The sequence below is a fragment of the Chlorocebus sabaeus genome, chromosome 20 (assembly GCF_047675955.1).
Source record: "Chlorocebus sabaeus isolate Y175 chromosome 20, mChlSab1.0.hap1, whole genome shotgun sequence".
NCBI lineage: Eukaryota > Metazoa > Chordata > Mammalia > Primates > Cercopithecidae > Chlorocebus > Chlorocebus sabaeus.
Window position 1 is genome coordinate 52,275,783 of NC_132923.1, and position 144,179 is coordinate 52,419,961.

General features: G+C 37.7%; 4 protein-coding genes across 4 annotated transcripts; 2 read left to right on the forward strand and 2 right to left on the reverse strand.

The window, feature by feature from the left end:
* The first annotated feature begins 18,052 nt into the window (after positions 1 to 18,052).
* On the forward strand, positions 18,053 to 42,495 carry CTBS (chitobiase). The gene is made up of 7 exons (XM_007978134.3): positions 18,053 to 18,280; positions 21,799 to 21,937; positions 22,355 to 22,563; positions 26,765 to 26,936; positions 29,106 to 29,203; positions 29,517 to 29,678; positions 36,942 to 42,495. The coding sequence occupies exons 1-7, from the start codon at positions 18,113 to 18,115 to the stop codon at positions 37,140 to 37,142; spliced, it is 1,149 nt and encodes a 382-aa protein (XP_007976325.3). The 5' UTR covers positions 18,053 to 18,112; the 3' UTR covers positions 37,143 to 42,495.
* SPATA1 (spermatogenesis associated 1) lies at positions 25,668 to 85,848 on the reverse strand. Its single transcript, XM_007978128.3, has 14 exons — positions 85,747 to 85,848; positions 75,911 to 76,081; positions 71,485 to 71,591; positions 69,652 to 69,769; positions 66,389 to 66,442; positions 66,062 to 66,293; positions 58,851 to 58,965; positions 58,059 to 58,116; positions 47,840 to 47,942; positions 46,429 to 46,554; positions 43,142 to 43,320; positions 41,569 to 41,667; positions 38,991 to 39,080; positions 25,668 to 26,916 (listed from the first exon to the last, which is right to left on the reverse strand). The coding sequence occupies exons 2-13, from the start codon at positions 76,010 to 76,012 to the stop codon at positions 38,991 to 38,993; spliced, it is 1,383 nt and encodes a 460-aa protein (XP_007976319.3). The 5' UTR covers positions 76,013 to 76,081; positions 85,747 to 85,848; the 3' UTR covers positions 25,668 to 26,916.
* A 113-nt stretch (positions 85,849 to 85,961) lies between these two features.
* GNG5 (G protein subunit gamma 5) lies at positions 85,962 to 93,972 on the forward strand. Its single transcript, XM_038002292.2, has 3 exons — positions 85,962 to 86,153; positions 90,230 to 90,374; positions 93,749 to 93,972. Exons 1-2 carry the CDS (start codon positions 86,073 to 86,075, stop codon positions 90,353 to 90,355), a joined length of 207 nt encoding a protein of 68 aa, XP_037858220.1. The 5' UTR covers positions 85,962 to 86,072; the 3' UTR covers positions 90,356 to 90,374; positions 93,749 to 93,972.
* A 641-nt stretch (positions 93,973 to 94,613) lies between these two features.
* Positions 94,614 to 112,938, reverse strand: RPF1 (ribosome production factor 1 homolog). The gene is made up of 9 exons (XM_038002291.2): positions 112,665 to 112,938; positions 111,167 to 111,223; positions 108,857 to 108,937; positions 102,547 to 102,642; positions 101,809 to 101,962; positions 96,855 to 96,937; positions 96,252 to 96,433; positions 95,945 to 96,071; positions 94,614 to 94,867 (listed from the first exon to the last, which is right to left on the reverse strand). The coding sequence occupies exons 1-9, from the start codon at positions 112,890 to 112,892 to the stop codon at positions 94,826 to 94,828; spliced, it is 1,050 nt and encodes a 349-aa protein (XP_037858219.2). The 5' UTR covers positions 112,893 to 112,938; the 3' UTR covers positions 94,614 to 94,825.
* Between the last annotated feature and the right edge of the window lie 31,241 nt (positions 112,939 to 144,179).

Genomic DNA, 144,179 nt, shown 5'->3' on the forward strand with positions numbered 1-144,179 from the left:
AATAATTGGGTTTTACTTGATATAAGGTCAAATCTTTGGGAAAGTTTTTTTTTTTTTTCTTTTTAATTTTAAATTCAGGGGTACATGTGCAGCATGTGCAGGTTTGTTACATAGGTAAACGTGTGGCATGGTGGTTTGCTGCACAGATCATCCGATCACCTAGGTATCAAGCGGAGCATTCATTAACTATTCTTTCTGATATTCTCCCTTTTATCTTCTCCACCCTCCGACAGGCCCCAGTGTGTGTTTCCCACAATGTGTCCATGTGTTCTCATCCTTCAGCTCTTACTTATAAGTGAGAACATGTGGTATTTGGCTTTCTGTCCCTGCATTAGTTTGCTGAGGATAATGGCTTCCAGCTCTATCCATGTCCCTGCAAAGGACATAATCTCATTTTTTATGGCTGCATAGTACTCCGTTGTGTATATGTACCATATTTTCTTTATCTAGTCTATCATTGATGGGCATTCAGGTTGATTCCATGTCTTTGCTGTTGTGAATAGTGCTGCAATGAACATATGCACGCATGTGTCTTTATAATAGAATGATTGATATTCCTTTGGGTATATACCCAGTAATGGGATTGCTGGGTCAAATGGTATTTCTGCCTCTAGGGCTTTGAGGAATTGCCACACTGTCTCCCACAATGGTTGAACTAATTTACACTCCCACTAACAGTGTAAAAGCATTCCTTTTTCCTACAACCTCGCCAGCATCTGTTGTTTTTTCACTTTTTAATAATAGCCATTCTGACTGGTATGAGATGGTATCTCATTATGGTTTGGATTTGCACTTCTCCAATGATCAGTGATGTTGAGCTTCTTTTCATATGTTTGTTGGGCACATGTATGTCTTCTTTTGAGAAGCATCTGTTCATGTCCCTTGCCCACTTTTTAATGTTTTTTTGGTTGTTGTTGTTAATTTATTTAAGTTCCTTGTATACCTTTGTCAGATGGATAGATTGCAAAAATTTTCTCCCATTCTGTAGGCTGTCTGTTCACTTTGATGATAGTTTCTTTTGCTGTGCAGAAGCTCTTTAGTTTAATTGGATTCCATTTGTCAATTTTTGCTTTTGTTACAATCGCCTGTGGAGTCTTCATGATGAAATCTTTGCCCATGCCTATGTCCTGAATGGTATTGCCTAGATTTTGTTCTAGGGTTGTTCTAAGGTTTTTATAGTTTGGAGTTTTATATTTAAGTCTTTAATCCATCTTGAGTTGATATTTGTGTATGGTGTAAAGAAGAGGTCTAGTTTCAATTTTCTGCATATGGCTACCCAGTTCTTTCAGCACCATTTATTAAATGGGGAATCCTTTCCCCATTGCTTGTTTTTGTCAAGTTTGTTGAAAATCAGATGGTTATAGGTGTGTGATCTTGTTTCTGGATTCTTTATTCTGTTCCACTGGCCTATGTTTCTGTTTTTTACCAGTGCCATGCTGTTTTGGCTACTGTAGCCTTTGTAGTGTAGTTTGAAGTTGGGTAGTATGATGCCTCCAGCTTTGTTCTTGTCTTGGCTCTTCGGGCTCTTTTTTGGTTCCATATACATTTTAAAACAGTTGTTTCTAATTCTGTGAAGAATGTTTAATGGGAATTAAACTACCATTAGCATTGAATATATAAATTGCTTTGGGCAGTATATGGGCATTTTCACAATATTGATTTTTCCTAACCATGAGCATGGAATGTTTTCCCATTGGTTTGTATTACCTCTGATTTCTTTGAGCAGTGGTTTGTATTTCTCCTTGAAGGAGTCCTTTACTTCCCTTGTTAGCCGTATTCCTAGGTATTTTATTCTTTTTGTGGCAATTGTGATTGGGAGTTCATTCATGATTTGGTTCTCCACTTGCCTGCTGTTTGCATATAGGAATGCTAGCAATTTTTGCACATTGATTTTGCATCCTGAGACTTTGCTGAAGTTGCTTATCAGCTTAAGAAGTTTTGGGGCTGAGAAAATGGGGATTTCTAGATATAGGATCATGTCATTTGTAAACAAAGATAGTTTGGCTTCCTCTCTGCTTATTTGAATAGTCTTTCTTTCTTTCTCTTGCCTGATTGCCCTGGCCAGAACTTCCAATACTATGTTGAATAAGAGTGGTGAGAGAGGTCATCCTTGTCTTATGTCAGTTTTCAAGGAGAATACTTCCAGCTTTTGCCCATTCAGTATGATATTGGCTGTAGGTTTCTCATATATAGCTCTTATTATTTTGAGGTATGTTTTTTCAATAATGAGTTTGCTGAGAGTTTTTAACACGAAGAGATGTTGAATTTTATCAAAGGCCTTTTCTGCATCTATTGAGATAATCATGTGGGTTTTGTCTTTAGGTCTGTTGATAAATCACATTTATTGATTTGCATATGTTGAACCAACCTTGCATCCTGAGGATGAAAGCTCCTTGATTGTGGTGGCTAAGCTTTTTTTTTTTTTTTTTTTTAGACAGGGTCTCACTCTATCACCCAGGCTGGAGTGCAGTGGCACAATCTTGGCTCACTGTAACCTCTGCCTCCTGGGTTCAAATGATTATCCTGTCTCAGCCTCCTGAATAGCTGGGATTACAGGAGTGTGCCACCACTGAGACAGAGTCTCACTCTATCCCCCAGGCTGGAGTGCAGTGGCACAGTCTAGGCTCACTGCTACCTCTGCCTTCCAGGAGCAAGTGATTCTCATGCCTCACCCTCTGATTAGCTGGGACTACAGGCACATGCCGTCACACCCAACTATTTTTTTTTTTTTTTTTTTTGTATTTTTAGTAGAGACAGGGTTTTGTTGTGTTGGCTAGGCTGGTCTCGAACTCCTGGCCTCAAATGATCCACCTGATTTGGCTTCCCAAAGTGCTGGGATTACAAGTATGAGCCACCACACCCAGCCAGCTTAAGCTTTTTGATGTGCTGCTGGATTTGGTTTGTCAGTATTTTGTTGAGGACTATTGCATCGATGTTCATCAAGGTTACTGTCTTCAAGTCTTCTTTTTTTGTTATGTCTCTGCCAGATTTTGGTATCAGGATGATGCTGGCCTCATAGAATGAGTTAGGGAGGAGTCCCTTCTTTTCTATTTTTTTGGAATAGTTTCAGTAGAAATGGCACCAGCTCTTCTTTGTACCTCTGGTAGAATTCAGGTTTAAATCCATCTGGTCCTGGGCTTTTTTGGGGGCTGATAGGTTACTTATTACTGCTTCAATTTCAGAACTCATGATTGGTCTATCCAGGGATTTGATTTCTTCATGATTCAGTCTTGGGAGGGTGTATGTCTCCAGCAATTTATTCATTTCTTCTAGATTTTCTAGTTTATGTGCATAGAGGATTTATACAAACAACTCTGATGGCTGTATTTTTGTAGGGTCAGTGATTCTTACTTTCTTTACATTGGGTTACATGGCTTTTTAGCTCAGTGAAGATTGTTATTACCTACCTTCTGAAGCTTACTTCTGTCATTTCCTCCATCTCAGCCTCAGCCCAATTCTGAGCCCTTGCTGGAGAGGTGTTGTGGTCATTTGGAGGAAAGGAGGCACTCTGGCTTTTTGAGATTTCAGTATTTTTCCATTGATTCTTTCTCAACTTTGTGGGCTTATCTACCTTCGATCTTTGAGACTGGTGACCTTTGGATGAGGTTTTTGTGGGGTTTTGTTGTTGTTGTTTTCTGTTTGTTTACCTTTTAACAGTCTGCCCACTTCTGTAGGGCTGCTGTGGTTTGCTGAGGGTCCAGACCCCAGCTGCCTGGGTTTTTCCAGTATAATGATCACATGAAGAACTCTGAAGGCAGGTAGACTCCTTTTGGAAAGCAAAGGAACTGAGCAAAACCCAGCATTGGAACCATATACAGCATGATTTGCATCATTTGGCCCAGGTTTATTTGATGAAGTCCAGTTGTTCATCCTTGCAAGGTAAGTACCTTACCATACGGTGGTTATTCACAGATTTAAGAGGATGGGAAATAGGGCCCATTTAAATTACATATCTAATTAATGAGAACCAAATAACAAAAAATCTCTTTGGTATGGATGAAAAAAATGACATTTTTAATTATTAATAATAATACTGTTTGTGATCATTATTATATCATTAATAGCAACAGATATGAAGGGAAATGTGACTCTTGTTCCTTGAGTTGCCAATATCTCAAATGCCTACTTTTATGCTAAGAGAGCAAATTAACCTTCCTCAGCAACATTCTTTTGGTGAATATAGCAGGGTCCTTCACCAGTTTATCACTGAATTTATAAAACACATTTCATGTGCTGACAAGATTTCTCCTGAATAGTTCAGGGAAGAATGTGTGCCACTAGTTTACAGGAAACAGATACATCTGTGGACTCCCTGTAGCGAAATGGGTGTATAAGTTGTCTTAGATTTTGCAATCTATAAAAATCCCACTTGAGACTTAGGTGCAATGTCAGGTAGGGGCTTAGTGGGCAAGACAGCAATGGCTACTGCCCTGGACCTGACCTTGCATCACCTTGACTTCCTCAGTTACCCCAAGTTGTGAGCCTTGGAAGGACTGACTTATGCAAATTGAATCCAGAAATGAATGCATAATCTAGAACACCAATTTCTTTCTATCTTTCTCTTTTCAATAACCAATGAGGTAAGGTAATTTTCCTAGGGCCATATAGCTATTAAAGACTTAGACCTGGAGTATAATTCAAGTATTTTGATTCTGTCCAAAATTAAAGGTACTGAAAGTTCAGTACCAATACCAATGGAATTGTAGGATGATAAAGATCAATACACTAAGAACCAGAAATGTTATTTGCAGACATGTTAGCTCTCTGTAAAATTAAGTCTGATTAATTGACCTAACCCCTGCCTTATAGGGATGTATGTTTCTGGCTGCAGAAACACGTGGAGCACGTTGAAGCCTGGCAGTGCTTTTAGGCCACCATTATACTATTTTGTGCACAGTACTGAAATGCAGTTCTTAATTGCTACTACCATGACTGTCCTCACCACAGTTAGCATCACCATCAACTTCACTATCATCAGAGTCTATATGGCAATTAAAGCACAATTCTAATATTTTAAAATGACAGAATACAGGACAGTCCTATTCCTGACTCCCCAGCGTCTTGAGCCCTGTGGAAGAAAAACTGACATTCCAAGGCGGCTGGTGCATGGATACTCTTATGGGTTGAATTATGTGTCCCCCTCCAAATTCATATCTTGAAGTCCTAACCCCTAGCACCTGAGAATGTCACCTTATTTGGAGATATGGTATCTTTTTTCTTTTTCTTTTTTTTTTGAGATGGAGTCTTGCTCTTGTTGCCCAGGCTGGAGTGCAATGGCACAATCTTGGCTCACTGCAACCTCCACCTCCCAGGTTCAAGCAATTCTCCTGAATCAGCCTCCCGAGTGGCTGGGATTACAGACACGCACCACCATGCCCAGCTAAATTTTGTATTTTTAGTAGAGACAGGATTTCACCGCATTGGCCAGGCTGGTCTCGAACTCCTGACCTCGTGATCCACCTGCCTTGGTCTCCCAAAGTGGTGGGATTACAGGCGTGAGCCACTGCACCAAGCTGGAGATATAGTCTTTATCAAATTAAAATGAAGTCATTAGGGTGGGCTCTATTCCAATGTGACTGGTATCCTTATAGAAGGAAAATTTGGAGACAGACACATATACAGGGAGGATACCAACTGAACATGAAGATGACCGCCTATAAGCCAAAGAGAAGAGGCATGAAATGGATCCTTCTCTCGTAGCCCTCAGAAGAAACCAACTCTGCCAACACCTTGATTTTGGATTTCTGGCCTCTAAAACTGTGCGACAATACATTTCTGTTTTATAAGACACCCAGTTTGTAGTACTTTGTTGTGGCAGTCCTAGTAAACTAATATAGACAACAAATGAAATATTGTGATTGTCCTCCCAGTGTGTGACCTGTGGCAAAAAGTCATAAAGATGAGCTATATATAGCCTATCAAGAGGCTTCCAGTGGCTTCTCACTTCAGCCAATCCTGGTGTATCAACAAGAAGGCCTGGCTGCCAGGGCAGTCTCAGTCTGTGTTAGTTTCCATTATTTGGCAGCTGCTAAGTGGAGACATATTCAGTGGTCATCCATGCCAACAAAAGCCATTTTGAAGTGTTATGTTTACAGGTTGTCAGCTTGTTTTCTAAACTTCTCTAATGGGAGTACACAAAGGCACATCGTCTCTGAGTCTTTGCATTCAGGATGGACTGGTTCAAATAAGACATAATTTCAAGGGATGGATGTACAGTCATTTCTTAAACAAGTTTGCTGTATGGGTAAAAGATGAATCTGGTTGAACAATATTTCTTGTCAACTAGACATAGCAAGGGGCTTCATTGATCATGAATTGATAATGAGCCAACAGGAGTATGGCTGCCCAGAAAGCTAAGAAATCATTAATGCACAGAAAGCATTAAAGCATATCAGCTAATAGGAGGCAGCAATTCTGCTGTATGCTGCATTGACCAGATCATGCCTGACCTGCACTGTACAGATTATTTTTGCATCAGATCCTTAGAACTCATCTAAAAGGGATGTGGGTGAGATGGCTGAGGATGGGATGGTGAAAAGGAAAGTATGTTATATCAGGAACAACAGATGGAAATTGATTTATGTAGCCTACGAAAGGAAAGATTTGGGAAGCAAAGGAGGAGGTAATATTGGCTGTTCATCATCAAATACAGAAAGAGTACCATGTGGAAAGAGGATCATAGTTGTTCTCGGGGTCCCCAAGAGGTTGAGTCAAGACTAATTTGAGTTACTGTAGACAATTTCCAGCTCCAGTTAAAAAAGCTGTTTGTGTAATTATTAGTTCCCTTGAAATAGGCTTGGCTGCTTAGTGGCATGGTGAGCTTATTTTACTGGAAGATCCAAGCAAAAGCTGAAAAGCACTTCTTACAGGGAGGGAAAGGTGGATATAAAGTGAGACTTTGAGAGCTGCTATTCAAAGGTGTGGTGAGGACAGCCCATGGAAATTCTGGAAGCCATCCTGGCTCATGCTGCTGACAGAGTGTTAGGCTGTGTCAGAGTGGTGACGTTAATGCACAGAAAGCATTAAGGCATGTCAGCTCAGAGGAAGCAGTAATTACCAGAGTCACCCTAATGGTAACTGTTTTCTCCATCTTAGTAAAACAGACTGTAGGCATAGGCATGTTATCTAACTTAAATTACCATTGATAGATGCAGGAGGCAGCTAAGGAAGGGTACCTGGAGAATCTCCAACCCACCCCACAAGTGTTTATATCAGATGCTTTTGTGCAGATGAGGGAATCTGCCCAGGGCCTTGTCTGGGCATGCCCACAAGGGACTGGGGGCCCATCTGCGCACTGGGAGAGTGGGGTGGAGCTCCCAGGAATGTGTGCCTTGTGCAATGGAGAGGAGTCTGGACTCTTCAGCTTATGTGTGGTGGTCTGGTGTTCAATCTATGAGGTGGGAGCCTGTTTGCAGGACTCCCTCTTTTTTGTTGAGAGCTTTCTTTCCTTTTTTTTTTTTGTTTTTGAGATGGAGTCTCACTCTGTTGCTCAGGCTGGAGTGCAGTGGCACAATCTCGGCTCACTGCAACCTCTGCCTCCTGGGTTCAAGTGATTCTCCTGCCTCAGCCTCCTGAGTAGCTGGGGTTACAGGTGTGCGCCACCATGCCCGACTAATTTTTGTATTTTTAGTAGAGACGGAGTTTCAACATGTTGGAGTTTCAACATGTTCAACATGTTGGCCACCACACCTGGCCGCTGAGAGCTTTCTTTAATAAATTCCACTCTCTCACCTTTTAACGTGTCCACATGCCTAATTTTTCCTGGTCATGTGACAAGAACCCAGGTTTTAGCTAAGCTAAGGAGCAAAGATCCTGCATCACCATCTACCAAAAGAGAGCTACTGTGGTTTACTGAAAATGGCCCTGGGATGCTGTGCACCTCCATCTAAGCTGACAGGTTGCTTGCTCAAAAGCAGGGAGGACTGGGGCTCCCAGGCACCTCAGCAGCTTAAGCCTTGCTCTTGCAGCTAGCAAACTGAGACTGTATGGCACAGCTGTTAAGATCATGGACTTTGGCTGGGTGTGATGGCTCACACCTGTAATCCCAGCACTGTGGGAGGCCAAGGTGGGCGGATCACTTGAGGTCAGGAGCTCAAGACCAGCCTGGCCAACATAGTGAAACCCTGTCTCTACTAAAAATACAAAAATTAGCCGGGTGTGGTGGAGGGTGCCTGTAATCCCAGCTACTCAGGAGGCTGAGGCAGGAGAATCACTTGAACTGGGGATGCAGAGGTTGCAGTGAGCCAAGATCGTGCTATTGCACTCCAGCCTGGGTGACAATAGTGAAACTCTGTCTCAAAAAAAACCCAAAAAACAAAAAACAAAAACAAATTCATGGACTTTGGCGCTACATTGCCACAGTTCAAATCCTAGCTCTAACCTTACTACCCCTATGAAATCTTCTTTTATTTAAGCTCTGGTGCCTGTTCGTTTGTAAACTAGAAATGATAATAATGGAAACTGCCTCATGGGTTGCTTTGAGAATGAAATCAGTAAAAGGATGTCACATACTTGGAACAGAGTCCACTGCTCCACATTTTACACTGTACTTTTAATCTGTCTGCCCCCAGCTGACACCTGCATTAGAATACTTATACCACCCAGCCTCTAAAACCATTTCAATATGTGGGAATTCCACCTAGATTCATATCTGAGGTGTCATCCCAGCAGTCTATAATCAATCCTTGAAACAGAAATCAGATTTTGGATGGAAAACCACTGAAATACTCTGTTCTAACTAAACTGAGGCAAGCTTCATGCTTAGTTCTATAGCAGGGGTTCTCAAAGGGTGGTCCCTAGATTAGCTGCATCAGCATTGCCTGGAAACCTTTTAGAAATGCAAATTTTTGTGGCCTCACTCTGGTCCTACTATATCAGAGACTGTAAGGGTGGACCCAGTCATCTGGGTTTGGCAAGCCCTTCAGGAGATTCTAATGCATGCTCAGGTTTGAGAGTATTCTTCATTCAGAACCTGTGGTTCATCGTTTCGCACCAAGAAAATTTAGGATGGGACACACATGAGGAATTTAGGAGTGGAAGTTTAACATGCAAAAGAAAAGAAAGGAGAAAGGAAAACAGCTCTCTCTAGTGAGAGAGAGGGGACTTCCCAGAGGAAAGACTGGCTGGTAGTGGATGTGCAGGATTTTATAGTCAGGCTTGAGAGGGCATTGTCTGATTTATATAGGGCTCACAGATTGGTTCAATCAGGTATGATGTTTACATAGTGTATGGGAAGGCTGGTGGGGCCCACCCTAATCTTATTATGCAAATGAACTTTCCCCTTGGCCCCTGCCATCTTGTCTGTTCCTTACTGTCCATATGGCTGGCAGAGAAGGGAGAAGGGAGCCACCATTCTGAACATGACTGGCACAACTGCCGGCATCTATGTCTGCAGCTTGATTTTACAGACTGCTCTTTGTTAGAAAGGAAAATGATTTGGGGCTGCTTTTCATTAAAAGGAAAACCTTACCGAGGACTTCCATACCCTCACTATCTGCCTAAGTAATTTCTTCTTACCTCCTCTATCAAAAGAGACCGGAAAAAAGGCTGCCGTCAGGAAAGCTTGGCAAAGGCAGCAAGCAGGATGCGGCTATAAGAGCCTGTGCAGCCCTTGAAGCCAGTCAGACGGCAGGGTGGAGGCCCAGCTTCACCATTGTGGTCACTTGCTTCTTGGGCAGTCATCCTATGTGCTTAGCTTGATTATCTGCAAAATAGAGTTGAGAATCATCCCTGCCTTACACGGCCATTACTACCAACTAAGAAGGATTTGAGTTAGCATCATAGCAGGTAATGGAGAGGAAAAAGTTAAACAAAACAAAACAAAAGCCAAAATCCTCTCTAGGCATTGGGCTTAAGCATATGAAAGAATGGTGATACCAAGAATCACAAAGACGACTTCAGGATGAGGAAAATAAATCTGGTTTTCTCTCAGAAACTGTATTTCAAACTACACTTTTGAAATATGCCAAAAATAGAAATATATTAATTCATTCTTGTTTCTAGTTAACTTAAGTATTATCTTCTCCTAAGAGAGCTAAAGGGAAATCTTTGTTCTGATAATTGGTTCTGGGAAGATAATTTACATCTTTTAAATTTTTACTGGTGTTTAGAGGGATTAAAATAAATGTAAACTCATATTGTAATTAGTATTTTAATTGTTATTTTATGGGGTCTGTGGTGTTTAATTTCCTTTATAGTCACGAAGAGACAGTTTATTCCTACTGAAGTTTAAAGAAGAGCATCCCCAAAGACATAAAGTCACTTTCAAAATGTCCTTTTCTTCTAGGATCCACTGGTGTTGATGGATGGAGTAATCCACAAGCCAGAGGATCTGGTGGAAACATCAGTGCTCACACATCACGTTCCGGAAGTAAAACGTAGTGCTCCACATGAATTTGTAATCCATGCGTTTGGACCTCTGAGCTGTCTTTATTTAAATTTATTTGGTCTTTAAATTTATTTTATTTTTTACTGGAAAATCACAAAACATATTTAACTGGATATTTGGTAATGTGAAAATAATGTCATCCCATCAATTTTATGGTTTTCTAACATCCCATTTTGAGATCTGGAAAAGAATGATCTTAAATGTGCAAAACCCAATAAATTTTGAATTTCAAAAATCTTTAATTTTACAAAAAGTAAAAACTTATTAAGCACTTATTGTGTGCCAAGCACTGTGCTGAGTCTGGGGGATACTAAGCAAGTGGTTACAAATCACCGTCAGGGTTCTTGCAGGCTCCTGGGATGAGGAGACAGCTGATAGGTGAAAAGGCCACCTGGCTGTCCTCACTCCCTGGGCCTCTACCCCAGCAGCTGGGCTTCCTTAACTCTCATGTGTTATGCTCAGTTCTATCCTAGGCAGTGGAACCAATCTTCCCTAGGCAACGTGCATAAGAAGGTCTTGATGTCATGAACACTTAGGCATAGGATTCAGCCAGTGGTGCTACTCCATTATCAGGTCAGCATTGCCACAGTTTTCACTCTGACCCGCTTTGTTAGCATTCCTGGTACTATTTTCCGTTCCTTAAGCCGTTATTTCTGAAATTAATTTTCTGAATTGTTCCTCAGGAGTTGGGATTCCTGACCCCTGTAACCCACTGTCCCAGGGGACTGAATCTCTCACAGCTCCTGTCTGAGGTCCCAGTGCTTTTCATCCTTAGACTTCTCCTTGGTCAAATCCCACTAATTGGCCAGTTGCAGTGGCTCACAATCTAGTGCTTTGGGAGGATGAGGTTGGAGGATTGCTTGAGGGCAGGAGGAATTTGAGACCAGCCTAGGAAACATAGAGACCTCCACCACTACAAAACAAAACAAAAATTCCACTAACTTTCTACCCCACTGCTACCGGGATGGTCATCTGAGATCTTGGTACTATTTAGACTATATATAAAGGGCTTGATTCTTGCTTGTTTTTTCTTATCTTACAGAGCTCACTCTTAGACCACACTGACACCTCTACACTCTGCACTCACGTCCCCATGTAGCAATTTCATTCAGCAGAAATGTTCTTACTCTCTTAGTGGCAGGTAGAGGGATAGGTGCTGGGGATAAAACTGCACGGAGATCATCTCTGCTCTCAAGCAGTGCACAGGCTAGTGGAGAAGACAGACAACATCATTGTTGTCCTTGATTATTCTTTCCTCCGACCCCCACATCTACCATATCAGTGAATCTTCCCAGCTGTTCCTACAGAAGATATCCTTTATCAGCCAACATATCCAGATGACAACTGCTGCCAGCCTTGTTTGAGCCACCTTGAAATCTCATGGGAACACTGAGAAATAATCAAAATATTTAACAACTGCTAATGGCACAGCATGATGCCAACCAACTGCATCCAGTCAGCAAATGCTGGCCATAAAGAATCCAGGCAACAGTACCAGTATTTGCCAGCTAAATATTAGCCCTGCACCTGCACTCCAATAGCTTATCTGATCTCTTCCACAAGCCTCTCTATAATCATCTTTCATACACCAGTCAGAGTGATCTTTTAAAAACGTAAATCAGATTAAGCTACTTCCCTGCTTAAAACCTTTCACAGGTTTTCTTCCCATTTCTCTCAGAAAAGAAAGAGATTAAAAAATTAAATAAATGTTTAAAAATATATGTAGGTCTTCTTTAATGTCTTTCAGTAAGTTTTAGGATTTTCTCCATAAACATTTGCACGGATAGACATGTCATATTTGTCCCTAAGTTCCATATATATATTTAGCTATTATAAATGGTATCTTTTTAATATTAATTTTATTTCTGTTTGTAGTGCAATTGATTTAAGTTGACTTAATATACAGCGACCTTGCTAAACTCTTATGTCTAGTAATTTATTAAGGATTCTTTTATCTTTTAGGTTTTCTATATAATTATTTTTATCTCTGGTGAATAATAACTGTTTCTTTCTTTTCAATGCTTATGCCTTTTATTTCTTTCACTTGTGTTCACTGGTAAGTACAATACTGATTAGAAGTGGTGATGATGAGCACCTTGTTCTTGATTTTAAGGGGAATGCTATTATGACATCCCCATTGAGTATGATGTTTACAAAATGATTTGGGTTCTTTTTCTGTTGTTCCTTCTATTCCCAATTTACTAAGAATGTTTTTGGTGAACCAATACTGAATTTTATCTAATGCTTTTTCTGCATTTGGGATACCATGTTTCTATGTATAGCACATACATTCATTCATTTCCATGAAGCAGAGCTGCTGGTTCGTAGAGGATGTGTATCTTGAAGTTCAGTAAATAATGCCAAACTATTTTTCAAAATGATTATATTATTTTATACTCTACCATCAGCCATGTATAAAGTTTCTGTTGTTTCACATCCTTGTCAATAGCTGGTACTACCAGTCTTTTTAATTTTAGCCATTCCAGTGAGTATGTAGTGGTATCTAATTGTGGTTTTAGTTCACATTTCCCAGGTTACCAAGATTAAGCAGCTTTTCATACGTTTATTGAGCATACAGATATCCTCTTTTGTAAAGTGTCTGTTCTGATTTCCTAGCCATTTTCCTCTAGATTGTTTACCTTTTTCTTTGAATTTATATGAGTTCTTTATATATTCTTCACCCCAGTCTATTGTTGGTTATATATTTTACAAATAATACCTTGTTCCATACTGTGGCTTTTTACTCTCATGTTTTTTGATAAATAGTTCTTAAATATTGAGTAGCCAGATGCATTGTTTTTTTCCCTTTGTAGTTAATAGTTTTTGGGCTTCATTTAAGGTTTTATTCTCTAGAGATCATGAAAATATTCTCTATATTATTTTCTAATAATTTTGTTGCTTTGCCTTTTACATTTAGGTCTAGAAATCACCTAGAGTTGTTTGTATATGGTGAGAGGGAGAGGTCAAGTTTCAGGTTTTTTCCATATTAATATCCAATTGTCACAACATTATCTTTTTTCTGCTGCTCTGCAGTGATTCCTTCGTCACTAATCAAGTGTGTACACACGGATCTATTGTGAGTTCTCTGTGCCATTGGTTCATTTGTTTATCCTTGCACCAATAGTGAGTGGAATTTATTACTTAATCTTTTTAAGTCTTGAGAACATGTAGAAGACTTCCCACCTTGTTCTTGAGCAGTGTCACAACTATTTTTATATTTTCTTATAAATTTTAGAATCAGCTTGTCGAATTCCACCAAAACTAAACAGCAAAAAGAAAAACAAAACAAAACAACAACCCTCCTCCTCCAACAAATATTTCATGTTTTATTTGCTTATATCTTCTAACATTTCAATAATGTTTTATGCTTTATAAAACATATACTTTTCTATGTACAGGTCTTGCATTCTTGCACATATTTATTCCTAAATTTTTTATATTTTATGTAGCTATTGTAAATTTGTTATTTGCTCTATGGCATGCTACCATGAATCAATGGATCAACTAGATGGACAGACAGTGTTAGAACTGTGAATTTTTTTTTTTTTTTTTTTTTTTTTTTTGAGATGGAGTCTTGCTTTGTCACCCAGGCTGGAGTGCAGTGGCACGATCTCGGCTCACAGCAACCTCCACCTCCCGGGTTCAAGCAATTCTCCTGCATCAGCCTCCTGAGCAGCTGGGATTACAGGCATACACCACCACACCCAGCTAATTTTTGTATTTTTAGTAGAGACGGTTTTGCCGTATTGGCCAGGCTGGTCACGAACTCCTGACTTTGTGATCCACCCACCTCTGCCTCCCAAAGTGCTGGGATTACAGGCGTAAGCCACCACGTCCAGCCCACGTGAATGGTTTTAATAAAACATTTAATTAGATATGGTTAAATTGTCAAAAGCAAACATTTCTGCTTTGCTTAAAAATGTTATAACACAGGGTTGGGCACAGTGGCTCATGCCTGTAATCTCAGCACTTTGGCAGGCCAAGAGAGAAGGGCTCCTTGAGCACAGGAGTTCCAGACCAGCCTGAGCAACATAGCAAAACTGCGCCTCTACAAGAAAAGAAAAAAAAGAAAAGAAAAGAAAGCCAGGCATGGTGGCATGTGCCTGTTGTCCTAGCTACTCAGGAGGCTGAAGTGTGAGGATTGCTGGACCCCAGGAGATGGAGGCTGCTGTGAACTTGAACAAGTCACTGCACTCTAGCCTGGGTGACAGAGACCCTGTCTGGAAAAAAAAAAGTGGTAACACAAAACTTGCACATGAATGTTTATAGCAGCTTTATTCATAATTATCAAAACTTGAAAGCAATCAAGATGTCATTCAGTAGGTGAATGGATGTTGACATCAGGGGTTTTCTGGACAAATCATATACCCAGATCACCCTACAGTGAAATTCGAAGTTAAAAGCACCAGCTATCTACTTGGAGCTTCCTCTCTTTGTACTTTTTAATTTTTACTTTTAATCATGGACAGCAACCAAGAAAATTCAATCATGTAAAAGGAAGGGACCCTGACAACAGACAAAGGAATATGGAGGAAGCAGATGCTGCAGGAATGGATTAACTGCAGTATGCCCAAACAATAAAGTATTATTCAGTGCTAAAAAGAAATGAGCAATCAAGCCTGAAGGGACATGGAGGAACCATGAATGCATATTACTAGGTGAAGGAAGCCAACCTAAAAAGCTATATACTGTAAGATTCCAACTATGTGACATTTTGGTAAAAGCAAAACTATAGAGACAGTGTAAAAATCCTGGATGCCAGTGGTTAGCAAGGAGAGAGGAATGAATAGGTAGAGCACAGATAATTTTGAGAGCAGTGAAACTATTCTGTATGATACTATAATGCTGGATATACATCATTATACATTTGTCACATCCATAGAATGTACAGCACCAATACAGAATTCAATACAAATATGTAGGCATTCCTCATTTGGGTAGTATGCAGAAAGGAGTTCCTGTAACAGGCCTAAGACTGCTATCTTTAAAAAGGCCTGCTTCCTAAAGGTTGGCCTGTAGGTGGATTTGGGAGCGTTCCTGCTGTTCCCTGAGTCTCTAATGAACTTCCATGGCAGACAACCCTTCACAAATGTTACAACGTGATGCTTGTGCTTGGCTTCTTCCTGTCTTTTTCCTGTGCACCTTTTCCCTTTGCTGCTTCTGCTTCATATTCTTCTGCTGTAATAAATCTTAACTGTGAGCACAACTGAGTCCTATGAGTTCTTTTAGTGCATCACTGAACCGGGGGGTGATCTTAGGGATCCCCAACACAGGTAGATATGTGTTTCCTTCTGCGTCACAGAATACAGTCTGATTCTATGAGGGAGAAAGAAGGCTGTTTTCCTTGAAAACTTGATTCAGTGCAACCATTCATATTAAAAACATACAGTTATATTTCGGTATCATAAGGGATTGGATCCAGGACTCCCAGATACCAAAATCCATGGATGCTCAAGTCCCTTACATAAAATGGCATAATCTATGCACATCCTCCTGTACTTTAAATAATCTCTAGATTAATTATAATAATACGATGTAATGCTATGTTGACAGTACTCTTACTGTATTTTTATTTGTATTTTTAAATTACTGTATTATTTGTTATTTTTAAATATTGTTATCTGACATTGGTTAAAACCATAGATGTGGAACCTCTGGTTATGGAGGTTCAATTGTACTCTTTTTTTTTTTTTTTGAGACAGGATCTTGTTTTGTCACCCAGGTTGGAGTGCAGTGGCATGATCATAGTTCACTTCAGCCTCAATCTCCTGGCTTCAAGCAATCCTCTCATCTCAGCCTCCCGAGCAGCTGGGACTACAAGCTTTTACACCACACTGGCACACAGGGCTAATTTTTTGCTTTTTATTTTTTGTAGAGACAGGGTCTATGTTCCCCATGCTCAAACTCCTGCCCTCAAGTGATCCTCCTGCCTTGGCCTGCCAAAGTTATGCGATTGCAGGTGTGAGCCACAGTGCCTGGCCCAGCTTTTCATTCTGAAACGCGTGTTCTTCAGTCCTGGAGCCTTGATAATTACTTATTTCTTTTCTTTTCTTTTTCTTTTTCTTTTTTTTTTTTTTTTTGAGACAGTCTCACTCTGTTGCTAAAGCTAAAGTGCAGTGGTGTGATCTCTGCAACCCCCACCTCCCAGGTTCAAGCGATTCTACTGCCTCAGCCTCCCAAGTAGCTGGGATTACAGGTGCCTGCCACCATGCCCAGATAATTTTTGTATTTTTAGTAGAGACGTGGTTTCACAATGTGGGCCAGGCTGGTCTCAAACTCCTGACCTCAAGTGATCCACCCACCTCGGCCTCCAAAGTGCTGGGATTACAGGCATGAACCACTGCGCCCAGCCCAAATTACTTATTTCTTCTTATTTGTACTACACTGCTTCTCAAGCACCCTTAAGAATTATTTATTTCATCCCCTCTGTACTGTGTTTTCCAATTATCTTTCAGAGTTTTTGCTCTACGTTCTTCAATGTTATCTTCTACTAATAGTTTTTTCACTTTTTTATTTCCAATAACTTACAAAAAAATCCCCTACCCCTTTTATCACACCCTGTTGTGGTTTCATCTTCTCTTATTTTTCTGGGGCTACTATGAGAATTTTTAAAAGTGTTCTCCCTGCAGAATCTGCTTCCTCCATATTCCTTTGTCTGTTGCTTGGGTCCCTTCCTTCTACATTACTGAATTTTCTTGGTTGCTGTCCATGATTAAAAGTAAAAATTAAAAAGTACAAAGAGAGGAAGTTCCAAGTAGATAGCTGGTGCTTTTAACTTTGAATTTCACTGTAGGGTGATCTGGGTGTATGATTTGTCCAGAAAACCCCTGATGTCAATATCTTTGCTCAGCCTCTTAGGTTAATCAGATTCTGATCAGCCTAGCGAGGGGTTTCAGTTTTCAGTAGGCATAAAGCCACTTATTCTCTGTTTTAGGTGGATTACCCAGTCAGCAGAGAATTTATCCCCTCCACGGAATTCAGCCGGGGTGGGAGCCGGTGGGTGGGAAAGAGGGGCAGCTGCCCAGAGACATGAAGCCAGAAAAAGGATCTAGCGATCATAGTCCTTGAGCAGCCTTCGACTAATCTCCCCCTTTTCCGATTTACCTCTCATACTCATACTTGTGCTCTCCAGCTTCCAACATTTTGTTGCTGTTATCTCTTTGTCTTTGTGTGTTTAGGTTGTTACTTGATTTTAACAGGAGAATAGACAAAATTAGATGCTTGAATTCAAACCACTATCTTAAGTAAGACCTGATATCCGTAAGTAAAAATTTTTGGTATTCCAGCTTTCTTTTGAGTAGCAAAATAAAAACTAAAAGTCTTTTGGCCACTCCAACCATGTTACTCAGTAGGCCCTTCCAAAAGACACCTACTTCTCCATTTTGGGGATCCCCTTGTACCTTCAGACTCCACAAGGAGTACTCGACCAACACGACAAAACGAGATGCAGACTATTGGGAGGACTATAAACGGTAGGGCTGATACCCATTTGAGTCCACGAACGGCCCTCTGGGCGCCGCACACACTGGTTGTCCCGGAGACGCTCCAGCAGCCACTTAACTTCACCCACCCGCAGCGCCCCGAGACGCTGGACGCCCGACCTCCCACGCCCGCCCCGGAGCCCCGCCCCTCCCCATCCCTCCCCGCCCCTCCCTGCCCTGAGGCGCAGCAGGCCCCGCCCACCCAGGCGGTAGGAACACACTGCGGCCCCGTCGACCTGCTGCCATGTCCCGACTGCAGCTTCGACCTTGGTGCCTCCTCTCTAGCCCGCCGCGCGGCATCCGGGGTGTAGCGCTGCTGGCGCTGATGGCGCTGTCGCTCGCGGCCGGGACCGACTGCCCATGCCCGGAGCCCGAGCTCTGCCGTCCGATTCGCCACCATCCAGATTTCGAGGTCAGCGCCTTCTTCTGCTCCTCTAGGTCTGGGCCTCAGGGCACGAAGAGAAGTTAGAGTAGAACCGAGCCCTAAGGAGAGGTGCCGTGGGCGCCGAAACCAACTTTGACCACTCGATGAGGGCCTTCCTGTTTACGGATCCTTCAATTTATAGATGAGGAAGCTCGGACTCAGAGAAGTTGAGTAACTCCTCACAGGCCTCACAGCCTGTAAGTGCCTGCGTAGGCAGGCGAGTGTTCAAACCAGTTCTGTCTCCTAAGGCAAGCTCCTTTCATTCCCCTGCTGTGCCTCTACCGAGGCACTCTGGTTGTAAAAAGCAAACAAGGTAGAATAATCCATTTCTCAGTTTCCAAGAGAATGAGGATTTCGTTTGAAAGAATCTCAGCACTCCAACAGTACATTAGAATGCAGAGTATTTTGCTTACCTTTAGTTTTCTATACCTGCTAGCCCTTTCCTTTAAAGTACCTCAAAACCACCCAAGAAGAGTGGTAAAAAATAGTTTTCAGTACATTTTCCTTCTATCCGCATAACAATTTATAACGCTTCTGGCAACTTTAATCAAACACTTTCTGGAGCAATATTAAAACCACCTGACTGCCCACTTCGATGACTGAAAGCAGGAATTGGATGACATCAGGAAGGTCCAAAGGTTTAATCCAAAGAACGATTCTTTTGTAGAAGTAGGCATGATTCCTAGTTCTTAATCTAGTCCATTAACCTGAGGCAGGGACACTTAGATGCCAGTAAAAAAGTGACATGACTTAGGAGAAGAAATAAAAATGGTGAAAGTGTTTATGAAGAACCTGCCTAGTGTGGAAACCTAACATCTTATTAAAAGAAAGATTTCAGACAAAGTAGGATAACCTTGTTTATTTGAGCGAAGAACAACTTATGAATCGGCAGTACTTAAACCAGAAGGGATTCAGAGAGGTCTGCTTTAGTAGCATGGGTTTTTATAGGCTGAACAGGGAAGCAAAGGAAAATAATTACTTGGTTGGCTATGACTGCTTTATTTAGCTATGACTTGGTGGAGAATTCCTAGTTAGAGGTTAGTTGGCAATTTCTGATAGGTTAAGCTTAAGTTTCCTTTCATTATTGACATTGGGCTGGAGTTTGCTTAAGCAGGAAATCCAAGGCAGTTGGAGCTGTTTCAGCATAATGGCCTCCCAATTAAAATGTTTTAAACAATCTGAGGCCCAGCGCGGTGGTAGAGGCAGTAAGGACAGTAGCTGTAAAAGTTAAACCAGACTTTTCTTAATTTTCTCAATCTCTTTTTGAGATTGAGAAGCACTTTGTGAGGCCAAGGTGGGTGGATCACTTGAGATCAGGAATTTGAGAACAGTCTGGCCAACATGGTGAAACCCCGTCTCTAGCAAAAATACAAAAATTAGCTGGGCGTGGTGGTGGGCACGTGTAATCCAAGCTACTCAGGAGGCTGAGGCAGGAGAATCCGTTTGAACCTGGGAGGCAGAGCAGGAGGTGGAAGGTTGCAGCGAGCCAAGATCATGCTGCTGCACTCCAGCCTGGGCGACAGCAAGATAATGTCTCAAAAAAAAAAAAAAAAAAAAAAAAAAAATTTGAAAGATTTATTGTAGTACCCAGTACTTAGTGGGTTAGGCAATAACTGTGGCACTTTGAAAACCAACTATTCAAAGAAGCAAAATTATGCTTATTTGTATGTTCATGGTAAATGGTCTTTACTGGCGTTTTCTGTGTTTTTCAAACACAAAAACTAGACTACATGGCATTTTCCCCTTATATTTTCGATTAGTTCACCCAGCTTTTTTTTCTAAAGGATATCTATTATATCACAGGCTCTTAGTATTTTTTAAACAAATAGAATTCTAGTTATCAGAACTAAAATAGAAGTTTTGATAGAAATGTGATTCTGAAAACAATGGGCCACTTAATTTCACATTATGATGTTTTATTATTTCAGCGGGAAATTGCTTAGCAGAAAAGATGAGTTATGTGTAGTTAATTCTGAAAAGTTAAAAAAAAAAGAGGTTGAGAAAATTAAGAAATGCCTGGTTTAACTTTTACAGCTACTATCCCCACTGCCTCTCCCTCATTCATTCCCCTCACAAGGACCCAGTGATCTCTTTTGTAATACAAATCCCCTGAATTAAAACTCTAATTGATTCCCACTGATCCCAAGATAAAATACAACATCTTCAGTGGTCTTGGAAGCCCTATTTAATCTTTCCGTACCGACCTTAAGGGTTTTATCCAGTACCCCATACTTGCAGGATTTCTGTGCTCTACCTACACTGACCTTTTTCAGTTCCAGAATCTCAGAATTCTCCTGAGGTGTGGCGACCTTTGGGCTTTCTCTTCCCTCAGTTGAGAATGCAATCTTTTGTCCATAGATACATCTCTTCCATCATTCTGCTGATTTCAGCCCTCCATGAAAGCATGTAGTCCTCAGAAAAGTTTTCCTGCTCCATCTGGCTAGCAGGTCCCCTTTATATGCTGGCATGGCCCCCTGCAATCTCTACAGTCCTTAATACCGTTGTAATTAAGTAAGTAACTCCTTACTGGACCTGGTCTCTCTCATTAATCTTTATGTCCTTAGAGCCTAGCAAAATACTCTCCTTGTACCTTATTGGAAATTGAATAAACACTTGTCAAATCAATGAATTCACACCTTGGAATAAAATAAAAATAATCAGTGAGGCTTTCATGCTTCTTGAATTAATTGTGGGAAGAAAATATCAGAGAAACATAACATGAGCTGCCTTAGAATTTGACCTAAGTACTATTCTAAGAAGCTAGCTTCACCAAACAAACAAACAAACAGTAAATGTAGTATTTATGGCTCCATCCGCAGTAACCAGAAACTTGACTATTATCAAATTTCTCTCCTTTGATTACTCATTCGATTAGTCACAAAGTCCTGTCAATTTTGCCTCCTTAGGATCTTCCAGATCTGTTCACTTAACTCCACTGCTCCACAATTTTAGTTGAGGTCTCCATCATCTCTTACTTGGATTCCTCCAACAGCTTCCACATTCTGCCTCCACTTTTGGTCTCTCTTTAATCCATTTCCCACTGCAGCTGAAAATATTTTTCTAAAATGCATACCTTTTCCTTTTAAAAGTGCTTTTATTCTCTCCCTTTACCTCAGGATAAACAAGGTAGTACTAACTTCTCAATAGAGCTTATGAAGCCTTTCATGATTTAACCCATGCCTACCACTCTGGTCCTTCACTAATGCTCTCTCCCCAAATTCTAGACATCGACCATACTAAATATTTAGTTACGCAACCACCACGCTGTCTCTGCCTCCAGGCCTTGGCACTTGCCACTATTCCTTCCTGGCCCATCCTTCCCCTCTTTCCCAGCCTGGCTAATTACTCCTGCCACCAATTATATTGGGACTCTTATGTCTTATTCACAATTGTACTCTCACTGCCACCATAGTGTTTGGTGTATGGTGGTGTTTGATGAATGGTATTTTGGATGGTCAGCATAATATTCTTGGTTTAAATGATGGTGCTTATCCTTGTTCTGGCAGGTCTTTGTGTTTGATGTTGGACAGAAAACTTGGAAATCTTATGACTGGTCACAGATTACAACTGTGGCAACCTTTGGAAAATATGACTCAGAACTTATGTGCTACGCTCATTCAAAAGGAGCCAGAGTAGTACTTAAAGGTACGCTGTTGCCAGATCTATGTGTCCAGCAGTTGGGAAATTTATCTGTATCACTTGCTATAGTCCCGGCTTTCCAAAAACTTCCTTTTATGTTTATCTGTTTTTGTTAGGATCCTATAATCTTAGATACTGTGTAATTCATTTCACAAATGCAGATCTTTTTAAACAAATTAAACCACTGTATGGTTTTGAGCAAAATGTAACTGGCAAATTAGTATGATGACCACAATTTCTGCTTCTAACTTGAGAACAATTTTACTAATGATTTATAATGGTTATTTTGGAGATTGGTGAGTAATGGCTTTCTGTTACTTTGGTATATTTCTCTATTTGGAAAACTTCAATTAGGGGCTTAGTCTTCCAAAATAATGAAATGTTTTTGCATACATGTTCAAAAGATATATACTTCTTCCATAGGAGATGTATCCTTAAAGGATATCATTGATCCTGCTTCCAGAGCATCCTGGATAGCTCAAAAAGTTAATGTGGCCAAAACACAATATATGGATGGAATTAATATCGATATAGAGCAAGAAGTTAATTGTTTATCACCTGAATACGATGCATTAACTGCTTTAGTCAAAGAAACTACAGACACTTTCCATCGTGAAATTGAGGGATCACAGGTAAAAATTCATTTATTCTTTGGAAACCTCATATTTTCCATATCAGAATATACTAATGAGGGTAAAACTAATATAATCTTAGTTTTATAGTAATGCAATGGGAGTTTCAGCACTTATTTCTTAAAAAATTTTTCTGGAGCCTTTGATGTTCTTATTTAAGGAATTTTAAAGCACTATTCTCTGTTTACATCAAAATACAACACTGGGATTACCCCACTACTTGCCTTGTAGCACAGTTAGAAGTGTTAGACAATGGGAGAACAGAAATCAAGGGGGGCCTAACCAGCTTTTACCAATGCAGGACAGAAACAACCCAGGAGTAGAGGTAATTCTGGAGAAGTGTATCACTTGCTCCACAGTCTCTGAATTACTTGCACCCAAGGCCCAGTAAAGCTTAAAGGACTAACTACACAGAACTGTGACAGCTATGACAATAGGCAGTGTGCTTCCCCACTGCCATAATGAACATGATTAGACCAGAAGGTAACAACACAAGAAATCTTGCCAGACAACAGGTGGGTAACAGAGGATAATGTGAACCCACATTAGTGATCCTCAAACCTAGCCACATATCAAGATAACCACAGATCTTAAGAAAAAGTAAACGTGTTTACTTTTACACACACATGCGCACTTTGAACTTATTCCCAGAAATGATTTTTCAAAAGGGTTTGGGTAATCCCAGAGTCTACAGTTTTAAAAAAGTTTCATTGGTGATTATAGTTAAGAAGTAATAGGCTAGACAATGAGTTTTTTTGAAGACAGGGTGCAGCTCCTTGATATCTAACAGAATGCTTAAATTTTATTCCAGTATAGAGCATTATGAGTATTATAAACCAGTGATTCCTGTCTCAGAATTACCTGAGAGTGCTTGTTTAAAATATCCTAAGTGTATTAGTTTGTTCTCACATTGCTATAAAGAAATACCTGAGGTCGGCCGCGGTGGCTCACGCCTTTAATCCCAGCACTTTGGGAGGCCGAGGCGGGCGGATTACGAGGTCAGGAGATCCAGACCATGGTGAAACCCTGTCTCTACTAAAAAAAAATACAAAAAATTAGCTGGGCGTGGTGGCGGGCACCTGTAGTCCCAGCTACTCGGGAGACTGAAGCAGGAGAATAGCGTGAATCCGGGAGGCGGAGTTTGCAGTGAGCCGAGATTGCGCCACTGCACTCCAGCCTGGGTGACAGAGTGAGACTCCGTCTCAAAAAAAAAAAAAAGAAAAAAAAAAGAAATACCTGAGACTGGGTAATTTATAAAGACAGTAGGTTTAATTGGCTCACGGTTCTGCAGGCTATACAGGATGCATAATGCTGACATCTGCTTGGCTTCTCGGAGGCCTCAGGAAAAGTTACAGTCACGGTGGAAGGCAAAGCGGGATCGGCACTTCAAATGGCCAGAGAAGGAGCAAGAGAGAGAGTGGGGAGGTGCCACACACTTTTAAACAATCAGATCTCGTGAGAACACTATCACGTGAACAGCACTGGAGGGGGAAATCTGCCCCTGTAATCCAGTCACCTCCTACCAGGCCCTACTCAACACTGGGGATTACAATTCAACATGAGGTTTGGGCGGGGACACAGATCCAAACCATATCACTGAGATTGACTCAGTAGGTCTGGGATAGAGCTTAGAGAACTGTATTTTTGCAAAGTGTTCTAGGTGATTCTGGTAGAGTTGGTCATCATGAATTTGAGAATTACAGGTAAAATAATTTGAGAATTACTGGTAAAATAATAAGCAATATGAAGACTGACATTTCTATGGTTTTATGCAAATAGGGAAGATTTGTCAGTATGGAATTCAACTTGTCAGGAGAGTACAATGTAGATTAAGAATAGCACATGCCTGGCATACAGGCCACCATACCCCTTCTCCTCCTCACACATTTTGGCTTCAGAAACTTTTCCTTCATTCTCTAGATAGTCATTACTAATAGGTTAGAATTGATGTGTGGAATATATGGGAAACAACCTATTTGACAATCCTGATTAAGCTGTAGTGAAAGAGCAGAGAGGAAGAGATTGAGCAAAATCCTTGCAGTAGGAATATCTCTTTCCATCTCTTGAGAGGTGAGGAGAACATTTTGGGCTACATGTCAAGTTCATGTTAGGTGACTTAGTGGGAGGGACAGTTACAAAGGTAGGCCAGATTGTGGAAAATCCAGAATGTCAGGCTGAGGACTGTGCATTTTATTCTGTGTGTAATGGATTATGTGTGTAAAATAGTGTTTGGGAAGATTATTCTGTAGGACTATGTAAAACTAGAAGAAGGAGGAAGACCAGTAAGGACTACTAACAGAACAATACAGTATCAAGGGATTTAGTTTGATTTGGATGATGACATAATCCTAAATCAGCGGTGTACAATAAATACATATTAAATAAATTAATTAATGGAAAGGAAGGGGCAGAACAATTGTGAGAGGCCACCCAAAGGGAGATGTGAGGTTAGATTTTGGAAGTAAGGGAAGAAAGAATCAGAAAGTGGCCCCAGAGTTTTTAAACTAGTAACCAACAAAAAATGACTAGAGAATCTAGAGGTGGAATTAGTTTTGGGGATAAGATAGTAACTTTAGTTTACAGAATTGTGGTCACAGAATTAAAGAGCTAGAAATAAATGCCTTGAAGAGTTCTTTCTATACCCTCATTTTTATAGGTGGGAAAAATGCAGATGCTTTAAGTGACTTAGCAGTGATATAGACCTAATTATAACAGAGCTGACACTAGCACCCAAGTCTTTTGCTTTCTTGTCTAATATAATAATAGTACCTTCTCAAAAATATGAGATTAACTGTGAGAGAAAATGCTGGTGAAAATACTCTTACAAAATGGATTTGAAATTTACTTGCTTAGATGTAGTCATTTATTTTTCTCTATTACTATAATATACCTCTCATTTGGTAATAGGAGGCAGTAATAAAATAGGATCCAATATGTAAAAATTTTACTTCATAACTTATTTTGTTGGAAAACTATTGAGCAAAGCTTATAATTGTAAAGTGCTAATACTCAGGGAATTATAAAGATAACTTTGAGGAAGTCCTAAAAAGAGTTTTACTAGAATAAATTGTTCAAAGTATAAAAATGTTACCTAAAGTATCTCAGTTTTTAAAATAATCAGTATTTATTGAGTGCCTAATTAAGGGGGGAAAACAACCTTTAATGAAGTTTTAGAACATTTGTACACATATAAAATAAGGCTAATTAATACTTCATTAAGGCAATAAACATAAAGAGACATATTCTTGTTGAAGGCTGGCTCACTATTCAAAATGAAAGATAAAGCTGGGTGCGGTGGCTCATGCCTGTAAGCATTTTGGGAGGCTGAGGCCGGCAGATCAGCTGAGGTCACGAGTTTGAGACCAGCCTGGGCAACGTGGCAAAACCCTGGCTCTACTAAAAATACAAAAAAATTAGCTGGGCGTGGTGGCACATGCCTGTAATCCCAGCTATTTGGGAGGCTGAGGCAGGAGAATTGCTTGAACCCAGGAGGCAGAGGTTGCAGTGAGCCGAGATCGCACCAATGCACTCCACCCTGGGCAACACAGCGAGACTCCATTTCAAAAAAGAAAAGAAAAAAAAAGAAAGATAATATATTACTCAACATTTATTTGAATATTTCCATAAAATAAGATCATTTAAATGATTTGTTCAACATTTTGACTTGATTAATCTATACCTGTGGCCATAAGACACCATTATTGTCTAACTAATATTGGGCCAAACCTACCATATAAGGTGATTGTGAATCACGGGCTGAAACTTGCAGCCCAATCAGGTTGTGCCAACAGGTGACATATTTAACCTGCATAATATTTTAAAAACTTTTGTATTTGAATTCTTTTAGTGTGCCTTTACTCTCTAATTGCTCAGGGGCATCACCATACCCTGTTGTTATTATACCTGCTTCTTTTAATCAGCTGAGGTACCAGCCTCGCGTTTGAAGACATTTTGAGTTTGAAGGCCATCTTCTATATAGTGTCCTGCTCCTGTATGTCCAAATATATGTCTGACTCAGTCAAGTGTAAGCAAAAAATATTTCTTAGAATGGTTCAAGTTCTCTGTGTGTCAAACCCTACATTCATATACTGTAAGCTTTTTCCTTGTGTAGTATAAGGTAAAAATATATATAAGTTTAAAAATCTGACATAATATGCATATTTGATCATGTTACATAAAATAGTAAGATTTTTTTCCACAGGTAACCTTTGATGTAGCTTGGTCTCCAAAGAACATAGACAGAAGATGCTATAATTATACTGGAATCGCAGATGCTTGTGACTTCCTCTTTGTGATGTCTTATGATGAACAAAGTCAGATCTGGTCAGAATGTATTGCAGCAGCCAATGCTCCCTATAATCAGACATTAACTGGTAAGACTCTAAACATGATCATTTATTAATAATATTAGTAATATTCTAGAAATTAAAATATTAAGTTGTTTTCAGTATTTCTAAGTTATTTGTATATGTTTTTCAATTGTAAAGCTTGCTTCAAACATTTAAAAATCACTTAATTGAAAACTTTAAAGTTTACAAAAAGTTTTAAAGTTTTGATTTTCACTTAATTCTTCCAACAATCTTGTGGTATAGGTATATTTCTAGATGAGATAAAAAGAATTAACCGCTCATGATTGCATAACTATTAAGTATTATATAGTTGGGGCTTAATCAGGTATTCTCATTTCTGGTCCAATATTCTTGTCATGAAATCACATGTTTATCTAGAATTTGACAGGATATTTTTGTTGAAATAACCAGTGTTACATAATAGCAAAGATAGTTATGGTTGGGTACCTTCATTTCATGATTAATAGGATAGGCATTAACTTCTTTTAGTATCTGTGATAAATTAAAAATTATATTCCTATTAGAATTGGAGTACTTTTGACCTGTCATTCGTATGATGTAGTCTTTGCATTATCCTTTTCAAAGTTTGGATTGGTTTGTATTCCATCAGTCAACTAAATAAAAGATTGCTTGCTCTTTTGTTAATTTTAATTTTTATTTTTTTGACGCAGGGTCTCACTCTATCACCCAGGCTGGAGTGCAGTGGCATGATCAGGGCTCACTGCAGCCTCAACCTCCCGAGCTCAGCCTTAGCCTCCTGAGTAACTGGGACTATGGGTGCATGCCACCATGCCCAGCTAATATTTTCATTTTTCTCTTTTTTGAGACAGAGTCTTACTTTGTTGCCCATGCTGGAGTGCAGTGGCACTATGATGGCCCACTGTAACCTGGACCTCCTGGGCTCAAGTGAGCCCCCAAGCTCAGCCCCCCGAGTAGCCTCACCATACAGGCATGCACCACCATGCCCAGCTAATTTAAAAAAGATTTTTTTTTTAAGGAGATGGGGTCATACTCTGTTGCCCAGGCTGGCCTCAAGTGATCCTCCCACCTCAGCCTCCCAAAGCGCTTCAATTACAGGCATGAACCATTGTGCCTAGCCACATATTTATTTAAAGTTGAAAAATAAGTTATTCTGTTAAAATTATGAAGTAATTATTAATTGAGGGTTCCCAAACTGTGTTTCAGGAAAGATATGATAATTATGTTCTATCAATAAAAGGTTCAAGCCCTGGGAGGCTGAGGTAGGAAGGTCACATGAGGCCAGGAATTCAGGCCAGCCTGAGCAACATAGTGATACTTTGTATCATAAATAAATCAACGAACAAACTAAATAAACCAATATGTTTGGGAACTGATGCATTCCCCACCCCATTTTTGGTTATTTAATAGTATATAATAACATTAAAGGCTCTAAAAAGTAACAAAGTTATTTACCTCAACATTCTAGATAATCTGTGAATATGTCTTGGTGAAAAAACATGTTTTGCAGCATTGGGCAAGAAAAGGACTGATAGTTCTAGGTATTTGTTAATTTTTCTCTTTGTTTCCTCCAACTATAGATGACACATTTCTTATCCCCAGCTATCATTCATACTTATAGACTATTTGCATGTCTTGGTGAAAAAACATGTTTTGCAGCATTGGGCAAGAAAAGGACTGATAGTTCTAGGTATTTGTTAATTTTTCTTTGTTTCCTCCAACTATAGATGACACATTTCTTATCCCCAGCTATCATTCATACTTATAGTCTATATTTGCAAAACATGGAACACTTGTACTTTCTAAGAAACTCTGAGACAATCACTGCTAGAAAGTTAAGATTTATAAAACTTTGTTGAAACTTTAGAATCTAGAGTATCAAGTATATCATGTCTTAGCAATTAATAGATACAATTAGCATACTTTCCTGAAATGTGTCATTATTCCTAGAATTAGATTTTGTGAATATTTTATTTCAATATGATCTTAATGGTTTTGAATGTTTTCTCTTATTCAAAGAGAAATGGTTTAGGAAGCAAGATATACAATTTATGGTTGTTAAGGGATGTTTTATAACATCATATTAAACATTATTAGTGTTTTTTATAAATGTGCTTGTTTTTACAAACAGATTCTGAACGGTTGCATAGCTTGTATGAACACATTGACATATGAAGAGAAACAAATACGCTTTTTCTCTCCCTGCTTGACTAGGATATAATGACTACATCAAGATGAGCATTAATCCTAAGAAACTTGTAATGGGTGTTCCCTGGTATGGTTATGATTATACCTGCCTGAATCTGTCTGAGGTAGGAACAGGTCATTTGTTACATAATTTTTATTCTCTGTTATATTTTTTAGAGTCTCTCTGTTTTCATTAGAAATATATAAACTTTAGAATTTCTGAAATATAGTTTGAGATAAAAATTATTTTTACTTCTATGAAAGCTTATGATTATCATACATTTTCATTTCATAATGGAATTTATTTTAACCTTTATTCTGTATAGTCAGGTTATTTATGGTATATGTTTTATTTCTAAATAATTTATATATTTTTGATTTGGCTTTTAAGAATTGCATACTTGATCATCTGTAACATGAGTACTTTTGCATTTCTAGGATCATGTTTGTACCATTGCAAAAGTCCCTTTCCGGGGGGCTCCTTGTAGTGATGCTGCAGGACGTCAGGTGCCCTACAAAACGATCATGAAGCAAATAAATAGTTCTATTTCTGGAAACCAATGGGATAAAGATCAGCAGGCTCCTTATTATAACTATAAAGTAAGATTTTTCATAAGTTATGAGCACTTGTTCTGTTAGTTTTCATAATTATTTTCATAATTAGATGTTTGATATCAAGAATATCTGTCAGTTTTCTTTTAGGGTATAACATGCAGACTGCTGTTTACATGAGTAAACTTGTCTTTGAATCTGTAATCAGGAACTTTAGTTCCCTGGTGAGCAACTGGAGTTCTGCTAATAGTGAATCTACTCTGCTTGGGCCACTTGTCATTTAGATGATCCCATAAAAATGTGCATATCACAAACAGGATTTCTGTAATAGTTGACAATTATGTTAGGATGACTGTTGATTTTGAAAGGGTTTTGGGCCAAAATAGGTTACTATCTCTGAAAGCCTCCATTTCAAAGTGGCCTACAGATTCTGATGAAACTCTTAACATAGGGGGGAATGAGGGTGAAAACAGAAGAGGTGTCATAATCGACTTTACAATGGAAAAACTATCATTTTCAATTTATTTTATAATTAAATTATAAGCAATGTCAAAAATTACAAAAATATTACATAAAGGAAACCTGAAGAAATATACCAAATAATTAGCAATTCTGTCAAGTAGTGTTTAATAGGAATTGCCATACCAAAGTGTCAAAGAAAAGTTATAGTTTTCATAATTTACCATTAGCATTATAAAGGCTCTTCCACGGCTCAAAAATCTAAGTACAAATCCTCTTTGAATTTATTTCAGATTATGTTACTTTAAAAGGAGTACTAAAATGATAGAAGTGAATTTCAGCAAGGATTTATATTCTTAACTAATGGTCTGGTACCCATTTATAAAAAATGACTGCAAACACACTACATGTCATAAATTATAATTGACATACATGTGTATTCCTGTATATCAGCTATACAGAGAGCTTTAGTGTAGAGCTTTCTAAAGTTTGGAACTGAAGGTATATACCTACCTATTAGTGAAACTAGAGTGTACTGTAATCTTACCTTTCCTAAACAGTATTTATATTAGTCTGTCCTGGGAACTGTTAATATTACACACACAGATGCACCTGTGTGCAAAATATACACACGTGTGCCATGGCCAAATATATTTAGAAAAACACTATATACTGTAAGCCCCTCTTGGAGATTTATAACAATCATTATATTAATGGATTTCAGAAGTGCTGTAATACATAAGGCAGTTTAATTGTTTGACGTAGAATCTTGTTTCACAGCATTCTTAGAAACATGCAGTTCTTAGAAACAGTGTTTCATGGATATATAGTTTGTTAAAAGTTATGGTAACCAATTACATATACAGGCATACCTTAGAGATATTGCAGGGTCAGTTCTAGACCACCACAATAAAGTAAATATAGAGCAATAAAGCAAGTGACATGAATGTTTAGTTTCCCCATGCATGTAAAAGTTATGTTTACACTATACTGTAGTCTGTTAAGCGTGTAATAGCATTATGTCTAAAAAACATATATACCTTAATTCAAAAATACTTTATTGCTAAAAAATGATAATGATCATCTGAGCCTTTAGCAAGTTATAACCTGCTTGCTGGAAGAGCGTCTTGCCTTGACATTGATGGCTGCTGACTGATCAGGGTGGTGGTTGCTGAAGGTTGGGGTGTCTGTGGCAATTTCTTAAAATAAGACAACAGTGAAGTTTGCCATATCAATTGACTCTTCCTTTCACGAAAGATTTCTCTGTAGAACGTGATGCTATTTGATTGCATTTTACCCACAGTAGAACTTCTTTCAAAATTGGAGTGAACCCTATCAAACCCTGCTGCTGCTTTATTAATAAGTTTATGGAATATTCTAAATCCTCTGCTGTTATTTGAACAATGTTCACAGCATTTTACTAGGATAGATTCCATTCTCAAGAAACCACTTTCTTTGCATATTCATAAGAAGTAGCTCCTCATCTATTCCAATTTTATCATGAGGTTGTAGTAATTTAGTCACATATTTAGGATTCACCTCCAATTCTAGCTCTCTTGCTGTTTCCATTACCTCTGCAGTTACTTCCTTCACTGAAGCCTTGAACCCCTCAATGTCAGCCATGAGGGTTATAACCCACTTTTTCCAAACTCCTGTTAATATGGATATTTTGACCTCCTCCCATACATGAATCATGAATGTTCTTAATGGCATCTAGAGTGGTGAATCCTTTCCAGAAAGCTTTCAGTTTACTTTGGCCAGATCCATGAAAGGAGTTACTGTCTTTGGCAGCTACAGCCTTACAAAATCTATTTCTTAATTAATAAAAGTTGAAATTACTCCTTGTTACATGGGCTGCAGAATGGATGTTGTGTTAGCAGGCATGAAAATAACATTCATCTTGTATTCTCCATCAGAGCTCTTGGGTGACCAAGTGCATTGTCAATGAGCAGTAATATTTTGAAAGAAATCTTTTTTTTTTCTGAGTAGTACATCTCAACAGCAGACTTGCATATTCAGTAAACAGATGTGCTGTGAGCCAGGCTGTGTTATTCCATTTATAGATCACAGGCAGAGTCAATTTAGCATAATTCTTTTTTTTTTTTTTTTTTTTTTGAGACGGAGTCTTGCTCTGTAGCCCGGGCTGGACTGCAGTGGCCGGATCTCAGCTCACTGCAAGCTCTGCCTCCCGGGTTTACGCCATTCTCCTGCCTCAGCCTCCGGAGTAGCTGGGACTACAGGCGCCCGCCACCTCGCCCGGCTAGTTTTTTGTATTTTTAGTAGAGATGGGGTTTCACAGTGTTAGCCAGGATGGTCTTGATCTCCTGACCTCGTGATCCGCCCGTCTCGGCCTCCCAAAGTGCTGGGATTACAGGCTTGAGCCACCGCACCCGGCCAATTTAGCATAATTCTTAAACGCCCTAGGAGTTTTGGAATGGTAAATGAACACTGGCTTCGACTTAAAGTTACTACCCTCATTAGTCCCTAACAAGAGAGTCAGCCTGTACTTTGAGCTTTAAAGCCAGGTATTGACTTCTCCTGTCTAGCTAGGAAAGTCTTAAATGGCATCATCTTCTTCCAATATAAGATTTATTTGAAGAAAGAGATCTCTGCCTTTTAAAATGTGTTTGATCATAATTTTACACGACATGAGAGTCTTCAGAATGAAAACCCAAAGATGCAGGAAAAACTGTCCATTTTTGTGCATAGGTTCAACGAAGTATGGACAGCTATGTAGAACTGTGATCAGAATAAAGGGCATGAGCTAATGCAAATGGACTGAGTGGGAAAACTCAGCAAGGTCTGTCTGTTCAGATTTTTCTTGGCCTCTCCCTGCGAAGGATTTCTTCTCATGGGTATGGGGTAGGAGCTCTCTGGAATGAGGGTCTTAATTTCTTTATGGCCAGCTAGTACACAGAAAGGTGGTGGTAGGAAAGGTTAGAGTAACAGTTTTAGACTTTATGGATGGCTTTGGTTTCTATGACCCATTTTAGGGAAAAGGGATTCTAGTTTCTTTTTTTCTTTGTTTTTTTTTTTTTTTTTTTTTTTTTTTTTTTTTTTTTTTGAGACAGAGTCTTGCTTTGTCGCCCAGGCTGGAGTGCAGTGGCACCATCTGGGTTCACTGCACCCTCTGCCTCCTGGGTTCAAGCAATTCTACTCCTCAGCTTCCCACATAGCTGGGATTACAGGTACCCGCCACCATGCCAGGCTAATTTTTATATTTTTAGTAGAGACGGGTTTCACTATATAGGCCAAGCTGGTCTCAAACTCCTGACCTCAAGTGATCTGCCTGCTTTGACCTCTCAAAGGCATGGGATTACACATATGGGCTACCGCACCCGGCTTAACACATTGTTTAAGGTCTTAGAATTCAGGAAACATTTTGGTGAGCCTTGAAGGCCATTTATTGTCATTTTAGAAAACAATCTAGTTATAACTGTTTTCTTCCTCTTTTTTATTCATTGCAAAATTCCCATTGTAAGGTTATTAGTCTAATTTCAATATCGTTATTAAGTCTCTTTTTTTCTTTTCTTTTTTTGAGATGGAGTATCGCTGCATCACCTAGGCTGGAGTGCAGTGGCACGATCTCAGCTCACTGCAACCTCCACTCACTGCAACCTCTGATTCCCAGGTTTAAGCGATTCTTGTGCCTCAGCCTCCCAAGTAGCTGGGATTATCGGGATGCCCTACCAGGCCCGGCTAAGTTTTTGTATTTTTAGTAGAGACGGGGTTTCACCATGTTGGCCAGGCTGGTCTGAAACTCCTGACTTCAAGTGTTCCTCCCACCTTGGCCTTCCAAAGTGTTGGCGATTACAGGTGTGAGCTATCGTGCCCAGCCAAATATTGTTATTAAGTCTTACATGGACAGTTCATGGTGCCCACAAACAATCACAATAGTAGCATCAAAGACCACTGATTGCAGATCACCATAACAGATATAATAATAATAAAAAGTTTGGAATATTTTAAGAATTGCCAAAATGTGACACAGAGACACAAAATGAGCACTTGCTGTTAGAAAAATGGCACCAACAGACTTGTTCAACAGAGTTGCCATAAGCTTTCAATTTGCAAAAAATTTAATATCTGCAAAGCACAACAAAACAAAGTACAATAAAATGAGGTATGCCTGTAATTTAAAAATATTTAACATAGAATCTTAGGACAGTATATATTACCATATACTGTTTCTTTGTAATCCTGATCTTAGTAATCTGTGGCTTGTTTTTTCCTTAATGAATGTGAAAATGCAGGAACACAGCCTTTTTTTTTTTTTTTTTTAGACGAGGTTTTGCTCTGTCACCCAGGACGGAGTGCAGTGGCACAATCATGGCTCACTGCAGCCTTGACCTCCCAGGCTCAAGCAATCCTCCTGCCTTGGCCTACCAAATAGCTAGGACCATAGGCATGTGCCATCATGCCTGGCTGATTGTTTTACTTTTTGTAGAGACGGGGTCTTTCTGTATTGCCCAGGCTGGTCTTGAACTCCTGGCCTCAAGTGATTCTCCTGACTTGGCCTCCCAAAATGCTGGGATTACAGGTGTGAGCTATTGCACTTGGCCTCTTTTTTTTTTTAATTAAAAAAAAGTTAAATGGCAGGTAAAAATTATCTATATTTATGGCATACAAGATGATGTTTTGATATATCTATAGATTGTGAAATGGCTAAATCAAGTTATTTAACGTTTGTATTACCTCACATACCATTTTTTAAATGGTGAGAACACTTAAAATCCATTCTCTTAGGAATTTTCAACATAATACATTGTTATTAACTATAGTCACCATGGGATACAGTAGATCTCTTGTATTTATTGTTCCTGTCTAATTGAAAATTTGTGTCCCTTGAAACATCTATTCTTCCCACCCCCAGCCTCTGGTACCACCTTTTTACCCTGTTTCCATGAAGAAATACATTCTTTAAGGTCTTAGAATTCAGGAAACATTTTGGTGAGCATTGAAGGCCATTTAATGCCACTTTAGAAAAAAAATCTAGTTATAACTGTTTCCTTTCTTTTTTTTTTCTTTTTCTTTTTTTTTTTTTTGAGATGGAGTCTTGCTATCTTGCCCAGACTGGAGTGCTGTGGCTTGATCTTGGCTCACTGCAAGCTCCGCCTCCCAGGTTCACAACATTCTCCTGCCTCAGCCTCCCAAGTAGCTGGGACTACAGGCGCCCGTCACCACGCCCGGCTAATTTTTTTGTATTTTTTTTTTTAATAGAGATGGGGTTTCACAGTGTTAGCCAGGATGGTCATGATCTCCTGACCTCGTGATCTGCCCGCCTCGGCCTCCCAAAGGGCTGGGATTACAGGTGTGAGCCACCGCGCCCGGCCCCTCTTTTTTATTAATTGCAAAATTCTATAGCAACATGAATCAAGTTTCTGTTTTGTTTGAAGAGAATCATTCTATTGGGCTGTTTCAGCAATAGCAGCTCATTTTGGACTCAATATTCTGGAAAGCAAATATGCCTTAACTATGCATAAATTAGTCTTACATGTGCTTAGTTTTTGCCCTTTGATCCTTCACAATTTTGAGACATTTGAATTTCTTAATAATATCAAAAAGTCTCAAAGTACTAGCTAGAATGATGGCAAAATTCAGAGGTATATGTCTTTGTGTTTGCCCCTGAATCTTCAACAATCTGTCATATTTAAGTACAAGTTCTACAAGTTGCCTTTAAATAATGAATCACAGCTATTAGTAGAGCATGCATGGCTTTGTCTAGTTCTAAAAATGTTAAAGAATGGAATATAAGATATAGACTGACATATGCTTGATTACAGTTAGTCTACTATATTTAAATATACTGCAGTGTATTCATTTACTAGGTGAATTATTTTCCTTCAAAGTGGTCTTTTTTTTTTTTTTGCTCTGTCTCCAGGCTGGAGTGCAGTGGCACGTTCTCAGTTCACTGCAACCTCCGTCTCCCGGGTTCAAGCAATTCTTCTGCCTCAGCCTCCAGAGTAGCTGGGACTACAGGCATGCACCATCAAGCCCGGCTAATTTTTTTGTATTTTTAGTAGAGACGGAGTTTCACCATGTTGGCCAGGATGGTCTTGATCTTTTGACCTCATGAGCTGCCTGCCTCGGCCTCCCCAAGTGCTGGTATTACAGGCGTGAGCCACCGCGCCTGGCCCCAAAGTAATCTTCTTTTTCATCCTTTTTTTTTTTTTTTTAAATTATACTTTATGTTCTTAAGAGACTATTCTAATTCCAGGAGAGATGCTGTAAATATTACTGGCATTAATTCAGAAATGTCTTTAAGGAGTTTCCTAGATGTATATAAAAATAAGTAAATTATTTTTAGTCACAGGTCTTTCTATTTTTTTATCTCCTATCTTTTTCACCTTCCTTTGCACTTTGTCCTAGATCTCCTTTCCCTTTTCCTTTGTCTCTTATCCAATAGCTCATGTGCCTCCCGAGAGAGACTGTGTTAGTACTTAAATATAGGTATTTGATTCTGGGCAGAAGGACTTTTTAGGGTGGAAGGTGAGCATAAGACTAGAATCTAATTTATGGCTCATAATCAGATGTGTGTTAAGTCACCAATGAAGGGCAGACCTAACAGACTCTTAGAATGAATCCTTAGGACCTAGAAAAGGATGTACTTTTCTCCTCCATTGCCATTACCTTTTGATCTGGCTGATTCATCATAAACAAAATCTTCTGTAGAGCTCCTAGCTAGGCACACTTCTAGCAACTACAGAAAATACAAAAAAGCACATAAGCTGGTTGTAGAGGACCAGAGCATTTCCCTCTTACTGTACTGTATACTTCTTTTATTTTTCCCTTTCCTATGGTGCTGAATTGTACTAAATACTTTAAAATCTCCATTTTAATTTATTTATATAGGATCCTGCTGGCCACTTTCATCAAGTATGGTATGATAACCCTCAGAGTATTTCTTTAAAGGCAACATATATACAAAACTATGGCTTACGGGGCATCGGCATGTGGAATGCAAACTGTCTTGACTACTCTGGAGATGCTGTAGCCAAACAGCAAACTGAAGAAATGTGGGAAGTCTTAAAGCCAAAGCTGTTACAAAGATGAACATCTTTTGTCAAACCATTAAGATTTAGAAAAATGATCTGTATAAATAGATCTAGTTTCTTGCATTTTTGTTATGTTGCTATATACTTTTGTTATTGGTATACTAAAAAAAGAATAAAGAAATGTTGATTGTTTGAATTCGAAAAATACATACGAATGTCATCAGTATCCAGGAATAAAAAGGCAAGAAACAAGTCAACTTACCTGTTAAGTATTCCTCTATTAGATGTTTCAACACTATAATTTAATTGGGAAAAATTGCTTTCAGAATTTTATTATGCCATATTTCCCTTCATTATAGTAAAATATATGCTTATGAATCAATGCTGATTTTTAAAATATGTATAATCTGAAGTGGAAATTGTTTGCTTAGAGTTTTTAAAAACCTAGTCTTTGAAAAGCAGTTTATGCTATACTTTTCCCCCAACCCTCCAATAAATCTTAAATTTAAAACCTACAATTTAGTGTCTCCTCTTTAGGTTCATCAAACTGATGAAAATAATTTTTCTGCTTCCTGACCCCATATAGTATTTATGTTCTCTGAGGTACTTGAACTAAACCTTTGGACAGTGAGTGAGAATTAAAAAGAATCCAGAAGATTAAATGTATTCACAAAATACAAGAATATAACAGTAATATTTTGAATTGGTAAGTTAGAACTACCTAATATTTTCCAACTACATTATTTTTATGAGGTTCATCTGTAAAATTTTTATAATAGGAATAACTTGCAGTTGAACTTGATTCTATTCACTGTCACACTTCTAATTATTCATATTCCTTCATTTATGGACATGTATAATTTATTTCTTGGCTAGCTTTCTTTACAAGGTTAAATTTTTCTTTCTACATCTGCAATGTATCTTTTTTATTTTTATTTTTTGTCGAGACAGGGTCTTGCTATGTTGCCCAGGCGGGTCTCCAACTCCTGGGCTCAAGCACTCATCCTGCCTTGGCTTCCCAAAGAACTGGGATTACAGGCATGAACTGCATTGTATTTTTAATGATCTAAAGACAATGATTAGCTTCTCAACTAGTTCTCTTTCTAAAAGATCACTTTTATACAAATAACTTTTCTAAATGTAATAAAGTCCGTTTTCTTTCTCCAGGGAATTAACAACGTTGTGCTGCCCTTATTAGTTCCTAATTACAGATTAAAAATCTGTATCTTTGAACTCTAGATTTACATAAATCCTGGCTTCCCTGCACATTTTCCCCCTGTAAATTGGAATAAATGATGATTGAACCATCTGTTATGAGAATATTACATTTCCTATTTACACAATTGTTTGTGACAGAGTAAAATCAACCATTTTCATACTATATGTTGGACCACTGTTGTCTTCATATTTCTAAAATAAATGAATTAAAAAATTTAAATTCTTAGATGCTTATCTTTATCATAGCTCAGAATGCAAGTTCAATACCCCCTATTCTTTTGTATTTCCAGATTTCTTTTAATTAAGATATAGTGAACAAATTAAGTTAAATGAAGTCTGTATTTTCATGCAAATATATTAGTATTCATTAATACACATTTATTCTTTGCAAATAGATTTTATAGTTATATTAGCTCTTACATTTTAAGATTATTAAAAATGAAAATTATAAAATTAGCACTCTAAAATAATATGCAAAATACTTGGAATGTTAAAAATAACCAGTCATCATTTCGCTTTATATTGCATCTAATATTTCCTGAAACATTTTATAACACCCACATGGAAAGTGCAGAAAGAGAAACCTTGTGCTTTATATAAAACATTGCCAAGGAGAATAACGGTTAAACAAATCTGTTCAAATAAATATTTAAATTTTTTGATAAATAAAAGTTTTAAATTCACATACCTAATTGAGATTGTAGAGATGTATTATTTTTTTTTTCTGTGCCAGTTCAGTTTTCAATGTTCGTAAATCTGAAACTGCTTGTTTTCTCATCTATAAAAAGAATTACTTTTCAAAAATGAACTTCATCATACTCTTCTAAAAGTACATCATAATTGTCATGTAAATAGGGTTTTTGTAACTGCTTTAACTATCTTCTCTCATTTGGCTTCAGTGGTTTGACTTCCACTGGATTACTACAGTAAATGTGTAATTATGAATGCTGTTTAATAAGCATGCCTATCTACTGACTAGATATGCTATAAGATAACCTTGTTTATGAGTATATAGGGACAATACAATTGAATTGTTCTAAAAAATAGAGAAAGAATTTTATGTTTTGTTTAAACTTCAAAACCTGTTGTTCTCAATGTATAAAGAAAATAGTGAAAACAACAAGAAAACAAAATACAAAAAAGCTTAATTTCTAGCCCTTAGGAACTGAAGAGATATTTAAGAAATATACTGTTTACTCTGTGGCAAGCACTCATTCTAAGTGTATTAGTCTATTTTTTTTTCAAAAATTTTATAGAATCAGATACTTATTAGTATTTATCCCAATTTTACAGTTGAAATGGAGGCCTTTAGAGGCTAAGTAACTTGCTCAAGATAAAAAACTAGTAAGTGAAGTGGGTACAGCCAGGATTCAAACTCAGACCACCTGGTACCAGAGCCCTTACTATTCTAAGTGTTGTCAGTGGACAGCAGCATTAGCATCAGTTGGGAGCTTGTTAGGTAGGAAGAATCTCAGGCTGCACCCAGACCTACTGAGTCAGATCCTGCATTTTCAAACAGGATCTTCAGATGATATCATATTAAACTTTGAGAAGCACTACTTATGCTGTACTATCTTGAATAAATATGGTTGCAAGAGACTCAGGCTAGGGTTTTTTTTGTCCCTTAGTTCTGAATCTTATAGGTAGGGCTGTTTTAGGGAGCTCATTCAGAAATCAATAAAACTTCTTATATAATGTCTATGTGTCAATCAGGCACTATGGTTAAATATAGGATTTTCCCCCCCAGCCTATAAGCTGAAAACTTTGTTCTCTTTTTTTTCTCTTATTCCACTTGTCTTTACTGTTTTTGTATGAACAATTCTAATTTGGGTTCAAACCATGAGTGACATCTGTAATGTTAAAATATACAAAGATTATAAGTAATGCACATGCTTTCCAGAAGAAAATGGCATGAGGGGAGTCATAATCCAAGCCTCTGGGGGCATTTTATTACTTCTTCCTACCTACCGAATTATTCTTGTGTACAAGTTTACATATTAGTTTTTATCTCCATATATGGAATAGACACAGTTTTCCTTCATTGAACAAATTACTTTTTTGAATGCAAATTTAACTGATATTTTGTTAAAAATTATTCTCTGCTCTTTTCCTTTTCTATTTTAAGTTTTAAGCTTCTCAGTGCCAAACCAGGGCTTATTTAGCCTCGAGAATGCTGCTTGTAAAAAGAATCTAGAACTGCACTGTCCAGTATAGTAGAAGCCAGTTGCCATATGTAACTACTAAACGTAAATAAAATTAAAAATTCAGTTCCTCAGTCACACAAACTACATTTCAAGTGCCCAATATCAGTAGGTGGCTAGTGGCTACCAATCTGACAGTGCAGGCATAGAACATTTCTATCATCACATAAGTGCTATTGGACAGTGCTAATTCTATTTTTTTATTTTTAAATCTTCTTTATTTTTATTTTTATTGGAAACCCAGGACAGTACTGATTTTCTTTTTTCTCTTTTAAAATTTTTTAAAAAGAGATAATTCTAGAATGGAGTCATTATCCTGTGTCATAAAGCTGTTTCTGATAGAGAAATGAGAGCATGCATATAATTATCGTTCTTATTTTCCTGCCTTCCTATGGGTACTTGTGTGAAAATGTATAATCTTCTTCTGTTTTCTGTTCAACAAAAAAGCTTTTTAATACATCAGTACTTTACAGATAATTTATATGATGTAATTAGTTGTACACAATTCTCACCAAATAAAGCATGCCCAGAAGCCTCTACTAAGCATCTGTTATACAAAAGGTCCCACGGGAGAAACAAAGTTAACTAAGGCATAGTTTCTGCCCGGAAGGAAACTTAACATCTAGTAGAAGTCACATTATTCATATTTAAATAATATAATACATGTGAAAATAACCAGAAAAAATTAAATGATTACCCATGAAAAATTAAATGTCAGTTCAGAGAAGAGCTCAGTGGTTTATCAGACTTAATAATTCTAATACAGGAAAACTACTTAAAATTTTTTTAAAGAATATATTGACTCACAGATTCTTTTTCCTTTAATTCTTCCTAGTAAAATTCTATTAAATTTTACTTTGGCCTTATTATATCATGCATCTTTTCACAGGATTTAGTTTTGCTTCTTGCATTGTTTTTCACCCATGCTCTTTATTGTTCAGATAACTATTTTAAGACAATCAATCCTTGCTACCCTTATATTATTGACACCCAAAGTTAAAACACCAAAATATTTTATTTCAAGATAAATGTTATAATAATTTGATTAGGAAAAATGTAAATTACCTTAACTTCTACTGTGAGTTTCATTTTGTCAGTATGCAGTTTTCTCTTAAGTTGGTCAATTGCATGCTGTACCTCAGTGATCTGGATTATCAGATAATTCTGTGTGCATAGATAGACATTTATTTAGTATAACATATAAACATTTTTATTTTTAACTGCCTTGGGAACATAAACTATGAAATGATAAATATCAAAAGAGTAAATCATGAAAATAACCTATTCCATAAAGTAAACTAAATTGCTTTGGAGAAATTACTATTTGTTTTTGTTGATTTACCGAATTTTAGAGAACACTTTCTCTAAAGTTACCATTAAATTAGCACCATAAAAACCAACAACTATTACTATGAAAGGAATACTATGAAAGGAATATCTTAGATATTAGCAAGACTTTAGAAATTGGCATAATGCTTTATCAGCTGAATCAGATTAGAATTATTTTAAAATACTTATTAATATGATACTATATTTTATATGCAAGAACTCATTCAATACAAGAAAACCTATTTAAAATAAGAAGACTTTTTGGTTTTTGTCCAGAAAAGTTTATGAGTTATAGTGGTCCTCTCTAAAGAAGTTATTTAAGAGTTTTAAACTGGCTTTGTGAAAAAATTCTTATATTGAACTGATAAAACAGTAAGATAAAGTATAAGGTATGCTAAAAAAAAGTACTAACTACTATGGACAAACCATTACTTGAGCCTATTTGGATTTTATATTAAATTCATTTAAAATAGTAAACTTTTAATATTTCATCTTTTCTAAAGTTAAATCCTTACTTTTAATCATAGTTAACATATTTTAAAATCGCTTTTGGATAAGTGGGATTGATCTAACCCAAATCAAATTGTTAAATGCCCTCTTGAATTTTTTTGTCTGTTAATTATATGGTGGAATAATAAAATAAACTTCATGTCTCTGATTCAAGGCTGTCTCAAAAAAAAGAACTGAACAAAATTTCATAATTTCTTTAAATTCCTGTGTGTTATAAGTCCTCCCGCCGCCACTACCAAACAACAGGATTATAGCAGATGCTGTTTGTCCCCTGCCCTAATTCATCAGGTATTCGCCTCTTTCCCATAGTGTCAGGAAATGAACCCTGTCTCAGATACAGAGGTAAATCCTAATTAGTCTAAGTCAGTCAGCATATAGCATTGCTTGGCAACTATTTCTCATCCAGGGGTAGGCCTAGTTGATCCCTTACCTAGGATAAAGGGAAAGATTTATATATTCCATGATTCAGAGAGAGGTTTCTCCCTTGTTTGGGGATATAAAGCCCTACTTGCCATTGACCACTCTATTGCTACCATTGGAAAAAGCAGTCTTACAATGAAATTAACACTGAAAATAATAGGTAGGAAATATCAGGCCCCCTTAAAGGCAACATTAAGCTGCTGACTGTATCTCCTCAGCAATCCTCCTCCTATTACATAAGGTCATGAGTTTTTTTTTATTGTTTAAAGCAAGTTTAAGTCAAAGTCAGCCCAATGCATCTTGTGATATTACTAGCACTTACAAAGCATGTGTTTTGAACAGAACTTCTCTAATTGAAGGGGGACACATTTAGTAATACCTTGGAGTCTGTGATGTTTGCCAGATTCTTTGGTCTCATCTTGATCTCCCTGGCTTCAAGTTGCATGAGCAATTTTTTATAGTAGAGTTCCAAATCTTCTCGAAGTTTTGTTAAAACTTCCTCCACTGATGCTGTGACTTTCTTTGTTTCCAAGTATTTTTTCTTCCAACCGTCATAGGCTATATATTAAAAAAAAAAAAAAGCAAAGGCTTTCATTTGAATATTAAAGGATTCAACTTTTCATCCTGGAAAGGACCCTAGAGCTAATGTCAATTTAAACCATTTTTCTCTTTCTCTCCTCTTCTCCTTTCTTTATATACTGAGGTCATTAGACCTGAGGAAGAAATGTTTTTTTGGATAATAAGAGAACTTATGTAGAAATATGGTAAAATATATATATATATAAAATAGTAATATACATTACTATAAAAGTAATATATGTAAAAGTAATACATTTAATAGTAATATATATTATAAAAGCAATATATTTACTTGTTATATATAGTAATATACAACAGATATATATATAAAACAATATAACATATATACATATAACATATATAACTATAAAAGTAATATGTATATGTTACTTTTTCCCATGATTATGGAAAACTAATCCAAAATTAATCATTAGAAATTAAACACTATCAGTTTAACAAATTGCATTGACACCAATGAGATTCTAAATACAAACTTAATAGGAACACAAAGTATATGCCAGTATACCAGAATCTGTTTAGTTTCTTTCTTTTAGATTATCATAGAAACAAAAATTTCAAATTTAAAAATTCTACTTTATAAGGTGATTTAATTAAAATTATATAGCTATATGGAACTTTAGCTCAAGATTTTGGCTATTTATCTCATGCTCTATTATCCAATCCCTTAGCAACTTCTACCAGTATTACTGCCAAAATACTTCTAGCATCTAGCACATTCCACTTTCTTCAATGCTATATCCTTAGTCAATATCATCTTTTACCAAGAAATCTGCATGCTCTTTCTAACTGGTCTGCTTTCATTCTTGCCCCTGTACAGGGTATTCTATACAAGGTATTCTATACTAAAATGTTTTTAAAAATCATATAAATCCCTAGCTCAAAATCTTCTAGTGGCTTCCTACCTTGCTTACAATAAAATCCAAAATCTTTGATTTGGCCCATCTATTCCTTGCTGACCTTTCTGATTTCATCCCCCTCTACATTTCTCCTTACATAGTGTTTCAGCAGCACTGGTCTTATTTCAGGCCCTTAATATATACCACAAGGTCACTGTTATTTCTTGACCTTGATATTTAGTGTTCCCTTTGTGCCTGCCTCCCTGTTAATCAAATCTTAATCTTCTCAGAGATATTTTCTCTGAAAATTCTACCTAAAGCATCTCTTCCCTGCCTCATCACTCTTTACTATGCTCTTTTTAATTGAATTCTCAGCTCTGATCAAAGCTAATATTGTCTTACTTATTTGTTTATTGTCTGTCTCTTCCCATAGGGAAGCAAGCTCCTTATGGTCATGGCCATGTCTGTCTTATTCACTGCTGTATCCCTAGCATTTAAAACAGTGCCTGGCATGTAGTAGGCTCAATAAATATTTTATGGCCAATACATACCTTTTATCTTGAAATATTTCTGTTGAAATAGGAAGTGATGGACCATTCCCATTTCATAAACAGAAAAGGTGAGGCACAAAGAGGGGAAATAACTTGTCTAAAAGACAGATTTGGTGTTACAATCCTGGTCCTGTGATTTTCAGTCCATTGTTCAAATCTGTCTGATAAAATTACTTGTTTAACACTACAACAAGGCTGACTCATTGCTACCACTTTCAGGATAACACATTGTAAGGCAGAATCTTGAGAAATATCTGCTGACACTGTCTATAACCTTCAGTCAGTTCTAGTGTTGAAACAATTTTGCTGTAAATTGAGAATCCTAAAACCACTTAATTCCATAGATACCTTTTATCCTTACAATCCTCAAACACAACCCAAAATGGAGGCCTCTCAAATCATTTAGCAACTCTCAAGGCACCATCATGTACTGTCTTCATCCTGCCTCATCAGTCCACCAGTCCTAAAAACACTGTTTCTAATTGTACTGCAAGAAAATTTACTTAACTTCCCTCATTCACTGACTTTTAAAAGCAAGACAGACACATACACATATCAAAAAATTAAGTACAGAAGAGTCCAAGGGACTCAAAGTAGTGTTCTACAGTAAGTAATATATAAGGTGCTCTTGAATGACTAATAGGAAATAGGCAGGTAAACTGGGAAGAGGGTACCTCAACGTAAGAGGAGAAGTAGATGGCAGAGGGAAAAGCATGCCCAAAGACCTAGAGCCAAGAAGCATACTTCAGATCCTAGCATATCCAACACTTTTCCTGGAAGACTCTCTTGATCTCTTCCGTCTAATTTAGGTGTTCTTCCTTTATATTCCTATCCATAGAACTTTGTAATTCCTTTATCATAGTGGCTGAGATCACGCCACTGCACTCTAGCCTGGACAACAGAGTCAGATAAAATAAAATAAAATTCCTATAATTTAACTTTTTTATTGTAGTAGAACATATCACATAACAAAATATATATATATATTTTTGGGGCAGAGTCTTGCTCTGTCACCCAGGCTGGAGTGCAGTGGCACAATCTCAGCTCACTGCAACTTCCGCCTCTGTGTTCAAGCATTCTCCTGCTTTAGCCTCTGCAATCACTGGAACTACAGGTGCCCACCACCACACCCGGCTAGGCTAATTTTTGTATTTTTGGTAGAGACGGAGTTTTGCCATGCTGGCCAGGCTGGTCTCGAACGTCTGACCTCAAATGATCTGCCTGCCTTGGCCTCCCAAAATTCTGGGATTACAGGCATGAGCCACTACTCTGGCAAGGATGTATCATTAATGCTTAACTTGCTTATCATTTCCCCACTGGACTGTAAGATCTATGTGGGCAGGGACAAGATTGTGTCTGTCTTAATAGTGTTTCCTAAGCCCCTAGAATAGTGGCCAGATTCAACAGGGGTTTGATAAATGAATAGAAGAATTAATAAACAAGCAAATGAGTTTCAGTTATGAAAATATCTGTTTTAATTTTAAAACCCTATATAAAGCATTTATTGTATAGAGTTGAATAATAATTTCATGTTTTCTATATTGAACTTAATCATGTACCACTTAAACTAAAATAGTAAAACAGTAAATATTAATTATAAATTTATTTATTCTAAAAGGATTAATTCTGTAAAACTTAAGTTTTCTTTATAGTGATAAAAGGTATGTAATAAACTTTACCATGATATCGTTTTAATTTGCTTTGTTCAAATAGCTTTTCAACTGTTTTTACTAGTTCTTCTCTATTTCTTTCCAGATACCTTCTTTCTTCCTTTACTTGTTTCATTTGTTTGATAATCTTCTCTCCTAAAGAGATTATAACTCATATTCGTCAATGTCTCAAAGCTGAAAGATGGCTCATATCCTAAAATATGGAGTGTAAAACTTAAAAATGTCTAAAGCAGCAAGAATAAATTTTATCCCAAACTGTTTTTCTTGCTACAGTATAGCATTTACCATGTGGAAAATGCAAAGGAGTCATTTTAGTTTCCGAGAGTGATATATAAGGGGATTTATAAAATAGTGTGTTTTTTTCTGCATTTCATATATGTGTAGAAACTAGTTAAGCTCAAGCAGTTATGCTGATATGCTTTGGTTTAACTCTTTTGGTAAATGTATCCGGGATTCAAAATTATTGTACTTAAATTGTACATAGAAAATATATATTTTAGGAAAAAAAATGGATGGAGTCTCACTTTGTTGCCCAGGCTGGAGTGTAGTGGTATGATATCGGCTCACTCCAACTTCCACCTCCTGGGTTCAAGCGATTCTCCTGCCTCAGCCTTCTGAGTAGCTGGGACTACAGGCACCTGCCACCACATCTAATTTTTTTTGTATTTTTAGTAGAGATGGGGTTTCACCATGTTGGCCAGGCTGGTCTCGAACTCCTGACCTTGTGATCCACCCATCTCAGCCTCCCAAAGTGCTGGGATTATAGGCATGAGCCACCATGCTCGGCCAGAATATATATTTTAAAATGAAATAATGTTAGTGACTAAACATATGTAGTAATAAATATAAAATTCCTGGGCCAGGTGCTATGGCTCATGCCTATAATCCCAGTATTTTGGGAGGCCAAGGCCGGTGGATCACTGGAGGCCAGGAGTTTGAGACCACCCTGGCCAACATAGTGAAACCCCATCTCTACTAAAAATACAAAAATTAGCCTAGCCAGGTGTGGTGGTGGGCACCTGTAGTCCCAGTGACCGCAGAGGCAAAGGGAGGAGAATGCTTGAACCCGGAGGCGAACGTTGCAGTGAGCCAAGATTGTGCCACTGCACTCTAGCCTGGGCAACACAGTCAAACTCTGTCTAAAAAAAATAAAAATAAAAATAAAATTCCTATAATTTAACTTTTTTATTGTAGTAGAACATATTACATAACAAAATTTACCATTTAAACTATTTTTAAATGTACAGTTCAGCTGCATTAAGTACATTCACATTGTTGTGAAACCATCACCACCACCACCCCATCTCCAGAACTTATCTTCTCAAACTGAAACTCTATACCCATTAAACAATAATTCCCCATTAACATTATTTACTTTACCTCACAGAATCATCTGTACTTATGATTGCACTATACTTACTTTCAGTTGGTAATAAAGAGATATCAATTATTCTTGAAGAAAGAACAGGTTGACAATGAAGTGAAGGGTGATCTGGTAGGGTGATGTACTCTTTTTCACCTATCTGTAAGCAAACATGAAATGAGTAAGATCGGCTAGACTGTCACATTCTTTTTTCACTTGCCCATTGGTATTTGATAATGCATTCTTTTTACGTAGTGGTGATGAACTCCAAATTTTGTATTTATAGTTACAGATTCTCTCCCATGTTCCAGTCTCTGTATTCTATTACTTGGACATTATATACAAGTACTTCAAACTTAAAATTTAAAAAAAACCTGTTATTTTTCTTTCTAAACATGATTTCCTTCCAAGATTTCTGGTCTCAGTTACCTGTTATGATAACTTTAAATATTTTCTAAGATGGCTACTGATACTGTTTTCATCTTGAGTCAATTTTGATTATATTTGCTTAGAAAATTGGTAGTTCTGTCACATGTCAAATTTTAGCAGATAATTTTACATTTTATTCTAATATATCTTATCTCCTCTGTGTTTGTGTTTCTATTGCCTCCATCTTTCCTAATTTTTGTGTTTCTACCTGATATGATTTGGATCTGTGTACCCATCCAAATATCCTGTCGAATTATAATCCCCAACTGTTGGAAGTGGGGCCTGGTGGTAGGTAATTGTATCGTGGGGGCAGATTTCCCCATTGATACTGTTCTCCTGATAGTGAATTTGTTCTCGTGAGATCTTGTTCTCGTGAGATCTGATCATTTACAAAGTGTGTGGCAACTCCCCCACCCCTTCCTCCTGCTCCAGCCTTGCTCCCCCTTTGCCTTCCACCATGACTGAAAGCTCCCTGAGGCCTCCCCAGAAACAGATGATGCCATGCTTCCTGTATAGCCTGCAGAACCATGAGCCAATTAGACCTCTTTTCTTTATAAATTACCCAGTCTCAGGTTTTTTTTTTTTTTTTATAGCAGTGCGAGAACAGTCTAATATCTACCCTTTTCTGATAAATTACCTCAAGCCTTACCATGTTGATGTTTGTCCCACTATCACTTTATTGATCTTGAATTGTTTTTAATTATGCTTCTGTACCTCATTAGTTTTCACTTTTATCTTCATCAAGCTCTCACTTCTATTTTGTTTGTCTTACAATTAGTTCCCCGTTATCTGTAGTTTCACTTTCTGTGCTTTCAGTTACCCACAGTACAGTACAATAAGATATTTTTAGAGAGAGAGAGACCACAGTCACGTAACTTTTATAGTAGTATATTGTTATAATTGTTCTATTTTATTATTAGTTATTGTTTTTGTTACTGTTTACTGGGCCTACTTTATAAATTAAACTTTGTCATAGATATATATGTATAGGAAAAATACAGTATATATAGTATATAGAGAGTTAAGTTCTATCTGTGTTTTCAGGCATCCACGGGGAGTCTTGGAATGATAGATAAAGGGCAGAGTACTGCATTATTTTTCTAGCTTATTTATTTTGTTACGTTATAGAGTTGAGATCCCACAGGATAATGGCAGCCACCTATATTAGAATTGCTCCACAAATCTTCCAAACTACCATAAAAAGAAGCCAAGTAAAACCACCCAAATTTATGCCTACAACATAACTTGGGCACAGAATCCTTTACCTATAAGTGAGGAAATAAAGACTACTAGATCAGAGTGTGGTCAGGAGCCCACATCTGAGCAGAGAGTCAGATGTGACTATGTGTCAGCACTGTACATAAATAATAGGAAATACCAATCACGAATTAGTCTGGAAAGAGAGGGCTCTACCTGAAGTGGAAAAATAGAGCAAAAAACAAAAAAAACCTGGTAGATTCTATGAGGAATTCAAAAGAAAGGATTTGAAAAACACAGGGAGTCAGAGGCAGTAATCATGGGAAGACATAGTGTCTGGGAGAGAAGAAAATGCTTTGGAAGGGAGATATGTCCTTGGGAGCCAGTTTGGTAAGAAAAAATAAGAAAATAGCCAAGACAAAGCCAAGACAAGAGCTCCACTGAACTAAGCTAGTGGAAAAGAATCCAAAGAAAATACACCCATTTCCCCAAAAGGCCCCATTTACATAAAAAAAAAGAAACATAAATAGCTGCATTTCTAGGGAGGCCAAGGCAGGAACTCCTGAGGTCAGGAGTTCGAGACCAGCCTAGCCAACATGGTGAAACCCTATCTCTACAAAAATACAAAAATGAGCCGGGCATGGTTGTGGGTGCCTGTAATCCCAGCTACTCGGGAGGCTGAGGCAGAAGAGTCACTTGAACCTGGGAGGCGGAGGTTGCAGGGAGCTGAGATCGTGCCATTGTACTCTAGCCTGGGCAAGAGAGTGAGACTCCATCTCAAAAAAATTAAAATTAAAATTAAAAAAATAATAATAACTGCATTTCACTACAGTAACAGAAGAGGGTGCTCCTGATTTAAGAAACATAGTAAGCCACCAAAACACCACTCACTCCCTGTTCCTCTGTAAGAACACCTGTTATTACTGATAATGGAAAAATCCAATGCAAATAAACATGAACATCTGTAAAATAATCTAGCACTCACGCAGTTACTTATGAAGAAAACCTCAAAACTGAGCAGTAAATCAAAACAAACACAACCATGAAGCAGAGAAAAACTTAACAATGCTCCCAACATAGATTAAAAATAATTAACTAAGCATTTGCAGATATTAATGAACACTATAAAACAGAAATTTTAAAATTTGTAATAAAAATGGAAAACAATAGGAAGGTGTGAAATGAAAATTGACCAAACTCAAGAAATAAAGAAAAAGAAATTGTCTCAGAAATGAATAAATTAGCAGGTGTCCAAGATGGAACATATATGACCAAATATATAGTAAGAAAAACACAGAATAGAAATAAAAGGAGCCAAGAAAGTGAAACATAATGAAAAGAGTAAAATGGATCAGAATGAAAGTGGCAGATATAAAGGTAAACAAGATCTAAGATAAGACTAATTGTTACCCCTGAAAGAAAAACAAAACAAAACAAAACAATGAAACAGATCTATTTAAATTACAATTTTAGAAAACATCCTTGAAATAAAACAATGTCTGATTTCTGATTTTCATATTGAAAGGGCCCACTGTGTACCTAGAAAAATCTGACCTACAATTCTCAACTGAGATATAGCCTGCTAAAACTATTACACATTAAAGGAATTCTCTGACCTTCCAGGCAAAAATACTCAAGTCTGTTTACAAAGAAAAGAAAATCAAGTTGGCACACTTCTAAATAGTAACATATAAAGCAAGACATCAGTAGTGCAATATTTACAAGAAACTCAAGGGAAATAAGCCAAGGATTTTATAGCCATTCAAGCTATCCTTCAAGTAGTAAAGTATGAAGGCTCTAGAGCAGGCATTAGCACACTTTTTTTGTAAAGGGCCAGAGAGTAAATCAATATGTGTGGGCCACATATGGTTTCTGTCATATATTCCTCTTTTTTTCAACTCTTTAAAAACATAAAACACATTCCTAGCTCACAGGCCTTACTAAGCATGATGCAGACCATCATATTTGCCCATCCTTGCTTTAGAGAAAGTTTTAAATGTGCAAGAACTAAGGGAATATTGTGCTCAGGGTCTTTTCCTAGTGTAGGTTGAGTTTCATCCAACCAAGAAATCACTGAAAAATCTTCTGCAAAATAATTGGCAGTTAAGTGTTGAACATATTTAATTATAGTTCTGAGACTAAAACAAAAGTGAGGGGATAGGACTAAGTGAACCGTACAAAAATGTTATATTGCTTGACAAAGTAGAAATAACACAAACTGAAAATAAATGAGAAGAAAAGGGAGGGAAAAAGGTGAAAGTAGAACAAGTTTTCTGATTGCCTCAAATATAACAAGGAGGAGTCAGAGCATAATTTTAGAGGTACCAAATCAAAAGCAGAAGTATCAATTTTTAAAAAAGGAAAAAAGAGGGGCCCAAAATACTAGCATAAGTGTATTACTATAAAGGTAAATATTAAAACAAAAATACAAATCTTTCTAAATACGAGGACAAAAAAAAAAAAAACCCAAATAAATAGTAGAAGACACATAGTAAATATAAAATAAAATGACAAATCTGAGACTAAACATGTCATATTAATCATATAAATGGACATAGCTCATTTAACTAAATAAAAAAGACTTTCAGACTAGCTTACAAAGCAAAACCCAACTCTAGGCTGTACATAAGAGATTTATCTAAAACAAAGTGACTCAGAAAGGCAGATAAAAATGAGGGGAGTCGAGAATGGAGAATATCAAATAAATGCAAACAAAAAGAAAGCAGAGTATTTTGATATGCAGTAAGGAAGAATTCAGGCCAAAAAGGCATTAAATGAGCTAAAGAAAGATGCTTCATAATGCAAAAGTAATAATATTCACATAAGAACAACTTTGTGCCAAATAACATATAGAAACACATAAAGCAGAAACCACAGGAGGTATAAGCATAAATAGTAACACAGTAATAAAAGGAGATTCTAACATACCATTCGCAGTCCAAGACAGAGGGAATGTGGAAAAAATTAAGAATATGGAATACTTAATGTATTCAGCAAGGTAAATCATAGACAAGCCACAAAGTAGAGGGAGATATTTGCAACATACACAAATATCAAAGGACTATCTTCCAGAGCATATTAAAAACTCCTACTAACCAGAAATAAATGGCAGACAACCCAATAGAAATACTTAAAACAGGTAATCCCCCCCACGAAATGGTTATCAAAATGGGATCCATAAAATGTAAGGGTAACCAGGGAAATTAAAACATTCAAACCACAGTTAAATAGCATTAAGCATCCACCAGAGTGCAAAACATTTTAAAATGTGAAGACAGTATGTATTATTGAGGATGTAGAGTAACAGGAAATGTCTTGGATTCCTAGTGGCAGTGTAAATTTGTATAATCATTTTGGAATATATTTTGGCATTATTTAAGTTACAGATAGGCATTTTCCAGCAATTCTACACATAAGTATATATTCCCCTCTTGTTTGTGTGTGCTCTTTATAATAGGTAAAATTTGGAAACAATAAAAGTATCCAGCAACAATATAACAACAATTATTTGCTGAAGATGGTATGCCTTTGCTCCCAAATCCAAGGGCTTAGAGCTGTGATTCTCTTGCGAAGGCTTGTACAGACTCCATTCAGTTTTCCAATCTACTATATATCAAGCATCATTGGATAATCTGGACAGACATTAAAACACTAGTGGGCTGGGTGCAGTGGCTCATGCCTGTAATCCCAACACTTTGGGAGGCTGAGGAGGGCTGATTGCTTGAGTCCAGGAGTTGGAGACCAGCCTGGGCAATAAGGAGAAACCTCAACTCTACAAAAAATACAAAAATTAGCTGGGTGTGGTGGCATGTGCCTGTAGTCTCAGCTACTCAGGAGGCTGAAGTGGGAGGATGCATTGAGTCTGGGAGGTCAAGGCTGGAGTGAGCTGTGAGCGCTCCACTGCATTCCAGCCTGGGCGACAGAATGAGACCCTGTATCAAAACAAAACCAAAACCAAAAACCCCACAAGTGGCAGCATTGCTTTCAATCCCTCTGGGATCACCTTACAAGCCTTCTCTTGTTTAGGTTCCACTCAAAAGTTGGCAGGCTTCTGATTCTCTTGGTTTAAAAAAAAAAAAAATAGAGCGGCACATCCAAATGCAGTAAATCTCTCTACAAATTCCAAAAAAGGTCCATAAAGTGCTTTTTCTCATTCTCAATGGTAGCTGGGGCAAGGGGATACCTCAATATGTCGCAGACCATGGAGCTCCCAGAAATTTCTCTGAATTGATTGACTCCTGAATTTTCTTGCAACTTATCTCCTACCCCCTAAGAAACATATGTCTTACCTAAGGTATCCAGATTATTTGGTATTTCCGGTTAATCAGGTCCAAGGGGATCATGGTATGGTCAAGTTGCCTATAAACTGGATTATTACAAGGAGCCAGAATTGACACAGCCCTTAGGCAAAACACTGAAGGTCTACTGCTATTCCTATTTGTTACTTTTGGTTTTCTCTGCTAATTGGGATGAAGAAAAACGCATTTTCCAGATTAAGAATGGCATAATAGGAGCATTAGTCTGTAATAATTTGTTCTAATAAAGAGATGATGTAAAGAGTAGCAGCTACAATTGTTACACCTGACACTAAGGCCCATTAATCTTCTGCACAGACCAACTAGGTGAGTTTAATGTGGCTATCATAGGAATCACCTTTTCTGCCATTTTCAAGTTTTGATCATGGCACAAAACTCACAGTTCCTCCAGGAGGTTGGTAATGCTTTGGTTTACTATTTTGGTAAGGAATAGGCCATTCCATCATATTTCACTTGGCCCTCTCTACTATAACATTCCTTATTGCCCATGCTGCAAGCATCAGGGAGGCATTATGAGGATTCTGACATTTGCTGAGTAAGTCCTTCAAAGTATGCATTCATGAATTAAGGAAATGACTACAGGGAGAATTTGCAAAGTCATTCAGCACACCAGAATAGTGATTTAGCCAAAACTTCACTTACTATCTGACCCCTCTAAACCTCCACCCTGTTGGTGGAACACAGAGTTATTCAGGTCCCTAAGGATCAGAATCACATCAAAGCCATTGCCATGAATCCTGAAAAGTAAGGATACCTCCCTTTCCCCATTGTAGTCATCTGGGTAAACAACCTCTCATCTCCTTAAGGAAGGTAAAGGAAATTTAGGAAGGTAAGGAAATTTAGTCCATACTTGTGGCTGAGTGACAGGGTTTTTCCTCAAGGATACCTGGCCTCCCCTTCACTCAATAAGTTCTGGGTATGTAAACTGGCTAAGGTCTAGTAATTTAATAAGGGGATGTGAATATTCATGTAGTTATTCAAGGCAGATGTCTATTTATGAAGACTAAAAATAATTTTTGGTTATACAGACCAATAGCTTACTGGTACGCTTATCCACTTCAGTCTCAGGAACATCATGATTAGTCTTAGGGACACCTTGGCAATTAACTATTGTCAAGGATTTCTTAATCATACATCCTTACAATCACTCTGGTACTGTTTTCTCTTATATAGTAAAATGCTGTAAATTGGCTTCTATCAGGGATACTGTCATCTCTAAAGAAATCAAGTAGGCCAGGCGTGGTGGGTCATGCCTGTAATTTCAGCACTTTGGGAGGCTGATGCAGGTGGATCATGAGGTCAGGGGTCCAAGACCAGCCTGGCCAAGATAGTGAAACCCTGTCTCTACTAAAACTACAAAAATTAGCTGGGTGTGGTAGAAGGTGCCTATAATCCCAGCTACTCGGGAGGCTGAGGCAGGAGAATCTCTTGAACCTGGGTGGCGGAGGTTACAGTGAGCTGAGATGGCATCACTGCACTCCAGCCTGGGCAACAGAGTGAGACTCCGTCTCCAAAAACAAAAACAAAAACAAAAACAAAAGAAATCAAGTATAGTCCTGTCTTCATTCCATGTGACACAAAACAGCCACTATAAGGTTTTTTAAAAGAATTCTGGGGTTGCCTTTCCAATGTATTTCCCCAATGTCTGGTTAAAGAAGTAAGTGGATATAAATCTTCTCTTAACATTTTTATTCCCCAAAGTCTTTAGATTTCTTGCTCTACTTTTTAACAAGAAATTCCTGGCATTCTAAATTTACTCAGTATGAACCACCATATTGTCCAGGTTTCTGTCAGCCTCACTCAATTTAGCAAAATGTTTTTTTACCACTCACAGTTGCTGGAGCTAGCACATTAAATCCAGAATCTCTGATAAGTTTATCCATATTATTAAACTTGAGCCAATTTAAAGTTATATTCTTTCATTCCTGCTCTGAATCTATTCCCAATAATATTTTTCTAAGTTTCTGCTAGCACAAATTAACAAAATATTGCAGTTCTTTTGCAATAATCAGTCTGAGATTCTCATTTGTAAAAGTTTTTGGCCCATATCACACTTTCTGTACCAAATACTGAATCAGTTCAGTGTAGGTTTAAGCAGGAAGAAATGTAATAAAGGAAATCAAGTGTATTAGAAACACTGGAGGAGCAGGTTCTAGGTCTAGTCTCCTAAAGTGATGTTTCCATTAGTGAAGTTACCATTGCTGAGGCCATCACCAGAACTATGCTGAAAGCAAGAAGCCATCATTGTTATTGCCATTACAGCTTCTCACACTCAGAAAGCTGGAGGAAAAAACACTTAATTCATGACAAAAATAGAAAGAAAGAGTAAAACTGTTGTTATTCACAGATGACATGAATATGTATGTAGAAAGTTCTGAAGAATCTACAAAAAAAACCCTGATAGAATTAATTGAATTTAGCAAAATCTTAATAGACAAGTTCAATGTATAAAAATCAATTACATTTCTATAAATTAGCAACAATTAGAAAATAAAAATTGTAAAATACCATTCTATAGAAGCTTCAAAAATACCAAATACCTAAAAATAAATGTAATATTAAAAGATCTAAGAGCAATACACTAAAACCACAGACACTGCTGAAAGAAACTAGTGACATAAATAGAGAAATATACTGTGTTCATAGATTAGACGATTCAGTATAGTTAGGATATAAGTTTTCCTCCCAAATTGATTGACAGATTCACAGTGATTTCACTCAAAATTCCAGTAGTCTTGTGGTAAGAAATTGACAAGCTGATTCTAAAATTTATACAAAAACACAAAGAATCTAGAATTACCAAAATGATCTTGAAAAAAATTAACTTGGAAATCTTATGCTATCTTATAACAATAACTACTATAAAGCCTCAGTAATGAAGATAATGTGGTATTGGCATAAGGATAAAAAAAATCATTGAGCAGAAAGGGAGGCTAGAAGTTGTCCTAGATCTTATAGAGTCAACTGAGTTTTGAATAATGCAATAGGAAAAATAAAGTCTTAACAAATGGTGTAGTAAGTGGGTATCTGAGGATCTCAACTGAACCACAACCCCAACCTAATTCTGCATATAAAATTTTGAGATTAGTGGTTCTCTTCAAATTACCTCTATTTAACAAAAATTATCACTGAGAGTGCAAGAGAAAGGAGGTCTTGATTGTTTGAGGAGAAAGTATGACAGAGGTGTCTAGAAGAATAGTAATGGACCAAGAAAATGTAGTATATTTGTTGGCAGAATTAAAGACTCATTTGAAGTTTGTGGTTTATTAACTATGGTTGGAATTTTGTCCAATGAGTATGAAAGACATAACCATGGAAACATTAATGTAACTTTCTGCGTTTTAATTTTCTCATCTGAAAATAAGGATAACAGTACCTCCACAAATAGTTGTTGAATTAAATGAATTAACATACATAAAGCATTTAGAACAGTGATTGGCTCAATAAATGCTATCTAATTGTTTGTTGCTATGTTATTAGTACTATTATTTAGGTAGGTAGTTATTAAAATGGTTAAGACTATGAACTCTGAAGCCAGTCTACACTATTTAGGATCTAAGCCCAGCTCTAGTACTTACTAACTATATGTATGACCTGGGAAAGCCATGGAACCTTTCTGTGCCTCAGTTTCCTCATCTGCAAAATGGAAATGATAACTATAACCTATCTCATGGAGTTTCTTTTATGGGGATTAAATGAGTCAGTATGTGTAAAATACTTAGAATAGTGCCTGGTAGTTGATACTCATTGATAGCTATTATTAAAATTAGTATTGTTATTCTTAAGACTGTCCTAAATTCATCCTGCAAATATCTGCAAAATTCTCCTAGTCTTTCCATCATTTCTTGAGAATAAACTGGTGATGTGAATAGTGTTCATTAACTCATTTAACCCAGGGCAATTCAAATTAGGTAATATACCCAAGATCACATAGCTAGTAACTATAACATAAACAATTTACTACTATACTGCTTCTTAACACACTATATAATTCTGTTCTAAAGAGACAAGTTAATCAAGTACAGGTATTAATATATTAAATTACAAATTAGCTATGAAAGTTGCTAGTTAAGTGCAGTTTGATGTACCTTTAAAACTAGTAATAAAATTTGAGAAGATAATCCAAAAAGGTGTTGGTGGATAACTTTTCCCCCTTCTCATTTGGGCATATTGTTACCTTATTTATAAAAACAGAAAAATTGAACTACTATTGATAATATTAGAAGTATGTTCCTGGAAAACTTAGACATTTTAATCTGCAGATTCAGTTTAATCTTAGTAAAAATATTATAATGTTGCAATACCATATTTAAACAAAAAATTTAAAATAGTACCTGATTGTCCTGTCTTCTACTGATAGCTGTATCATCTTCATTTTCCCAAAGACACTGACTTAAAGGAAATGACAGGTTTGAAAGTCATTAAAACATGATCCCATGAATATTAGCTTTTCATATTTTATGTATTTTATTTGATGCTCTGTAAACACAAATATTGAAAATTTTCAAAGTCAGCCTGAGACCATTATCATATGTCCTTTCAGACTCATTAGTAATCCATGTAAAGCTACAATTTAGTATGAGTAATAAAATCACATTTCACTATAACTAAATTCTAGTTCAATATCTACAGCAAGATAAAATTACTTGAAATTTTAGAAACATATTTGTTTATTGTTCTTTTGTGAATAACTGTTCATAAAAACCCTTATCTTAATTTCAAAAGACTGTGTAAAACTCTTGTCTAACTACTACAATTTTGAATGAAATGATACCGGTGTGAAAATCAAGCATATTGATTAGTTTACATATAACCAAGAACTTAGGAGAGGCAGGATAATTAGTTCTAATGAAGGGAAACAAATAAATTTTTCTGTCATCAAGTTGTCCCAATGATAAAAGTATTACAATAGAAATAAATTTAGGCTATGAATCATCCCTCATTATCTTGGAGAGGAATGTTGGCAAAAAAACAGTAAAGATCTGAATCAAGATAATTTTAATTAAAATATCACTAATTTCACTCATATCTTTAAGTAAAAGTCTTTATAACAGTACTCTGAATAGCTTACTCTTTTTCTTATTGTTTAGATTATGGCATGTGGAATCAGCATCTATACTAATTACCTTTTTTTGGTGCCAAAGCAATCATTATTTGAATCTTCCAATGATCTTGGCAACTCAGAATTTCTAATTTGATTTTTTGCAATCTGACTTTTTTCCGCAGTGGCTTTTCCCCCAGCTGATGTTGATAGTCATCCGTGGCAAATAAAGTTCAGAATGTTAAGAAAATACTAAAATAAACTTTTGTTTTTATATGTATACATTATAATCTTATCCTAGATTTCAGAATCCCCATGTACTTTCCTATATAGATACAAGTCAACAGTTTCCAAAGTGAATTTCATGAAATATTAGTTTATGTGAAAAGGAAATTATTTGGTTAATTCAGCTTGGGAAATGTTGAATTAAGCAATATCAAACAGCAACACAATCCCCTACACACACATTCACTCCGATTGAAGGGTTTGTCTGTCTCTGTGTACAACTAAGTCTGCAAGAGCTGGTAGGTAAGATGGGGGTTTCCTGAAATTTAATTGTCTTTTTTTTTTTTTTTTTTTAGATAGAGACTTGCTCTGTCGCCCAGGCTGGAGTGCAGTGGTGCAATCTTGGTTCACTGCAGCTCCCAGGTCCGAGTGATTCTCCTGTCTCAGGCTCCCAAGTAGCTGGGATTACAGGCATGTGCCACCACGCCCAGCGAATTTTTGTATTTTTAGTATAGACAGGGTTTCACCAGATTGGCAAGGCTCGTCTTGAACTCCTGACCTCAGGTGATATGCCCACTTTGGCCCCCCGAAGTGCTGAAATTACAGGCATGAGCCACCGCGTTCGGCCTTAATTGTCTTTACAAACAATTTGCCAAAGCAGTTTTTGAAACAGTGCTCTGAGGAACCTTCTCTTGAAAATGCTGGTATAAATACAGAACATAAAATGTCATTTTTATTTCACATACATTTTCATTGATAAAATCTCCCTTCATTTTAACAGCATTTCTCAATACAGAAAAACTACACCATCCATCTTTGAAATATTAACACTAATGTTCTACATGGTCTATATAAACAAAAGATCCATGAACCTGGCAGTATTAATGCAGTTTTTTTCCCTTGGAGAAATCAATTTTTTTAATTCAGAAAAGAATAAGTGAGCCAAGTTAATATTTGAAAGTCATTTTACAAGGGTTGTTGCTGGGCATGGTGGCTCATGCTTGTAAACCCAGCACTGTGGGAGGCTGGGCAGGAGGGTATCTCGAGCCCAGTAGTTCAAGACCAGCCTGAGCAACATCTCTACAAAAATTTAAAAAACTCTACAAAAATAAATTAGCCAGGCATGGTGGTGCATGCCTGTGTTCCCAGCTACTTGGGAGACTGGGGTGGGAGGATGTCTTGATCCTGGAAGGTTGAGGCTACAGTGAGCCATGATCACACCGCTGCTCTCCAACCTGGGCATCAGAGCAAGATCCTGTCTCAAACAAAAACAAAAACAAAACAAACAAACAAACAAAAAAGACTTGCCACAATATTGTGCGATCTGGAGCCCATATTGGTTTTTGTTTGGCTGCTACAATTTATTACCCACCTGGCATTGAAATTGTCACTTAAGAACAACAAACAGAGGCTGGGTGTGGCAGCTCACGTCTGTAATTCCAGGACTTTGGGAGGCCGAGGTAGGTAGATCACTTGAGGTCAGGAGTTCAAGATCAGCCTGACCAACATGGTAAAACCCTGTGTCTACTAAAAATACAAAAATTAGCCAGGTGTGGTGGCATGCACTTGTAATCCCAGCTACTTGGGAGGCTGAGGCAGGAGAATAGCTTGAATCCAGGAAGCAGACACTGCAGTGAGCTGAGATTGTGCCAATGCTCTCCAGCCTGGGCTGGAAAGAGACCCTGTCTCAAACAAAAAACAAAACAAAACAAAACAAAACAAAAAAACAGAAAAAATCTATATAATGCAAAATGAATAAAAAATGGACGTACCAAATGTGTAAAAGCTAATAGTAAACTACAACTCTCCCTACCCACCCATAAAAAGAAACAATAATGTAGACCTCAGTGTTTTGAGAACTCCAGCAAATATATGTTTAAAATATGATAGAGTCACAGAAAAGGGAGTGATAACTGTGAAACTAAGTTTTGAACTATGAGCTATTTGGTGGCAAAGAAGGGAGCAAGAGGATTTTAAGCAAAGAATACGGTATGTGCAAGGAGCGGAATACTAATAATGTGTGAAGCATTTTTATCCATAATGAAAAGTTCAGTATGACTCTAGCACAGTGTTATAAAGCATGGACTTTAGTCAGACACACAAGAGCTCAAGCCCTGGCATGGCCATAACATGTATGACTTTAGGTAAGTTATTTCTCTAACTTCTCTTTCCTTATCTCTAAAATGGCATAATGCACGTAAACCACCTAGCACACTGTCCAATCCTGAGAAGTTTCTTGACTTTAAGTTCTGATTTATATCCCATTGCCATTTTCTTAGTCCCTAAGTCTATTTTCCATCTTGTCACCTAAGTTGTTTTTCTAGAACTAAAATCCAATCATGCCACTCAGTTAAAAACTTCAGATTGCTTCCCATTACCTACTAAACTATTTAGCTTTGCAAGCAAGGCTCTTGTAGCTCAAGTCGCTACCTACCTCTCCAGAAGTACCAGTTCATAGTACTTCTCTCCCTCCCTTTCCTAATCTCATACTATTATAACAGTAGTATTACTACTAATAATAATAGAAAAAAATTACTGAACTAACCCCAACATTAAGTAAATCCTGAAAGCTTCATTCATATCACGATCTATGAGAAGGAGGCCTTCTGGAGATAGGCACTAAACAATCTCCATGGCCATACGCTGTAGCCCTGGGTTTGAAGAGTTCTCTATGCCATCTTAAGGTTAGGCTCAGCCAGGTGTGGTGGCTCACGCCTGTAATCCTAGCACTTTGGCAGGCCGAGATGGGCGGACTGCCTGTCCCAGGCCAGTGGATTGCCTGAGCTCAGGAGTTCAAGACCGGCCTGGTCAACATGGTGAAACCCCGTCTCTACTAAAATACAAAAAAATTAGCCAGGCGTGGCGGCGTGTGCCTGTAGTCCCAGCTACTCAGGAGGCCGAGGCAGGAGAATCGCTTGAACCCAGGAGGCAGAAGTTGTAGTGAGGCGAGATTGTGCCACTGCACTCCAGTTGAGGGGACAGAGCGAGACTCCGTCTCCAAAAAAAAAAAAAGTTTAGACTTCAGTCAGGCGCAGTGGCTCACGCCTGTAATCCCAACACTTTGGGAGGCCAAGGCGGGCGGATCACCTGAGGTCAGGAGTTTGAGACCAGCCTAGCCAACATGGAGAAACCCCGTCTCTACTAAACATACAAAAATTAGTTGGGTGTGGTGGCAGGCACCTGTAATCCCAGCTATCAGGAGGCTGAGGCAGGAGAATTGCTAGAACCTGGGAGGCGGAGGTTGCAGTGAGCTGAGATCGCATCACTGCACTCCAGCTTGGCAACAGAGCGAGACTCCCTCTAAAAACAAAAACAAAAACATATTACCTACATTCTCCCCAAACTTTATTATTTATTATAAATTTCTTCTCTAAAATGTCATGTTTCAGAAGGGATAGCATCTGTTATCATTTTTGTACCATTACAGTTACTGTCTAAGAACACAGTAATTGATTACATATTTACTCATTGATATGTTAAGACAGTTATTAATTTTCAACAAATATTTATTCAGGACTGTGGTCTAGGCACTGTGTTTGACTCTGAGTAAGTAGCAATAAATCTTTGTCCTCAAAGAGTTTATAATATTTATAAAAATTTTTAAAAACTGGATTTCTTTCCAACAAAATGACAAACCACAGAGGAAATAAAAGTTCAAACCAAAACTATTGAAAAAATTATTTATATTTATTTGTGTGGTGATTTACAGATACAAAGCAGTTTCACATATGATATCCAATTTTGAACCTCACAATAAAGAATAATAATATTGAATGGGAAATCACCCTGCCAGATATATAAAAAATATTAATGTCAGTACTAGTTCAGAAGATGGATAAAGTCTGAAAGTGGTCTTGTATATATAAGAATATAGGTATGAGTGTATATATATATATATATTTATATATATAGTGTGGTAAAGGTGCCATTTGAAATCAGTGGGGAGGGAATGAATGATATTTTGGGATAACTGAAAATGCATTTGGAAGAAATCTATACTACCTCATTCTTTATTTTTTCCAGAATGTGGAGCAGAGAAACAAGAAGACAGAAAATGGCAAGATTATGGTTCAATAGGAACTTTTAGACATTGCTGCTGGGTACTATCGCTTTGGAAAACACATGGATGTTTAGTGAAGTTGAACATGTACATGTACATGAACATTAACAACAAACAATGCCAATTCTCTTGCACATGCACATTTAGGACTTGGGTACAAAAATGTACATAATAGGATATTTGTAATAGTCCCAAGCTGCAAACAAACCAAATGTCCATCAGCCATAGAATAGACGAATAAATTGTAATGTAAATAAATTGTATGAATATAAAATGGAATAGCACAACAATGAAAAGAAATAGTGTTACATGTGACGGTATGGTTGACTCTTACAATGTTGAGTTTCTCTTACTCAAGTTCAAAATGATATACATAAATAAAATTCAAAACAGACATAACTAAACTATATTATCAAGGGATATATATCTCAGTTGTAAAACTACAAGGAATTCTTATGATCAAAAGAATCATAGTGTAAAAAGATAAACCACAAATTAAAGTTAAGAAAATAATTCAAAATAAGTACTACCACCAGAGATAAAGAGAAACATTACATGAAATAGGGGTCAATTTATCAAGAAGACATAATAATCCTAAATATGCATGCACCTAATAACAGAGCTTCAAAATACAGAAAGCAAAAGAAAAGCAAGAAAACGATTACCACAAATATCAAAGCAGTAGTTATCTCTACTGGAGAAGGAAGAAGTGTGACCAGAGAAAAACACACAAGGTTGGAAGGTCTAGGAACAATGACAACAATACTACATTACCTTAGAAACAGCAGTTAAACTTCTAAAAATAATAATAGGACAAATGCACGAAACTGCATTTAGAAAAGGGTTGCTCTGGCCTGGAGCGGTGGCTCACGCCTGTAATCCTAACACTTTGAGAGGCCAAGGTGGGTGGATTACCTGAGGTCAGGAGTTTGAGACCACCCTGGCCAACATGGTGAAACCCCATCTCTAATAAAAATGCAAAAATTAGCTGGACATGTTGGTTCACACCTGTAGTCCCATGTACTAGGGAGGCTAAGGCAGAAGATTTGCTTGAACCTGGGAGTGAGAGGTTGCAGCAAGCCGAGACTGTGCCACTGCACTCCAGCCTAGACAACAGAGCGAGACTCCATCTCAAAAAGAAAAAAAAAATGTTGCTCATTGCACTATACATGATAACAGAAACATTAATAAAGGGTTGGGGAAGTAAATTATGACATAGGGAATTCTATAATGACATAGATCTATATTTATTGATATGAAATGTTTATATTTTAAAATAAAAGAGGCTTTAAGAGTCTATGTGTCTTCATTTTTGAAAAATAAAAACACATATTATTTATATATAGGAACTAAAAAATAACCAGAAGAATATACATCAGAATTCTAAGTAGTAGTAATCTCTGAGTAGTAAAATTATTGTCAGTCTTTATTTTCTTCTTTACATTTATTAGTAAAAGTATACTTTATACTTATTTTCTTCCTTATACTTACTGATGTTTCTAGAACTTTTAAAATTGAACACACTGTCCTCTCATTCAAAGCATATAAAGTTGACTATAGTCTAAGAATCAATAGGAAAAAAATTAGTTTAACTTTTAACTTTTTTACCATATTACATTAAAAAATAAACTGTGAAGGAAAAGCAGATATACTAAACATTTACAAATGAAATGCATCCCCCAGATGTTGACTAAAGACATCTATTAAAGCTGTAGAATATAGCAGTTCTTAATCAGTTACATTTCTTGTATTCTAAATTTATGCTAAACCCAACAATGTTCCAAAGTTAGTACTTGCTTTCATCTTAGGCACATTTAATATTTACTGTTTATTACTTGACACCAGTTAGATGCTCAGTGAGTTTAATTTTAATTTTAATTTTTTTTTTTTTTTGAGACAGAGTCTCGCTCTGTCACCCAGACTAGAGTGTAGTGGCGCTATCTCGGCTCACTGCAAGCTCCGCCTCCTGGGTTCACGCCATTCTCCTTTCTCAGCCTCCTGAGTAGCTGGGACTACAGGCACCTGCCACCATGCCCGGCAAATTTTTTGTATTTTTAGTAGAGACGGGGTTTCACAATGTTACCCAGGATGGTCTCGATCTCCTGACCTCGTGATCCGCCCGCCTTGGGCTCCCAAAGTGCTGGGATTACAGGAGTGAGCCACCACGCCCAGTCTGAGTTTAATTTTTATGTAAACATTTTAAATTACCTTTTTTTTTTTTTTTTTTTTTTTTGAGACAGCGTCTCTTTCTGTCACCCAGGCTGGAGGCTGATAGTGTGATCTCAGCTCACTGCAACCTCCCCCTCCCTGGCTTAAGCAATCCTCCCACCTCAGTCTCCTGAGTAACTGGGACTACAAGCATGTGCCATCAGACCTGGCTAACTTTTGCATTTTTTATAGAGACAGGGTCTTGCCATGTTGCCCAAGCTGGTCTCAAACTCCTGGGCTCAAGTGATCCACCCACCTTGGCCTCCTAAAGTGCTTATTACAGGTATAAGCCACCACTCCTGGCCCCTATCACTTTTGAAGAATCAAATTATTAGTAAATTGATAGGTGTAATCAGATAAAAATTTTAACATTATTTGAAATACATATGTTCCCCAACATTAAAGTTTTGTTTTTGTTGTTGTGTTGGTTTGATATTGTTTTCCTGACCCTTCTGGTCTCTGAGTCATATTAAAGTTTTATGCAGTCATCTTTCCTTTCTCTTTCCCTGTAGCTTTACTTTTATCTAAAACTACTTTATTAAAAAAGAAGTAAAGGTGGTAATGTTCATTTAAGTGCTGCAACTATTTTGATTTTGTTTTTATTTTAACATAGTACTTAAATTGTTTTCTTTTCCTCCCATCTGGCAAAATTATTTTTTTAGAAATCCCCAAGTGGAATTGTAGCTTTCTTTTTATACTGCCTATATTTGTAAGGCTAGGTTTGCTCAGGGTTTGCTTACAGACTTACTGCTAAAATGTACTATAATAGCCTCTTTCTTTTTCCCATTCCAGTTTAAAATCACCTTCTTCCTGATTCTTGTTAGGAAGCTCTTTCAAAGTGTTTTCTAACAAACTGGGATCTCTTCCAAGTTCCTCCTTGAACAAAGTTATACTAATTGGTCTGTGGATTGTTCCATCAGCCTCATTAGCACCATTATTAGTCTGCCGCTCATCTAAAATAACTGTTGATGATGGTGAATAAACATTTCCTAAATGGTCCTTTATAGGAAGCAAATATAATTCTGGTTGAAGAGCCTAAAACATATAGGAAATTTTAAAAGTTAGTTTGTAATTAAAAGCAGTGCTGTAAGTTAAAAATTAGCATAAGTTTAAAATGTCACATTACATACATATGGAGGAGCAAATGATTTGAGTTTCAGTTCTGATTCTTGCTTTTCCTTCACCTAGAAATAAGTAATGAGAAAAAATTAAAACTGTTGCTACATTTTTTTTCAATTATTTTTACCTCTACTTTTTTTGCAGAAGGCATGTATTTGTGGCAAATATAAAAATCAAATTTAAAAGCTAGTAACTACTGCTAGATTCTAGAAATGAAGAATATAATGTTACTTTTATTCACTGTACCAAACATAATAGAAGTTCTATGTCATTTATTAATAATAACTATGCCTATCACTTACATGGACTTACTATGTCTCTGGCACTATTCTAAGTGTTTTACACTCAGTAAAGATTGTATACCTAGGAAATTTCCAGGTTTGGATTCAAAACCAGGTGATCTGACCCTAGAGTCCAACTTAGTAAACTTTATTTCCTACATATTCAACCCATAGAGTTCATTTGTTATTTATTTATTTATTTAACAAATATTGGGGGACTGGGCGTGGTGGCTCACGCCTGTAATCCCAGCACTTTGGAAGGCCAAGGAGGGCAGATCACTTGAGGTCAGGAGTTCGAGGCCAGCCTGGCCAACATGGCGAAACCCCATCTCTACTAAAAATACAAAAATCAGCCAGGTGTGGTGGCTCCCCCAATTACTCGGGAAGCTGAGGCAGAAGAATCGCTTGAACCTGGGAGGTGGAGGCTGCAGTGAGCTGAGAGTGCACCACTGCACTCCAGACTGGGCAACAGAGGAAAACTCTGTCTCAAAAACAAAACACAAATATTGAGGGCATACTATCTGTCAGGCAGTGTTCTACATGGTATGGATACAATGATAAATAAGGCAAAATTTCTGCTTTCATGGAGCTTATGTTCTACTTGGGAAAGCAGATATTAAATAACTAAATAAACCCAATTTAGGATGGTGATATGTGTTTTATGAAAAGAAAATAGAGTGATGTAATAAAGAGTAACTTGAAGAAAGAATGTCTGAAAACTAGTTGGTCAGGGAAGGCCTTTCAGAAAAGATAATACTTGAGCTAAGTCCTGAATTATGAAAAGAAACAGCCAGCTATCTGAAAATTAGGGAGAAATGATTGCTAGGCAAGTGCAAGGACCAAAAATCAGAAATGAGTCTGCCATATTTGAGGACCAAAGGAAGATTTTTATAGCTGAAGTATGAAACCAAGGAGAAAATGGCCATAGATGAAATTTGAGAGGCAGCTTGTTCCTTAGGCCCTCATTATCTCTTGCCTGAACCACTGTACAACTTTCTTACTGAAATTCTTGCCTCCTCACTTCAATCCATCTTTCTCAGTGAGGCCCAGTTAATTTTACTGAGGTTCTGATCATGTCACTCTTAGTCAAAAACTTCATGGTTTCAAGAAATAATCCAAACTACAAATCTGGCATTTGAGAACTTCAACAAATGACTTTATAACTTGCATCCCACTATTTCCTTTCATGTAGTCAATGCTCCACTAAAAACAGTACCATTTATTATTTCTGAGTTGTCTGCATTTCTACTTCTGTGCTTATCCTGTTTTCTCTGTTCAGAAAGCTTTTCTCACCCTTCATCTTTGCAAGAACAAATATTTTTCTTTTAGGATCCAAACTGAAATATTGCTTCTTCCTCAAAGTTTTCTACCTCCCCTCTTCCCCTGCTGGAAGTAATCTCCTTTTCTTCTGAATATATAAAATATGATATTTTATTTATTTATTTTATGCATTTTAATCTTCATCACTACACTGAGCACTCTGAGGGCAAGATCTATATCTAGTTCTTTTCTAGTTTTGTATATAGAAAAACATTAATAAATATTTGTTTAAAATAATAAAATATTACAAGGATTTTAGAAATTGACGTCAATTACTTAGAAAGTCCCTTCCAATCTGGGATTCTATGATTGATATTTTGTACATATACATATCATGAAAAAGAACAAAAAATTATGAGAATTGTTAATTTTCTTCCCTGTTTGAGGAAAGCTAACTTACTGATCAGTAAATTAATATTAATATGCCAAAAGTTATACTAAATAGAATTCTGATGACCAAAACCTCTTCAAATTTAGCTACTGATCCCAAGAATCTCACACAGCAAATTATAGTAGTACTTTGGAAGAAAATGCCTATTTTTTCCATTATCATTCATGATTTAATTTGTTCAGTGAACATTAAACACCTCTAGTGCAAAGCACCTTGTTAGGCACTGGTTATAAATACAATGGTGAATAAAACGAAGTCCCTCCCCACAAGGAACTATAATCTAATGGTAGAGTTAGATGTTAAGCAAATATTCACATAAACACATAATAATGATATAATCTGTTAATGAGAGTGAAATAAGAATATGCTGCATTTTAAAGAGTTTAAATATAGAAAATCTTAAGGAAATAAAATTTATATAGATATGAGAGACCAGAAACTTTGAGATCTGATGGCTTGTTAGATTTGAAACTTAAGCTAGGAATACTTTCTACTTAGAGTATTCTGCCCACTAAGTCATAGAAACTACAAATAAGAGTGTTCAGTAAATAATAGTTGACACTAGTCAGGGATGGTGGCTCACACTTGTAATCCCAGCACTTTGGGAAGCTGAGGCAGGCAGATCACCTGAAGTCAGGAGTTCGAGACCAGCCTGGTCAACATGGTGAAACTCTGTCTCTACTAAAAATACAAAACTTAGCTGGGTGTGGTGTCACGCGCCTGTAATCCCAGCTACTCGGGAGGCAGGAGAATTGCTTGAATCTGGGAGGTGGAGGTTGCATTGAGCCAAGATTGCACCACAACACTCTAGCCAGGGCAACAGAGCAAGACTCCATCTAAAACAAATAAAAATAAAAATAAAAATAAAAAACCGTTGACACCAAAAAAATATGTTGGAGCCATATCATTTTCACATCAAATGAGTCTAGTTGTGGCGCAAGCAATGAGAATCCCATTTTTTTTTTTCCAGAACTCAAGTACTTGCTTAAAACACTTAAAAACTTTCATTTAAATTTAAGAACTTATATGATCACATTTTAAACTGGTATTTCTCTGCTTTGCAAGGAAATTCACACATAGAAAACCCATCATTTTCACGCCCAATAACATGCCTATGCAACCTATCTTTGTTGATCTGTATGTTTAATGATATTTCCATTTTGTTTTGATTGACATTACATATCTAATAATATCTTAAGAAGCTGAGTTGATAAGTAGTTAAGAAATATAATTTGAGAAGGTATGGTCTTTCTCAATAAGAAAGAAAAAAAAGAAAACTTACCACAGCTAAATTATTTCCAATGCATTTCAGAAATAAAAATTTTTCTGCAATAGCATCTTCACCCAGGAATTCACCAAGACGCTCCCTCAGGGCTCGTAAAGTAAGTTGAGGAGATACTCTGAAATATTATAAAATTGCCTTATAATATAAAATGAAATAGATTTTGGATATACTAATGATTCAATAACTTTAGTCAGCTATCTCAAACACAAAGGTTGATTTAATGTGTCAGATATAGCTTAACATGTTTCTACACTGCTGGCATTTTGTAGGTCTTCCATAAATATCTCTTAAAATAAATAATTAGAAGTCTGCCTTTAAAATTATGCAAATAAACACTGTTTATAAATGTTTTGTACTGAAAAGGAAAATGACTGTCTCTCAGAAATCTACTTCCAAATTTTATTGTTAAAATTTGCTGTGGAATAGATGTACCTTTATACATACATTAATGAGTGATTTGGCCACAGATATTTATTTTGGAAGTTTGGTAGCAGTAGCTAGTGCTTAAAACTTTTTAAAATAATCTAACATTGCCAGATTCCACATCTTTGTTTATTAGGGATACTTTGCTCCTGAATATCTAAAATTTAAAGCCATCACTTATCTATCATCTGAGCTCTTGTTTTTCTAGGACCTTATGAGAAATATTAGATAATTCATTCAATCAACATATATTTGTTGAGCATCTATTATGTGTCAGACATTGTTCCAAGGGATGGGAATATGGCAGTCAACAAAACAAAAATCTCTGCCCTCATGGACTTTATAATCTAGTGGTGGGATAGAAAAATTAATGAAGTAAATAAGTAAAAAAATGTAACCCATAAGACACTACTAAGTACTACAGAGAAAAATAAGGCAGGGAAGGGAGAAAGGGACTGTACAAATGATTTAAAATATAGTGATTAGAGAATATCCACACAAAAAGGTAATATGTGAGTAAAGACCTGAAGGAAATGGGAGAGCATATGGTTAGGGCAGAAAACTCATTCTAGACAAAAGGAACAGAAAGTACAAGCGTCCTGAGGTAGGGCTATGTGTTACAGAACAGAAAGGAGGCTGATGTGGTTGAAGAAAGTGATGATGAAGATTAGGAAGAGAGGTGTGCTAAAGGGGTAACAATAGGCAGTCAGATCACATACTGTTATGTGTCTTTTTGTGAATGTGAAAATACACATCTACATACATATAAACACGTTCTTTGTTTATATTTTTAAACAGTTCAGAGAAAGAGGCATTGTAGATATATTGCTTTAACTACTATTCTCAGATCTTCAGCAGTCCTTCCTTCCTTCCTTCCTTCCTTCCTTCCTTCCTTCCTTCCTTCCTTCCTTCCTTCCTTCCTTCCCTCCCTCCCTTCCTTCCTTCCTCCTTCTCTTTCCCTCTCTCCCTCTCTCTCTCTCTTTTTTTTTTTTTGGCAGAGTCTCACTCTGTTGCCCAGACCGGAGTGCAGTGGTGCAGTCATGGCTCACTGCAGCCTTGACTTCTGGGCCTCAAAGCAATCCTCCCACTTTAGCCTCCTGAGTAGTTTAGTAGATTTTTAATTTTAGATAACTTCTCTCTTAATTCACTTTGTGTATGACCATAATAATACACAGGTTATATACTGTTTTCTGGGTGGTAGTATTATGGCCAAGTGAGCTATTCTTACACAATTGATTTAATTGTTACATAGCACTACATATTGAGAGTATTAAGTTAGGAAATGGATCTATCACATGGACAAAATATTTTTCACTTATACTTTTTAAATTTCCAAAAAGCATTTTTCTCTGAAGAAAGAAAGATTCTTCTTTCAGGCATATTGTTACATGACTACACAACACTTGCCTTAGAAATCCAGCTGAAATGAATTTGTTAACAACTTCTGTTGAAATGGTATTTAGCTTATAGTTCCATGATCCTTCAGGGACATAAAAAACATGAAGTTCCACCAACTGAATAAATTGAGAAGAACATCAGTTAAAATACTTTTAAAGTAAAAAAAAAAATCAACTGATGTTCTATAGAATTAAGTTTAATAAATACAACAGAAAAAAATGGAATACATACATCCCTCTGAACAAACAAAAAACAAAATGAACTAAAAATTTGTTCTTAAGTTGGCCACTTGGCATTTGGAGTACATTTTCCCTTGGCAACAATGTTATAGATGTGGCTATGAGATTATCTCAACATCTTTGGCATATGGTGTTTTTTCTGTGGTCTGCAGTAAGAATCCTAGGGCACCAAGACTAGTTTTCTTAACATCAACCTTTACCTCACCTCACTCCCCACCTACTCAGTTCCACTGGGGTGAACTTGTGGAATCTTTATCCTTTGTATATTTTCTCCCTATTACAGTTCTGATGATTGCTAGCCCTCAGCACGTGCAAAAGGTTTAATACTGTGGTTTGGGGAATGTACTTATTCCCCAGAATTCCAGGAAGAACCTATTCCTGACCAATGAGAAAGGAATGATTGTTCTTACATCGGGCATGTCTGTGTGTCTGTGCTTCTATGTAACTATCCACTTTTCCACTGATGTTTTGTTATGCCCTTCATTAGAATCCTTCTATTTAGAAAAATATTTATATAACCCAAACAGAAACAGAGCGATTGCAAATATAGTCTTATCTTTTAATCAAATGAAGTTTGATACTCCCTGCATATTAAAAGTCAAAGCATTTAAATGAATATTCTTGAATGCAATATTAAATATCTGAGAACCCTTTAAAAGTTTGAATATGGCCTACTGTTAATATTAGTAATTTCATAGGAGATAAAAATGGTTCTTGAGCATAAGCTTTTCTTAAAGTTGTTTTTATAAATCAAGAAAATTACTTCTATGCTTTTGATGATGAAATATTAATTAAAAATTTAAAATGTTTGTATAGATCTGATAGTGAAGTTTTCTGTATGTTGCATTTTGAACACTAGAGCACTTAAAAGATTATCCCCTCGCTATACTATTGAATATTTGCAAAACCTTAAGAAATTTGAAGTAAATATGAACTTATCTTTATATAAATATATTAATATTTTACAGGGGGAAACTCTCTCTTGAACTAAATATTTATATACATGTTTCTTAAAAAATACATTTTAATGTTTTTTTCCAGAACAATAAAGTAGTTGAAAAAATATTAAAAAATTTTAAAGTACATATTAAATCTGACAATATTATTTTAAGGTTAAATATTCTATTTACACTGTCACCCTGATTTATTATAATCTTACTTTCCTGGCTTTAATGGAAGCTGCTCATCAATAATATTTTCATTAAAACCATTAGCTATTTTAAAAATACATTACAAGGTGTATATATATATACACACACATATATATGGGGGCACATACTTTTTCTTTTGCCCCAGGTTTCAAAATGATTAGGGATAGCACTGTTGGATTCTGTCTCTTATTTAAAATAATGGTATCTTGTTCATCATGGATTTATTTTGCATTAATTTTACTAAAACAATTTTTTGGTAGCCCCTTAAAGTTTTCATCTATGGCAAGTACCTCATTTGCCTCAGACTAGTCCTGGTTTTGTGAGAAATATAGCCAATAAACAATAAATACTGACTTCTAAGAAGTAAAATTAAAAAAAATTTTTTTTAATTAAAAAACAATAAACAAAACACTAATAGATAATATAGATATTATAAAGTGGTAGCTACTGGGAAAAAATAAGTAGGGCGGGGTAAAGAAGAATGGGAAGATATGGAATGGAGAAGTTTTCAGTTTTAAATATTCAAGGCAGGTCTCATGGAAGAGGTGAGATCGGAGTAAAGACCTAAGGGAAAAGAAGGAATTAGCCAAGTGAAGATCTAGAGGGAAAGAGTTTCAGAAAGAGATAAAATAAAGGTATTAAGGTGAGAGCATATCAGTATGATTGAAGCAGAGAGAGTAGGGGAGATAGTAGTAGAAGATAAGTTCCGAAAAATAAGGAGGTAGAGGGGAAATATACAGCGCCTTCTGAGCCATTTTCACCTATAAAATGGGAAGCTAATGCATGGTTTTAAGAGAAACATTAAGATCTGACATATATTTTTATTTAATAGGAAAAATTTTAAACATACATATAAATAGAGTAATTCTCTCTCTCCGAATAAAATATTCAAAGTAAATCAGACATCACGACACTATATCCCTAAATTATTTGGCATCCATATTCTAAAAATAAGGACCTCTGTAACATAATCACAGTTTCATTTTCACATCTAAAAAATTAAAATTCCTTAATGTCAATTAATATCCAGTCCATATTTAAATTTTCCCAATTGTCCTCGAAATATTTTCTTAACCTGGAATTCAAACAAGGATCACACAATGCATTTGGTTGTTACGTCTTTTAAAACTTTCATCTTGAAGAGCTCCCAAACCTATTTTTTGCTTTTTATTTTTAACATGGCATTGACTTTTTAAAAGATACTGAGCCAGTTGTCTTACAGAATGTTCTACATTCTGAATATACTTTATTATCTCTAAGGTGTCATTTAACTTGTTTCTCCAACCTCTCTTCTCTCTTGTAAACAGTTAACTATCCAGCCTTCAAGTGACACAGGGGCAATAATATTTTATAAGTGGTGTCCTGTATTTTATATTGCATTATATCAGGATATACATAATGCTTTACTTAATTAGTTGAGTGATAGGGATCATAGCTAGAACAGACTATAAGAGGCAAGAAAAGGGAACTTGTTATGAAGCTACTGGAATAATTAGAGTGTGAGACAATGGTGACTCATGTGCTAGCAGTAAAGGTTATTAAAAAGCAGTCAGATTTTGTATGTATTTAAAAGTTAGAGTCAATCAATTGGAAGTGGAGTTTAAGAGTCAAGTAGAAGAGTCAGAGTCAATCTACTGGAAGTGGAGTTTGAAAGAAGAGTCAAGTAGAAGACTCAAGTATGCAAGAAGAATCAAGTATGACTCCAAGGCATTTGGCCTCAGATACCGAAAGGACAGATTTGACCTTTCAGTATCTGAAATGGCAAAAGTCATGGGTAGTGCAAGTTTTAGGGAAGGGAAAAAAAATCCAGTTTCAGACATATTAAGATGAGATATCTATTGGCCATCCAAGTGGAGATGTCAGTTAGTCAGTTGAATATAGGCCTATGTGAATCTGGAATTTGGGAAAGAGGACTGAGATAAGGCTATAAATTTGGAAATCCTTGGCATAAAGTTGGTATTTAAATCTATTAGACTAGATGAGATCACCAAGGAATGAGTGTAGGCAGAGAAGAGAACAAAGAGCTGAACCCTGATGTATTCCAAAATTAAGAGGTCAGTAAGAAGATGAAGGCCCAGTAAAGATGACTGAGAATGAACAACCAGGGAGGTAAGAAGAAAACAAACATAAAAGAGCTGAACCCTGATGTATTCACAAATTAAGAGGTCAGGAGGAAGATGAAGACCCAGTAAAGATGACTGAGATTGAACAACCAGGGAGGTAAGAAGAAAACAAACATAATATGTATGCTAGAAGCCTAGTGAAGCCTATGTCAAGGAAGAGAAAGTGATTAATGGTGTCAGCTATTGTGCACATATAGATCAAGAATGTTTAGGATAAGAATTAACCAACAGATTTAGTAATGAAAGGGTGAATTTAATGAGAACAGTTTTGGTGGAATAATTGAGATGAAATCTTGATTGCACTTGGTTTAAGAGAAAATAGAAGGTATTGGGGGTCTGAGATGGTATGACATACTTGTTCAGAAGAGTGAAAGAGTGAATTAATGAGTCGCAGACAGTAAGACTGCCCACCAGAAAAGATTCCATTTGAAATTCATGGTCATGAATTTAAAGTGAGAATGGTACTTATGATGGTATACATTTTTTTTGTCTAGCCATGTTCAGCTGCTCAGGTGTAGGTACAGAACAGGTGGAGAAATGCATTAACCATGTTTGTTGTTTTGCCAAGCAGCACAAAGAAGTGACAGAGGGGCAAGGAGTCAAAAGTATGTGCAAAGGAGTGATCATGACTGCTCTATGGAACTTAAGCTAGATATGGAGGGTACCACCTTCAATCATACAATTGAGAAATAGTAAAAAAGGTGATAGAATCAATGCATTGGGGATCCCAACATGGTTGGGGTAGAGGAAGTGAGCCAGCGACACGAGAAGCGTAACCAGGCAATGGGATATATGAAGTTGGCATCATGGTGGAGTCAATAACTAATACTTTATATAATTTATGTTTTTGCTTTTATAAAACTTTTCAAAAACAATGATAAGCAGGTCTTTCTTATATTTTAGCATAAAAAGATTTTCTTACCTCTGATGAGGAAGGTCGACTTGGATTGAGCGACATATTTACTAATGTCTGAATGGGATAATTATCAATTTGAATTTTGTTTCTTTTTTTATCTTTCTTCATTTAAGTAGTATTAAATAAAAATTGTAATAGTTTTTTGGCTTAAGATAGCATTCCACTCATTTCTGGTCTCTGATTTGTTCAAGAAATAAAAAGGAAAACACAAAAACATTAAATAAACTAAAAATGAAAACTTAGAAATATATATAATCTTTATTATTCTAACTCAAAAGGACATATTACTAGTAAATAGGACTGTGTAATGAAATGAGTATAAATCTATACAATTAAGTAACGTGACAAATTACACTATAATGGACTTGTGACCAGGACATACTTTACTATTCTAAAGAATTCATCTTTTCTTGGTCAAAAATTAAGGTTAAATAGATAGCATTTTACATGAAGTAGAAATACACATTTGGAAGTAGAAAGACAGAATTTATGATACTTGGTTACGATCAACGACAAATTCTAAGCATGCCTAAAGTTTTAATTAGCCTCTGGGCTAGTTAAAATGGCTATAGAATGATGAAAACTGTTTTACCATATACATTTCTTCCTGGGTTTTGATGCCTCAATAATAAAAAACATGAACAATCATTCCAGGTGAAAATGCCAGTCTTTAAATATATCAGGCTTCATTTGTGTATTATTCCCTGTGTTTTTCCTCAGGATTTATGGCAGTTTACAAGAATATGATACAATTAAAAATATATAATGTATATAAGAAAAAATAAAAAATAAGGTAGCTGAATTATTACTCTAAAAGGAATTATCAAAGCAGGATAATCCTTAAGGATACACTAATCATATCAACACAAGAGCTGAAGCTTTTCTAGATTTCAAAGCATTGCTCTTCCTCGATTTATGTTAAAATAAGGATTTATCTCCAACAAAACTTAAAATTCCTCTGATCTGGTACTGATCGTAGCTCTACAAAACCCTAACAAGTACCACTAATTGTTTTAATGGTATCAAAATTAAAAGATTATCTCCTGAAATATAGCATCTCCTTAAATTAGTTTTACATATTACTTTCCATATTTCTTATAATAATTAAAACTTAGAATGTGATTTATCATTTTGACCATGTCAAACGCTATTTTAAGTACACATTAGTACTTTAAGAAAGTATTTATATATCTATACAAAACTCTGTATGCCACTGTATTAATATTAGCCTCTATTATGAACCTAAGTGAAAGATGACTCAGATACATATATGGTCACTTCATTATTAGATAATAATTAGTTAATAATCTATAATAATTATAGCATAAGGACATTCATTGATTCACTGGTATGCAAGTTAGTAGGCTAAAAGTTTTAATTTGTTACATATTAAAATTTGATATTTTAATTCAGAACAATTTTTTTTTTCTTTTTTTTTGAGACAGAGTCTCCCTGTGTCACCCAGGCTGGAGTGCAGTGGCGCAGTCTTGGCTCACTGCAGCCTCTGCCTCCCAGGTTCAAGTGATTCTCCTGCCTTACCCTCCCAAGTAGCTGAGATGACAGTCGTGTGCCACCACTTTCAGTTAATTTCTGTATTTTTAATAGAGACAGGTTTTCACCATGTTGGCCAGGCAGGTCTCGAACTCCTGACCTCAAGTGATCTGCCCGTCTCGGCCTCCGGAAGTGCTGGGATTACGGGCCTGAGCCACCAATGTGCCCATCCCAGAACAAATTTTTAATTAAACAAACTCAAGATAGATCAGTCAAGACCTGCTTTATTGTTGTCCTGAGGTAAACCTATACAGGACCCCACTATACAGGTTGAGTATCCGTAATTTTAAAATCTGAAATCTGGAATGCTCAAAAATCTGAAACTTTTTGAATGCTGACATGATGCTCCAAAGAAATGCTCATTGGAGCATTTTGGATTTTGGATTAGGATTGTTTAACCGATATAATGCAAATACCCCAAAATTTGAAAAACTCTGAAATCTGAAACATTTCTGACACCAAACGTTTTGGATAAGGGATACTCAACCTACAGTATCCCTTCTAAAGTAATGGCAAAGAAGCCATGTTTGGGATTTTAAGAACTCCCTTTATCATTTCTGATGCGATCATTGCTGGAGACCAAATCCTAGGCTAACCAGAAACAAACAAAATGTTCTGATGTAAACAGATGAGCCCTTGGGAATTAGACCTGGGAAAAGAGCTCAAGATTCAAGCGTTAGTAGACATTACTAACAAGAATATAGAAAAGAGAGCCGGGTGCCGTGGCTCATGCCTATAATCCCAGCACTTTGGGAGGCCGAGAGGGGCGGATTGCCTGAGGTCAGGAGTTTGAGACCAGTCTGGCCAACATGGTGAAACCCCGTCTCTACTAAAAATCCAAAAAAAAAAAAAAAAAAAATTAGCTGGGTGTGGTGGCATGCGCCTGTAATCCCATCTACTCCAGAGGCTGAGGCAGGGGAATTGCTTGAACCAGGGGAGGTTGCAGTGAGCCAAGATCGTGCTATTGCACTCTAACCTGGGCGACAGAGTGACTCCATCTCAAAAAAAAAAAAAAGAATACAGAAAAGTCATGAGGCAGTATCATAGCATCATAGCCATGAGGCAAGCCTATGTTACGGGAAAGCTATACTTATCTATAAAGAGATAAAAAAAGATAAAGCATAGAAAATATGACTAAGTTAACTGGTAGTGAGAAGTAAACTGAGGAAGTAACATAGCTGATTCATGTTTATAACTAAGCACTAGAGAGGAATCAAGAAGTCTTGGGGCTGAAGTATCTAGCCTTGGATCTACTTCCAGTTTGGCTTATTAGCGTGACAGTTTCTGTTTTGGGATTTACAAGGGATATGTGCCTCCACTGCTGCTCTACGTTGATCTTTACAATAATCTCCTCATTGCTTGTGCTAACTTGAGTAAGCCTTTGCTATTGAAACTACGAGAGGCTAATTAAAACTTTAGGCATGCTTGACTGGCGCGGTGGCTCACGCCTGTAATCCCAGTACTTTGGGAGGCCGAGGCAGGCAGATCACCTGTGGTCGGGAGTTCGAGACCAGCCTGACCAACATGGAGAAACCCCATCTCTACTAAAAATACAAAATTAGCTGAGCATGGTGGTGCATGTCTGTAATCTCAGCTACTCCAGAGACTGAGGCAGGAGAATCGCTTGAACCCGGGAGACAGAGGTTGCATGAGCCAAGATTGCACCATTGCACTCTAGCCTGGGCAACAAGAGCGAAACTCTGTAACAAAAAAACAAAACAAAACAAAACAAAAAAAACTTTAGGCATGTTCAGAATTTGTAGTTGATCCTAACCAAATCATATACTAAATCCTAACGTATAATATGTGGGATTTTCACATTTTTTACCTGTTACTAATTAGCTAATGAACAAACCGATGCCAACAATTCAAATGAAAGGAGACTGATATCTCAATAACCAAAAATAAAGTTACTATTAAGTTCCTGTCTAATCTTTCATTTACTGCATAATTTTGCTTTACAACTCTAGTGCCAGGAATGGAAAATCAATTTTATCTTGCATGCTAATTCCCATCAACTGGTACTGACTATCTAGAAGTGAATTACTAAGTAGGATCCCAAGGCTACATCTCAGTAGGAAATAGTACAGAATCGAATTACCACAGTCAACTATGAGTTTAAGAAGGAGTAACTCTTGGTGGATGTATAACCTATCTGCCATCTCTGATCTAGTCCCTCCTTTCAAAATATCTACCCATCATGTTTTCTCTGCACTTTTCCAAAATGATTTTCAGTGTCAGTAGCAGAGCTGAAAATCAAGCTTAAGAACTTCTGATACTTATTCAGTTTCTAGAAATAAGGATTCTAGTAATTTTTATTTCCTGTTTGATTTGATAATATGGCATACAAAGATTGCTCGATGTACTTTGGAAAATCCTAAATGCTGACATGGGCTATGTTTAAATATATCAATAAAGTAGAATCTCACACAAGGTAATCAGATTGATTGGGAGCCAGAAAAGCAGATTTCTGGTCCCTTATAACCTATAAAACCATTCACTGGTCCAAGTGTCAGTTTCTTAGTGGTAAGTGACTTGAACTCTTCAAAATCCTTTGCAGCTCTAAAATGTTTTGATTACTTGATTGCTCAGGGAATGCAACAAGTGAAAGGGAAACTTACATTCTGGAATAAAAAAATCAAAATACAGTTAACTTTATGACAGATGATGGGAGTATTTTTTCACATAGTTCCTGATTCTTAAATCACCAAGGCATGAAGTCTATCTGATCAGGATAGATTCAGGTTATGTATATGTCCTGGGAGTTCTGCTTTATTTGGTTCCTGGTTAAGCTGTAAATAAAATTCTAATCAATTTAAAGGGTAACCTGTCTTAGGTAAATAGATTAAAATGCCTGAAATGAGGCCGGGTGCGGTCGCTCACGCCTCACGCCTATAATCCCAGCACTTTGGGAGGCTGAGGCGGGTGGATCACCTGAGGTCAGGAGTTTGAGACCAGCCTGACCCACATGGTGAACTCCGTCTCTGGTAAAAACACAAAATTAGTCGGGCATAGTGGTGCATGCCTGTAATCCCAGCTACTCGGGAGGCTGAGGTAGGAAACTTGCTTGAACCCAGGAGGCAGAGGTTGTGGTGAGCTGAGATCACGCCATTGCACTCTAGCCTGGGCAACAACAGTAAAACTCCATCTCAAAAAAAAGAAAAAAGAAAAAAAGCCTGAAATGCCTGAGGGCACTCCAGAATCCACAAGCATTTATAGTAGTTAGACTTGTGGAACCAATTGAGGAATGAGGTTTGTTTTCTAGACAGGTCCTAATGTAGACAAAATGGCAGACTTGTCTTGATTTGAAACCTTCTCAGGATATATAAGGACATTTTAGAGTGGGGGAGGGTCTCCCAGAGAGTAACAGAATGATATAGGGTTAGAATCTATGTTGGAAAAGGAATTATAGAGTTAGGTTTCTTTTACTTTGTAATTTTTGTGGGCATGTAGTAGGTGTATATATTTATGGGTACATGAAATATTTTGATACAGGCATACAACGTGTGAAAATCACATCAGGGTAAATAGGGTATCCATGACCTCAAGCATTTATCCTTTCTTTGTGTTACAAAAAATCAAATTATAGTCTTATTTTAAAATGTTTAATTATTGTTGACTATAATCACCCTTTTGTGCTATCAAATACTAGATTTTATTCACTTTATCTAACTTAATATTTCTGTACCCATTAACCATCCCCAGTTCCCACCCTACTACTCTTCCCAGCCTCTGGTAACCATCATTCTACTATCTCCATGAGTTCAATTGTTTTATTTTTTACTGCCAAATAAGTGAGAACATGTGAAGTTTGTGTTTCTGCACCCAGTTTTTTCACTTAACATAATGACCTCCAGTTCTATCCATGTGGTTGCAAATGAGATAATCTCATTCTTTTTTATGGCAGAATGGTACTCCATTGTTTATTTGTACCACATTTTGTTTACTCATTCATCTGTTGATAGACGCTTAGGCTGCTTTTAAATCTTGGCTATTGTGAATAGTGCTGCAGTAAACAAGGGAGTGCAGATACCTCGATATACTGGTTTCTTTTCTTTTGGGTCTATAGCTAGCGGTGGGATTCCTGGGACATACTGAAGCTCTATTTTTAGTTTTTTTGAGAAACCTCCAAGTTGGTCTCCATAGTGGTGGTACTAATTTACATTCTCACCAACAGTGTACAAGGGTTCCCTTTTCTCCACATCCTCACCAGCATTTGTTATTGTCTATCTTTTGCATAAAAGCCACTTTGAGGAGAGATGATATCTCATCGTAGTTTTGATTTGCATTTCTCCTGATGATCAGTGATGTTGGAACACCTTTTCATATACCTGTTTGCCATTTGTAAGTCTTCTTTTGAAAAGTGTTTATTCAGCATTTTTGCCCATTTTTAAAGTGGATTATTAGATTTTTTTTCCTATATAGTTGAGCTCCTTATATATTCTGCTTATAAATCCTTTATCAGATGAATAGTTTGCAAATATTTCTTCCCATTCTGTGACTTATCTCTTCACTTTGCTGATCGTTTCCTTTGTAGTGCAGAAGGTTTTCATTTTCATTTTTTATTTTTTTGAGACAGGGCTTCTCTGTTGCCCATGCTGGAATGCAGTGGCATGATCACAGCTCACTGCAGCCTTGACCTCTGTGGGTCACCAAGTAGCTGGGATCACAGGTACATGCCACCATACCCAGCTACTTTTTGTATTTTTGTAAAGATGGGGTTTTGGCTTTGCCATGTTGCCCAGGCTGTTATCAAACTTCTGGGTTCAAGCAATCCACCTGTTTCAGCCTCTCAAAGTGCTGGGATTACAAGTGTAAGCCACCATGTCTGGTCCTGTGCAGGTTTTTAACTTGATGTAATCCCATTTGTTCATTTTTGCTTTGGTTGCCTGTGCTTGTAGGGCATTATTCAAAAAATCTTTACCCAATCCAATATACTGGAAAGTTTCTCCAATGTTTTCTTTTCCCTTTTTGAGAGCTGGAGTCTCACTCTGTCGCCCAGGCTGGAGTGCAATGGCATGATCTCAGCTTACTGCAATCTCTGCCTCCCGGATTCAAGTGATTCTCTTGCCTCAGCTTCCCAAGTAGCTGCGACTACAGGTGTGCGCCACTATGCCCAGCTAATTTTTGTATTTTTAGTAGAGACAAGGTTTCACTACATGTTGGTCAGGCTGGCCTGAAACTCTTGACCTCAGGTGATCCACCCGCCTCGGCCTCCCAAAGTGCTGGGATTACAGGTGTGAGCCACCATGCCCCACCCCCAATGTTTTCTTATAGTAGTTTCATAGTTTGAAGTCTTAGATTTAAGTCTTTAACCCATTTTGATTTGATTTTGGTATATGAGGAGAGAGATCCAGTTTCATTCTTCTAATATGGATATTCAGTTTTCCCAGCACCATTTATTGAAGAGACTGTCCTTTCTCCAATGTATGTTCTTGGCACCTTTGTAAAAAACGAGTTCACTGCAGGTGAATGAATTTGTTTCTGGGTTCTCTAGTCTGTTCTACTGGTCTGTGTGTCTGTTTTTATGCCAGTTACCATGCTGTTTTGGTTACTATAGCTCTGTTGCATAATTTGAGGTCAGGTAACATGATTCCTCCATTTTTATTTTTTGCTCAGGGTAACTTTGGTGACTCTGGGTCTTTCATGGTTCTGTGTAAGTTTTAGGATTTTTAAAAATACTTCTGCGAAGAATGTCATGGGTATTTTAATAGAGATTGCATTGAATCTGCAGATTGCTTTGGGTATTAGAGACATTTTAACTATACTGAATCTTCCAATACATGAACATGGAGTATTTATGGTTTTCATTGTAGAGATCTTTAACTTCCTTGGTTAATTCCTAAGTATTTTATTTGCAGCTACTGTATATATTTTCTTCTCCAAACTTCAATTTCCTTAGCCATTATAAAAACAGTATAAGCTCATTCTTTGAGAAAGAAGTCAGAATTGTGAAATCCCCCTTTGAAGAGATTCAGTTTTTAGTTAAACTACAAAGTAAGGCATGTGAATCTTATTTATTCAAATTCTGAATTTAGACCTAGTGAACTAAAGAACTTAGGGTATTAATTGAATAAGGTGAAGATCTCAGGTAAATTTAAATTGACAGTGCTCTGCTGACAAAACATAAAGTGACGGATTACTTGGTTGTCTTTTCTTGCCATTTATTGCTACAAGAATCCTCTTGGTGACAAATTGTTTTTACAACAGGCCAGTCTTCAACCAACTGAAGGGTGAGCATCTATGTCTGTACAGTTGGAAACATGTTTGAAATGTTTTAGATCATTGTGGAAGGTCAAAGGACATCTCCTAAACAAAAATTTAAGAGATACAGATAGTTCATAAACTATATTTACTGGTAATCACTTCAGACGCAACGGAACTTAAAGTTATCTCAATGGTTTCTTTTTTTTTTTTTGAGATGGAGTCTCGCTCTGTCCCCAGGCTGGAGTGCAGTGGCGCCATCTCGGCTCACTGCAACCTCTGCCTCCCAGGTTCAAGTGATTCTCCTGCATCAAGCCTCCTGGGTAGCTGGGACTACAGGCGTGTGTCACCACGCCCGGCTAATTTTAGTATTTTTTAGTAGAGACGAGGTTTCACCACGTTGGCCAGGATGGTCTCAATCTCCACCTCGTGATCCGCCTGCCTCAGCCTGCTAAAGTGCTGGGATTACAGGCGTGAGCCACGGCACACGGCCTCAATGGTTTTTTTTTCTTTTGTATCATAAATAGAATCTTTAAACACACGCTACAAACAATAACATCTAGTGTTTGAGACAGCAGTCCAGTCTGCGGTTTCCCAATGCAGCAGTTAATAAAAAAGCAATAAATTTTTTTTTTTTCTGAAACTGTTTCGGCCTAAAACACTGTTTATTCCTCAACAGTCTCCCTCACAGAAGTAATTATTGGACCATATATTCCCTAAAATCTCTTCCAGCATTAACATTCCGCGGTTCTAAGAGCTCAGTGATATATTTTACAACTACTGTAAAATAGATCATTCTTTAATAAAGATACTTGTGTTTAATCTTACAAACCTGTAAAGTGTGAATGACGTTTTAGCATTACACAGTCAACAAAGCACCAAAGGTAAAATAATTATAATCCCTTTTGGGAAAAGACAATATTTATTAAGATAGCTTTCATATTCTTTTTATATATAATGTCATTTCATTCTGAAAAACAACTCTACGAAGCTTTATAATTTATTTTGAAATAAGGAAATAAAGCCTCAGTAATTTAAGTAGCTTGCCCAAGAATACCATAAGTAGCAGAGCCAGAATTCAAACCCTGGTTTTAACCCCAATCATTAATTACATCCGTACGAATTAAGTAAGATGCTAAACTTACGATGTACATTTTTGCGAACTGATATAAACTGTTGAGCAAGTAATTTAGATTTTGTTGACCAGAGCAATTACACATGCTTCTCTAATAAAAAATTTGAAATCCATTAATGATGAAATTATTCACATTAATGGAAAACATCAGCGCATTCGGAGACTGACTACCCCAAAAGAAATAGGAAACATCTGCCCTTAGTGCTGTGACATCACACACACATTTCCATGGATGAAAGAAAGACGTACTGACTGGCTGGCTGAGCCTATTTTGTTTGGTTAGATTCTACCCTCTCTCCTAAAAACTCCTTTGGGACTCAGTTTCAAGCAAGAGGTAATAAATTACAACGGAAATACTAAAAAACAAACTTTCCGGAAACACCAAAACAAGTTTTATTTTAAAAAGTACAATAAGTGTTAATTCTCCAGAGGAAATGGGTAACACAGTAGACAGGTGTAATCTTCAGCCAGCACCTTGGCTTCTTCACAATCTCCTTCAGAAAAACCGATTCAAGAGCTAAGAAGCCAGTCAAGTCAAACCTCGAGAAGGTCCTTTCTCCAGCGAATCAGCGCCCCTGTTCCCCGCCCGCCCGGCTCCGCTGGGTAGGCGACAGCGACCTCCGCGCCTTCCCTCCGCCTCGTGTCAGCCGGACTGGGGGTTGGGGGTGGAACTGAGAATGCCTGTTGGCCAAACCAGGATCACAGAGAGACACGCCTGTACGGGGCGGGGGTGTGCGGGTGACTCACACCGGGTGCACAGTAGCTCCTACGCTTCGGCGGGCATCTCCCCTCACTTCCCTCAACCCCTCCCATAAACTCTGGGAGGAAAACTGAGACCTCCTGGTCACCCGCCGCCGGACCTTTTAGAAACTCCACAGCTCTGACTTCCCTCACTGGCCCTCTTCAGACCCCCTCTTAGGTCTTAGCGGCTAACGATGAGCTGTCTCCTTACCTCTCCCTAATCGATCCCTCTGCAGAGGAAAGGGGAACTTAAGAGTCCAGTCGCGCTCGCCTCCCCAGCAGCCGCGCCCACCGACTGCTCCGCCCCTTCTCCTCCCCCTCCTCCAGGCTCGCGCTCCTGGCCTGGTGTGGAGCCGGAACAGAGGGTGGGAAAGGCGCGCATGCGCATCGAGGGTGGTGCCGCTGAGCACAGAACCGGAAACTTAGAGACAAAGTTCGGAGCCCCGCCCCCGCCGCGCGCTGCTTAGTTGTCTGGCCCCTCCGACCCACGGCCCACGACCCACCGACCAACGAATCGGCGCGGCCGTCGTGTGCACCATGTCTGGCTCCTCCAGTGTTGCCGCTATGAAGAAAGTGGTTCAACAGCTCCGGCTGGAGGCCGGGCTCAACCGCGTCAAAGTGAGCGAGGGCGGGCGGCCGAGGCGGGAGGAAGGCGGTGGCGGCGGCGGCAGCAGCGGCGGGTGGGATCCGGCGGCCCAGCTGGCGGGGTCGGGCGGGACACGCGCCGGCTCTCGCTTCCCCTGGAGAAGACGCGCGCTCGGCGGCGGCGAACGGGGAGCGGCCAGCTTTAGAGAAGGCGCCGCGTGGGTCTAGGCTGTGTTTTGGGGGGACGATTAGTTCGCCCTTCCGCCCCAGGACTTTCCGAGGAGGGCTGGCCACTGGGCTGAACCGTGGCCCACATTCCGGTCCTCCTCCCTCTCTACCTCGCTTGGCCGCCTTCTCGGCTGGTCTCGCCAACAGCTGCGCCTCCGCGCGCCGTCCGCACCCTTCCTTTCCCACTTCGCCAGCCTCCTGTTTCTCATCGGACAGGGTATTTTCCGACTTTTGATTCAGAGCAGACTTTTCTCCCCCCATTTTATCTTTCCCAAACCTACTTCCTTTAGTATTAAATTCTTACCTTCAACTTCTCTTGTCCATTGAACACATACTTTTAAGCGAATTATTGCATAACTTAAACTATGGATTAAAGAAGCATTTTTCGAAACGATCCTGGAGTGTGAAGTTCCGGTTAGTGCCCCGTACAACCTCGAACAAAGCGTGCATTTCATACCTATGGCACAGTTTGCTCGTATTTGACCTTGGGGGTATCGACTGGTCCGCATGCCCGAGAAAATGATTATTGTGGGTAATTATTGGTCTTATTTTGGCGTCTGGTTAGTATTGGCCTTGTCTTGGGGTACTTTGGGAGAAAAAGCGTTTTGTCTGTGTTGATAGAACTTGACATTCAAGTGCTATTCCAAGTATTTCCTGATTTTTACAGTCCTGAATGGATTGGCTTCTTTCTGGTACAGTAAGTCAGGCTACATGTGAAACACTTCTGCAGTTAAAAAAAGAAGAATGTAAATCATGTGCCCTGTTAAAAGCAGCCAGTTCCTAAGATGATTTGATTTTATACTCACCAGGCTCGTCTTTATTACTTCCTGAAATGTTTTGTGGAGTGAGAGAGGTAGGGTCTCTAAGCTTTCTTAACTGGAAATGTCAGAGACCTAGCTTACTCAGTTGTGGTCACCTCAAAAGGGAAGGGAAATTCTCATTCGTCTTGTTGTAGGATCCCCCTGAGAGAGGGTCTCCCATTTAGCTTTGTTAACTAGAAATGTGAGGGACCTGGCTTACTCAGTTGTGGTCAACTCAGAAGGGAAGAGAAATTCTCATTCGTCTTGGTGTGGGATCCCCCTCACTTAGAGTCCTTGAAGTGCTGTAGACCTCACTGAAGTTTGGAATCTATTTCTCTACTCTCCCAATTCTTACCTCAGCACAGTGGTTTCTAGTGAGTCTTGGCTGGATTTGGCTCTGAAATTCGAAATCATTTATTAACCATTATATATCATTCAGGTATGCCTTTATCACAGATAGGATGGACCAAGAAAGAAAAAATGGGGCGGGATAGTGAAAGCAATAAATTGTACATACTTAGTCTCCAAAGAAAATGACATGAGGTTTTCAGACTAAAATACTCCAAGAACTTTACTTTGGAAACCCTAGCTGCTGCTCCCCTAATCCCCCAAAACCGATCCTACCTAAATCTTCAGTAGCCCTCTGGTTCTGGTCGGGATCATTAAAGGCACCAGAAATGATTTGGTTTTGGAGTTACTGCCTGATGTTAAGGCTGTAGCAAGAAGGGGAGCATCCCCTTTGGGACTTTTTAATGAGCTTTTCTTTAGACATGTTGCTAAATGTGGTTTAACATTGTGTATCTGTTTTATCAATGACTGGGCTAGGTGATTTTTTGTGAGATTTTTAAACTAGTACAATCTTTTAACCTTTGAGTACAGTTGATAGAACTTATCATAAGTGCTTGACAAACTGTCATAGGTAGGTCAGGACATTTTTGAGAGTGAAAAGGGGCACTAATAATTAGGCTAGGATTACAGGGTTTCAACCTCCTGGATGGTGATTGTTACAGTGCCTTGGGGGCTAGCAGCTTGTTCCAGTTTGAGAGTCTTTGTCTCAGCTTTCCTCACTGTTTGGAATGCTGTTTCTCACTGATGGTTATTTGGTTGGATCTCTTGTCATTGAGATCTCAGCTTCAATGTCACCTCAGACACCTTCCCTTAGCTGGGCACCCAGTCACTATCTAACCGATTACTCATTTTACTACAGAGCACCTTGTCTGTCATTTTCTCTTAACTGTCAGCTCCTTAACAACAGGGCGCTCTCTGGCTGTTATGTATTCTCAGTGCCTGTAAGTATATGCAGCACATAGTGGTGCTTGGAACTTGTGAAAGGGAGTTACATTGGACCCCACCTACACTTTAAATAGAAAATTAACAGGTACTCTTTATGCTTCCTGCTGGTTAATATGAATGAAAACACTAAACATTGTTACAATATTTGGTGAAAAAGGACACCACTGTTCCCCTACTTTAGCTACACTTCTTCTGGAAGGGAGGGGATGAGGGGGTTTAGTCATTTGTGAAAATACTTCTTTTACATAGGAGCTACTAAACCTATGGAACTCATTACCCTGGACTGTTGTATAAGCCAGACACACAAATAGATTCGATAAGCGTTTAGATTCATCTTAGGATGATGAATTATTTTATCAGGTTGGAGGTACAGCTGTAATCTGCAGGGGTTCTTGGTATAGAGAGCATATGTGATGCTATTAATTCCCTAAGGTCACATATCCAGCTGGATGGACTGGACACCTGCTCCCAGCCTCCTTGCGGTAAAGACTGAGAATAAAATAAATGAGTATTTCTCCCACTTCTTAAATCTCAGTTCAAGACTTCAGATATTAGATGCATTTCGGGCATGTTTTATTCATGTTCCACGTCTGAACGGTTCAGTTCATTGTTTTGGTATTTGTGTACCATCAACTATTTTAATGTTACTAAACTAGACAGTGACAGATTTCTGCCCAGTGTCATGTGACTGAAAGGCTGATAGCAAACATCATTTTAACAGTTCTTCTGAGCAGCCTGCCTTTAAGAAACTATTGACTTAAATATGATTTAAGTGTTAATATACATATACAGAGCCACCCAAACAGGACTTAAGGAACTTCTATGGCTTTATGGTTATTTTGTTTATATCCTACATCACCTTAGCAGAATATATAGAAATAGTAGATGTCTAAGTGAAAGAATGCATGCCTCTTTTAATTTGTTTTAGTTTAAATGCAACAGTATAAGGGTCTGATAAATTTGAGGATCAGTATACTGAATGCATTCTTATAGTGTTTGCGTTTCTAAATTATGTGCTATCCCACATTATGTTCATTCACAGTAGCATTTTTCCAGTAATACTGCTTTCAAGACAAAATAATAGTTTGCTAGAATGTTACTTTTTGTTTAACCTTTAATTTTTTTTTAAGAAACAAGATGTTAAGTTCCCTCAGGTTTGCACTTGAACAGGCTATTATTAATAAGATGTGTTGTGCTTTGCAAAAATAAACATAATTCTACTGTTTGTACTCAGTCATCTGATGCTTCTAGTAACCAAACAAAAGAAAACATACTTTAAATCAGTCTTATTTACAAGCACTGGTTTTAAGTATTAAGAGCTCACTAGGCTGGGTGCGGTGGCTCACGCCTGTAATCTCGCACTTTGGGAGGCCAATGTGGGCAGATCACAAGGTCAAGAGATCGAGACCATCCTGGCCAACATGGTGAAACCCCGTCTCTACTACAAATACAAAAATTAGCTGGATGTGGTGATGCGCTTGTAATCCCAGCTACTCAGGAGGCTGAGGCAGGAGAATCGCTTGAATCCAGGAGGGGGAGGTTGCAGTGAGCTGAGATCACACCACTGCACTCCAGCCTGGCCACAGAATGAGACTCCATCTCAAAAAAAAAAAAAAAAAAAAAAAAAGCTCACTATATGACTTAAGTCTTCAATTATTATATAGTATCTTCTTTTGAAGCAAGAGAAATACTGTTTTATTGGAAGTACAGTATTTCCAAAGATTGAGAAAACCTTCATTAAAACGTTCTCACCATCTGGCGCTTCCCTCCCCTCTTTGTTTTGTATAGGTTTCCCAGGCAGCTGCAGATTTGAAACAATTCTGTCTGCAGAATGCTCAACATGACCCTCTGCTGACTGGAGTATCTTCAAGTACAAATCCCTTCAGGCCCCAGAAAGTCTGTTCCTTTTTGTAGTAAAATGAATCTTTCAAAGGTAAGTTTCCTTAAATTAAAACCAAAACCCCACATTGTAGGAATAACTAGTCTTCTCTTTCTTTGCAGCACTTAAAAGATCATCCCATGCCCTTTCCTTTGGCCCTCCATTTCCAGTATTTTTCTGTTTTGCAAGGAAAGTAAGGATTCATGAAACTTGCTGACTTAGTAGTCATGAAGGTTAATCGTTTCTATTTTACTATAAGAAGGTTAAATAGAGGATTTAATAACCATAAAGAGGGTATAGGAGAGTTACTACAAAATCCCACTGCTGTAACAAGCCATCTGTCACTTTTTAGAGCATTGGCCTAATGGCATATGCATCTTGGGAGTCCCCAAGTACTAGTTTTCTTTTTGTGTACCTAGCAAATATTTAGACAGTTTTTAAAAAAACTGCATTGTTTATGGGGATAACTTAAAGTACTACCAACTGATTTGGATTAACTCTGATGTTATTGCTCTAACTAAACCCAGCTGTAAAGCAGTATAGCAAAGATTGGGAATTGGAAATGCAAGAGAAAATCAGATGTAATTGAGTAAGCCAGTGTGGTAAAGGCGTTTGGACTGAGGTAGAACAGGCTTTATGTTTTGTTCTCATTTGTTGGATTAAAGATGAAACGTGAAGGAAATGCAGTATACGAGTTCTTGGTGGCAGACAGACAGTGGACTGAATTTCAGAGAATTAAAACTAAAGACCCTGCTGGCTTTATTAAAGCATGCTTCAGTACATTAATTTGTGCCTTCCAGATCAAATGCCATGTGTACAAATGTATGTTAGTCTAAGAGATGTGACAAAAAAGGTTTTGGATCATCTAAAATGTAACTGAAGGGTGCTGCATTTTATAAATTATTAGTACTTTAGTTAGGGAATGTACTCAATATTGACCTATGAGAGGCAAACTAATAGTACTTTGTAAAAAAAGGTTTTGTATATGGCACACACCCCTTACTAACATTCTGACTCTCCAAAGTCCAGGAAGCTGCTTCCTAAAATACCTTGTTACATAGTTGTGCCCTCCTTAATTAAGCTTTGTAGACCTGGTAGTGTCCAGGAAGTCTGTATAAGTACATGTTTCCAGTAAATACAGTGATTGGTTAAGATGTTTTAAGTTTTTTGAAATACCAGGGGGAAAAAAAGCCCTTTGAAAAACAGGTGTCATGTGCACAAAAATGCACATGAAGAAGTAATTCACTTTCATATTTAACTGTTTATTATAATATTCTTTGTTTCTTGTACTATTCATTTAATTCTTCATGGTAGTTTTTGGAAGTTTCATATTTTTATGGTTTATTAATGATTTTTTTTAACCTCAGTTCTTGTATTCACTTTACAGAGTGGTTTATTTTCATTTGAATAAAATACTGGGCAGCTGTTAATAGTTTTATTAATTTGTTCATAGGAATCTACAGATAAGTGTTTAAATGAATGGCTCCAGTTTAAAAATATGGCTGGGGTAAGAACCCAGAAGGTAAAATAATGTCTATTAATCCCACCAGTATAAGAAAACAGCTTGGTGGATATTAAGATTTGAAGCAATTTGGGCTAGGAGAAGAATAATTGGGCATCAAAGCATTGCTTCTCAAGCTTGAATATATGCAAATCAATTTGTTAAAATGCAAATTCGAATTCAGAAGGTCTGAACTGAGTCCCTACAACTTGCATTTCTTACAACTGCCCACTTACACTGATGCTGATAGTACTAGACCTACACTGAGTGGCATGAATATAAAGAATCTACATTGGAGTTATGTGTATAAATATAGTTTTATCACTGGAGTGCAATGGGGCAGTCTCAGCTCACTGCAACCTCTGCCTCCTGGGTTCAAGTGCTCCTGCCTCAGCTTCCTGAGTAACTGGGATTACAGGTGCACACCACCACACCCAGCTGATTTTTGTATTTTTAGTAGAGACAGGTTTCTCCATGTTGGTCAGGCTGGTCTCAAACTCCTGACCTCAGGTGATCCGCCTGCCTCAGCCTCCCAAAATGCTGGGATTACAGGCGTGAGCCACCGTGCCCAGCCCTGTATTTCCTTTTAAGAGGAATTTTTTTTTTTTTTTGAGATTCCAGCTTTTAAAATTTTTCCTTCTTTACACACAACAAAATAGAAGAAATAATACAGGATTAAAAACTTAATCAGTAGAACATGTATGCACAAAAAATGCAGATAAGACGACAGGCTTATTGACAGTGAGGAAACACATGTAAAATTAAGGTAGTTTTTGGATGAAACATTTTATGGGTGCCATGAAAATGTTTTAATTAAAAAAATTTAAGGATCAGTATTTGCTGTTTTACATTCTGCCTTTTTTAAATGGTGAATTTCTTATTTCATTAAATATTCTTTGTAAACAAGATCTTTAATGGTTGTACTGTGATTGAATTATACTTCATTGAATATTTAAGTTTCCAAAATTTGAGGTTACAGTGAGGTGAAGATTTTGGTGAACAACTATATATATACTTAGTACCTCTACTAAATTTCTGGAAGTAAAATTAGTCAAGGCGTGAACATTTAACATTTTTACAATGTTGTACTTGATATCCCCTGCCAATATAATACTTTGGCCTTCCACTAGAAACATGAGAATGCTTTTTCCTTGAGCCCTAAGTCTTGTTTGTTACTATTTTAGGTGGGATTAAACATTTTTCATAGCATTCTGTTTATGCCTCTTCAACATTTTTGTTACAAAATATCTCAGATTAACACTTTTGTACCTTTCCATATCAATAATCCTAAAGTTAGAATGCTCGTTTTAATTTTTTAGTGCACTTTTTAAAATTTAATATTCTTTCATTTTTAAAATTTTTTAGTTTATACTCTTTTAACTGAAATATTTTATGGTTAGAAAACATAAGGCATAACTTATAGCTTTGTATTCCATCATACGTAGAAACCTTCGTTTATCCATGCTCTTATGGAGTTATACTTAGGTGTTTCAGTGCTTTGTGGTTAAAATACTAATATAGTCAATATCCTTGTACATGTTTCTCTATGTCTGGGTTTATCTAGGTAACTAGAAGTGTGGTTGCATCTTCTACTTCACTAGACTCTGCCAAACTGCCCTGCTAAATACTTTTGCTCATTTTTCTAAGGATGTTTGGATTTTTCTTGATTTAAGAGAGCTTTATTAACCTTTTTTAATTATATACAGAATGTATTTTGGCAGTAATCTTAGCAAGTTAATCTGTAAGTCTGTTTATAAAACAGGAATGACTTATACATCAGAGTGGTTGTGAAAATTAAGGGAAAGATTTTACTGGTTACTGCACCATAGGCATTTCTCATCCTGTTTCTCTTAAGTTATTCATGAAAAAAATTAAAAACTATATTCTTTGATACTTCACCCTAACTCACCTTTTTTTTCTATCTTAGGTTTCCCAAACCACTCCTTATGATCCAGTGAATATTCAAGAGAGCTACATTTGAAGCCTGTACAAAAGCTTATCCCTGTAACACATGTGCCATAATATACAAACTTCTACTTTTGTCAGTCCTTAACATCTACCTCTCTGAATTTTCATGAATTTCTGTTTCACAAGGGTAATTGTTTTATATACACTGGCGGCAGCATACAATAAAACTTAGTATGAAAGTTTTATTTTGCATTATTATTGGTATTAAATACATAGTATATTAATCTGTTCTGAACACCTGAAGGGGTTAAGTTTGTACAGTTTGTTCCACTTGCTCTTCTTACATGACTTTATGCCATACATCTGGCAAGACTGCTAGGGAATTAAAGGTAAACCGCACACCTTTATTCTTGTAAGGTCAGGAGGAGGCTGTTAAGTTCTACAGGTTTCCATGCATGAGTTACTTATAGGGTTAACTTTGTTTCAGTGCCTGAATGGAGTACTATAGCACCATGTAATGAGGTAAAAAAGAGCTCCCCCCAACCTGGCCACAAAAAACCAAAAACCTCAAAATCAGGAAGCAAAGATTAGCTTCAGTAATTTGTAACTTTGCTTTAAACCCCAGTATATCATTTTGCTTTAAATTTTTTACCCTTCTGAAGGCTTAAGAGAATGTTAAAACATCCAGAAACCTGGCCTCCATTTAAGTTATTAAAACTGTGCCAGACACTGGGAATCCAAGATTAATCTGGTGTAAAAATCAAGGGTTAGCCAATATTTACCAACCATTTTATTCCTCTCATGTTTTCTATGCAAATAGGAAAGTTAATCTGAATCTTGATTCCAACTTAATTATTCAGTTACGCAAAAACAAGGTAACTAAATTTAAGAAAACCTAAGCCATCAAAATAACTTTTATTTGTATTTTCTACATAAACACACAGTGGCAATTCATGGCATTTGGTAATCTGTCCAAACGTGAGAGGCTTATGAAATCAACAAATGCCATTTTGAAGAGAGTATTCTGTCAAAAATAAATTACCCAACTTCAAGATAGGCCTGTTCAGCAAAATCCGATATTACTCTCTCAGTACTTTTATAAATGGAATTTTCTTCTACTTGTATCCATTTCCCGGGGCTGAAAGTGGAAAGCGGGGGAGTGGAAGAAGAAAAGAAAACAAAAATATAATGAACAATTCAGGTAAAATAGTAAAAGTTAACGTCCCTAGAACTTTATAGGTAACGCACTGAAAAACTGGGTTTGTGTGAGACCCTGAATAGTCAGTCTTCGGTCTAATATAAAAGATGTTGGCAGTTACTTTGTGTGTGTGTGTGATGTTAAAATAAAATGTTACTAAGTGAAGTACCGCTTATACTAGATAGAAAAGGATGTTTTAGGCCAGGTGCGGTGGCTTACACCTGTAATCCCAGCACTTTGGGAGGCTGAGGCAGGCGGATCAGGAGATCACGACCATCCTGGCTAACACGTGAAACTGTCTCTACTAAAAATACAAAAAATTAGCCAGTGTGGTGGTGCACGCTTGTAATGCCAGCTACTCGGGAGGCTGAGGCAGGAGAATAGCTTGAACCCAGGAGGCGGAGGTTGCAGTGAGCAGAGATGGCGCCCCTGCACTCCAGCCTGGGCAACAGAGCTGAGACTCCATCTCAAAAAAAAAAAAAAAAAAAAAAGGATGTTTTAAAACATTGAAAGTTTTCATTGTTTTCATTTATGATTTAAGATGATGATCTCCAAACGTCTAAGAAAACTATTTAAGATGATCATCTCCAAACGTCTAAGAAAACTATCAGTAGTTCTCAAGAAACATGTAATAGAGTCACATATAACACAGGCTTATAAGCAGATTGCTGCTGGGCCCCACCCCCTAAGTTGCTGATCCAGTAGGTCTGCGGGCCAAAGAATTTTCATTCTTAACGGGTTCGTAGGTAATGGTGCTGGTACCACTTTGAGAACCACTGATGTTTATACTTCAGATGAACCACGGTTATTGTAGCCTTTTTTTTTTTTCAGGGGTATATGTGCAGGATGTGCAGGTTTGTTACATAGGTAAACATGTGCCATAGTGGTTTGCTGCACAGATCATTTTCATCACCTAGGTATTAAGCCCAGCATCCATTAGCTATTCCTGATGCTCTCCCACCCTCTTATCCCATACTTTAAAAATTACTTAGTTTTTTTTAAACAATAAGCACATACCTTATGGACCCATTCATACTCTCCATATTTAGAATCAAAGGTTCCTTTCTGAAGAGACCTTAATTTTAAGGTAAAACGTGGTCCAAGTTCCTGAATTCCCACTTTCTTTTCACTCCTGAATATGTATCTTCAAAGACAAAAAGAGTGAAATTAATCTGAATGAGCTATTGTTTAACATTATGACAGGGTTCAAAAGATAATTCATTTTATCTTGTATGATACTTGCTACAATATATTGGAAAATTAGTTCATGTTGAAAATATACTTCATGATTGAAGTCAAAGTTCAACAAATTTACCTTCCTCACCTGTGAAATCTGAAGAATATATAATCCCGTTGATTGTGGAATGTGGCAACCTGCCTTCCAATAAATTGAGGATTATGAGGGAAGAGAGATGCAAACATACGTCCAATTGAATGACCCAGCCGTGTTGTAAAATTATTCAGAATTATTTCAGGTATGTGTTCTGTGGGGTCCTTGCCTCTTCTCTAGAAAAATAATGAAAAATAAATATCACCATGAGCTAAGCTAATTGGCAATACCTCCCAATGCAATTTCAAATATCAAAATTTACATGACAAATTTGCCAAATTTATCGTTTTTTAGTGACAAACTATCACAGATAGCTTACCAAACCCATGAAATAAGACATATCTAAAATTATTTTAATATGCAGTAAATGCAACCAAAAAAAATATCCTATTAGAAAATCAATGTACTTCATAGTAATGAAGACTATTGCCTGCTGGCTGTAACTTCACCACAGTCTCCCAAGAAAACTGATAGATAAAAACTGTAATCAGGAGAAAAAATGCCTTTATTAAAATAAATTAGAGCTATAAGATACAGCATCTACTAATCAAATACTGTGAAGAGATCAATGCCAATCAAGGAATGTATAAAACTTACCTTAATTTCTTTACGAAGACGAACACTGCTCATTTTGAAATGAGCAGTTGGGCCATTTGGCAAGTGACTCAAAATAAGTCCATCTGTTCATAAAAGTTAAGAGAAACACATTGAACTCTGTAATCTCAACCTAATTGTTTAAATAACTGGTCCTCTACATCCAAAGGTCCCTAAAATCTGTACCCAAGTGAACAGGCAGATGTACAGATTCCTGTGAAGTGACATTTTCCTACCATATCAAAAGCTCAAAATCAGTCAAAATCTTCCAAGAAAATAGACTAGGGTAGTCCTTTTTTTCTCCTTTTACAATATAATAATCACCCTCAATAGGGTATGTTAAGGTACCCTAAAGTAGGTGAAAAAAAGCTCTTTAACTGACCACTACTCTTAGGAGTAAAATAGGATGGGATTCTACAATCATGTAACACTGCAAATACAGTATTTTACCTCCATGTTCTGAAGATGTATAACCCCAAAATGTCACTTTTACACATTTGTATGGTCAGAATATGCTGTCAACTTTGAATAACATCCCATGAGACCAGACTCCTAAACTTTCCTCTATGAAATTAAGGTTATTAGTATTTTGCAAGAGATCAGCCCTTACTTAGGATTACTGTACCACAAATTATAATCAACTAACCAATTAATAGCCATTCACTGATTGTCATTTCCCATAAATTGAGAATTATGCTAGACACGCTAAACTACAAATGAAATGTAAGACCACCTACCTACAACTAGCAGAACTAGCAGCCCAAGGACTCTAGAAGTCCTGGGTGCTGCAAACTAAGGTTGCAACCTATATAATGTTCTTCAAGTTTTTGTGGCACAAGCTGACCTTCACTTGAAACACCTTTACTTTTCATGAGTAATTCTTGGCTATTGCTTAATGGCATTACAAGAAGGCATATTAATGGCAATGGACAGGGCTTTCACTTTGTATTATGCTTTTCTAGTTTAGAAGAAATTTTCAAACACATTTCATCTGATGCAACAACTTAAATGGGCCAGAATCAGATGGTTTCAAGTCTATCTGCATATAATATATATCTTTCAAAGCAGATGTTGCCATCTTTTTACAATGGCATCAACACTCATTCCTCCAGATTAGAAGCTATGGTATCTTCAACTTCTCCCTCTCCCACTAAATCTTAACTGCTTTTACCTTCAGAATTTCCTCACTTAGCATCCTCTTTACCCTTACTGTCGTAGTGAGGTCCTCGAGATTTTCCACCTAGATTATTAAAGTAGTATTGTGGTTGGTCTGACCTTTTTCCTCACCATCTCAAGTACATCTCCTAATGCAGACTGTAAAATCAAGTCTGGACTTAGGCCTTGGTTCTATAAGTAACCAGCTATGGGATTTAGCTGTTTCATGATATCTGTACCATAGTTTCTCATGTGCTAAGTGAAAAACAAACTAGATACCTTCACAGTCTTGACAGCTGTAGCTAATTTCATACTACTCTCATCACAGACTCATCTACAGAAAGAAGACATTGGTATGAGATTCATAATGTGGCCACAAATTACCTTTTCAACCTATTTACCCTATGCCCACACCAAGCTGTTTCCTAACTGGTAGGCACTCGCAGTCTTATGTACTATATATGTTAATCCTAGCATGCATTTTTTGCTTCTGCTAATTTGAATACCTGCAACATTTTACTCATCTATTATGGTCTACTTCAAATGTCACCTTTTTATGCAGTCAGAATTAAGATCTAAATCTTCTCAGTTCTCACTGCTACCACAGCACTCATCACTTATTTGAGTTACAGTCAGGAAAACACCTTTCTTCCCAACTAATCTGCTAACACTTAGGTAGGGATGGGAATTTTTTTCTTTTTTTTGAGACAGTCTAACTCTGCAGTCCAGGCTGAAGTGCAATGGCACGACCATGGGTCACTGCAGCCTCAACCTCTCGGGCTCGAGTAATCTTCCCACCTCAACCTCCTGAGTAAATGGGACTACAGGCATGCCATCATGCCCAGCTAATTTTTGTAGAGACAGGGTTTTGCCATCTTGCCCAGGCTGGTCTCAAGCGATACACCTGCCTTAGCCTCCCAAAGTGCTGGGACTGCAGGCAGATTTTTCAGTAAACGTTTGAATTCTATCATTTTAAAAGATTCACCACAGGTTAAACTTCATGAAATATAGCCAAAAGTATTTATTAAGGGGTCTAGGAGATATAAAAGTCATTTCTTCCAACCCCCAAATCAAGGCTTAAATCCTTTCTAGAACATTCCCACTAAATTGTGGTGTCAAAAGCAAAGTACAAAATCCAAACTTACCAGTTTCTAAATAACTTCTTTTCCTGTGTACCTGCATTGTGCAAGAGGCTTTATTTACATTACTGCTAATCCCTAACACAAATCACGCAAAACAGGAGTCATCATGCCTATTTCAGTAATGAGGAAAAGAGGCTGAAGAGGGTCAAGTAAATTAGCCTAAGTAAATCACACCAAGGCAACTGCACATCTCAACCAGGGTGGGACTGCACCTAGCTTAAGCCCTTGGCTGACAGCTGCTCACATTTGGAAATGTACAGAGGCATTTTGTTTGTCAGGATGACTGAGGTGTTACTGGTATTTAGAATCCAAAGGCCAGGAATGCAAACCATCTTACAAGCTGCCAAGAGTGTAGCACAAATAATTACACTACCTCAAATGCCAGTAGTTCCCCATTTAGAAATAATGAATACAGGATGTAGGTCTGTAAAGATAAAGCTTACATGCTTCTCACTATATCACGTTTACTAAAATGACTACCACATGGCACTACCAGACACTATGCTTTATAAACATAATACGTTTAATGTGATCTTGTGGGAACTCTAAAGATAGTTATTATTTCCTACATTTAAAAAATGAGGAAACTGACTGGCTAAGAAACTTGACTAAAATCACAAAAGTAGCAAATAACGAAATCTGTATTTGATAAAACAGCTGCCCTGACTCAAAGCCACTAGTAGATTCCTACAGTTTAGACAGCTGATAAAGTTCTATTTTAGAATAAGTCAAAAAAGTATATCCCTTTACTTCCACCATTCAGCACTACTCTTTCATACAGTAGCCCCTCCAATGTCTTTAAAAAGATGCCATGTTCCTAGAATCTACTTTCCCACAGGCTAAATCCTGTTTTTTCAGCTTTTCCGCCATGTGTCATCATTAGGAGTTGTGATTTTTATTCCTGAACCCACGCTAAGTCTCCAGGAATCACCACTATTTTTTTTTTTTTTTGACAGTCTTGTCCTGTCACCCAGGCTGGAGTGCAGTGGGCACCATCTCAGCTCATGGCAACCTTTGCCTCGCGGGTTCGAGTAATTCTAGTGCCTCAGCCTCCCAAGTAGTTGGGATCACAGGCATGTGCCACCACGCCCAGCTAATTTTCGTATTTTTAGTAGAGATGCGATTTTGCCATGTTGGCCAGGCTGGTCTCAAACTCCTGACCTCAAGCAATCTGCTGGCCTAGGCCTCCCAAAGTGCTGGGACTACAGGTGTGAGCCACCACGCCCAGCCAGAAAATGTAAACTTTTTAAAGGCAATAGATGATATAGGTGAAATTTGTATGACCATATAAAACACCCTGGATAAAATAAGGATAGAACATTTATTGAATTGATGAATGCCTGCTTCTTAGCAGGGTTACTAACGGCCTCAAAGTGATGACAGTTGTTTTTTAACTGCCAAAAATAAAAAGAGGAAAACAGACCTTACCACTTTGTGGAGGCAGTTTAAAAAAAGAAAAAGAGGTAGCAACTACCTTAAAAACAAATTTTCTCTGGAGTAGTTAAGTATTCAAGAGATTTCAGATACTTTGATACATTAATCTGGTAAACCAAATTATAATATGGCCAACAAAACACATTACGAAGCTTGTTATAGTTTATTTTAGTTTCTGGAAAGCTACTAGAACAAGTGGATAAAGTAAGTTATATTGAAAACAATAAAAATCATAAAAGTTAGATTTTTAAAAAACAGTCTTTTAAGCCACTAATTTAAAAACAACAGTGTTCACTGATATTAGAAATAAAATGTTATTCTGGCACCACAGAAAGTTTTGTCCCTGTTTTTTTTTTTTTTGTAAATTCTTTATAATTTTATTTTAATGAAATTAAAAATCATAAAGATGACTCATTCAATTGGTCATCTTTAAAGCTACTGAATTCACAGCCATCATTCAATAAGTAAATAAAACAATAGCAACAATAACAACAAACCTACATATCCTTTATGAAGTCTCTTATCTCAATAGGAAGAAATACCTTGGGTTCAGGTGACACATTCATCTCAGATCTGAGACTCACAGAAAAGTTTAGACTGGAACAAACACATAACATGGGCCCAAGTCTCTACCTCAAAAACTGAATCCTGCAACACCACCTCTGGCAACGTAAAATCTAGCCATAACAAACCATATGCAGATCTCCAACTAGGTCAGCCCTTTCCTCCCTCTCTTTCCAAATGGTTGTCCCTCTGCACTGAGCGCTTTTCTCTGCCTCATTCCCCTGCTTCACCCTCGTCCATCTAGATCCAGCTTCAGCATCTCTTTCTACAGGAAGTCCTTCCTCCCAGGGCAGACTTTGTACCAATCACAGGGTCCCCACTCTATCCTGCATTTCTCTGTTTAATTGTACCATCCACACTATATTTTGTCAGTTTACATATCCATTTACTCCACCTATGAATTTCCTGAAGGTTGTCTCTTGTTTTATCTCTGCATCTTTTACTAAGGGTTAAAATAATCTCTTGGCTGTAGCATGTGCCTGATAAATGTTTGGTGACTACAAAGGAAAAATCAGTTTATAGATTCTTGGAAAGAGATATAATTTTCTGATAAAAAAATTATTTTCTGAAAGTTATAGGCAGTATTTCCTTATTCTTTTAAATATATTTTTAAGGGGGTTGAGGGAGAGGACAGGAAAACCTCCTTAAAAAAAAAAGGATACTTGGGGTTTTACGATCTTCATTAATAACAATCAGGTCTGTGAACTCTCTTGTGATGCACTGAGGAATAATTTTTTTCAGAGCCAGTCCTCTTCTGTAATAAACATGTGAGTTTGGTATAACTGTAGAGAGCTGTTCACAGAGTCGTACGGTTCTCTGCAAAACAAAATAACAAAAATTTTGAATAGTTTTTGAAAAAGAATAAAAATCTTATGTGGTACGTAAGGAAAGAAATAATGATTATTATGATTAATAGAAAGCAACACTGAGGAAAGCATGAAACTGCAACAGTGTCTCCTCTTTTATCAAAGGCTGATCATCCTAAAGCAGTGGTTCTCAATTAGGGGCAATTCTGCTCCATCAGGGGACACATTTGGCAATATCTGGAGACATTTTTGATGGTTATGACTGGTGGTAGTGGTAGTGGTGTGTGGTTGCTACTGGTACCTAATGCATAGAGGACAGGGAAGCTGGTAAACATCCTATAATGAACAGGATGGCTCATGATAACAAAGAATTCTCCAGCTAAAATGTTAACAACACTGAAGTTGAGAAATCCTATCCTGAAGAATCATATTTAGTAAACCTACATCATATCACCACTGCTACGTTTTATTTACTTATTCACAGGCATTCTTTAAGGCAGTTAACTAAAGGTTTAACTCTTCTGAACAGAGTACTTTAAACAGAACTAATAAGAAAATTACGAATTCAAGAACTAAATTAATCAATGTGTTTACCCCATGAGGTCTATCTGATGTTGTGATGAGAATCTTGGGAGAAGTCTGTTTGTTGAAGTAAGAAGCAAATTCATCTGTAGATTCATCATAAGCAACCTGAGAACAGAGAAGGAGGATAATTTTACATCAAACAAATACTCTACTGGGCCGGAATTCTAAAAGTAGCTTCAGCAGGACTGTTGAACACTGAGTACCTAGCTGATAGGGAATTTAAAGACAGACCAGGAAGGACTGCATTAATGGACACAGGAAGAGGATGGAGTGGATTTCTCCTGTGTAAAATACAAGTACAAAACTGAATAAAATTGCCAGAAATCACTTCAGGGCAGAAACTGAGATATGTTTACTCTTGAACTACTTTCATTTCCGTCATCAACTTGGTTGGTGAAAATAATAACTACAGAAAAAAAAAAAAAAAGAAACCCAAGCAAAAAAACTAATAAAATTACAAGAAGACAAATCTTCCATTAAGAGACACTCAGATTTAAACAATAATGAAAGTAGTACCTTTTAAAATTTGTGGAATATACCCAAGTAGACTCTTTCAGAGTCTTATGGCTATACCTGCTCACATTAGAAAATATACATATTGAGCAAATCAATAAATACAGAATCAACTCGAAGCAGAAAAAGTAATAAAGATAAAAGGAGATATAAATGAATCAAAAAACAAAGATTCAATAGGATCAAAGAAGTACTTAGAAAAGACTAAGAGAATAGATATCTTGGTAAAAACGGATTTAAAAAAGAAAAAGCCAAAATAAAATGAGGAATGAGAAGTGGACATTACTGTAGTCTCACTCATGAACATAGATATAATTAATTCTAAGCAAAGAATAAACCCAATTTGGTTATGATGTTTAATGCAATAAAAGAGAAAAGCCACATAATCACCTCAATATTTGCAAAGAAAACATCTAATAACATTCTACATTCATTCATGATAAACAAGACAAAAAATAGCCTAAGAATAAATAAAATTTACTTAACCCTTAACTCTTAATAATCTATCTTTAGTGACACAAATATTAATGATGATGCACTGGAAATATTCTTTTGAAAATCAGCAATGTGGCAAAGATGGCACTATTGATTTTTCTATTTATTTGACATTAAGCTAGAAGTTCTAGAAGGCACAAAAGAGGGAGAAAAACAGGTCAAAATAAGAAAACTGTCATTTGCAGAAATGATTATCTAAAACAGAAAAATGAAAACAATGTCCCAACAAATTAGAAATGAATTTAGGTAGGCTACTGGTTAGAAGATCACTACTCAAAAGTCCACTGCATTTTTATAAACTGGCAACCAAAACAATTTTCAAAGACATGCAGTTTACACCAACAAAAACCATAAGATACCCAGGAATAGCTCTAGGAAGATTTATGGGTCAACTTGCATGAAGAGAACTATGAAATTCATGAAATACGTTTCACTATTTAAAGCAGACTTCAAATATATATTATATATATACATATGTATCTCCAATTTGGAGGATATATATATCCCCAAACTGATCTGATTTTTGTGCCATTTATAATTTATATGGAGGAGCAAAGGCCTAGGAAAAGCCAAAACACATCTGAAGAGAGGGGATTTAGGGGCAGGAGTGAGAGAAGCATCTTGCCCTTACAGATATTAAGACTTATTATGAAGCTAATTAAGAAAGTATGATGCAGTGACAAACTGGCCAAGCAAATAGCCCAGAAAAAGACCAAGCATATATAGATATTTGACATATAACTTGGCATTACAATTCATTGTGGGGAAAGGCTGCACTACTCCAAAAATGGTACTGGATAAACTGTGTGTGTGTGTGTGCGTGCGTGTGCGTGTGCGTGTGTGTGTGTATGCAAAAGGACAGGCTGGGGTGAAAGGAAGGAAAGTAACTGGTTTCCATTCTCACACCAAACAGAAAACAATTCCTGACAATTAAGTAAATAAACATGAGAGACAACTCTTTAATTGTTTTAGAAAGAAAGAAAAAGTAACTTAGGATCACAGGAAAGAGAACAGTTTCTTAAATATGACATAAAAAGCTTTAAATGCTAAAAATTTCAAAAATTCAACTATATCAAGAACTTCTGGTCCTCATCCTCAAAAGACACCATAGAAAATAAAAAGAGAATCCATGAATTGGAAGATACCTTTAATATGTATAAAGGATTGGTATCCAAATTATATAGAGAAGTTCCACAAATGATCAAAATACACTACATGATAGAAAACTGGGCAAAAGACATGTTTTATCTCTAAAGAAAACAACTTATATTAAACGACGCTCAACATTAGAAAACAAGGAAATACAAATTCAAACCTCAATGAGACAGCCTTTTATCATTAGTCTGAACATACCAGGAGTTGGTTAGAATGTGGATGAGCAGGAACACAACAACTCTTGTACCACAAAAGTATAAAATGGTACAACCACTGCTTTGAAAAATATTTTGGTATAATCATGTAAAGTTAAACATTTACACATTCTCATGACTCAAAATTATCCTACTGTAGGTAAATATACTAGGGAAACCTTTATGTATACATACCCTCTATATGCCTGTTATCCCCAAATTTATTTCCAGTCAAGACCTCTTCCCTGAATTCCAAGCTCATATCCCAACTACCTGCATGACATCTCTTCTAAAAACTCTTAAGAGTCCTGAACTCTTTATTTCCCCTTAAATCTCCTTCACTCAGTCTTCCACATCTAGTCAATGACCATTTCATCCTTCTAATTTGCTCAGTCTAAAACCTTAATACCATCTTTGAATCCTCGATTTCTCTGAAATTCCACATCCAATTTGTCAGGAAATTGAAGCAGCTCTGATTTCAAAATATACCCAGGGGAAAAAATATTTAGAATCAGATCAATTCTCACCCCTTTCATCGTAACTACCCTGGCCCAGGTCATGATGAAAGCCCATCATTTCTTTCTTGGATTTGTTTAGTAGCTTCCTAATTATTCTACTTACCTCTCCAGTTATATTCTCAGTAAAGCAGCTAACTACTTTTAAAAATTAAGTCTGATCACATCATTCTTCTATTCAACCCATCCAGTGGCTCCTCATTTCACTAAGTATAAAACCAAAGTCCTCATACTGGCCAACAAAGTCACTGATCTGGTCTTTTCTCTTCATCATACTTTCCTAGGACCTCTTCTACAATCCTCTCCCTTTATTTGCTTAATTTCAGCCACAATGGCCTTCTTGTTATTCTTAAAAAGCATATTCGATACACTCCTGCCTTGGAGCTTGTGCACTGGGTGTTCTCTCTGGGGTTCCTTTTGCCCAAGGATGGCTAAATTTCCTCACATCCTTCAAGTCTTTGCTAAAAGGTCAATTTCTCAATAAAGCCCACCCTGACTATCCTGTATAAAAAATCACTACACAGTAGAAAAATGGGCAAGAGACACAATCAATTGATCAAAGGGGAAAAAATATGAAAAGATGTTCAACCTCATTCAAAATGAGAACTGCAAATTAAAACTATAGTGATATACAATTTCTCACTTATCAAACTGGAAAAAATGATCTACAATGAGTGTAAGTTGAGGAGTAACATTCAAGTATCTCCTCCCCAAATACTTATTAATTATCATACAAAGGGAAAAACATTAAATTCAGAGTGAAGAAACCTGGCAGGCACCACTTTAACCAAGTGATCAAGGTAAACATAACCAGTAGGAGAAAATCATCAAGTGACTCTTGATAAGAAGTACTGAAAAAGGACTTAACATAACGTTCATGGCAGAGGTCGAGCCTCCCTAATTAAAAAACCCAAAACCTGAAATATTCCAAAATTCAAAACTTTTTGATAAAGCACCAACATGGCACCACAAGTGGGGAATTCCACACCTGACCTCATGTGATGGGGTCACAGTCAAAAGTCTGTTTCATGCACAGAATCATTAAAAATATTGTATAAAAGTTACCTTTAGGCCGGATGGGGTGGCTCATGCCTGTAATCCTAACACTTTGGGAGGCCAAGGTGGGAGGATCGCCTGAGCTCAGGAGTTCAAGACCAGCCTGGGCAACATGGTGAAACCCTATCTCTACTAAAATACAAAAAATTAGCTGGGCATGGTGGCGTGAGCCTCTAGTCCCAGCTATTCTGGAGGCAGAATTGCTTGAACTACGGAGGCAGAGGTTGCAGTGGGCAGAGACTGCACCACTGCACTCCAGCCTGGGCAACAGAGCAAGACTCCATCACCAAAAATAAAAAAAGTTACCTTTAGGCTATGTGCATAAGATGTATACAAAACATAAATAAATGCTCTGTTCAGACTTGGGTCCAATCATCAAGATACCTCAATATCTATCACAAATATTCCAAAATCTGAAATCCAAAAAGACTTCTGGTCCGGCCGGGTGTGGTGGCTCATGCCTGTAATCCCAGCACTTTGGGAGGCTGAGGCGGGTGGATCATGAGGTTAGGAGTTTGAGACCAGCCTGGCCAATATGGTGAAACCCTGTCTCTACTAAAAATACAAAAATTAGCTGGGTGCCTGTAATCCTACCTATTTGGGAGGCTGAGGCAGGAGAACTGCTTGAACCTGGGAGACAGAGGTTGCAGTGAGCTGAGATCGTGCCACTGCACTTCAGCCTGGGTAACAGAGGAAATCTCCATCTCGGAGAAAAAAAAATCAAAAAACACTTCTGGTCCCAGGCATTTCAGGCAAGGGACACTCAACCTGTATTTCTGTCAAAAGTACATAAACTGAATATAATCAGAGGAAACCACAAGCGAACTCATATTAAGGTACATTCTACAGAATATCTGGTCTGTACTATTCAAAAAATCTCAATGTCACAAAAAAGCAAACGACTGAGAAACTGTTCTAAATTTAAGGAAATTAAAGGTAATTACAATGGAACGTATGACCTGGGACTTGACTTTTGCTAGAAAGGACATTATTGGAACAGCTAGTGACATCTGAGTAAGATCTATAGAACAGATAATAATGTATACCAGTGTTAACTGTCTGATTTTGCTAAGTGTGCTAATAAACAAAATGAGATACAAAGGAATAAAGGGGCACCATGTCTGCCACTTACTCTCATTTAAGAGGGAATATTTAGGAAGTCTGGGTGAAGGGTATGTACAAATTCCTACTTTTCTATGAAGTCTGAAATGTCAAAATAAATTAAAATGCATACACACACAAACACCTTACTTACATAAAATTGCAAACCCTCTCTACTCCAGTAGTCGTGAATCTCCTTTATCCTGTTTTCCTTTAGTAACCTATCACTGGCTAACATATGTCTAACTTATTTATTTCATTATGTTGACTGTTTGTCTCCCTTCCTAGAATGTAAGCTCTGGGTGGGTAGAAGTTGTGTGTGTGTGTGAGTATTCTGTGTACTGATGGATCTCAAATTCCTAAAACGGATCCCAATACAGTGCAGGTGAATCCATAAACATTTGCTGAAAGAAGGACAGAAATCAGTGAATGACTATACCAGGAGATATGTGAAAGAGCGTTAATAGCAGCACTGTTGCAAAGCAAACAGGCATTCCAAACCAAGTTTCCTTTACGAAACTTTTAAAAATATAGTTTTAAAATCTTGCTTCTTTTACTGCACTGTTGCAAACTATCTAAGGAGAATGTGCAAAGTTAAAGATTATCTTGAAACTAAGATTTATGAGAATACAAAAAATAGCATCAAATGTTATTCTTAGGTATCAAAATGTCTAATAAATACTGCAAAAGTCTATAGTACGAGGAATTCTTTTAAAAACTACCACGCCAGGCGCGGTGGCTCACGCCTGTAATCCCAGCACTTTTGGAGGCCAAGATGGGCGGATCACCTGTGGTCAGGAGTTCGAGGCCAGCCTGGCCAACACGGTGAAACCCCATCTGTACTAAAAATACAAAAATTCGCCAGGCGTGGTGGCAGGTGCCTGTAATTCCATCTACTCAGGAGGTTAAGGCAGAGGGTGCAGTGAGCCGAGATCACACCACTGCACTCCAGCGTGGGTGACAGAGCAAGACTCTGTCTCAACAAAATAAAAAACAAAAACAAAAAAACCCATCCAAAATACTAGTCAGGGATTATATGACAAATGTAAAAGTTTACCTAGACATAAAATAGATTACTAGAAAGTAAATATTTACTTAATTTGTCTATAGCATTATTGGGAAATCAATTATGAAATAATCTACACCAAATAATAAGATAATATGCCAGCATTTTAGCTGAACCAGTCCATTATACAACTTCGCCAGCCAGCACTTTAAATATCAACATAAAAATATATAATTTATCAATTATGTGTGATCATTCAAACTAATTAAGACTTCTAACATTACCTCTTCATCATTAGGGTCTACCGTGGTTTCATCATACACTCGCTGGTTGTCAATGGTCTTGGGTACAGGCTTTGGTGGAGCCTAAGTAAAAGAGAAAGGATTACATTTTAGAAGGATTTTACATTAATTATATTACGGTTGGAGAAAAACAACAGAAAGCTACAAATAATCCCAAACTCAATCTGTTCCTCAGATCAATTCACTTCTATTGCTACATCAATCCTAATAACAATATTGAATAAGAGGCTTTTTTTTTTTTTTTAAACAATCTGGACAGAGACACACACATACTAGAAGAATGGCCAACACTGAATGAAACGGCTTAAAATTGTGCAGAAATAACAAGGAGAAGAAATAGGGATCGAGATAATTATCTATTAGGGGAAAACATATCAAACAGGAGAAAAATAAAAGAAAAAAATAGGCCGGGCACGGTGGTTCATGCCTGTAATCCCAGCACTTCTGGGAGGCCGAGGCGGGCGGATCACGAGGTCAGGAGATCGAGACCATCCTGGCTAACACGCTGAAACCCCGTCTCTACTAAAAAATACAAAAAATTAGCCGGGCGTAGTGGTGGGCCCCTGTAGTCCCAGCTACTCGGGAGGCTGAGGCAGGAGAATGGTGTGAACCCGGGAGGCGGAGCTTGCAGTGAGCCGAGATCATGCCACTGCACTCCAGCACTCTAGCCTGGGCGACAGCACGAGACTCCACCTCAAACAAAAAAAAAAAAAAAAAAAAAAAGGAAAAAATAACAAATGACATCTGTACATGACTGTTCCAATACTTTCGGGAAGCTACTCAGAAATATTTAATAAAAGTCTAGTTGTTATCCGTTGACCTAGTAATTTTACTTTGGGGTATTTATGTTCAGGAATGTAAATGGGGGAAAAATTTATACAAAGAAATATGTAGTATCCCTATTTATAATGAAAATAAACAGCAAACAGGGCAAATGTTCAACATCAAGGTAATGACTAAACATACTATAGTACATCAATATTATGGAATACTGTTAGGATCAGCAATCATGCATACTCAGCTTAGACCAAGAAATGGTGTAAATGAACTGTTAAAAAGTAGAGCACAGAATTGTAAGAGTACATTAAAACCAATTCAAAATATACATACACTAGCAGAGCTATGAAGAAAACATAAACTGAAACTATTTAGCATTTATTACTCTATGAAACAAATATTACATTTTAATTATTTTTTTAAAGGAAGCAGTTTTAAGAAGTCATCTTTTATCTCAAAAAGCAAGAATGGTGGTATTTTCAAATGGTGATCATAACATTAATTTGCTGTAATAGACTGATTACTAAAGAGTTAAAAAGAGACTAACATGCTTGACATACTAGGATACTGCAGGTCAAAACAGTCTACTACTGACAATTTTCTATGGTTCAACCTAATACTCTTCAAAGAATGCATGAAATAGTAGTTTAGTTTGTATACAGTCTTTACATTTTTTTCCCTTCCTCAAACACCCTTATTTGGTAACTTACTTGATATCTTAAGAAATGGGAGGGGAGACATGAATGTTTTCAAAATTTTGCAAAAATAAATCATAACCTAGGAGTAACTATAAATACACTGAAAATAAAGATAACTTAGCTATGCAATAATGTATGAGTATTTAGTAGTCTAAAAATTTTTTTCAATAAAGATTTCACTTCTTATGAGTACCACAAATATAGCCAAATTCTTTCTTGATGCATTATCCATTCTTTTCTTTGCCATAATCCTCACCCTCCTCCCACTCCCCATTCTCACTTTTCACAGGTTCATATCCTCTGTACCAGCTCTAAAGCTTAACACATCCTTATCACCCTACTCCAGAAGAGGCTCTGTCCTGCCTTTCCCCAGCCTTGCGTAACGAAAAACCTTTGCTTCACATCACAAGAGCCAAGCTCCAGGCCTAACGTGAGGAGCTTCCCCAGGTTGTGTTGACCTCTCAAACACAAAGTTACATGCAAAACACCACCACTGTGTTACTGTATAGGTACACAAACATACATAGTAAAGGTAAAAGAAATGCATGGAAAAAATAATCAAAAATTTCACGAGTGGTTATCTATGGAGGGAAAAGCAATTATGAAGAAGCAGACAAGGGGCTTCCAACATTCTTTGCTAATGCATTATTTCTTAAGCTGGGTAAATGATACAAAGAGGTTTATTATATTACTTTTGTATTTCTTCATACATATGAAATATGTAATAATAAATTTTAAAAGAAAGTAATTCAACTTAAATATCAGGAAGGATCCCCTAATATAAGACAGAAAACAAACAGCTAAGAATTTTATTTACCTTATCGCCAAGAGCCTCTCTTTCTTTTTTAAGTTTTTTCTTAGCTGCCAACTTTTCCTAAAGGGTGAAAAAAAAGAGAACAATATTGAGAAACAACCAGTTATATCACAAACACATACTCAAACTACAAATTACTAATGCTATGGATACTCGAACTGGGCGATCTTTGTAATCTATTGAAATAAGCATCTGGACATGGATTTTTCTACCTAAATTACTGTAAGTCAAATGAGCTGGCCAATTAATAAGATTTCTTTAACAAAGACCTTGATTCTTTTAAAAAAATCTAAACTGGCAAGTTTGAACATTTAAAATTTGACTAGCTTAATCTTTTTCCATAAAGTCTCAAATTAATTAAAGTACAAAATGTGGTTTCCGTTGTGTTTTGCCTAACTGGTTGCATCCTAAAGACGACCACGGTTATGCTCCTTGCTTCTCTCGAAAAGCACTAAAAATAGGAATGGGAGATGAGTTTTCAGGTTGTTTTTCATAAAACCATCACCAATATTTACGTATTTTATCATCAAAATATACTTTTAAAATTTAGTAAGAGCTTGCAAGGTGGATTAAGATTATCTGTATTTGTACTGTCAATCTATATATTCTCCTGGAGATTTCTAGATAGAAGGGTTGACAAAATAAAAAATATTATTTTTTTTCCAGCACCTACTGATCCTCAATCCACCAGGTTTCAGATTAGAAATCATAGCTCCAGTAAATCTTCTAGGACATCCCTCCCCAATACGTACATACCAGAATGAGTTAAATGCCCCTTGTATGTACTCAAACAGCACCTTGACACTGAACATGAGTAAGAACCAGTCCCGGGCCTCAGAAGGGCCGGTAAGAGGAGGCAGACACGTAATAAGAATATTGTGTGAACTTCCATGATGTGCAAGAATAAGCAAACGTTTTCTTCCAATTGCAATTTAACCAGAAATGGGGACTGCGACCTTGGCAAACCGTTTAAACTCCTTTACGTTTCAGTTTGTTTACCTACCAGAAACGTATAACGATAAGGCTTAAAGAACAAATACAATTACCAGAAACTTTACAGTACTAATTTCGGTAAAGAGCTGCTGCAGGAATCAGAGAAGCAATATTTTGGATTTATTACGTATTGCCTCCATTTCAGATTCTGCAAATTAACCAACGCTGCCTAGATGGGCCAAAGGACTGAGACTTTTGCGTTCTGGGCCAGGAGGGCGTAGTTTTCACTACTAAGCCAAGAGGCCTTCCAGCTTTCCTTGTGAATCCAGCATCCTAGGAAACAGCCTATCAAGAAAATCTTCCACCCTGATGCTCAGGCAAAAGGCTGAACCGAGAGTCTCCAAACCACGGCGAGGAAACCAGAACACGTGGGCCGCGGTACCACCCTTCCTACCGAGCCACAGAGTACACTTTGAGACCAGCAGACATACACATCTATGCACCCCGCGACCGCCCTAAGCGTCAGGAACATCGCGCAAGCGCCCGGCAGCTCCCGCCCCTCGCGTACCTTCCGCTGCTGTTGTTTCCACCGCGTGAACATTAAGTGTCGCCGCTGTTTGTTTTTAATCTCCGAAATGCTAAAGCCTGGCGGAAAAGCAGCCGCTTTCGGGGGTTGGACCCCGCTTTCCGTCGCCCCATCCCCAGCGCCTGCAGCCTCCCGAATTTCTTCGACAGCGGCTTTCCGTTTCAGGCTTTTCTTCCAGCTGCTGCTGCTATTTTCCCCGGCTTTCGCCATGGTGTCGGCTCCTTTGCTTCCGTACGGAAACGGAAACAGCGTTCCCCTGTGACCCCGTTCCTTAACCTTTTACTTCCGGGGTCACAAAGTATTTAAAACCGTAGACGGCTTTTGTGAGTTTTAGCCATTTAAGAAAATAGTAAAGCTGAGGCTTGAGGAAACTTTAGGCAGTTTGCCCAGCTGTATAAAGAGTGAGATGATGAGTTTGGGCACTCCTTGCACATCAATGTGCCCAGCCCTCAAAATAATGGAACAATAACAACAAAAACCGTGCCCGGATTAGTTTATGTTTTACGTGAGGGAAACCTAAAATGAGCACACAAATAAATTATGGTGAGCTACAGAATAAGACGTGGTATGGAAAAAAAAAAAAAAAAAAAGAACAAGATAAAAGAAGATGAAGAGACATTCATCTTTTTGCCATGGAGCCTTGCTTTGACGCCCAGGCTGGAGTGCAGTGGCCGCGATCTCCGATCACTGCCAACTCCTCCTGAGTAGCTGGGACTACAGACATGTGCCACCACGCCCAGATAATTTTTGTGTTTTTGCAGAGATGAAGTTTCACCATGTTGGCCAGACTGGTCTTGTACTCTTGATTTCAGGTGATTGGTCCACCCTGGACTTCCAAATTATGTTGCAATTTTAAATAGGATTCTCAGAGTAGGCTTTGTTGAAAACGTTATATTGAGCCAAAATTTGAAGGAAGTAATGGGATAAACTAGTTATCTGAGGGAAGAGCTGTTAATCTGAGAAAAGCTGGTTATCAAGGAGAAAAGCTGTCCTGGCAAAGCAAACAGCCAGCTCCAATGCTCCTAGTCAGTAGCAAGCCAGGAAAGGCAAGAAGGGTTGAGATTGGACAGGTGGTGTAGTTTTCTAAGGACTTAGGCTTTTATTTTATATGAGATGCAGATCTCTTATAGGATTTTGAAGTAAAGAATGGTATGATCTTAACATCTTAAAAGAATCAGGCTGTTGCAGTGGCCCATGCCTGTAATTTTAGCACTTTGGGAGGCCAAGGCAGGAGGATTACTTGAGCCCAGGAGTTCAAGACCAGCTTGGGCAACACTGTGAGACCCCAAATATATATATATTTGGGCATGGTATACATCTGTGGTCCCGGCTACTCAGGAGGCTGAGGCAATAGGAGCCATTGAACCTGGAAGGCTAGGTTGCAATGAGCCATGTTGGTGCCACTGCACTCCAACCTGGGTGAGAGGGCGAGAGCCTCTCAAAAAAATAAATAAAAGTAAAGTAAAAGCGTCATTCAGAATCTTCTTTTGAGAAGAGCCTATGCAGGGGTGGGGTGTGTGGAAGAAGGGAAGAAATGATAGTGGCCTGAACCAGGGTAAGTCTTGTGTAGGTGGTTGAGAAGTTATTTTGCTGTATGGTAAACTTACTGATGGAACTGAATGGAGGACGTGAAAGAGTCAAAGGTGACTCCAAGACTTTTGACTTGAGTGATTCAAAGGGTGGAGTTACCATCAGGTGAAATGAGGGAAAGTTCAGGTGGAACAAATCGAGAGATAAGATCAAGATTTCAGTTCTCAGTGTTAAGTTTGAGATACTTTTTAGTGATCTGATTGGTGTTGTCAACTAGTTAGTTGGAATTTATGATTCTGCAGCAGGAGAGAGAGGTGTGGGTTGAAGATCAAAATTTGGGAGTCACTGGCACATAGATAGTATTTCAAACCATTAGAATGAGTGTAGATAGAAAACTGAAAAAAGAAGATCAAGGACTGAACCTTGGAGGAGTCCTGCATGAAGAGATGGAAAGAAAAGGAGGACCCAGCAAAAGAGAAGGAGAAGAGAAAATCAAAAGAGTAGAATGTCATGGAAGGCAAGTGAAGAAAGTGTTTTCCTAGTGGTTAAATTTGCTGTATTCTTCGTTTCAATTTTATGAAATGCTTTCCAAATAGCAACAAAAAAATCCCTTTCAATTTACTCTTAAGAGTCAGTTTTCCAGAATCTGCCTTAATTTCAAATTTTATGTACCAGTATCTATATTTAGTGTTTTGAGAATCCAATAGGTTTTTGTCCGTATTTCGTTTTTCACCCATTCAAATTCTATTTAACAATAGCAGGTTATTAAAAGCATCAAAACTGTGTCTTCCAGAACACAAGCCCCATCCAAACCTGCTATTAGACCACAAGTTGAAAATTGTTGTTAAAAAACTTAAAATCATTATGTTTAGATCCAAAATTGGATTTAAGTTACATAATACAAAAAAAAAAAAAATAGTGTTGAGTTTTTAAATCACTGACATGTAGATTTGGCTGCAGTAAATCATAAAATTTCACTGGACACGGTGGCTCACGCCTGTAATCCCAGCACTTTGGGAGGCTGAGGTGGGTGGATCACTTCAGGCTAGGAGTTCAAGACCGGCCTGGCCAACATGGTGAAACCCCATCTCTACTAAAAATACAAAAATTAGCTGGGTGTGGTGGTGGGCACCTGTAATCCCAACTACTCAGGAAACTGAGACAGAAGAATTGCTTGAACCTGGATGGTGGAGGTTGCAGTGAGTTGAGATGGTGCCATTGCACTCCAGCCTGGGCGACAGAGTGAGCTCCATCTGAAAAAAAAAAAGAAAGAAAAAAGAGAAAAACCAAAACCATAAAATTTCATATACAGTTTATTTAAAGGGAGGTAATCCAGTCAAAAAGGAAGATGTGGCCTGGGGCTGTGGTTCATGCCTGTAATCCCAACACTTTGATGGGCCAAGGTGGAAGAATAGCTTAAACCCAGGAGTTCAAGATTGCAGTGAGCTGTAATTGCATCACTGCACTCCAGCCTGGGTGACAGAAGGACCCTGTCTTAAAAATAAAGAAAGAAAAGAGCAAGAGGAAGGGGAGAAGAAGAAGGAGGGGATAAGTAAATCTCTATCCTGGAAACACAGACTGAAAATATATTTTGAAAGTCTCTTCTAACCATAACATTTATCTCCCTACATACAATATTTCCTTTTCTCATAAGAACACAAAATAATTCCAAAATAGATTTAGATAACAGTGTTAAATTTATTTAGAAGCACCATACAAATGAGATCATTAGCTCCTTAACTTAGACTTCCTTTTTTTCTTCATGCCATATTTATAATGACAATTGTATGAGTTGAATGAAAGGATTTCTATAATCAGAAAAAGTCCTTATTCTTAAGTCACAAAAACATTGATTAATTAAACAAATATGTATTAAATGCTGCTCTGTAAATGAATAGAGTGGGTTGTGTTCAGATCTTGACTCAATCACTTAGATGCTATAAAATCTCAGTTAAATCATAAAATGTCTGTGGGTCTCAATTTATCTGTAAACTGGGGCTAATTATACTGCCACATAGGAAGTATAGAGAGGAGTAAAGATAATGTATATTAGAGAACCAGACACATTCAATTTTTTTTTTTTTTTTTTTTTTTTTTTTTTTTTTTTACCATTTATTGATGTCAGAGACTGTTCTAACTGGTGTGGAAGAAAAAGATATCATGTTTGCCATTAAGTAGTGTACAGTTTTAGAAGATGAAACACAATAGAGGTCACTGTAGAGTGCTTTACAAGGTTCATTTCAGCCATTTGCTTTCTCTCACCAATTCTTTCATTGCCCATTATTTTCCAGGCCCACTTCCAATAGAGTATATGTTATTTTAAAATAAAGCACTTATTTTTAATACTTAATAAGTATTTTTTGCCTATTTGTTTTGATTCTGACATTTGGGGCATGCTGGAATACAACTGTTAGGCACCAGGTGAGTTCAGTGATCCAAACCAAGATTCTTTTCAGAAAATTTTGCCTATTATTTTACAATATGACTTAAGCTCTTTACATCACAGAAACCATTCCAAAGGTGCAAAATATGAATCCATTGCATCAGAATAAGGAATAACCAGTTTGGGGGTTGGCAAATTTTTTGTTTACAATGTGGTATAGCCCTTTGACAAAAATAAATTAAATTAAAGCTTCCTGACTTGAATTATGCCCTACACTCTACTGGTGGGAATAACAGAACTATTATAGAACTAATCTCTCATCTGTGGATGCTTCACTAGTACCCAAGAGTTGTTGTTGGCATTTAAAGTACTTATCCTAAGAAGTTCTGAGAGTTCTTTTTTTGTTTATTGTATTCTTTTAAGTTATCTTAATGACTAACAAGGTCTGTTTCCTAGGTTTACTGACCCAGGAAGTATGTTGAAATGTTATTACAGGGATTCATAGTGTCAATTAGATTTTCATAATGTCAGCTCTCCTTTAACATAGACACACAGACTGTCAGAACAGAATAGAGAGCCCGGAAAGAAACCCTAGAGTCAACTAATCTTCAACAAGGGTGCCAGGAATACACAATGTAGAAAAGATAGTCTCTTCAATAAACAGTGTTGGGAAAACTGGCAATCCGCATGCAAAAGAATGAAATTGGACCTTTTTCTTACACAATAAACAAAAACGAACTCAAAATGGATTACAGAATACATAAGACCTGAAACTATAAAGGTTCCAGAAGAAAACGTAGAGAAAAAGCTCCTTGATGTTGATCTTGACAATAGTTTTCTGGATATGATACCAAAAGCACAAGTAATAAAAGCAAAAATAACTAAATGGGACTATTTCAAACCAAAAACTTCTGCAGAGCAAAAGAAAAACTATCAACAAAGAAAGCAAACACTGGGATGGGAGAAAATATTTGCAAATCACATTATCTGATACGGGGTACGTATCCAAAATATGTAAGGAACTCATATAATTCAATAACAAAAAACCAAATACAGTAGTCCCCTGTTAGCCATGGTTTCCTTAAGTTGCCATCAGTCAACTACAGTCGAAAGTATTAAATGGGAGATTCTGGAAATAAACAATTTATTTTTTAAAACAGAGTCTCTCTCTTTTACCCAGGCTGGAGTGCGGTGGCATGATCTCAGCTCACTGCAACCTCTGCCTACCAGGTTCAAGCGATTCTCCTGCCTCATCCTCCCAAGTAGCTGGGATTACAGGTGTGTGCCACTACGCCCGGCTAATTTTTGTATATTTAGTAGAGGTGGGGTTTCACCATGTTAGCCAGACTGGTCTCGAACTCCTGACTTCGTGATCTACCCACCTCAGCCTCCCAAAGTGCTGGGATTACAGGCGCGAGTCACTGCGCCCAGCCTATAAACAATTTATAAGTTTTAAATTTTGCACCATTTTGAGTAGTATGATGAAATATCATGCCATCCTGCCGTGCCTGACGAAATAGCCATTTCGGTTATTAAATGGACTGGCATAGTGTATATAGGATTGAATACCATCTGCAGTTTCAGGTAGCAAGTGTAAGTCTTGGAAGGTATGCCCCTCAGGTAAGAGGGGACTGTTATAATCTGACTAAAAAGCAGGTAAACTACCTGAAAAGATATTTTCCCCAAACAGACATGCAGATGGCCACCAGGCACGTGAAAAGGTGCTCAGCATCACTATCATTAAGGAAATGCAATCAAAACCACAGTGAGATATCACCTTACACCTGTTACGGATGGCTATTATTAAAACAAAAGGTAACAAGTATTGGCCAGGATGTGAAGAAAAGGGAACATTGGTGGGAATGAAAACTGGTATAGCTATTATGGAAAACAGTATGGAGGTTTCTCAGAAAATTAAAAATGAAACTACCGTATTATCCAGTAATTCTACTTCTGGATATTTATCCAAAGGAATTGAAATCTGGATCTTAAAGAGATAACCACACTCTCATTTATTGCAGCATTATTCACAATAGCCAAGATTTCAGAACAACCTAAGTGTCCATCAATGGATGAATTGGCAAACAAAATGTGGTATATACATTCAATGGAACATTATTCAGCCTTAAAAAGAAGGAGACCCTGCCCTTTGGGACAACATGGATGGACCTGGAGCACCTTATGCTGAGTGAAATAAGCCAGATACAGAAAGACAAATATTGTATGATTTTACTTCTGTGTGGACTTAAAAAAGTCAAACTCATAGGAGCAGAAAGTAGACTGGTGGTTTAGTAGTAGAGGTTGAGGGGAGAGAAAAATGGGGATATTTTGAGCAAGGATGTGGATTCTCCATTACAAGATGAGTAGGTTCCAGGGATCTAATTATAGTATGATGACTATAGTTAAAAATGCTGTACTGTAAACTTGTAATTGTCTAAGAAAGTAGAAGCACTCTTTTTTTTTCTGAGATGGAGTCTCACTCTGTCACCCAGGCTGGAGTGCAGTGGCCCGATCTTGGCTCATCACAACCTCTGCCTCCCAGGTTCAAGTGATTCTCCTGCCTCAGCCTCCCTAGTAGCTGAGATTACAGGCATATGCCACCATGTCTGGCTCATTTTTGTATTTTTTTAGTAGAAATGGGGTTTCACCACGTTGGCCAGGCTGGTCTCAAACTCCTCATCACCTGATCCTCCCACCTGGGCCTCCCTAAGTGCTGGGATTACAGGCGCGAGTCACTGAGCCTGGCCAAGAAGGTAGAAGCATTGTTAATGTAGGGGGATAAAAAAGTAGCTGTGTGAGGTGATGGATATGTTAATTAGCTTGATTATGATGGTTATTTCACTATATATGTATATTAAATCATCAAGGTGTATATATAAAACCTTCAATATATACAATTTAAAAAATTGAAGTTGACTGGGCACGGCAGTTCATGCTTGGCCAGCGTGGTGAAACCCCATCTCTACTAAAAATACAAAAATTAGCTAATCAGGAGTCTGAGGCACCAGAATCGCTTGAACCCACGCGCAGAGGTTGCAGTGAGCCTAGATCGTGCCATTGCACTCCAGCCTGGCTGATAGAGTGAGATTCTGTCTCGAAAAAAACAACAACAGAAAAGTTAAGTCAACAAGAGTAGAATTAATACAATTTTATGAGGAGGCATTAGAGCCACACAACTCTCCCACTCAAAGCTGAACTGGAGTGCTATTCAGATATGGAAAACCCGGGGAATAATTGTATGCTGAATACAGTAATCTCTATATACTCCATTCTATGAAACAGACATAATATATGTGCTGGTTTTTTAGAAACCAAAATTATATTAGCAAACCAACAGGTCTTCAGATTATGTCTTTGGTATAATTTCCAATCATTTCCTTCAGGCGTTTTACTTTTCTCAGGAGACCCTAAACTTGGCCATGATGGTAAAGGATGCAAGGAGAATCCTCCAAATATTTTCCAGATAGCTTGATTGCTACCAATAAGGTGAGGCGTTTAGATAAATGTGAATTTTTATGCCTGTTAATATTTCCAGAAAGTGCATAGTTCCACATAAGTCTTCTCAGGTGATCCAAATTTCTGATCAGAGAAAGAGCGATGCCACAATCAAATTGCAGTTTCACTAAAATACCATCTCTTAAAAGAATTTCTGGTTGTATGAGTCCATCAAAGGAGCTTCTACTTATATCTTTGGAATGTATATGGTGCCTCTGGCTGGTGTTTCTGACTATAGGACCATAGAACAACCATAAATATAATTTAAATATCAGTCTGGAATGACTTCTTGGTGTCTAAGTATTTATTTTATTGATTTATTCATTAAACAAATATTTCAGTCATTCTTGTCCTCTGGCTATAGCAGTCAAAAAGGCACCACTCCCTGCTCCCAAGGAACTCCAGTGAGGAGAGAACCAGTACACTAGCCAGTGCAAAAAAGAAGTTATTTTACTGCCATCTTGTTGTATAATCAAGAACAAATTTGGAATTACAACCTTCTAGTGCCTTCTTCAAAGAGCCAGAGTAGGTATATTTGTAAGTTCCTTTTTGGTAGTTCAGTTACATATTTTCCACAGAAATTCACCTATGCGTAGTGATTAGATCATCCAGTCCAGAGACACAAATATTTAAAACACAAGGTAATAAAGCGCAGTCCTTAGCTTAGTCTATTAGTTCTCAAATTTTTTGTCTTATAACCTCTGCACATTATTAAAAATTATTGAGGACCCCCAAAGAGCTATTTTTTGTGTGGGTTATATCTGTTAATATTTGCCATGTAGAACTTAAAACTGAGAAAAAATTAAATATGCATTTATTTAAATATAATCAAAACTGTTATATGATAACTTATATACTTTGTGAAAATTACTATATTTTCTTTTTCAATTTTTTTCTGCCCTCTGTAAACAAAGAAAATGACTATGTTTTCCAAAATAAAAAAGTGAGAAAAATGGCATTAAAAATATCTGTTCAAGTCTCTTTTATGTTATAATTAATAGAAGATAGCTGGATTAATATCTGCCTCTGCATTTAATCTGTTGTGATATACCATTTTGGTTGAAGTATATGAAGAAACTGTGACCTCAAACAAGTATGTGGTAGGACAAAGGAGGAGTTTTTAAGAGCTTTTTCAGATAATTGTGAATATTCTTCTTTGATACTGCATCAAAATGTGAGAAGTGGTAAGTTTCTTAGATGTTAGTTGCAATGTGGAATATGAAATAATATCAACGAGCTTTCCCTGTTCTATTACATTAAAATCTATTGGTCTATCTTGCATTTTGAATGGACCTTTTACCTATGCGTAGTTTTATAACAACGTGCATTCATTGGTTATTTGGAAAACATTTGTTCACAGAGTTTTGCATATCTTCTAAAAGTTGACACATTCATTATATAATTTCAAGAAATCACATTTAAAAAAATTACTACTAATTTTATCAGGGAAGTCTGGAAGTGCTAGTAAATTGTCAAGCTCACAGTCATGGATACAGTTTTTCTTACTTTCATCCCTAGGTTGCTTAGAGATTTTCACTTGAATAAGGGCTTTCTTGGCCCCCGGTCACTAATAACGGTTCTCTGCAATGTACAAGGGTGTGGAGGTAGGAATTTAAGGGACTGAGGAGTTTGGGGTGGTAAGGGCCTCTTGTTGATATAAACTTTCCAGGGCTATTTTTCAGACTAGGCCATCTCTCAATTATCTTCTTTCATGTGTGGATCCCTGAAAACTGGGATACTTACTTTTCCATTACTACCCATTAGTTAACAAGAGCAACCTTACATAAAGCCTTATATATTCTGGGAGATTGTTTAGGGAGGCAATCTGAGGATGCTTTGTGGCAGTCCTTCCACTCTACTCAGCTGTGCAGGATGGAAGCCACCATCTCACTGTATGACGGATCCAAGGGCAGCATCTTGGGAGAGTCAAAGTTTATATACCGTTTGTTGCTTCTGGCCAAAGTTTTTCTTTTTTCCTGACCCACTGTAGAAAAGAATGTCTTCTCAAGGACTCTCCTCTTATCCTTGAGGCAATCAATAAACTTTTTCATTTTTTTCTGAAGTTTTTTTTTTTTTCCTGTAAGGCAAACAGATGAAATAAAGAAAAAAGGCTCCTCATCCCTTATCCCTTTATACTCTAATAGTGGTAAGGTCCTATACAATGTGGATCTTTGACTCCACAAAAAAATTGGAAGAAAGGTAAGCTTCATGTAGGCGGAATAATGACATTTAATAGCTTTCTTGGAATTCCCATCACAAGAGCCAAGAGGGCTTCCTTGGCAAAGGGAAGGGTAAGGAGAGGAAGAGCAGTCTGAGGAACTAAAGATGTTTATGGGATCAGCATTAACAGTAGTGATGCTGTCAGAATGCAGAATTGGATGACACTCTTCCTATTTTTTCGCTATGTTACTGTTACTAGACTGACACTAGAGTGAAGAAGTAGGGATTATATAAAGGACTTCTCAGTAAGTGATTAGGTTCTAAAAGTTTCTATTATATTCCAATACACTCCAGGGAGATTTTGTTGATTTAGTCTCCCTAAAATTATTCCTTTTTTATTCTAAAGCCTAGAGTTCAGGATAGAGACCAGCATATCCCAAAATCTACCCTAGTCAAAGGCATTAAATAATGCCCATAACTGAGACATGGTAGAAAGTTCCAGACATCACTAGGTGCTAGAAGATCTTGCACTTGCTAAAATCTTGCTAAAGCCCTATAGAGCTGTTTTAAGTATGATCCGTGGAGGAACAGTTATGGCATCATCTGGAATTTTAGTAGAAATGCAAAATCTTGGGGCTCACCCCCAGACCAACTGAAAGATCCCCAGGTGGTTCATAAACACATTAAAGTTTGAGGAGCATTATTGAAGAAGATGTGTCTTACATCCCTTATCCCCACTAATTTCTGTTTATCAATCAGAAGCCTTGTTTTGGTCCAAACATTTGTGATTGATTTTAAACTACAGTTATTTTATTGTTGTTAAAATGGTATTTTATTATTTAAAATATGATTGCATTACCTGAAAGGAAGAGAGACTGGCAAAACTATTGTGAGAAACTAATATATTTGTTTTGTTTTCTCATTTACTCCTTGCACAGATTTGGAATGAGATTTAACAGATCCCTTGTCTAACTGTTAGGCAATATATCAATTCAGGGACCTATGATTATACCTTGTCAGAAAAATGGCTTTACTTTTCTTTCAGTCAATTATCCATGAAGATTAACTTAGAGAAGTTCTGGAATAGTGATCCTCAAAGTGTAGTCCCCAGCATCCACATCACCTGGGAATCTGCTAGAAGTGCAGATGCCTGGGCGCTATGGAATCAGAGGCTCTGGGGATGGGACTTATAAATCTGGATTCTAATAAAGCCTCCAGGTGATCTTGATGCATGCTCAATGGTCTTGATCCATTATTATCTTCTGATATCCATAAGTTGGCCATTTAGGGCTTTGTTTCTGTGGTGTCTGTGGTAAGCTTTCCTAATGGGCAGATTTCATAACCAAATCAGCCTCTTTTCATGTCTTTATGTAGGAAACTCCAGGTGTTCACACTAGTTCACACTACTCTAGCAGTGGTGGTAGAGCTTGATATAATCAACACCTTTAATTAAATAAAGTGGACATTGATGACTGATTACAAAATCATGTTTACTTTTCCCTGAAGTTAGTTAAAAATCTGACACTATGGTCTGCCCAGGTGGCTCTTGGACGTGTTATTCATGTTTATTCCTGCTCATATTAATATCTAATACTGATTAGCTGCATTGTCCAGAAATAGCTGATTTTTAAATCTCAGCAATAAGACATTAGAGTCTTTTCCTCCCAAATGCAATGTGGTATCCTAGATTGAATCCTGGAAGAGAGAAACAAAACAAAACAGCAGTAGAAAATGGATGAAATCGGAGTAAAGTCCAAAGTTTATCTAATAGTAATGTACCGATGTTGATCCTTAGTTTTGAAAAATATACTTTGGCCATATGATATGTTAACATTAGGGGAAACTGAGTAAGAGTGTATAGGAACTCTTTGTATTATTTTTGCAACTTTTCTGTAAATGTAAAATTATTCTGAAATAAAAAAAATTATTTAAAAAAGTATCTTCCTGATTCTTCACTTAACAAAGCCCTTGACATATTACCAGGTAAAAGAAATTGAAGCACTGCCTTACAAAAACTCAGGCTGCCTATTTGTAGGTAGACCCACAGTTGTTTAATTTGTTTTGTTGGAGTGCTTGTAAACCTATTAACAAAACACATTTGCTAAATATATAGGACTGGCAATTAAAGCAGGGTTGGTGCTTTCTTTACCCTTCATTCCTTATGCTTTCATGTATAGAGTTTCTACTCAAATACTTTGTTCTTGGTGATATGTTGTTTTAATAATAATCCTTAAATCATTTTATGGGTGACTGTTCCCATCCACCCCCGTCCTCCTCCAGAGCACTTAATGCAGTGTGCTGCAGGAAGTAGGTATTCACAGAGCTCAGATCTCTCTGACTAACTGACTGACTCAATGTGCTACCTGTAATTATATTTTAAAATTTAATCAGGGCAGGTCTAGGAACTCAAGGGGATAAAGTCAAAATCAACTATTCAAGTTAGGTGTGCATAAATTGTCTAGAATGAATAGGCTTCATCAAAACTTGTCAAAATGCAGAGTTTGTCAGTGGAAACCAGAATATAAAAAATTTAAATCATCCTTGTGAAATACACTCAAGACTGAAGGTGAATAGTTCGTGGTGAAGTTAACATTTCTAGAATAAATTTTGGGCTGAACACAAAGTTACCAGTCTTACTTCTTTCATGCTTTTTATTTTATTTCATTTTGTTTTTTATGATAATCAAGAATCATAAATATATCTTGCTGTGGTTGTTGCCATGTCTTGAGAAATTCTTCAAAGAGCTGTAGTAGAAAGGACCATGTATCTCTCTTATCTTCCTCTATAGTATTATGTGAACTAAAGCCAAAGCTACGTAAAGATACCCAGAATTGGGACTGAGTTCTGTGTGAAACAGAAAAATAAAAATAAAAAAGATACCAAGAATTTGATACATCTAACATTAGAGATTCTCAAAGTGTTTCTAATATATAATCTCAATCTTTCTAAAATTCCTATAAAACAGATGCAAAGCAGGAATTATCATCATTTTCCAGTGGGAAAATGGAAATTCAAAGAGATTAAAAATAGTACCCAGATTAAACTACAAATTGTAATTTTTAATTATTACTTTTTAAACTAATCATGTGGCATATCTTTAGATCTGTATTACTTAAATTGTTAAATGAATGCAAACCCATACACGTGCATATAACTCATTTTCTTAACTCTGTTAAGGAAGAAAGCTGAACTTTGTGCCATATGGATCCTTTAAAAGAGACAGATGCGTGAAGTTTGGAGCAGTGAACGTAAGAGCAATATTTGTTTTTCATTTAATGATTTCTATTTTTTATTGTAGAGACAGTAGAGCTTGATATAGTTTTGGCAAAATGAATTTAAGGAAAAGATTATATATTTGATATATCATTTCCTATTTCTGTAATTAAACTAGGGAGATTTACCTCAGGGGTTTCCAATTATAAAAAGTGGGAAAATTATCTTTGATTTCCTGTGGGGAAGCAATACATTGGAAATTATTTGGTTGACACAATTACGATATTGTTGGTCAGAGGCAGAAAAATTATCGATTTTTCTTCCAGGTTTCTTTCTCAGGAATAAAATAGTTTTCAAATACTTAAGATTTTACATTCAAATCATTCACAGGAAGGTTTACTATTTGAGCTGATAAAAGGAGGTTACGATTTGAATTACACTGAACTGCCAGAAAACTGTGTCTTGTAGCCTTCTACAAAGTGAAGATGTAACCTAACATACTTTACATATCTGATAAAATATGCCATCTATTTTATATTCTGTTTCAAATCTAACGTGAACATTTCTGCATTTGTTGTGAAACCACATTTAACATAAAGAGGTCATAAGGTTTGTTGTTATAGATAAGGACATATAGTGTGTAATCCTTTCCAGGGGCACATTGTATTATTATGTTCCATATTAAATTAGGAGTCACGGTATTGATCCACAGGCATCTTCATTAAAAATGGAAATCTCCCTAAACCTGGAATTGTGTTTAATGAATATAGCATATTTCATCTATATAAACTATTAAGTGAGATTGTTCTGGTACTCATATATTGATTCATACTACAAATATTTTTGAGCATTCAAACCAGAAATGGACCTTTTAAGGAAACCAAAGATGCACAGCACAGTAAAGACCCCTCTCTGCAAAGAACTTAACATCTAATGAAGAACCAAAATATACAAACATTAAATCTTAGATCTCAGTCCAGGCATTGAATGGCATTGGAAAAGAGCAGTGCTGTAGGTGTCAGAAGATTGTCTCTACCAGTAAATGCTGAGTAAGTGCTGTGATCTTAAGTAAAGAGAGATCCCTGTGTTTTGGAAGCTGTGTTTTATAATGGTTAAGAACACAGGTTTTAGAATCAGCCAGATCTGGGTTCCAGTCTCAGCTCATCCTCGGTAGCTGTGTGATCTTGGGCAAGTCCCTTAACTTCTCTAGGCCCCTGTTTCTTTCTTCTGTAAACATGTAGATAATAAAATTACCTAGCCTATGGAGTTGTTGTGATGAATAAATGAGATCAAAAATGCATGGAAAAGCTCTTAGCATAATCTATCTAGCACTCATATGTTCTCACTAAATATCTCCAATTGTTAGTGTTTATTATTATAATCAGAAGATTTCCCAAAGAAAACAAGAACTAAGGTGGACCTGCCTCATGTTTGAGCTGAGGGCAAGCCCTATCTCGTTAGTTGCTGATACTCAGGATGAGAGAAGACCAGTGATGCCTCAGTTGGAGACCTACTCAATAACTTTGAGTAAACTCATGTAATTTCATTTATGTATTTATTCATCAAATATTTTTTGTATGCATTCTCAATGATGGCTCCTGTGCTATTTACCAGGAATACAAAGGTAAGTAAAAACACTTGGAGTCTTCCTTCAGACTACTGGAAATGACAGACATCTGAAAAATGATTATATAAAGATATATCATTATTATAATTGGTATTATGGAGGAGAGTGCTGTGTCTTCAGAGTCTATAATAAGGAAACACCTGCTTAGTTCAGGAAGACTTTCCTGAGAAAGTGATTTATGAGCTGATATCGAATGGACTGGATAGGAGGGGAGGAATATGGAAGGATGTTTTGGCAGGAGGAATAGCATACGTGAAGGCTCAATTTGGTATGCCCGAGGCCCTGAGAAACCAATGTGGACGGAGTACAGAGAGAGTGGAGGCATATCCATGAGTCTGTAAGCAGAGCTTTGGGGTAGTGGAAGGATTGAGATCTTTATCCTAGGTATGTTAATGCTATGCCATTAAAAGGGTTTAAGTAGGGGCATGACATGGTCAGATCTGTGTCTGAAAGAGCACTCTAGCTGTAGTATGGGGAGGATCAATAGTACTATTAAAGAGGTGTCTCTGTGATTGATTGTGTAGCCAAGTGATTGAAGGGACTGAACTCAGTGGAGTTTAAACATAAAAAGATTCTAGTTTTGTTGCTGACCACAATCTTCAAATGTGCTGATAATATTTCCCTTCAAATTCCTTAAAATCTTCAGCAGATTATCGTAGCTTCTGTATTACTTTCTGTTATTAAAAGTCCAGTCTGACCTAGTCCTATCTTATATATGTCCAACTTAAACCTTTCCTTCACCCTTCCCTCAGTGTCCTTCCAGTCCAATCATGTGTCAAGGACTGAGGGACATCCTTGGAAGTGGAGTTGGCAGATGGTCTGTGCTTTTACTCTTCTCTATTATAGGTTTGGCTTTGTTCCCTGGCCTGTGGAGCTGAGTGGAGGACTGGGGACAAGTCACAAATGTTTCCCACTTAATGTGAGCTGTTGTTGATATGCTTGGTTTGGAAGGCATCTGCATGCTGCCGCTGTCTGATGAGGCATTCTTCAGGAAGCCATACAAGGGACTCTGCACAGTTCCCTGATGCAGGACAGGCCCACCTCTTCTGATATCTTCCTTAGCAATGTGCTCCCTAGCCTCTTGGTGTTGGGGTCCCATCACTTGGTGCACAGCCCCCTTGGGCAGGTACCAGCAATTAACTTCAAGCTTGGCTTTCTTCTTCAGTGTCTTCTGGAAAATCCAAGCATCTTGCTCCAATCCAAGTGGCACCTCAACTGGTGCCACTTCTTTTTGTTCTTCAGTACTTGTTTTTCTCCTGTTCGGGTTAGTGCCAAGAGCAGATTAGCAACTCCACTGCGTACATAGATGTCCAACCCAACAATGAGATGCTTTTATCTCCTTCATATGGGTATATCTAGTCCTTACAAGTAATTTTACTGGGTTCCTTAACTTGGCTTTGAGGAAGAGGAAGAGCCACATTACTTGTCCCCAGTGACTCCTGTATGTTCCTCTAGTTTACGTACAACACATAATATGTAGATATCGCAGTAGGGAGGAGGAAAGGATGGGAGACTGATGCTTGGAGGAGCAATGCCAGTTCTGTTGCCTCTCAGTAGCTCACCGATTCTCTTTAAATGATGGGGGTTCCTTGATGTCTATTGTCTTCAGCTTTGGAGCATTGGTGGCAATTCTGAGAACACGGGAAAAGAACAGTTTACCATCCTGAATTATTAAATGTGGGAGAAGAAAGTCAATGATGATTCCCCATTTCTGACTGAGAAAATGGAAGGATGGTGAGATAGGGAAAAGTCAAGAGGATTAAGTTGTTAGGATAGAAGGGAAGCCCTGAATTTGGTTTTGTACATTTCAAGTGTGAGGTACTTTTTGAACATATAACTAAAATTATAAATAGGCACTTGGACATGTAGCCTGGAGCTCCAAAAAGTCTGAGCTAGAGGTATAAATGTGGGATTTACTGGTGTATAGATAATAATCAAGGGCATCAATAGGTATATAACTCCCTACGGAGGGCATAGAGTAAGAACAGTAGGTCTAGTATTAAGGAATTCCAACAATTAAAGGCTGAATAGAGGAGGAAAAGTTGGCAAAAGAAACTAAGAAAGAATGGTAGAAGGTAAACAAGGAGGGTGCTAAAGGGTCAGGTAAGCTGAGGACTAAATATCCATTGGATTTAACAACCTGGAGACCGTGTGGGCATCTTAGTGACAGTCAGTTCGGGCAAGTGGAAATGTAAGTTAGATCAAAGTGAGTTTAAGAAGAAATGTGGGCCAGGCGTGGTGGCTCATGCCTGTAATCCCAGCACTTTGGGAGGCCGAGGAGGGTGGTTCACGAGGTCAGAAGTTTGAGACCAGCCTGTCCAACATGGTGAAACCCTGTCTCTACTAAAAATACAAAAATAAGCTGGGTGTGGTGGTGCATGCCTGCAATTGCAGCTGCTCAGGAGGCTGGCAGGAGAACTGCTTGAATCCGGAAGGCGGAGATTGCAGTGAGCTGTGATTGCGCCACTGCACTCCAGCCTGGGTGGCAGAGCGAGATGCTGTCTCAAAAAACAAAAACAAAACAAAAACAACAACAAAAACAACAACAACAAAAAAACGTGTAGAGAGCAGACACATTTTTTATGTTTGCCTGTGGAGGGGAGGACCGGGATAGGGTGATAGCATAAGAAGAAAATGGGGTTGAGGGAGTATCTTTATGGGTCAGACTATGTTTGAAAGCTGATAGGAAGGATCCAGTATGGGGGACCAGGAGGAGCAGGAATTGAACACGCAAGAGTGAAGGCAGGTGGGGTGGAATTCGGAGCACAGCACGAGAAACTGGCCTTAGGGAAAAAGGAAAGCAGGAAAGGGTTGGTAAAATTTTATGTAGATGTATAGGTTTCAGTTTGTGGAAACTGAGGGAGTTTCTGACCCATTTGTATAGTAGAGGTGAAGTTGTAGGGAGAGATTTTAGCTATACTAAAAACAAAGAGCATTCACTATTACTGCTTTATGGTCATCTTAAAAGCCTTCAAATTTCAAATTCCATTTTACCTATGACATTTTCCAAGGTAACATGTCTCTTTCCCCATGTATTGTTCCACATTTGCTGAAATAGGCCAGGTGCAGTGGCTTACACCTGCAATCCCAGCACTTTGGGAGGCCAAGGCAGAAGGATCACTTGAGCCTGAGAGTGCAAGACCAGCCTCAAGTGAGGCTGTGTCTACCACAATATAGTGAGACCCTGTGTCTACCAAAAATTTTTTTTTAGCTGGGTGTGGTGGTTTACACCTGTAGTCCTAGCTACTCAGGAGGTTGAGGCAGGAGGATCGCTTGAGTTTGAGGCTGCAGTGAGCTATGATCACACCACTGCACTCCAGCCTGGGCAACACAGAAATATCCTGTTTTAAACATAAATGAAGATTTAAAACATTTTAAATGCTAAAACAGAAGGGGTTTTCTTTTCTTTTCTTTTCGTTTTTGTAGCCAGTATTAGTTTACTCATTAATAGACATCCCAACAAAAGCTAACCCTATGAGGTTAGGAAGGAGGGCAAAGTATTTCAGTGATCTTCATAGTTTAAAGGCTTGGTTCTCACTAAGATTACTTTATCTTTGACCATAGACTTTAGTGCCAGGGCTTATTTTCAAGACTGCCATAAAATAAAATGTCCTTAGTCAACTTGTAATAAGCAAAAACTACAGAGAAAGTTTGGATTTCTAGGCATCTTCCCATAGAAATAAAGTTGAAAACTCCTGAACAACTATAACATATCTCGTTATAAAACATCAAAGTGACCAGCATGCCTAGAAAATCAGGACCGTGAGTTTTGTATGGCCCCATTTCAACTGGACTTACAGACCTAGTGATGAAAGGATAAATTACTTAAATTTTCTTTAACAGAAGTCAGTTTCTAAGGACAGTAGTCTCCTCTTACCTGTGATTTTGCTTTCTGCACTTTGTTTACCTGAAGTCAACGATGGTCCGAAAATGGGTAAATACAGCATAAGATATTTTGAGAGAGAGGGAGACCACATTCTCATTACTTTTATTATAGTATATGGTTATAATTGTTCGATTTTATTAGTCATTGTTATTAATCTCTTACTGTGCCTAATTTATAAATTAAACTTTACCAAAGGTATATATGAATTTAAAAAAACAGTATATATAGGGTTTGGTACTATCTGCAGTTTCAGGCCTTCACTGGGGGTCTTGGAACGTATCCCCAGTATAAGGTGGGGACTATTATAAATGAGATGGGACTCTCTGACATGTATCTGATTAGTAAATCTTGTGGTTCTGATCCCAAGAAATAAGACTGACTGAAAACGTAAATACTAATTCATGAAGTAAGTGGACTCATTAATTAGTTCTAATTCCCCAAGCTAGGTGGGGCAAAATTGTTTTTCACAAAGTTCAAGACTCGTTTTTTTTTGTGGGGGAAGGGGTGGGGAAGATGGAGTCTCGTTCTGTTGCCCAGGCTGGCGTACAGTGGTGCGTTCTCAGCTCAGTGCAGCCTTGACCTCGCAAGCTCAAGCAATCCTCTCACCTCAGTGGAGTAGTCAGGACTACAAGTGCACACCACCATGCTCTGCTAATTTTTTTTTCCCCCATGGATACAGGGCTTTGCCATGTTGGCCAGCCTGGTCTTGAACTCCCAAACTCAAGTGAGCTGCCCACCTCAGCATCCCAACGTGCTGGGATGACAGGCGTAAGCCATTGCTCCCAGCCAAGACTCTTTTAACTGCTGCTTTTCTCCTAAAGGGCAGTTCCCTTCTTCTCTCGGTACTTCAAATTAGGTAACTTCTTTTGAATCATATTTAATTATTTCCTCCTTACTAACCCCTTGCATGAAAAGGTATGTTGAAATGTTGCTGGGTAGGTTGGTATTCTGTTTATCCTATTTCCCTCATTCATTTATTGATTCCTTAAGGGTAATTCTCTATTGCAGTGGTTTTGAATTGTTTCTTACGTCCTGAAAATTACTTCACTAAAGAACTTGGATCCTACTATGGTGGCAACAAATAAAACTCCTGCTTACATACATTCTATTATTATACTTCTCATTTACTGGATTATTGTAATGATTAAAAACATTGTGATACTATGGTAGGGAGTACATTTTATTGGAATAATAATGGCAACTAGCATTTATTTAGCTCTTTTTAAGATCAAACAATGTTCTATGTGCTTTGCATCTGTGTCTGATTTAATCCTCTCACCAATCTAATGGGTTGGATACTATTAGGGGCCTCATTTTTATAGATTAGGTATCTGAGGCACAGAGAGGTTAAATGTCTTGTGGAGTCACGTAACCAGAGCCAGTATCTACACCCAGGCCATCTGGTTCCTGAGCCCATATTCTTAGGGGCTATGCTATGAAATGATTCACTATATAAAACCAAGTATTACATTAGTAATGAAGCATATAGTATTTTGGAGTATAGATTTTACCACTACAGATCCGAAATGAAGATAGATAAAAATTTGCAGAAACAATATGGGCAAATAAGGGAGGCAGAAAATGGTACGTTGGTACATTAAGCTTGCAAGTGAACATGGGGATTAAGGAGAGTGAATATCTGGAAATTTTAATGAAACCATGTGTCCCTCCCCACTGATGATCTGCACACCGCTGGTAGTGAGCTACTGCTTTAGTAAACAGTCTTCCTTACTATACTTGCTGTGTATGATTCCAGGCAAAGCGGGCCCTTGGGGAATGTTGGTATCTGCTATAACTTGGTTTATCTGACTCCTTCAAACCTCTGGTTGAAATTTGATTCTCAGGGTTGGAGGTGGGGCCTATTGGGAGGTGTTTGGGTCATGGGGATAGATGCCTTATGAATGGCTTGGTGTTATCTTCATGGTAATGAATGAGTCCTCACTCTCTTAGTTTCCAGGAGAGCTGGTTGTTGGATATGGCCTCTCCCTTTCCTCTCTCTTGCTTCCTTTTTTGCTTCTCTCAATATGTGATCTCTGCACAGCTGGTTCCCCTTCACCTTCTACTATGAGTGGAAACAGCCTGAAGCCCTCACCAGAAGGAGACGCCATCACCATGCTTCTTGTACAACCTGCAGAACCGTGAGGCAAATAAACTTCTTTTTAAAATAAATTACCCAGGCCAGGTGCGATGGCTCATGCCTGTAATGCTAACACTTTGGGAGGCTGAGGTGGGCAGACGACTTGAGGTCAGGAGTTTGAGACCAGCCTGGCCAACCTGGCGAAGCCCTGTCTCTACCAAAAATACAAAAATTAGCTGAGTGTGGTGGTGGGTGCCTGTAGTCCCAGCTACTCGGGAGGCTGAGGCAGGAAGATGACTTGAACCTGGGGGGTGGAGGTTGCAGTGAGCCAAGATCATGCCACTGCACTCCAGCCTGGGCCAATCTCAAAAATAAATAAATAAAATAAAATAAATTACCCAGCCTGAATCAAATGGACTAAGACAGTGTCTGATTGGAAAGTTCATTAGTTCTTTCACTCACTTAACACCCATTTTTTCAGAACCTGTCCCTAAAAGCTCACAGACTTGTAGGGGAGACAAATATAAAAACTAATGATTACAACACAGTAAAATAAAAACTAGAGGTATGTGCAAGATATACAGTGGGGAAACTGAGATGAAGAAAAAAAAAATGGTGGGGGAAAGAGTGTTAGGGAGAAAAGGGTACCCTAGAAGTTTCCCTGAAGAGGAGGTGTTTGAATTGAGTAAGTTCTCCAGGAAAACAAGGAATAGGGAGGGAGATTCTGAACAGAGAGAGCAGCATGTGTAAAGAGTCATAAATACGAAACAGGATAATGTGTTCAAGGAAATGCAAATCCTTTAATATTATGGGGACATAGGTGCAAGGAAGGAAGAGAATTTAAGTTGAGAAGGGTTGAGTAGGAGAGACTAGAAGAATATGAAGGAATTGGCTGGGCACGGTGGCTCAAACCTGTAATCCCAGCACTTTGGGAGGCCGAGATGGGCGGATCACAAGGTCAGGAGATTGAGACCATCCTGGCTAACCCGGTGAAACCCCGTCTCTACTAAAAAATACAAAAAACTAGCTGGGCAAGGTGGCGGGCACCTGTAGTCCCAGCTACTCGGGAGGCTGAGGCAGGAGAATGGCATAAACCTGGGAGGCAGAGCTTGCAGTGAGCTGAGATCCGGCCAGTGCACTCCAGCCTGGGCGACAGAGCGAGAGTCCATCTCAAAAAAAAAAAAAAAAAAAGAATATGAAGGAATTTGGAGCTTTACTGGAGGTAATAGTGAGCCAACAAATAGAAGCAGGAATGACACAATGAATTTAGTGTTCAGACAAATTGAACTCCAACTTCTTCCAATTGATTTTCACACATAAGCAATGTATTAAAAAGTAATTAAATATATGAGATTTTTATATCTCTAAAATGGCCAATTGCAGTGAGCATATATGTTTTTTATGCCTACTCAGCATCCATTCTTTTTTTTTTTTTTGTAATAGCACCTGATTTTCTTTTGGGGACTTATCCACCCGCAATGCCTACAGTGTCCTACCACTGTGAAATAAATTGTCTTACCCTCCTTGGCTGAAGGTTGGGCAAGGGATCTAAGCAAGGGTCTTTCAACTCCTTCAGGAATTTAAATTTTGTGAGGGGTGACTCAAGGATAGGACAAGATTAGGTTTGATCCATCTGGTATCAGCACCCCAAGGGGACGGTGCTGCACTTTCAGTTATCCAGGTTACCGAAGTTATTTCACTTTCTGAAGCTAGGTGTTCCCAGATTGCCTTTGATTTCCTGAACTTCCCCATAATGTTCCGGTAAATTCCATGTTTGCTTGAGGTAACAAATTCTGCTCAAGTCAGGTGCAGTTTGTTTGTAAGCTGAGAACCTTAATTTATGTATCACCTGGGAGGATGATCAACTTACTTTTATCTGCTGAAAATTGCTGGAAAATTTGTACTAAGATTGTTGTACTCCTATCAGCCTAGACACAGCAGGCAGACTTTATCTCTCTGGGCCTTGGTGCTGAACCTGTGTGCTGGCAAGAAATGGACTCACATTTGCTTTGCTCTCAGAACCTGTAGACCTTCTTCATTCTCCTTCTCTTCTCCCCTCAGTCACCAACCTGAAACAGGAGGAATCTCTACTTGTGAAAGTCCTTTTAACTTTATATTTCTGATCACGACACTTTTTTGTGTTTAGTATAGAAACATCTCCTTCACAAAAACGGCTGTGTTATCCCAAGACTTTGGAGGAATAATGAGAAAGACTTGCAGGCCTCTTCTGCTTCCCATCCTGCCTCTAAGCTACTCAGAGGCCATAAACACATAATTATCTATGTGCTTGAATGTTGGGGGATGGGAGGTGCAGGTTGGAGATAGAACAAAAACGAAAAGGCACAAAGGAAGAAAAGAAAATAAAGCAAGTTTACAATTCACAATACTTCAGTAGCTTAGTAATAAAAATGATGGTGCCTTTCAACATATCTTTATTATCATTCTTTATAATCATTTTGTTTTTATGTTTTGTTTTATATTTTACCCACAGATGGGGAGTATAAATTTACTACTTGATGTATTGGGTTCCTGGGTACACAGTAGCTCTTTTAGTCACTGTAATATCAGCAATGATGATGCTTGTATCTGAAGATGAACAATCTTCATGCATTTTTCAAATCATCCGAAAGAGCTATCAGAAGCCACACTTCCCATCACACAGCCTGTTCATCTGCAACACTGGCTTTTCAGTCACTGGCTAGGAGTGATTTAGACAACTTTTTCATGCACACCTTCAACTTCTGGCATGCAAAGCTTTCTGTGTGCTTTTATGTAATGTGAATCCAGATGGCGGATTGTATATGGGTGCAATAAATGACTGAATGTTTTAACATGTTTCTTGGCTGGAATTTATAATGGTGGAGTTTCTTTCCTAAGCTTCCATGACTGCCACATTCTGCAATTATTTTCACCAGGTTACAGAGATGCTCTGATAGAATCAGGGACCAAGGAAGCTAAAATGGTTTTTCCTCTAATCCTGATCACGCTCTCTTTCCCTCTCCTTACCTAATTTATTTCTCTGCCACAGAAACTTGGAACTTTGCAGTACAGAGAAGATTGAGGCAAACAGGGAGAATAAAGGCACTGAAAGGAAGGGAAAGCCAGTAAAGGAAGTTGGAGAGAGAATTGAAAATTTGAAAGAGAAGGTGTAATCAATACCCTTAAAATATTTTTAAGCATTCAAAAGCAAACAATTGGAATTAGTCAACAACGACAATAAAATACTAAAAAAGGGGCACTTATGCCTCCTCTCCTCATACACCTGCACCCCTATTCCCCCATCTATTTCCTGTTCCCAAACCATTCTGATACATGATGTTTCAGCTGCATGTTGTGTTAGAGGCCATTTCACAAAAGTCACAATGGTCTTGAATGTTATTTTAATATGCATCTTAGAGCTATTGCTCATTATTACAGTATTTGGATTCCTCTAATTAAACAGAGAACTGCTTCAAATTGCTTTGTCATTACTAAGTAGTGAAGTTATCCCTCTTACAGGGGACTGCTTGAGAGGATAACCAAAGATGGGAATCAAGATTTGGACCCACCTCTTACTACTATCCTCATGATGGAAGTAGCTTATATTCTGGACCCCACAGAACCACTTTCTATTCTTGTTCATGTTTGTAGTTTACTTGCTGTGATTTCTTTGTTGAGATGAGGTCTCACTCTGTCACCCAGGTTGGAGTGGAGCAGTTTGATAATGGCTTTCTGCAGCCTTGACCCCTGGGCTCAAGCAATCCTTCTGCCGCAGCGTCCTGCTGAGTAGATGGGACTACAGGCACATGCCACCATGCCTGGCTAAATTTTTTTTTTCCTTAAAAGACTAGGTTTCCTAGTGTTACCCAGGCTGGTCTCAAACTCCTGGATTCAAGTCGATCCTCTCACCTTGGCTTCCCAATGTGCTGGGATTACAGGTGTGAGCCACTGCTCCCGGCCTGTGATTTCTTTTTACCTGTGTATCCTTGGTAGTATTTGAAAACTTGTGTTTGACTTCATCTGTTTTCTTTGGATATGAATGTAGCTAGTAGTAATATAAATGATAGTTTGCTTTAGTGATGGCAAAGAAAGCCTATTTTGTTCCTTTTATTATAGGTTTGCCTTCTAAGTGGAAGCTACCTTGAGACAAATTTAGCATTATTTTTGCTAGCAAATGCTTGTGACATGCTGATATTTCTTTTTTCCCTCTCTCTTTTTTGATTTCCTGATAAAATAATAAATCCCTTTATTCTTTCATCCAGTCAGCTTAGAAAGGGAATGTGAAAGATGACTTCATCCATTTTATTCTTTGGAGATTTGCTTTACTAATTACCCAGGCTTTGATGTCCACATTTCCACATTTGCTACCATTTCTTGATGCTATAGTGGATTTCTCTCATAATCTCTTATCCTTTTAACTTTACTTTCCAGAGGCAAAGGACTTGCTCTGTACCTGACTGCATTACGAAACACCTGTTTGCCTGACCCGCCCCTCCTCAGGCTGCACCACCCAGGACACTATGAAAATGAAGTTGCCACTGACTGGAAGTCAGCAGTACTGCACCGGGTCCAGATGAACGTAAACCAACATGGAACCCCCAAGGCCATGCTCTAGAGGGCCAACTCTGAACCTCCTTGAAGTAAGTGTTCAGTCAGGTTATTAATTTGTTTAGTGTTGGTTTTTGAAATGCTACTTTACTGGGTCATTAAACATTTGGTGCTTGGCATAGAGGCATGAGGTCTCTAACTGTAGGACTTCACTGAATGAGGGTGATCACTACCAGGCTCTCTCTCTTCTTTTGTGTTTATAAGGGCCTCTTTCTCTTTTGTTGGCTTTTTTTTTCTTTTCCTTTTTTCTTTTTTTTTTTTTTTTTGACAGAGTCTTGTCCTGTTGCCCAGGCTGGAGTACAATGGTGTGATCTCAGCTCACTGCAACCTCTGCTTCCTGGGTTCAAACGATTCTCCTGCCTCAGCCTCCCAAGTAACTGGGATTACAGGCCCCCACCATCATGCCCAGCTAATTTTTGTGTTTTTAGTAGAGACGGGATTTCACCATGTTAGCCAGGCTGGTCTTGAACTCTTGACCTCGTGATCTGCCTGCCTTGGCCTCCCAAAGTGCTGGGATTACAGGCGTGAGCCACTGTGACCGGCCTTGTTGATATTTTATACTCTGTGCCTTGGAAGAAGTACTTCCTAGGAAATTATTTTGCAGCAGGCTGGCAGAAGTGAAAAAGAGACTTGACAGGAAATGGAGGTAAAAATTCAAGGATTAATTAAATTCATACATTTTATCTTAGATTCTATGTGGTTCACAGACAGTATGTATAATTTGTCTGATTCTCACAGATTATCCCAAATATTAATTATTCATTTAACAAGCATTTATTTGTTTATTTATTTTTAAGATGGATTTTCACTCTTGTTACCCAGGCTGGAGTGCAGTGGCGCGATCTCAGCTTACCGCAACCTCCGCCTCCTGGGTTCAAGAGATTCTCCTGCGTCAGCCTCCCGAGTAGCTGGGATTACAGGCACATGCCACCATGCCCAGCTAGTTTTTTATTTTTAGTAGAGACAGGGTTTCTCCATGTTGGTTAGGTTGGTCTCGAACTCCCAACCTCAGGTGATCTGCCCGCCTTGGCCTCCCAAAGTGCTGGGATTATAGGCGTGAGCCACTGTGCCTGGGCTAACAAGCATTTATTAAATTGAGCACTTGGAAAATAAAGAGGGAGAGATTTCAACTAGGCTGGTCTTGAACTCCCAACCTCAGGTGATCTGCCTACCTCAGCCTCCCAAAGTGCTGGGATTACAGGTGTGAGCCACCGTGCCTAGCTGAATGTGGTTAAATTTATCTTTTTCATTTTTACTCCTGTTTAGAAGGTAGAAAGACTCTTATTTAGAAAAATAATGAATTAGTTCTATTTATTAGTCTTTCTGTGCTCATTTAATGCCTGTGTCTAAGGAACCTAAGGCATTGACCAGGTGGTCTTATTAAACCTCACAGCTCAGCAAGGAAGTTGTGAGCAGAGCTAGCTCTTGGGGTAGGCAGTGTGTACTTCTGCCTACGGCAGGTGCCATGCCAACTCTCACTAGAGTTTCTGTTTTTGACTTTTGTGTTTGTTGTTCCCCTATTTTTGTATGCTTCTTAGAGCCAGAAGTAAAGAGATGGGGAATTAGAGATGGAGATCTGCAATGCTGCTGAAGGGCTTGGCTGGCACCCTCCCTCACCCCCCTTCTTTCCTGTCTACCTGGCTCTGAACATCTTTTACCTCCTTTGCTCCTCTAGTGGCAAAGTAAAAGTAGGCACCAAATGCAGACTTGGCCAAGTGAGCTACCCAGGTTGGCGGGGGGTGGGTAGGGGCACCATCACCTTTCTTTTGTTGTCTCAGGATTCACAACTTCAGAGTAACTTTTGGAAGTTAGGCTGTGTCTATGGCAGTAAGAACAGAAGTTCTGCCTTAAGCTTTAGCCATTATACTGTGCTATAAAAAGCATGTAACAGCCTAATACTTTTATGTTGCAGTTGAAGTGTTATGGGATTTTATTTTATAAGAACTTAAATCCAACACATAAATCTCTCTCAGATCAGCCAGGCTTTGTATTTTTTCCTTTTGTAACTCATTCTGAGTTGATCTAAGACAAACATTCCTAAACTAGCAGGGTAGAAAGAACACTGTGGTATAGCGGGAAAAGCCCAAGAAGGCAAATCAGGGCTCAGTTCTAGATTGGACTTGGTTGCTATCTAGCTTTTTATCTACAATGAGTCAAGATTCTGGGTCTCACTTTCTTGGTTTATAAACTAAGAAAATTGCATGAAATGAACTACAGCACTGCTTTCAGCTCTCAAAGGCTCAAGACCTTTTGCCTCTTTCTACCATTTTGAAAAATGGAATATAAAGTGTTAGAAAGAATCCTAGCATTGGCTGAGTAAATGTTAGTTAAATCTGAGTTAAATTGAATATAGCCAGCCCACTCAGTTAATAGAGGAGGGAACTACATGAGCACAGAAAAATCAAGTTACTTGCTTAGGTCACATAACTAATTAATGGCAGAAACCTGACATTCTAACCACAAATCATGAGTTTTTTTCTCAGAGAAAACTTTTGGTGATCATGGTGGGTGTAGAGTAAGCATTAGTTCTCACAAAAGTGTTAAATTCTTATTTCTGCTCAGTTAGTTAGCATTGCCTATTATGATAATCCATGAATATCTTGTGCCAAAATGCTGCTGGCTGTTGTGCAGAGACATGTGTTGGTTGCTTTAGAATTAAGCACAGACCAGAAACTCCTGGAGAAAAAAGGCCACCACCTTTTTAATCACTCTTTTAAATTTTTCCTTCTGACTTAACTTTTAAAATTGGGCTGATTGTTCAAATAGTAGAGGAGGTCAGAAAAATCTGTTCAGGCAGACAAGAACCAGGAGTTCTAGTCCAGTCTCTGTATGGGGTTTGGAGAATCTGGATGGCTGAGTGGCATAAACTAACATGAAATTGGTAGCTCTCTTCTCCATACAGTATTTCTCTGCTTAGAAACGAGGGTTATCTAAGTATGAACTCATCTTCCTCTCCGAAGCTTGGCTCTTTCTGACTTCCCTGTTTCTTTGAACAGTGTCACTTCTTCAAGTTACTCACCTTTCAAACCTTAGTAATCTCTGACTCCTCCCCTTTCTCTGATACAGCTGAAACAGTTGCTAAACTTCATGGATTCCTCCTTCACAATATGTCCTGCATTGGTTTTACTTCTTCATTCCTATTATTTTTCACATATATAACTTAAAGTCATATCTTGTGAGTAGTTAAGAATGTGAGTTTGGAGTCAGGTAGAACTGGGTTTGAGTCCTAGCTCTGCCAGTTACTATCTGGTGTCATTGCTTAATCTCTTTGTTCCTTAATTACTTTATCTTTAAAATGGAAATAATAATTGTGTTGATCTCAAATCATTGTGAGAATTAAAGAACATATGTAAAATACTCAGTACAGTGCCTAACATATAATAAGTGTTTAACACATAATAGTAATTATTATTGTTCACCCTCCTAGTTCATCCTGCTTCCTCCTAGCAGGTTAATGCCCCTAAAGTCTGGCTCTGACATTGTCTCTTTCTTACCCTCAAAGAGAAGCATTGTCACAGGGTTGTTGAAAGTTGGCCTCTGCAGTTGGACTGCCTGGGTTACCATTTACTAGCTGTATGATCTTGAGCAGCTTCTTAACTTCCCTTTGCCTCAATTTTCTTATCTATAAGACAAGGATAGTAGTATCTACTTCAAAGGGCTACTATGAAATTCATATTATTTAATATTAATAGCATTTTAAAATGTTTAGAATAGTAAAATGTTTTAAAATTTAAAAGAAATTTAAATTGTTTAGAATTAATATTTATCAATATTAGTGTTTGATAAATAAAAACTTACACTGACTTCTTGAATATCTGCTATTTCTTGAATATGCTTGGTATTTCTCTGTATTTATTTCCTTGGTTTTGCTGTTTCTCCCACATAGAATACAGGGTGGATTACTGGAAGGAGTACTTCTAGCCATGGGAGAATAGTAGGTTGTACTTATGTGCCAACTTTGATTTCTTAAGAGTAACTACCTGGAGATCTCTGTTGCAAAAAATTCTGAGATTTTGCCTGCTTTCAGTGGGAAAGATTGACTAGTGTGCTTCCGTTGGGCCCTGAAAGAGAAGTGGAGACGTATCTTTACATTTTACCACAAAAAAGAAGAACTTACAATGTTTTCAAAATAAAAATAATTCAGTTTTCAGGGTATAGATAAATTTTCTTTTCTTTTCTTTTCTTTTCTTTTCTTTTCTTTTCTTTTCTTTTCTTTTCTTTTCTTTCTTTCTTTTAGACAGGGTCTCACTTTCCCACCCAGGCTGGAGTACAGTGGTGCAATCCCAGTTCACTGCAGCCTTGACCTCCTCAAGTGATTCTCCTGCCTCAGCCCCTCAAGTAGCTGGAACCACACATGCATGCCACCACACCTGGCTCATTTCTGTATTTTTGTAGAGATGGGGTTTCACCATGTATTGAACTCCTGAGCTCAAGCGATCTGCCCGCCTTGGCTTCCTAAAATGCTAGGATTACATGCGTGAACCATTGTGCCCGACAAATTTTCTTAATACTGAGGGCTAAAGGAAAGGATTTTCCATGGTTCTTTATAAATAATAAATAACTTTCTTGTAATTGCTTGATTTCATTAATTTCTCCCAGCATTCTCTGAGGTAGGTAATATTATTGTCTTCATCTCCCTTTTACAGATAAGGAAGCAAAGGCACAAGAGGTTAAATAACTTGCATCAGATCACACAATTAATAAATGGCAGAGCTGGGATTCAAACCCAGGCAGCCTAACTCTGAAGTCTGCACTTTTGGCCACTTTACTACATATGATTCCAGGTAGCACAGGTCTTTGGGTTACTTCTTAAGTTTCGTTTAATTTTAAAATAAGGTATCTCAATACAATTTGAGCACATTTGATTTAGTACTTTCAGGGAATTAATTCTACAAGGGCCTAATCACCATTCAAATGTGTATCACTCTGGTGGTTTGACTTAATCGCACAATAAAATTAAGAATGTCTTGAGCAGTGGATTCAAACCAGTTCCTGCAGAATTCTAGGGTTGGACAGAGATGTTTCTGGGGTCTGAGGGGCAGTGATGCTGGGTGTCAAAGGGTTCTGAGGCTCCACTCCCACTTCAACCAGGATATCCTTGTGCTATCTATTTAAAAATTGGGATTCAAATTGGGATTTATTCTGAAGAAAGGGATCTCTGCCTTTTAAAATGTGTCTGATCATAATTTTACCGACATGGGAGGTTTCAGAATGAAAAGCCAAAGATATAGGAAAAACTATCCATTTTTGTGCTTAGGTTCAACAAAGTATGGACAGCTGTGTAGAACTGTGATTAGAATAAGGGGCATGAGCTAATGCAAATGGACTGAGTGGGAAAACTCAGCAAGGTCTGTCTGTTCAGATTTTTCTTGGCCTCTCCCTGCGAAGGATTTCTTCTCATGGGTATGGGGTAGGACCTCTCTGGAATGAGGGTCTTAATTTCTGTATGGCCAGCTAGTACACAGAAAGGTGGTGGTAGGAAAGGTTAGAGTAACAGTTTTAGACTTTATGGCTGGCTTTGGTTTCTATGACCCATTTTAGGGAAGAGGGATTCTAGGGTTTTTTTTTTTTTTTTTTTTTTTTTTGAGATGGAGTCTTGCTCTATTGCCCAGGCTGGAGAGCAATGGCGCCATCTGTGTTCACTGCACACGCAGCCTCCTGGGTTCAAACAATTCTACTCCTCAGCTTCCCACATAGCTGGGATTACAAGCTCCCGCCGTCAATGCCTGGCTAACTTTTGTATTTTTAGTAGAGACGGGGTTTCACCATGTTGGCCAGGCTGGTCTCAAACTCTTGACATCAAGAGATCCGCCTGCCTCGGCCTCCCGAAGTGCTGGGATTACACTCATGGGCCACCATGCCCAGCCCTGGATTCTAGTTTCTAGACTAGGCTTGACTAGAGGGAGGGGTGAGAGACAGGAGGGCAGGAGAAGGTCAGAGAGAGACTTTGCTCTGAGACTGCTTCTTAGGCATTCACTTTGAGGTATTTTTTTTTTTTTGAGCCCCAACATTAGTCAAGAGCATATGGTTAAGCTGTCTTATTCGCGTATAATAGAAAAAAAATTATATCTAACTTCAATGAATTTTGAAGTATCTTGAGTTTTCAATTAAAAAAATTCTGCTTTTAATCATAAAGCATGCTCAGGTTACCCTGATATCTGAAAAGTTTCCTGCAATCTACTTTTCATCAAATTCAAATATATGTCAACATTGATTTGATATAGAGGGGAGAATTGAAAAAGAAGTGATGTGTAACAATTGGAAGAGGGATCTTTGGATATACTTATAAGAGTCTAGGGAGAGCTCTGCACATACCCCTGTTCTCCAGAAACTAATTTGTGAAAATGCAACTCACTGGGTCACCCAGGCTCCTGGATTAGGCTTTAGGAGTACACCAAGAGAGATACCATCTATCTTCAAAAAGGATATAATTCTATTAGCAATCAGTTTTTGGTATCATAAAAAGTAGGACTGTGGTGCTAATTATTCAAAACTTTGAACGAGTAGCTTGTTTGGACTTGGGATGCATTGCATTATTG

Coding starts and splice junctions, on each gene's coding strand:
- CTBS (XM_007978134.3), top strand. CDS start 18,113: ATGTCCCGACTGCAGCTTCGACCTTGGTGCCTCCTCTCTAGCCCGCCG. Junction 18,281..21,798: donor GCCACCATCCAGATTTCGAG/GTCAGCGCCTTC, acceptor TTGTTCTGGCAG/GTCTTTGTGTTTGATGTTGG. Junction 22,564..26,764: donor GTGAAATTGAGGGATCACAG/GTAAAAATTCAT, acceptor TTTTTTCCACAG/GTAACCTTTGATGTAGCTTG.
- RPF1 (XM_038002291.2), bottom strand. CDS start 112,892: ATGGCGAAAGCCGGGGAAAATAGCAGCAGCAGCTGGAAGAAAAGCCTG. Junction 101,963..102,546: donor CATCAGATAGACCTCATGGG/GTAAACACATTG, acceptor TTTGTTTTGCAG/AGAACCGTACGACTCTGTGA. Junction 96,938..101,808: donor TGAAGATCGTAAAACCCCAA/GTATCCTTTTTT, acceptor TTTTATGAACAG/ATGGACTTATTTTGAGTCAC.
- SPATA1 (XM_007978128.3), bottom strand. CDS start 76,012: ATGAAGAAAGATAAAAAAAGAAACAAAATTCAAATTGATAATTATCCC. Junction 69,770..71,484: donor ATTTCAGCTGGATTTCTAAG/GCAAGTGTTGTG, acceptor ATAATATTTCAG/AGTATCTCCTCAACTTACTT. Junction 43,321..46,428: donor CAAATTAAAACGATATCATG/GTAAAGTTTATT, acceptor TTTAATATATAG/CCTATGACGGTTGGAAGAAA.
- GNG5 (XM_038002292.2), top strand. CDS start 86,073: ATGTCTGGCTCCTCCAGTGTTGCCGCTATGAAGAAAGTGGTTCAACAG. Junction 86,154..90,229: donor CCGGGCTCAACCGCGTCAAA/GTGAGCGAGGGC, acceptor TGTTTTGTATAG/GTTTCCCAGGCAGCTGCAGA.